The sequence below is a fragment of the Miscanthus floridulus genome, chromosome 3, assembly GCF_019320115.1.
Source record: "Miscanthus floridulus cultivar M001 chromosome 3, ASM1932011v1, whole genome shotgun sequence".
In the NCBI taxonomy this organism is placed as follows: domain Eukaryota; kingdom Viridiplantae; phylum Streptophyta; class Magnoliopsida; order Poales; family Poaceae; genus Miscanthus; species Miscanthus floridulus.
Genome location: NC_089582.1, coordinates 141403065 through 141528270, shown reverse-complemented (window position 1 = coordinate 141528270; position 125206 = coordinate 141403065). Strand labels below are relative to the sequence as shown.

Genomic DNA, 125206 nt, shown 5'->3' with positions numbered 1-125206 from the left:
GGCGGCCGCGGCAGCGGCTCTGCTAGGGCGAGAGAGGGGAGAGGAGAGCGGGAGCGGAAGAGAGGCGCGGGGCCCATACGTATTAAAGGCTCGGCGCCAATCACTCTGGCGCCGAGCTCGGCGCCAGAGTGACTAGCCGTCGAGCTCACTGTCATGTCATCTACCGTGCCTATGAGCTCGCGCCAGAGAGACGCTGGCGCCGAGACGTGTTAGCTCAGCACTAACACCAATGGCGCCGAGCTAAGGATCTATTTTTTTAATCAATTTCTGTCAGGGATTTATTTGTGAGAAACTTAAAAAAAAAAAAAACTAAAATGTAAAAAATTCGGCAGTACCTATCAGGCTACCATCCCCTGCGGCCTGGTGCCTATGGGAAGGCCCGCTCAGCGCGACGGGTTCACCGTTCCGAAATCCTCGTCCTTTCGGTTCCTGTAACAGTATTTTTGGTTCCAAAATGAAGGGGAAAAAAACATCAGGGAGTAACTGTATTAACTTCTTAATTAATCCACTGTTATACTCAGCGCAAGACAGAGGAGTGAATCATTACCCGTATCTACTAGAGGAAAAACCCTCGAGACAGCGATGGGCGATGGCCGCGCGGTGCCGGCACCGAACAATGACGCGACAGATGGAGAAAGCGGCGCGGGGCAGGGCCCCGCGCCGCGCAGGTGCACTGCAAGCGTGGCATGTCTCGGCGAGAGCGAGCGGAGAGACGCGTCGAGCGTGGCGGTGGAGCGCTCTGTGTAACTGTAACCCGCGGGGATTACCTCTGTAAAGCACACGCCGGTGGCGCGGATGCCGCCACGGAATGGAACGCGCCGGCCGGGTGCTCGCGCGTCGCTCGCTTCCAGATATTCCTGTCGCCGCCCAACTTTGGGCCAGGTTTAGTTTATCTAGAAATTTAAACTTTGGCACTATGTAAAAAAAAGATTTCTCGTTACATTAAATTTACGGTACATGCATGGAGTATTAAATATTGATGTAATTAAAAACTAAATACACAGTTTTGGTTGTACTTTGCGAGATGAACGTTTTAAACTTAATTAGTCAACAATTGGACCAATTATTGCCAAACACAAACAAAAATGCTACCTAGTCAATGATTTGGACAATTATTGCCAAACACAAACAAACGCTACAGTGATTTTGCTCTCGCTGTGTTGTCTGGGTAGGGTATCGTTAGTCCACTTTATTTTGCAAAAATTTTTAAAATTCTCTGTCACTCGAATCTTTGGACGCATGCATGAAGCATTAAATATAAATAAAAAAATAAAACTAATTACAACCAGTTTAGACGAAATTCACGAGACGAATCTTTTAAGTCTAATTAGACTATAATTGGACATCAATTGTCAAATAACAACGAAAGGTGCTACAGTACGTAAAAAAAATTCGTCACCTAAACCAGGCCTAGGACTTTAAAGGAAAATTTTCTTGCATCAGGATCGGTAGAGCCGGAGGAGGCGTGAGTCTCCCTGGCGCTGGGCTACCCTCCACCCTTATCCTTCTGCCATGCCTGGCCCACCTTTGTTTAGCCTTTACCTTGTGGACACAACGGACTGTCAGACCCAGGGCCCGCCCTGAAAAAAAAAAGACAGTACCACCGGGTTTTTTTAATACTCGGACAAGACTGATAAACATTCGTCTGGGTTTATAGCTGTATTTTTTTAGTCAACGATATTATTTTTCTCTTACAATAAATTAGTCGACAGTACTTTCAGTTATAACTTATCAGTGAAGCGAATAGGACAATTGGTTTGTCATGGACGATGTGTTACTGCTCTTGCCGATCGAGTAAGATTAACAACCTACCGCTATGATGCTTGCCTGGCTCATCAAGCTAACCAAACGGACCCAATGCAAGGTTTAGCTGCACAGACTGACGCGTGTAAAAACATCATCTCGCTGATGCAGTGACGAATTACTTTATCAGATGATTCAGAAACAGAAGCAAAAGCTCCCCTTCCTGCCCATCGATGGCAGCTTTGGCCGAGTGCCCTGCGGCTTAAACCCCGCCCTTTGGGTTTGTGGTACTAGCATTAGCATGAAGCCATGAACTGCCCCCATATCTTTGCTGTCCTTTCCCATCTGCCACAATGACCACCCTTCTTCTAGGCTTGAATCCTTTTCATTTCCATTTTCTAATTCACCGACCTTACCGAGGACATTTATTTGGTGGTCATCTAACCGTGGAGTAGTAGCAGTACTAGACAAATGCATTTCTTTTTGTCCTGCCTGTGATGTGAGCGCCGTTCTACTTCTACACGGCTTTGGTTTGGTTACGCACGGTACCAGCTCATGTGCATTGTCCATTTGGTTGGTAGTCCCAACCATTTCCCACTCGGTGTTCTTGGGTTTCAGTACCGTGTGAAACGTCACTCGGTTACCGACTCCCCGCATAAACTATAGCACTAGCGCTGCTACTACTGCTTACGGGCCAAATCAGCTGAATACCGATGCGGCATGCCTTCGGAATTCGCTCCCGAGAATCGAGATTCATAACAACACGGCATGATTATAGTATTATACCACATACGGATACATAGGGCACGATTGGTTCCAACCTACTAAAGTTTAACTTGTAAACTTTAGTCCCTTTGCTACTAAACTACCAAACAAACTGACTAAAAGAGGACTAAAGTAGTTTAGTCACATTAGGCCTGTTCGGCTGGTATTAAAGTCGGTTGATAAGCCGACTGAAGCTGTTTTATTGTGAGAGAAAAATACAGTAGATTCTAGTTGATAAGCCGGCTGATAAATTCAAACGAACAGGCCCAAGTCATCCGAGAGCAGCTAAGGGGGTGTTCGGCTGGTATGGCTGTGGAGGAATTTGGATGGTTTGGAGAAATTCTGGAGGAATTTGTGAGAGAAAAATATTGTTCCGGATGAAAAAAAAGCGAATCAAGCCGGGTTTAAGGGCACGCGAACGGGGCCTAAAAGTAGGCTAAAGTGCTAAGTGGACAAGGGCCGTCCCTCATTATTACTGGTCCTCCACCTTAATTTGGGCATTTATTAGTGGTAGTTTAGTCTTTGTTGAACTGTTTTAATGGCCTTTAGTCACTTTTAGTCACTAAACCAAATAGGAGTAACTAAAGTTTAGTCATTGATTTTAGTAGCTAAACTTTAGCAGGGAACCAAACAGGTCCATACCTATACACCACCAATCAATCGTTTGGAAACTTCCTCATCACTTCACCGAGATAATACTGGAGTACTGGACATGTATGTGTGACGTGGGAATTGGACCATAATACATGCACAAAATGCTATGATTATCTTTTTTATGATTGGGTCATATGGTGCATAATACGATAATGGACTCCATAAAAAACCCCACAAGCAGCAGCTTCTACACTTGGCTCTTCTGTGCTAAATAGAATTCATGCTCGGTCCTCGCACGGCACCAGACCACCAGTAGGCATCCCACGCAGGCCCTGCGTCCAGCTCAGGTCACCGGTCCCGTTCGCCGGTCTAAATTTTAATTAAAATTAATTAAAAATACGGTTTCTGTTCTGACTAAATATACAAGCTAAATATAAGGTAAACCCAACGGGTCACTCTCTCGTTGTGCATGCCTGCATCCTGCTACTACTCCACAGCCACGAAATCAAGGGAGGAAATTAGGAGGAATATTTGACTTGTGCACCTCCGATGCAACCAATCATGCCGCGGCCGCCCTTTTAAAAACAAACAGGACGGACGGAAAATACTACTACTACCAAATATGTTCCCAGGACATGGCCTAGCTAGCGCGCGCTTTACAATCATGATTAAGCTTCATGTTCTTTTTCCGCGTCCCTTCTAATGATTTTGGCTGGCCGGCGGCTGGGCACCACTGGTCACTCGTGTCCCCGTCACGACAGCTCCCGGGCGTTGAAGACAAGAGACTCGACTCGACTCGCTCCATCTCCAACAACGCACATCGCGCTCGCCGGATTGATGGATACGAGACACACGGTCATTTTCAGCTCATATTTTCCCTCCTACCAGCAAGCATCACGGATTGGGAATTTGGGATTGGGATATCATCCATCCAGTACCACTTTTAAGTAGTACTCCTTCCTAGTACATTATTATAAAATCTACCATGCACTCTTCTCGCCATTTCTTCTGCTCATCATCCTTAAATACACATACACCCTAGCAAAATGTACTTAAAAAAGGGGCAAATTACGTGGAGCGAATTTGCGTTACTTCCTTTTTATTTCTATTTATTTGAATTGAGAAACCATTGCGTGTTTGAACTGCAGAATCTCAAGTTTCGTTGAGGGATAATAAAAATGTCTCCCCTGATCTACATCTACCTGCTACAGAAGTCTCCGGTGGCTGGACTCGGACATGTCTCCTGAATCTAAGGCCCCAATGTCTCTCTGAAACGAGGCTCCGTGTCCGTGAGCTGCTGAAATTAATCCCCACGCTAAGCAAACCTCCATTGTTTTATCATGTCAACACGTCCTCATGACCAAATATGTGAATTTGATACGCGTTGATTTTTTCCCCACACTAGTTCGGTTCTGAATTTCATGACGTGGGCAGCTGGCCCGTTGAGTGGTCTGAAGAAAGCATATGGGAGAGAGAGAGAGAGGTGAGGAAAAGAAGCAAGGGGCCGGGCAGGGGCAGAGGCAAAGGCAGCTCACCTGAGCTGGTGAGGAAAGGGGTCAAAGACTGGAACAGCTTAGGGGCATGGGGGGGGGGGGGGGGGGGGGGCTGTTGCTTTCCTACCGGTACCAAGTGCCTGCACACATTATTTTTGCAGATTCTTTTGTGTTTTCTTTTGCCCTCCCTTTTTTCATTAAGATGGATGACTGGATGAGCGAGCAATCTTTGCCTTCTTGGTTGCTCAGATCTTTGTTCATTACTGTACTTGATATGTTCATCAGGAACAGGCTAAATGCTGGATGAACAGCTAATGTTTATCAAAATTTTATTATATTGGTATAAAAAACCCCTCATTTCTGGACAGAGAAAAACATAATAGTATACCAAACAAAGATGACGAAAGCAAGAATTTCAATAGGACATACAAACAACCAAACACAAGAAATAAATGAGTAGGAAAATGCCTCACAAGTGTCGGGGACCAATACTAGGGTACCCGAAGATGAGGAGCTAATGGTCATCAACATTGATTCATCTGAGTAGTCAAGAGCGCAACTACAGCTCCAACCGACCCCCCAGGTGCGTGGGCCCCGCCTCGCCCGGCCTCTGGGTCGGGGCCCCGCCTCGCCTGGCCTTTGGGTCGGGGGCTCCGTCTCGCGCCGACCTCTGGGTCGGGGGCTCCGTCTCGCCCGACCCCTCAAGCGCGGCTCCTGATAGAAGCCCGTACCGCCGCCAACCACTACGGGCCAGGAAGTACAACTCAGGGTCAAACTTCTGGCATCGTGCAGGGAGCAGGCACATGTGACGGTCACTATGCTGCCTGTGCCCGCGACATGTCACTCCAGGGAACTCACATCACCAAGAGTGACGGACGCGTGGTCACTATGCTGCCTACTCCCTGTACTGCCGCTAATCAGCAGCTAGTTCGTCGCGTCGCCCGTCGGGATGAAATGGGACATCACGCCCCGCTGACAACGCCAAGGCGTGGCATCGGCGACGAACAGGCGCCCGGTGTGGAGCCGTTCCTGTCACCATCTGCAGTGTCGACGGGACCCGCATAAAGGAGAAGAAAAACCCGACGGTCCGGAAGCCTTTCTTTCCTTGGCTCTTCTCCATCTTTTCTCTCTGTGTAACCTGCTCTTCCCATTCGTCTATAAAAGAGGAAGCAGGACGCCCCAAGACGGAGGGCCACTCTACACGGATGTAGACATAAAAAACACACGTCGTAACACGTCTTAAGAGCACATGCACATCAGAGACTTGGGATCTGTCCCTCTCTCGCTCGTTTGTAACCCCTACTACAAACTTTCAGTGCTAGTAACACGAGCAGCAGCGACGAACTGGACGTAGGGACTTTCTGTCCAAACCAATATAAACCTCGTATCCTCTAAACACACCATTCAAAACAGACACACAATACTAGAAATTTAGCAGTTGGTAACTCGAAACAATGATAACAAGAATCAGCCTGTTCGTTTGGATGTGGCTTATCATAAACGATCATAAATTTCCAGCCAAAACAGTATTTTTCTCTCACACAAACCAGCCAGCAGTACTTCTTCACGAACGAGCAACGATACGAATCGGACAATTTTGCTACATATGTGTCGTAAGCAGCCCAAAACCATGTACCCACTCCACAGACCACAGTAATATACCAGTCCAAAGCAAATCAAAGCACCAGGTCAGTCACAGCAGTCTCACAGCTAAGCACTCCAAAACTGCTATGCACACCACTCTCGCTACCCCTACTAGTCGTCACCACTATCACAGTCTCACACAACACAACCACCTGTGACTTTCCAGTCTGTACTCTCCCTTCTCTCTCCTGTTTACTCACCCATCCCCTCCCGTTTCCAAAAATTTGGCCTTTCTCTCGGCTCTCGCACATCTCACTACCACCACCTCACCTCTCTCTCCCATCTCCAATGGCGGCCGCCACCCGCACCTCCCCTCCCCCCTCCTCCGCCTCCCGCAAGCCCTAACCCTAGGTAGGTCGCTCCACTTCCCCCTCCCCCCACTTCTATGGCTGCCCTCCTCGCGCTCGTTCTCCTGCTGCTTTCCGGGGGCGCCGCCGGCGACGACGTGGCGGCGCTGCTCGAGTTCAAGAAGGGCATCGCGGACCGCGACCGGGACCGGGTGCTGGTGTCCTGGTCCCCGCCGGAGACGACCGAGTCCGGCAGCGGCGGCGGCGGCGGCTGCCCCGCGTCGTGGCGCGGCGTCGTGTGCGACGGCGACGCGGTGGTCGGCGTCGCGCTCGACGGCCTCGGCCTCGCCGGGGAGCTCAAGCTGGGGACACTCTCCGGCATGCGCGCTCTCCAGAACCTCTCCCTCGCCGGGAACGCCTTCTCCGGCCGCCTCCCCCCCGGCATCGGCTCCCTCTCGTCGCTGCGCCACCTCGACCTCTCCGGGAACCGCTTCTACGGGCCCATCCCGGGCCGCCTCGCCAACCTCTCCAGCCTCGTCCACCTCAACCTCTCCCACAACAACTTCACCTCCGGCTTCCCGACCGACGGGATCCAGCAGCTGCAGAACCTGCGCCGTATCGACGTCCGCAACAACAACTTCTGGGGCAATGCCACCGATCTGCTCGCCAAGCTCCGCAATGCCGAGCACATCGATCTGAGCGACAACCTCTTCACCGGGTCCATCGATTTGGACATCGAAAGCCTCGCCAGCATTGGGAACACGGTCAAGTATCTCAACCTCAGCCACAACAAGCTGGACGGCGGCTTCTTCCGGAATGAGACGGTGGGGGCCTTCAAGAACTTGGCGGTCCTTGATTTGAGCAACAACGGGCTTGCTGGGACAGTGCCGAGGCTCGATGCGTGGTTCTCACTGGAGATTTTCAGTGTTGCCGGGAATGGGCTATTTGGGATGATGCCTGAGGCACTCCTCCAGAATTCCATGCGGCTTGTCGAGGTTGATCTCAGCAGGAACGGCTTCTCAGGTATTCTTGTTGAATTTTGTGATCTATCACTATCAGAGTTGGAATCCCACTATAAGTTGAATGGTGGTGATCTATTTAATATTTCTTGTGTTTTTTTTGAATTCCATTGACAATGCGAATGGCCAGTGCTTCCACTGCTGTCATGCTTAGATTGCAAGCTGCAAATCATATTTTGGGCATTGGTAGACATGCATGTCTCTGATGGCGACGAATTCCTTATGATGGCATTTCAAAAATGATTGCTGCATCTTGAATCTGGAAGACTCCATTTGTTTGGAAGATTTGATAAGAATACACAACGACAATTCTTGCATGAGCATGCATTTCGTGGTTTCGATGGTGTGCCGTTTTCTTTAGACGGATATCGTCAGCAATCTTGTAGTTGCATGCATGCTGTGCGTATTGCTTTTACAGCATTTGTGATATTAGCAATAATTTGTTATGTAACTAAGCAAACTATTATGGATCAACCAACAATTTTCTGATACCTGGCGATTAATATTTATCCCCCTATTAAACCAACTATCATGTTGATTCTTGGTTTGTACAAATTTAAGCCTTTTTCTGGATCTGTGCCCGCTAACATCATTTTTTTCACATAGGATTTCTTCAATCAGAAATTGTCGTACTATTTCAATGCTATGACATGGGATTGACTATTGTGAATGTATATCTTTATTTTTGAACATGTAATGTTTAGTAATATGACAACTTACCATGTATCCTATCTTACCTAGTGTCCTTCACAGATACTCTTGTCATTGACATTTGTCTTAAATTGTAAATGACACGTGCATCCTCTAATTTTTCAGGGTCAGTGCCGATTGTGAATTCTACGACTTTGAAGGTGTTGAATCTCTCTTCTAATGTTCTATCAGGGTCATTACCAGCCACCATGGGCAAATGTACCTCAGTTGATCTGAGCGGGAACCTGTTTTCAGGGGAATTAGCTATATTGTGTTCCTGGGATGGGATTGTTGAGGTCATTGACTTGAGCTCAAACAAACTGGTGGGAAGCTATCCAAATGACGCCTCCCAGTTTCAGAACTTAGTGTCCCTGAAATTACGGAACAATTCATTGTCAGGATCTCTCCCTTCGGTGTTGGTCACCTATCAGAAGTTATCTGTCCTTGATCTGAGTCAGAACGCACTGGAGGGATCTGTGTTGCCTACTTTCTTCATGTCACCTACTTTGACTGTGTTAAATCTTTCTGGAAATAAATTTTCTGGAACTATTCCATTTCAGAGCACCCATTCAACGGAATCAATACTTCTTTCATCTCAACCGGCTCTCAGGATTGTTGATCTGTCCAGCAATTCTTTGACTGGACCATTGCCACCAGATATCTCTAACCTGCAAAAACTTGAGTTCCTTATTCTTATGATGAATGAATTGTCTGGGGAGATTCCCAGTGAGATAAGCAAGCTTCAAGCACTGGAGTATCTTGACTTATCACACAACCACCTCACAGGCAGAATTCCGGATATGCCTCAAAATGGCCTGAAGGTGTTCAACGTATCTTACAATAATCTACAAGGAACTGTTCCTAAAAGTGTTGAAAAGTTTCCTTTATCTTGCTTCCGACCTGGAAATGACATGTTAGTTTTCCCAGATGGCCTTCCTGCTTCTGGAAATGATGATTACACCGGAGTTGGTCAGAGCCAAACATCTCATGGACATAAGGCTGGTGTTCGAGTTGCTCTTATTATTGGCTGCATTGGAGCTGTCTTGCTAGTAATCTTCATAGCCCTAGCATTCTATGTGGTCAGATCTCAAGAGCTTTGCGGAAGAAATGGTTTTAGAAGTCAGATTACTATCAGGGATCTAAAGGGGAGAATAAGCCGTCCAAATCTATTCAAGTCCCCCAAAGATAATGTTATACCAAGTAAAACAAGTTTCTCAAATGATCATCTCTTAACGGCCGCAGCTAGATCGATGTCTGCCCAGAAAGAGTTATTGGCTGAAGCCTCTGTTGATTATGGCTACACTGATCCAAAGGACGTTGTTGAGTCCACAAGTTTAGGTGTGACTGAGACTTCTTCTGCAATCCAAGCTCAGGAGTCTTCTCCACGGTCTGCATTGCCAACATCACCACATTTTGCTGACTCTAGATTCCTTGAGGAACCTGTAGCTTTTGAAGTGTACTCTCCAGACCGTCTGGTTGGAGAATTGATTTTCATGGACAGCACTTTGGTTTTCACAGCTGAGGATCTGTCACGTTCACCAGCGGAAGTTCTTGGAAGGAGCAGCCATGGAACAACGTATAAAGCTGTTCTACAAAGTGGGCATGTCCTGACAGTGAAATGGCTGCGTGTTGGTCTTGTGAAGCATAAAAAGGAATTCACAAAGGAGATAAAGAGGATTGGCACTATCAGGCATCCAAATATAGTTTCGTGGAGGGCCTTCTATTGGGGCCCTAAGGAGCAAGAGAGATTAATTATTTCTGACTATGTCAATGGTGATAGCTTGGCACTTTACCTTTATGGTAAGCATCTCAGGGCTCATGGTCATCTTCATTTTAATCATCTTATTCTTTTGGCTTGTTACATTCCTCATTTAGTCTGGAGTCTTACATAATTCGTTGATGCAAATGTTCTCTGCTGTTACTATCATACCGTGTATGAATCTAATAAGTTGCATCTAATTTTATAGAGGTTTCTCACCAGACTTAAGATTCACTTCAAGTCACTGATTATAAAATCTTTGCTGACTGATGCAGAGTCGACTCCAAGAAGATACTCCCGCCTATCAGTTTCTCAGCGTCTCAGAATCGCCATCGACCTAGTTCGCTGCCTCCAGTTCCTACACCATGAGAAGGGCTTGCCTCACGGCAACTTGAAGCCAACTAATATATTCTTGACTGGTCCTGATCTCTCTCCACAGCTGGTGGATTATGGCCTGCATAGGTTCATGACTCCAAGTGGCACTGCCGAGCAAATACTGAATTTAGGAGCACTAGGGTACCGAGCCCCGGAACTGGCAAACGTGGCCAAGCCTGCACCTACGTTCAAGTCCGACGTGTATGCATTCGGGGTGATTGTCATGGAGATGTTGACGCGGAAGAGTGCTGGAGACATCATCTCAGGCCAGTCCGGCGCGGTTGATCTAACTGACTGGGTTCAGATGTGCAACAGGGAAGGGCGGGGAACCGACTGCTTTGACCGAGACATCACCGGCTTGGAAGAGTCCCCAAGGATAATGGACGAGCTGCTGGCGATCTCGCTTAGGTGTATCCTTCCTGTAAATGAGAGGCCTAACATGAAGACAGTCTGCGATGACCTGTGTTCCATAACAGCGTGAGTTTTCCCTTTGGTTTCCCTTCCCAGTGTACATGTAACCGATCGATTTTCCGTCCGCTGGTCCCGATTTTTTCCGTGGGTTTTCCAGAGCCTTGTAGCCAGGGTTTGTTTGATTGGTAACTGCTAGTGTAAAGAGAATTCGATCCACCCATTGATTGATTGATATCAACCATTGCTGTCTTTCTTCATGAGTTGGAACACCGGTGTCTTTCTGTTCACTGGTCAAGTTCTTCAAGCTGAACGTTTCCCAGTGAATTGTGTCCGCGTACTCTTGTACTTGTCCCTCCCTGCTGCCTGATGCTGTAGCTGCAACACCAAACATCCTATCCTGCAGCTGATCTGCTGCCCGTGTGAAATTACTGGCCTCACATGCGGTTCTGGAGCCGCTGCAGCATGTGTTTTTTGGGGGAGCAGCTGCAGTTTTGGGGGGAGCAGCTGCAGCTGCAGCATGTGTTGGGTATCCAGTGCCCCCAGCAGCAACCATCCTGGCACTAGGATTTATTGAACGAAACACATGATGGGTCGTTACTGAAACCGGTCCATGCTGCACCCTTCAATTTTCGCTGTGGAAATAGGAGATTGGCAGGGGGCACCACACCACACCATGTTCTCCCGGTCAGAAATTCTCCCATTCCACCTCTGAATCCGATCATCTTCATCTCAGCCGTCGACCGGCGGCTACCCGATGCCGGATGAACGGTCTCGATGACGCCAGTTGGCATTGAACCGCCACTGACAGCGCACTGAGACTGGCCAGGTGGGCCCTCGGTGTTGCCGTGGTGAGAGTCCTTTGGTTGCAGGCAGAGGCAGCCTTGCAGGAGCAGGAGCAGGAGACACAGTGTTTTCCCGTTCCAACACATGGCTCTTGGACTCATGGGCCGCAATGATTCTGGTTAGTGAAAGACACTGTGGTGTGGTGTGTCTATGGTCCCTCGCTGCACCAGTCATCGTATTGGCACTCTTGTCAGCGGACCATCAATTCGCAAATGCACTTGTCCTTGTCCATGATTACCGCTGATTCTGAGCATCTTTTGAATCTGCCGGATCAATGCGATGTGCAGCCTTTTCGACGCCTTCCAAGGGCAGCAACTTGTGCTAGTGGTATGCGAATATTCTCTTAGGAGCCAAGCAAACTGATCATGATTCAAATATCCAAATCCAGCCATTTGGTTGTCACGGCACCCGTGTCGTATGGCCAAATGCCATGGTTCACGTCCCACTGACTAACTACATGGCTTTGGTCGGTAAAGCCTGTAGATGACGATGAAAACTGCTGCAAGCGCTTCTGAATGAATTTAGGCTGCAATGCAAAGCCTTAATGACACTGACAACACCTTCTCGCACATACGGAAAACAATGTTAAAGACAGTCGCAAGAACTAACAAGTAGCATGGCCATGGATGCTACTGCTGCATGATGGCTATTTGCTGCTCCACACGCCGCTGTGTTCGCGGAGCTCACCAAGCCAGGGCTCTGAATGCTCCTGCGATCTCGCAGCGAAAGGGATTAAGCAAAACAGTGTACCATCCGTCAGGGCTCATTATACAGTCAACGAGCAGACCAACTGATGCTGTACTGCACACAACACACATGAACAGTGTTTTTCTCTCACACCAAACCAGCCAGCAGTAAATAATCCACGATCGTTTACGGCCTCCCGAACATGCTGCTGGTATCGGGTAGTAAATTAGTAGCGGATAGATATTATAGAGAATCTGTAACGCAATGCAAAGCTGCTAGCGGCAACTTTGCAGCATGGAACGACAGCTTCCAATTCCAATCTAGTTCTCCTCAAGCCACGAGAGCACGAAGCTGCGGCCCAAAAGTCCACGCGGGCCTTGACAAAGCGTGAAGGCCCGTGATAAAGCCCACACATGTCCAAAAGGATTCGTTGGGATGGATAGCTCCTCCTGATTACTTGAAATTCAATGCAGATGGTGCAGTGCCCCGATCTGGTGACAAAGGAGCAGTTGGAGTGATTTGTAGGGACAGTGCAGGGAACTACATTGCTGCTAGTGCTAATGTCATTAATGGGCTTGTTGATCCATCCTCTTTGGAAGCAATGGCCTGCAATGAAGCGATATCTTTGACGCTAGATGTTGATGCACGCAAATGTGTAATAGCTTCAGATTGTCTGGAAGTGATTGTGAATCTTCACAAGCAAAATCTATGTGCTTACTCCTCCATCCTAAAGGATATTAAAACTAGAAGTACTTTGTTTCAGGATGTAATCTTCAAGCATGAAGGTAGGGAGATATGTTTGGCTCCTTCAGTGGCCAGAAATATTGCATGTACCTCAAAACATTATGACTGTATAAATAAATAATATGCCTACCTTCCTCTAAAAAAAAGGATTCGTTGGGACAGTCACAAACTTGCAATATGGCGCAAAGGTTGTTCGCTTTGCAGGACTATCCGGTTAGACAACCAGACTATCCGTGAGCACATCTTAGGCCCTGTTTGAAACAATTTAAATTGCCCACACATCAATTCGAAGCCCGTTTCCTCCTACAGCTAGCTTTGATTAGAAGCAAAGGATTAGCCATGGTACAATGTTTTTCTCTCACAATAAAACAGCATCAGCCGGCTTATCAGTAGCAAAAAAACCATCAGCTGAACAACCAGTTTGGGAGTTTGCTTTGTTTCAAGGAGAACTCGGTAGCCCGGCGCCAGCGGACCTTGGCTTGGAGAAGCTCAACGGTCTTGTCCTCTCCCGGAGAGGCCCACTAGGGCCAGCTCCGGTATCTCCTCATCCGGTGACCTCGCTCGAGGAGGCACGGGAGCGAGGGTGGGGAGGAGGAGCTTGGCAACGTGGAGGGTGGTGGCTTGGTGGTGCAGAGGAGGAGTGGTGGCAGGGGCGAAACTAGTACAAATTTTGAGTGACGGCATTGTTACTGATGGATCTTTATAGCTACACGTGTCCCCACTGCTTGTGTACCAGGTCCGCCCTTGAGCGGTGGCATGCGGAGGAGGAGCTTGTCGCGTGTAGGAGCTCAGTCATCAGGTCTCAGGGAGGCGCACGAGAGCATATGGTTGTCTGCACTCGAGCAGGCGTGTCAAGGGGGGACGGTCGCTGGTGCTAGGGGAGGAGCTCGACACATGGAAAAGGAGCATTGCGGGGGGGGGGGGGGGACCCCGGCTATGTGGAGGAGGAGAGCCATGAGGAAGAAGCGGAGCGGCGATGGGAAAAAGCATCTTTCATGTTGTATTTAAGAACCCCCCTCAAACGGTCGTAACTAAGAACTCTATTGTTTTATGCTCACTGTGTTTCATGCACTCTATGATATAATATCTAAGCACCCTAGGGAATATAAGTACCTAATGGATTTGGTTCACTATTGATAGCTCCAACTTGATACCAAATGGTCTAGATCTTTATTAATTAGATTTATTAACATGGTAATATCTATCCTCTCGATGAATGTGATGGTTCCTTTTAATATTACTAGATATATGCCCATGCGTTGCATGGAGCTACGATTTTTTTATCCATGTCTAATGTGAAGGATTTGATCATTTTTACAAAATAATAAAGAAATGATGAAAAGATTTTACATTGGCCACCTAAACTATTTTCCAAAGCACTTAGGCTTTTTGATAATATTCAAAATAATCGACGCCCATGCCAATTCTTTTGTTCTAGAGCGAGTACGGATCCGACATCGAGCCTCTTCTGGTCCGCACAAGCATACTTATATTCCTGACTTTGGAGTTAACAATTTTCAGGCTTTTCAGTCTGATTTTTAGCAGACTGTCTATGTGTTGTACATGCTCTTAGGCTTTCTGAGATTTATATTTCACACGCAGTGACATGGTTACACTATCTGGTCGAAAGGAACTTAAGAAAATTTAAATTATAATTTTTGGGTTTGAATTTGATTTTATTTTGATTTTATAAGTTTGAGTCAATTTGTGCATTGTTTGGAACAAGAAGCTAACAAAACACTTTGTATTCGGAACCTGAAGTCTATGTAAATTTGAGATCAGCTTTTGCTATTCATTTGCTGTTTATATTTGTTTTTATTTTTTCACCTAGAACCCTCCACTTTTTCGTATAATTTTTGGGTCTGAATTTGATTTTATTTTGATTTTATAAGTTTGAGTCAATTTGTGCATTGTTTGGAAAAAGGGCAAGAAGCTAACAAAACACTTATTGGGAACCTTGAAGCCTATGTAATTTTGATCAGCTTTTCCTATTCATTTGCTGTTTATATTTGTTTGTATTTTTTCACCCGGAACCCTTCACTTTTTCGTATTCTTGCATCAATTCCTTTCTGAATGAAATCACAAATGTTTGTTGTCAAATAAAGGATTAAATCCACTTTTGGCCCCTCAACTATTGTGTTGGTCTAATTTTAACCATCAACTATAAAACCGTCTAGTACCGGTATCTCAACTGGCAAAACCGTTCACTTTTAGCACCTGAGCGGGGACAAGCTGTTTTTGCCGACGTTGAGCGGTTTTGACCACGCCTCCCTCTCCACGTTGCACAGCCTGACAAACCGATGTTGGGGCCTCTGTTCTTCCCTGCCAGTTGCTCGAAACAGGGAAGTGCCTAAATAAAGGATGTAGTTCTAAGTGCAAGCTTGGGGCTAGTAACTTGAGTGGGCCAGAGTGCCCCAGTGAAATCTAAGAAACACGCACGCCAAAAATCGTGCAACACTCTGTTTCGGCCGGTGTCCGCGGTCATGGTGTCCGGTCGTCGAGGGGCGAGCGCCTGCTCACCCTGCACTGTGCTGCCTCACCGTGCTGTCATAGCAGTTCGCTTGGTCGACCCGCTATCGCGTCCGTGCCGTGGCTGAGTCGCTCTAGCCTCGCCCTGCCGTCGCCGCTTCTATGGTTGTTGCCCTGGAAGGTCCTGCTGACCTGCTGCGCCCGCTCTGCCCCTCGTCTAAGTTCTAACTGTGTTTGATTGACACCTTTGCTTTGCTGCATCATCATCTAACGAACAACTGCTGCTGGAGGGCGATCTGGGAGCCCTGAACCACGACGCGGTGCTGGAGCAGTAAAAGGCAAAGGCAGAGCACTACCTGTGCGCGTGCCTGGGCCAGAACGGCGGCAACGGCAGTGACAACGTGGAGCGGAGCCCCGACGGCATGTTGTACGTGCGGCAGTGGAACAACCTCCAGTACGTCTCCAGCACCGCCTACTCCCGCTACCTCTCTGACGCCAACACCTCCTCCACCGACGGCCGTGGCCAGGTCCTCCTCTGCTGCCCCGCGGGCACCCACGCCGCGTCGTCCGACCTGCTGGCGCTGGCGCGCTCGTAGGCGGACTACATCCTAGGCCGCAACCCGCTGCGGCTCCGTGCAATGCTTAGGCTGCTGCTGCTGCTGCTGCGAATAAGCTTTGAATGAAAATGGCAGAAGAGAGACAGCAGCTAGCAATCAATGAACTGCTTGCAAAATTTTGATCCAGCTCGACAATTCCAATCGAACAGGCGAACCTATCGATCCACGACGATCTTCATTGATTCAACATAGGGCTGGCTGCTGTCGGTGGGCGAGCGAGGCGGAGGCGATGGTTGACGGGCCATGTGCATGGTGGAGTCACCACGACCGGCGTCACTTTCCAGGGTAATGCTACCTTCGACTACTCCCATGTCCTATCCTATCCCCCCTCGTGACCAGCAGGGGTAGCGCAGGCGCAGCAGGTCAGCAGGACCGACCAGTGCAGCGACCGGAGAAGCAGTGACAGCAGGGCGAGGCTAGAGCGGCTCAGCCATGGCACGGACGCGACAGCGGGTCGGCCAGGAGAACTGCTATGACAGCGTGGTGAGGCAGCACAGTGCGGGGCGAGCAGGCGCTCGACCCTCGATGACCGGACACGATGACCGCGGACACCGGCCGAAACAGAGTGCTGCACGATTTTTGGCATGCGTGTTTCTTAGATTTCACTGTGGCACTCTGGCCTGTTCAAGTTACTAGCCCCAAGCTTGCACTTAGAACTACAACCTTTATTCAAGCACTTCCCGGTATCGAGCAACTGGCAGGGAAGAACAGAGGCCCCAACATCGGTTTGTCAGGCTGTACAGTGTGGAGAGGGAGGTGTGGTCAAAATCGCTCAACGTCGGTAAAAATAGTCTTGCCCCCGCCCAGGTGCTAAAAGTGAACGGTTTTGACAGTTAAGGTACCGGTACTAGACGATTTTGTAGTTGAGGGTTAAAATTAGACCAACACAATAGTTGAGGGGCCAAAAGTGGATTTAATCCTAAAATAAAAGAAGGATAACGTAGTTTGTTTCGAAAACTGCCTGGACATGGAATGGCCTAGATGGGGGTTTGTTTCGGACAAGGGCCTGGACGGGATTTGTGAGCGGGGTCGGGCGGGATTAATGCAGGGCGACACAGACGATAAGATTAGTTATTTTTTAGATTGTAATAGATAGATTATAGCAACACAATAACTATATGTATGGCCATGCTTTACAGATCCATGGCAACCTATAACATAAGCATTTTTAAGTAATTTAGTGTTTTGCCCTTAGCCACCATGTTCCCAGTTTCCACGAGGTGGAACACAACGAAAACTTGGGATGTTATTTTATAACGTGGGAATGCAAATGTTTCAGTTGCCGCAACGTGAAACATGGGAACATGGAACGTGGCTATGTTTCCTTCCCTAGGCTGCTTAAGGTTTTGCCCTACTTTGAAGGCCCATTTTGATTTTATCCTCATATTTTTTTTAATTTGTAATTTTATCCTTGTTTTTTGGGCTTGCTAGCGCCCGAACGTTCGGATGAACGAGGCGTCCAGACACCCACGCCTGTAGACCATTTCCTGCACCGTTTTGCGCATCCATGCAGGGCCCGCGCCATTTCGAACGTCGTCAGCGCGCATCGAGAAGAGGGGGAGGGAGCGACGGATGCCCAACCGGCCCTAGGAGGAGGAGGAGACACCGAGCGAGGAAGTAAAAAGCGAGGAGAGAGATACAACACCCAATGTACTTTTGAAACAACTAGATGCAACACTTACAACATACGTCTGAAGACAGATGAAACACTTGAAACATGCATCTGAAACACTTACAAAAACATATAAAAACACTTAAAAACCATTGTAAAATATACGCAACATTCAGATAAAACACTTGCAACATATGTGTAATACATGTGCAACATCCAAATAAACACACTTGCAAAGTACGTCTGGAAAAAACTGATGAAATATTAGGAACATAAGCTTGCAACATACATGTATAACAATTGCAACATATAAAACATTCCGGCTACTTTTGCAACATCCGCGTGAAACAATAGCAACATATATCTCGTCTATTGGACCACGTCCATTACTAAAGTCATTACGGATTTCAATCCCGGGAAACCTAACGAAGCGAAGCTCCGGGTGGTCGGCTGCGACGTCGCAAAACAGGATCCCCCGGTGGTAGTCCGCCCAGCACATGAGCCCTCTGAACACGAACACGGCGTTTGCTTCCTAGCACAGCGGGTCAAGGCCGACGCCGAGCTCGGCGGGCATGTCAAGCTGCTTGAGGTCCCACTGCCTGGTGGCAGAAGAGTGATCTAACTTGTTTGCATATCGGTCATCTAGTGCCACTCGAGTGATCTAACTTTGCATCATCGCTAGGATCGAGTGGCGTGGCAAGTTGAGTGGCTAATCATTTGGAAAATATTTGTGAAAAGCTAACACACATACACATGGTGGTGCACACTTGGTGGTGTTGGCACATTTGCAAAGGAGAAGAAGTTAGAGTTGTCGTGAATCAACTCAGAGAAGAGAAAAAGGTTTTTCGGTATACTCCAAACTATAGGATGGTACTTGGATTGGAATACTGTTTTGATCCATTGTGATTTGGATCAAGTATGCATGCGGGATGTGTAGCCCTCTGAGTAAGCTTTTCAAAATGTCCAATATCATCGAAATCGGAGTTCGGACCTAAGAGTTATAGCTGTTTTAGCGCTGAAATGTCTGTGATCGGACGCTGGCGTGAAAAACGACCGAACGCTGGGGTCCAGCATCCGATCAGCACCTACGAGTCCGGTCACAGCGTCTGGTCAGTGTTTTTAGCGTGTCCAGAAGCGATCGGACGCTAGGAGAGTCCGGTCAGTGATGACCAGACGCGTTCGGTCGCTGAAAAACGTCGCTGGAATCTCTCTGTAAGTGACCGGACGCTGTGTTTCAACGTCTGGTCGCGATGACCTGCGCGTCCGGTCAGTACGCGCTTTGCCTAGTGAAGGGGTAACGGCTATTTTAGCCCTTGGGGCTATAAAAGAAGTGTGTGGCCGGCCTTGGGCTGGTTGTTTAGCACCCTCACGCCTATGTGGCTTGTGTAGGAGTGCTTGGATGCCCTTTAACTCACTTGTGCTTGCAAGAGTGCGAATCGATTGCGAGTGAGTGTGATTCTAGTGCGTTGCATTGTGAGATTGCATCGAGTGGCACTAGGTGATCGAGTTGCAAGGCGGTGGTGCTTGTTACTCTTGGAGGTTGCCACCTCCTAGATGGCTTGGTGGTGGTCTCCGTCGAAGCCCGTACGAAGCTTGTGCGGTGCTCCAGAGAAAAGCTTTGTGAGGGGCACTGTGCTCACCCCGTGGGAGCCGCGAAGAACAACTCTAGTTGAGCGTGTCATTGAGCTACCCTCACTTTCAGAGTAGGTTCTTGCGGTGCTCGACGTGCGGGCTTGGCGGGTGATGCCAATTAGCCGCCGAACCACCAAGTGAGCGGTCGACACAACGGGGACATAGCGTGTTGGCAAGCACGTGAACCTCGGGAGAAAATCACCGTGTCAACCTTGTTCTTCCTGTTGGTTTGTAATCCCCTTACACAAGCTTGTGATTACTTTTATATACATTGTGCTTGTGTAGTTACTCTTGTAATTAGTTAGCTTGTGTAGCTCACTAGTTACCTTCTTGCTTGTGTAGCAGTAGCTCCCTTGCGTGGCTAATTTGGTTTGTGTAACCTTGTTAGTCACTTTGCTTAGTTTGTGTAGCTAAGTATTTACGCTCTTTAATTTGGCATTGGTTGCTTTGTTATTGAGCATTGCTAGTGAGCTTAGTTGGATTTATGTTTTTGCTTACTAGCATGTGTAGGAGCTCCCTCATTGCTTGAAATACTAGTGGCATAGGTTTGTGTGACCTTGCTCCTAGAATTAGTTCTGTGAGCTCTAGTTAGCTCGGCACCTTTGTTGCTTAATTAGGTTCTTTGTAAGGTGCTAGAGAACATAGATAGAGGGGTGTAGTCTTGGCTAGACCGATAGTTTTAATTCCGCACTTGTTTTGGCTAGCCGACGCGATTAAGTTTTGGAAACGACTTTTCAACCCCCCTCCCCCCCTCTAGTCGCCATCTCGACCCTTCATAGGTTCAGCAAATAAGTGATTATAATGCTGCAACAATTCTTCTACTTCTATTGGCAGCACCTCATTGTGAGCAGAAACAGGTATTTCTTCCAGTGTTGCAACTGACTGCATAGATGGCAATATCATCTGAATACAATGTGAAACTGTCCCATGCTTGAGTAAGCCTTTAAGTTTTGGTGCACTGATCTGAGTGCATTTGGTTTGATCATCCAACACACCTTGCAGCTCAATGATCTTGCCTTCAACTATACATTTCATTTTCTTAGTCTTGTAGTCAATCCACATTGGACTACAGTCTTCAAGCCAATCTTCCCCCACAATGAGGTCATAGCACTTGATGGATAACACTTTTGCTTCAGAACAAAATTCTTGACCCTGAATGCACCATTTGAGCTTGGGAACCATTTGATCACACAACATGAGACCTCCATCGGCTGCTCGAAATGTACTGGACTGACAAGCTACTGTGGGTATCTTCATATGTTGCACCAATTATGTGTTGACAAATGTCCTAACATTGCCTGAATCTACCACTACGACATTGTGCTTGCCAATCTTTGCCAATAACTTCATTGTATGCTTCTGGCGAGTCTTGGCCACTAGAACTGACTGAAGTTCCATTACTTCTTGCTCTTCTGTCACTACTTCCACCTCACTGCCATCCTCTTCCTGATACCCAGAAATCTCCATAGCCTCTAGAATTTCTTCTAACACATGCAGAGAAATATGAGGAGAGCACTTATGATTCGGACTCCACTTCTCGCCGCATTTGAAGCACAAGCCATTATGGCAGCGAAATGCATTCAACGTTGCCAATTTGTCTTCAGTGTCTTGCGTGTGACCCTTGGGTGGATGTTTCCCGTTGTCAAATGCCTTTAGCTTGTCTGCGGACTGAAATTGAGCATCGCGAATCGAGTCTTCAACGCCTCTTGACCACGCACACCTCGATGTAGCGCTCGCAATTATCCCGTCAAAGACGAGGGTTAGTGCCATCAAATTTGGGGAATTCGATTTTAGGAAATGGGGGATTGTATGGGGCAATTTCTTCAGAAGGATGAACTGGCAGAGCAAAGCCCGTGGCGTACCCTGGATGTTGCGAGGCAGAGGCATTCCGAGAATGCCTCCGCCTACGCCGTGCCCCATGGGCGAGTCAACGCGCGTTGGCGACGTACTGGACGAAGCCCCGGGCGTGACGTTGAGGTCGATCCCCGCCGCTGGTGGATGCGGGGTGGAGGCAGGTGGGGAAACTGCCACTGGACCGGAGGCGGAGGCGGCGGTTGGAACTCCAAGCTCTTGATCCGCGCCGCTGCCTCGTCGATCCGCGCCGTCGTCTTAGTGGAGCGCTGAAGCAGCGTGCCCATCAACTCCTTGGCGGTGACCCACCATGCTTCAAGCGCGCTCAGCTTGTCGAGGGACGTCGCCATCATATCCTGGAAGCCCTTGAGCTGGGTCGCCATGGACTCCATGGACCATGGTCGCCTTCAACGAGTCGACGGAGGCGGCCATCTCCAACTGATACTTCAGTGGATTCCGCTTCTTTGGCGCCAGGGTACGGAAAATTTTTCTCCAGCAAAACCAAACTCCTGATACCATATTGTTATGGGAGCCGATAACTAGAGGAGAGTTTCAACGGGGAATAACAGGAATTTAGGTAGAATAGCAAGAACATAGTCTGAGGTGGGAAGAACACGGCTGGAATCCGTTGGCGAGGATGGCGACGAAGGCCGTTTGCAGTTAGGAAATGATTCTGTTCTTTCCTACATCAGACACCACGCCGGGCAGCTTATATCCTGGAAACGGCAACGGGCTGTACCGACTCAGCCCACCACTCTACTAGTGCCGTCCCAAGGCCCATTACATGACATGAATGATCACCGGTAAGGCGGTAGCATGCTGTGTAAGAAGAGCAGCCTCTGCAACACCGAGTCCGCAAAGTAACTGAGAAACCTCGCATCTGCTGCAGCTGCAGGTCGGCAGTCGCCAAACCCCAAGCGCATCCGCGTCACTGCCGGCTCCCGGAGCAGTCTGGTTTCCCCAGTCCAAGACGTGAATATGGACAGGGGCCAGGGCGATCCTCCTGGGCCTCAGATGTACCAACTCGTCCAGCGAACCGTACCTGGTCAGCGCGGTCCTTAGATCTGACTTGCTCATGTCGATTCGAGAGCACTGCTCTGTCAGGAAAGTAGCTGCGCCGAAGCGCATATGGGGCTCTGACAAAGCAGCAAGTCCAATCAGCCCGAGATTAAAGCTCCATGAAGTTGAGATCCGGGCACCCCGCCAACGCCATGCTGAACTCAAGTCTCACAGTCTCAAATGCTGTGGGGTTCACCCACTGTCTCATTCCAAGGCTCAATTTGCTCAAATCAAGCTGCTTCACTGGAGCCAACTGCTGCTGCTGCTGCCTGGGCGTCGCCTCCAGGAGTTGAAGCTCCACCGGACTCTTGAAAGCTGCGAACCATTCTTCCTGGGGGTACCCGTAGTAGCAACTCCGATTGAGACCGTTAGATATTGTTAGATATTATGGGCTTGGCCCATTTATTTAATATCTCTATTAAACTCTATGGTCCGTACATGTACATTAATGGTTTTGTACCATATGGGAATTTAATCGAGAGACGACTCTACTTAAATACTTGATCATTGATCGATCTATTTGAGAAGTAAAAGTGGGTCACCTGGATGCCACACGCGCGCGCGCCGCCGCCCGGCCCGGCCCGAGCCCGTGGGCGTGGGCGTGGCGTGGCAGGCAGGCGGCGGGCGGGCGAGGCCTTTATTTTTGAAACTGACGAATTGATTGGAATTGATTGGAGGAGTTTCCGGTAACTCCCGTGACTCCTGGTTCTCTGTCTCCGTCTCTTCCGCCGCAGGAAGGGAGGTGTGACCCCTCGGTGCCGTCGGCTTCTCGTCTTCTGGCCTCTGCCTATAAATCAAATCCTCCCCTCTCGGTTAGTTTTTCTTGGCGGAGTACACCACTTTCCAGCAGCGCAAGTTCTTCCCGTTCCACCTCCGGCGAGCACCAGAGATGGAAGAGTAGGCCTCCGGAACGCGTCTCCGTCGTGGGCTTCACCTGCTCGGGTGAAGACGGGCGATTACGTTTTTGGGGAGTGTCGGTGGTGGCACGACTACTCGCTGGTGAACCTGTAGCGGTGCTTCTTCACGGCATCCTTTTCTGCACTGCATCGAGCGGGACGACTACAACAGCAAAGCACCACCATGGCTTTTCCTGGTGCGAGCGGCTCCGCCGCAGGGTATAATCTCCTTCACCCTCTTCTGAGTTTCATTATCAATATCATGATGTTCCTAGGCAATACTGCTTTCATGTTCAACATGCTCTGTTTGATTGATTTGGATGATTATGCTAGTACTGGTTTTCTGGTTCCTTTTAATTTTGTAATTATCATGATCTTGATATTTGAGAACACATCTTTTATATTTGTGATCATGTCTGTGATGTGTCAGCTATGTAAAACAATGTTTCACATATATTTCGGCTCTATAATTTGTCTTATCATCATGTTAACATTTGTCATGAAGTGTTTCTGTCTTGTTATTCATGACTTCACTCTCCTTTTTATTGCGTTATTTTTATGGATTAAAATAAATATGAAAATGCCTTATTGTTCAACAATCCAAAAACGTAATTTCAGGCCATTTTCATCTGTTGGCTTTGCGGGCATGCTAAAGCCTACGCCGTTTGAGGGCACTCACTACAAGAGGTGGCGTGAGAAAGCCCTTCTGTGGTTGTCGGCCATGCGCTGTGGTCATGTGCTCAATGAGCAGCCTGCTACTGTGAGATCCGATGAGGATGAGCAGGCTTGGGGACATGCTGAGACCATGTGCAAGGCTGCACTGTTGAGCATCATCAATGATTCTCTGGTTGATGCCTACATACCACTCCCGACTGGCAGAGCTGTGTGGGAAGCCCTTGAGGCCCGGTACGGTCTTTCCGACGCCGGTTCTGAGCTGTACATCATGGAGCAGTTCCATGACTACAAGATGGTGGATAACCGTCCTGTAGTCGAACAGGCTCATGAGATACAGGGACTGGTGAAGGAATTGGAGCTGTACGGCTGTCCTCTCCCTGACAGGTTCGTGGCAGGTTGCATTATTGCTAAGCTGCCACCTTCCTGGACTGATTTTGCTACTACCTTGAAACACAAGAGGCAGCAGTTTAGCATTGCTGAACTTGTTGGCACTCTTGATGTTGAGGACAATGCAAGAGCAAAGGATGTTAAAGGAAAGAGCAAGGGCGGGAATGGTGAGGCGACTACTAGTGCACATGTGGTGCAAAAGTTTCGTCCTAAGCCACAAAAGAAGAAGCCTCAGCAGGAGCTTAAGCAGAAATCCACTACCTTCTTCAAGAAAGGTAATAATAAGAAGATGGGATTAGACAAGGCAAAGATGAACTGCTTCACTTGTGGGAACACTGGGCACTTTTCTAGAGAGTGTCCTGAGGCTAAGTGGAAGCCCCCACCAAAGGCGAAGACAGTCAACACCATTGAGACTGATGCAGACGCTGCTGGGTATGGTAATTTATCTGCATTTACAGTTTGTTCCTCACCTGATTGGTGGGTTGATACAGGTGCAAATATACATGTGTGTGCTGATAAGTCCTTGTTTTCTTTTTACCAGGTCGGGAGGAGTGGAGCCTTGCTGATGGGGAATGGCGCGCGTGCTGGTGTTCATGGTGTTGGTACGGTGGATCTGAAGCTTACTTCGGGGAAGACCGTGCAACTCAAGAACGTGCATCATGTCCCCTCAATAAGGAAAAATCTTATTAGTGGCTCTCTGCTATGTCGAGATGGTTTTAAACTTGTGTTTGAGTCGAATAAATGTGTTATGTCGAAGTATGGAACCTTTGTTGGAAAAGGCTATGAGAGCGGAGGCTTGTTCCGCTTGTCTTTGGTTGATACTTTACCTCTTGCAGTGAATAATGTCGTTAATAACGTTAATGTTGAGATGAATGTTTGGCATTCTCGATTATGTCATGTTAACTTTGGTTGCATGTCCCGCTTAGCTGGTTTGAATTTAATTCCTAAATTTGACGTTGCCAAAAGCTCCAAATGTCATACATGCGTTGAGGCAAAACAACCTCGCAAGCCTCACAAGGCAGCTGTGGCGAGAGAGTTGGCACCACTTGAACTCATCCATTCCGATATTTGTGAAATGAACGGAATTTTGACAAAAGGTGGTAAGAGATACTTCATAACGTTCATAGATGATTGCACTCGATATTGCTATGTGTACCTAATTAAAACAAAAGATGAGGCATTACATTATTTTAAAACCTTTAAAGCTGAGGCTGAGAATCAACTTGAAAAGCATATCAAACGGTTGCGGTCCGATCGCAGGGGAGAATATTTCTCTAATGAATTTTCTGAGTTTTGCGTGGTGCACGGTATAATTCATGAGAGGACACCTCCATACTCACCACAATCCAATGGGATTGCTGAGAGAAAGAACCGCACTCTAACTGACTTGGTGAATGCCATGTTGGAGACAGCTGGTTTATCTAAGGAATGGTGGGGTGAGGCAATTTTAACTGCGAATCATATCCTAAATAGAGTGCCCACAAAGAACAAAGAAATCACTCCATTTGAGGAATGGGAGAAAAAGAGGTTAAATATTTCTTATCTTCGCGTTTGGGGTTGTTTGGCCAAAGTGAACGTGCCAATAAACAAAAAGCGAAAGCTTGGACCAAAAACTGTAGATTGTGTTTTTCTAGGCTATGCCATTCATAGTGTGGGCTATCGGTTTTTAATAATAAATTCTAGTGCTCCTGATATGGCTGTTGGAACGGTCATGGAGTCTAGAGATGCCACGTTCTTTGAGAATAAATTTCCAATGAAAATAGGTGCATCTAGCATGTCTAGTCATGATCCTGTTCCTGAATTTCATGAATCGAATATACACGCTGATGATAACACCCATGAGCTTGAGCAAAATCCTGAGGAGGATGATAATACTGTCACTCGAAGGAGTAAGAGGCAAAGAGTTGCAAAATCCTTTGGAGAAGACTTTATTATATATCTCGTGGATGACACTCCCACAACAGTTTCTGAGGCATACTCCTCTCCTGATTCTGACATGTGGAAGGAGGCAGTGCAAAGTGAGATGGACTCCATTATGTCCAATGGGACGTGGGAAGTGGTTGACCGTCCATTTGGTTGCAAACCTGTGGGCTGCAAATGGGTGTTTAAAAAGAAGCTGAGGCCTGATGGTACAATTGAGAAGTACAAAGCTAGGCTTGTTGCTAAGGGTTATACACAGAAGGAAGGTGAAGATTACTTTGATACTTACTCACCTGTTGCTCGATTGACGACCATTCGTGTGTTGCTATCCCTGGCTGCCTCACATGGTCTTTTCATTCATCAGATGGATGTTAAGACAGCCTTCCTAAATGGAGAGCTTGAGGAAGAGATCTACATGGATCAGCCTGATGGGTTTATTGCAAATGGTCAAGAGGGTAAAGTCTGTAAGTTATTGAAGTCCCTGTACGGCCTAAAGAAAGCCCCCAAGCAGTGGCATGAGAAGTTTGATAAAACTTTAACATCAGCTGGCTTTGTTGTGAATGAAGCTGATAAATGTGTATATTATCGGTTTGGTGGTGGTGATGGTGTGATACTATGCTTATATGTGGATGATATATTAATATTTGGCAACAATCTAAATGTGATTAAAGAAGTAAAAGATTTTTTGTCGAGTAACTTTGAGATGAAAGACTTGGGAGAGGCTGATGTTATTCTCAACATTAAGCTTTCAAGGGAGGAAGGAAATGGTGGGGTAACTCTTATGCAGTCTCACTATGTGGAAAAGGTCTTGAACCGATTTGGGTACAATGAGTGTACGCCTGCTCCTACTCCGTACGATCCAAGTATTCATTTGAGGAAGAATCACAGAATTGCAAGAGACCAATTGAGATATTCACAGATAATTGGTTCTCTTATGTACCTAGCTAGCGCAACCAGGCCTGATATCTCATTCGCTGTAAGCAAACTGAGCTGGTTTGTGTCAAATCCGGGAGATACTCACTGGAATGCTCTTGAGAGAGTGCTGCGCTATTTGAAAGGGACAATGAGTTACAGCATTCACTTTTCTGGGTATCCGAGGGTACTAGAGGGTTATTGTGATGCTAATTGGATTTCTGATGCGGATCAGCTATATGCCACGAGTGGATACGTGTTCTTACTTGGAGGTGGTGCTGTTTCTTGGAAGTCTTGCAAGCAGACTATCTTAACGAAGTCTACAATGGAAGCAGAACTGACCGCATTGGATACCGCTAGTGCTGAGGCAGAGTGGCTCCGTGATCTCCTGATGGATTTGCCGATTGTTGAGAAACCAATCCCAGCAATTTCCATGAACTGTGATAATCAAACTGTGATCACTAAGGTAAACAGTTCTAAGGATAACATGAAGTCCACAAAGCATGTGAAGAGACGTTTGAAGACTGTCAGAAAACTGAGAAACTCCGGAGTAATTGCATTGGACTATGTCCATACATCAAATAATCTGGCAGATCAATTCACTAAGGGTCTGTCACGCAATGTGATAGAAGGTGCATCGAGGGAACTGGGTTTGAGACCCACATAGAGCCATCAACAGTGGTAACCCATCCTATGTGATCGGAGATCCCGTGAAATAGGATGGTGAAACAAGCTGTTGATTGACTGTGAGAGAGACCCCTTAGATTATAGCTCAGTTCGTTAGAGATGCACCATCTCTCCAATACTGTTAGGCAGGATGATTAAGTTCTTAATGTGATCCGAGCGGCTTGGTATAGCGGGGATGTTGTCCTACAGAACATCCTATAAGGAATACACCTATATGAGCTCGATTGCTAGTCACAATCTATGAGATGTGGGTAATCTCTAGATGCTCATGAAAAGGCCTCGAAGTGTGACTTATATGCTTCAAACAGAGGGAAGGCACTTGGCAGCCTAGTATCAGTTAAGAGGCTATGTGAAACTCATCTCGCACAAAACTGTCAATTCAAGGTTCTGTCCATTGTTCAGTTGTGGATGAGTGTAGCTAGCTTTCTAGATGGATGTTCAACTTAACAGTCTCCATCGAAACACTGGTATATAAAAGGAATGTGGTTCTGAGAATTTCAAACTGCGTACCCTAGAGTTTGGTGGGGATTGTTAGATATTGTTAGATATTATGGGCTTGGCCCATTTATTTAATATCTCTATTAAACTCTATGGTCCGTACATGTACATTAATGGTTTTGTACCATATGGGAATTTAATCGAGAGACGACTCTACTTAAATACTTGATCATTGATTGATCTATTTGAGAAGTAAAAGTGGGTCACCTGGATGCCACACGCGCGCGCGCGCGCCGCCGCCGCCGCCGCCCGGCCCGGCCCGTGCGCGTGGGCGTGGGCGTGGCGTGGCGTGGCGAGGCAGGCAGACGGGCGGGCGAGGCCTTTATTTTTTGAAACTGACGAATTGATTGGAATTGATTGGAGGAGTTTCCGGTAACTCCCGTGACTCCTGGTTCTCCGTCTCCGTCTCTTCCGCCGCAGGAAGGGAGGTGTGACCCCTCGGTGCCGTCGGCTTCTCGTCTTCTGGCCTCTGCATATAAATCAAATCCTCCCCTCTCGGTTAGTTTCTCTTGGCGGAGTACACCACTTTCCAGCAGCGCAAGTTCTTCCCGTTCCACCTCCGGCGAGCACCAGAGATGGAAGAGTAGGCCTCCGGAACGCGTCTCCGTCGTGGGCTTCACCTGCTCGGGTGAAGACGGGCGATTACGTTTTTGGGGAGTGTCGGTGGTGGCACGACTACTCGCTGGTGAACCTGTAGCGGTGCTTCTTCACGGCATCCTTTTCTGCACTGCATCGAGCGGGACGACTACAACAGCAAAGCACCACCATGGCTTTTTCTGGTGCGAGCGGCTCCGCCGCAGGGTATAATCTCCTTCACCCTCTTCTGAGTTTCATTATCAATATCATGATGTTCCTAGGTAATACTGCTTTCATGTTCAACATGCTCTGTTTGATTGATTTGGATGATTATGCTAGTACTGGTTTTCTGGTTCCTTTTAATTTTGTAATTATCATGATCTTGATATTTGAGAACACATCTTTTATATTTGTGATCATGTCTGTGATGTGTCAGCTATGTAAAACAATGTTTCACATATATTTCGGCTCTATAATTTGTCTTATCATCATGTTAACATTTGTCATGAAGTGTTTCTGTCTTGTTATTCATGACTTCACTCTCCTTTTTATTGCGTTATTTTTATGGATTAAAATAAATATGAAAATGCCTTATTGTTCAACAGAGACTTCCTCTGGAACACCACGAACACAACCCCAAGAGCTCTGTGCACTATGACTGCCTCCAATCCATGACCTAGCCCTGCTGGGGATATGATGAACCGCGCGATATCTGCAGCGTCACAAGTCTGCGTGTTGATCCCCGTCAGTAGAATCACCCGCCCCAGGTAATCGGCGGCCGTGACGAAGGGCGGCAGCAGGCGCCGCACCGTTGAAGCCTCCTCGGCAGCTGCGCCGGCAGGGAGTGGGAATAGCGACGAGCAGTGCGTTGCAATCAGTGGAGCAAAAGACAAGCCAGAGAACCAGAGCCAGCAAGGCAAGGCAAGACCAGGGAGATATACATACATCATAACAGTGAGATACTAAATAAAGAAATATGTGAGGCAAAGCTAGATCTAGTATAGAAATAAAGCTTCTTTTAACTACCATGGGTAGGATGTCACAAATTAAACTCAGGTTTCGAGCTGCAATACTGCAAAAACTGCCATGAGACTGTATTTAGTATTATGTAACTCAGGTTTCGCGGTCTCCTCGCATTGCACAAGCAAGGGTAAGGCTTGCCACTAACACCCTTCTCTAGACCCCGCACAGAGCGGAAGCTCTCTGCACTGGATACGTCCTTTTTAACCAAACCGATTGACATAACGAATGATCAAAGTATCAAACCATAAAACCATGATACCTGACAATGTGTTGAGTGCTGACAAATCATTATTGAGCAGGGATTTCGAATTCCATGGATACCTTGGCCATGTTTAGATTGCAAAAAAATGCAACCCGATGAATAGTAGCGTTTTCGTCTTATTTGGTAAATATTGTCCAATCGTGGACCAACTAAGCTCAAAAGATTCATCTCGTGATTTCCAACTAAACTGTGCAATTAATTATTTTTTTACCTACATTTAATGCTCCATGCAAGCGGCTAAAAATTGATGTGATGGAGAGAGAGTGAAAAAACTTGGAATTTAGAGGTGATCTAAACAAGGCCCTTGACAGAACAGGAGGGGTGCAACCCCTACTGGAATTTATTAACAATAAAAAAACAATTATAATTGTACCTCTGTTAGGATTACAATGTAAGCAGCAAGTAACCCGAACAAATGTAATGACAAGGTGACAAAAGGGTAAGATGTGAGTATGTGACATGCTGACAAGAACAGTGAGGTTCTTCAGCTTGCAGTCTGTACAGCTAATACGTGAGGCAAAGATAACGCTCCGCACTGCCAGCCGCACCAAGAAGGTGAATGAATCAGGGGATTTAGTTAGTCGGAGAAAGAAAGCAAGTGAGGTGCTGTTTAGTTCCTTTCCATTTTGTAAAAATTTTTAAGATTCTTCGTCACATCGAATCTTTGACGCATGCATGAAGCATTAAATATAAATAAAAATAAAACAAATTACACAGTTTAGACGAAATTCACGAGACGAATCTTTTAAGCCTAATTAGACTATGATTAGACATTAATTATCAAATAACAACGAAAGTGATACAATACCATTTTGCTAAAAATTTCGCCAATTAAACAAGGCCTCAGCATCAAGAAGGTGAATGAATCAGGGGATTTAGTTGGTCGGAGAAAGAAAGCAGGTGAATGAAGCAGGTGATTTTGTTGGTCGGAAAAAAGAAAGTGGTGATCAGAGTAGGTGAACGAAGCAGCGAATGTATCAGACATGTACGCGTCATCAGGGTCATCGACGGCTCGACGCAGCATGGCGGCTACCTTGCTTGCGTGGGCCACATGGAGTCATGGACCCGACCCAGCCACTGATGTGCCCGGCGCCAGTGCCCATCTGCAGGTGCTTCTTGCGCACGGCAACATCCGCCCCGGCCTGCGGGTGCGGGTACTGGAACAGCGGCATCGAGTTGGGCGGCACCGCCACGGCCGCCTGTCACTGGCGCCACCACGCCCCTTCTTTGTCATCGGCTCTGGCCGAGAGGTCTCCTGGTCAAGCAAGCCGTTGATCCGATCGAAGAAAGCCTTGGGCAGAAGACAAGCAGCAGCTACTAGCGATTAGGGATGAAAACGGTACGGATATTTTTCAACCGTATTTGAAACCGAATCTGTTTGGATGGGTTGAGATCTGTCCGTATTCAAGTTCGGATATTCAATATCCGATACCGTATTCGTATCCGTATCCGAATACTCAAATCGTATATTTATGATGTCAATATCCGATCGTATCCTATCCGACGTAGTTGACACTATCCGTATTCGAATCCAAATCCGGACAGAAATATGAAAACAAATATAATATCGATGATATCCGTCCGTATCCGATCCGCTTTCATCCCTACTACCGACTCTGGCCTGCATCAGCTTCGCGGCACCCGGGGCGGTGGCACGCGGGGCGGTGGCGGTGGCGGTGGCACGCGGGGCGTGAGCCCGCATCAGCTTCGCGGCAATATGCGGGCCGTCGCGATAGAACGCAAGAATGCAACGGCTGGTGCGGACGCGGTGCGTGCCGAAACGAAGAGAACAAGAAAAGAAACAAAGAGATTCAAGAACCAGAGGCGAGACCAGAAAAGGAAAGAAGAGAACAGAACGGATTCAAGAACTAGAGGGAAGAACGTACCGGGGTGGCTATCATGGCTCCGTGGAAGGGTTCTGCGGCGGCGGCGGAGCAGCCGGCAACGAACTCAAAAACAAGAAGCCCAGCACGGTGGCCAATGTCATCACGAACAATCTCTGCCCAGAGCAAAACCCCGAAACTGGAGTACTCCGCCATCAGGGCATGTGAAGTTGTGAACTGCAATCGTCGGGAAGGGCTTCGACCACAAGGAGCTTCCGCATGATCGTGATGTCGACGGCGAGGTCCGGGAAGTCCGCCGACAGCACCTCCGCCAACTTCACGGATGTCAGCATCCAGATTTTTTATCAGTGTCTATGGCGTTTTTTTTTTATTTTTAACACTTTTTTAAATCTAACACTGTTTATTTTTTTCAAAACTAATACTTTTGGCCGCACCTATTGACATGACAAGGCGAAAAGTCTGTGCCACGCCATGCATGGTGACGCAGCAAGAGGGGTGACGTGGCGACGACCGGGCCACTGACCGGTGACGTGGCAGGGTCTGCCGCGCCACCCATCTTGGCACGGCACTAACGCGTCACGGCGCATGGCGCGGTAGGACCAGATAAATATCGCCCGTGAGCCGCCCTCCCTCGCGCCTGCCCTCCGCGCCCGTAGTGCCGCCGTCGCCACGCCCGCAGCGCCGTCGCCGCCGCGCTTGCACGCCGCCTGCCATGCCTGCCACGGATGCCCTCACCGTAGTTCAACCGTCGCCGCCCGCTGCGCCTGCCACGGACGTCCTCACCGCAGTTCAACCGTCGTCTCCCGCAGCGCCTGCCACAGACACCGCAGTTCAACCGTCGCTGAGGTGAATTATCTTACATTGTATTATTATTTATATACTTTAGCCGTTAATTTATCTTACATTGTATTATTATTTATATACATTAATTATTAATTTTCTTACGGTGTATTATTAATTATAGTGAAAATAAATGTCAAATTAAAAGACACGTGAAATATAAATTTATTTATGTGTTTTTGTGCACTAGACATACATATATATAGCGACAAATTTGGTTGATTGAGTTTTTATGATTTAAATTGTTATATGCTTGTTTTCTTACATGGAAACATTAATCCAAATGATCATTTTACTCAAGCACATATTGAAAGCACTAGAACCTCCAAAATCATGCACAACATTGTCGATATCGTACTGCTATCAGCATACACAAATCGTAAAACTTAGTGACCAAGGAGGTAAAATTGTGACTATCCAAGCTATCTCATATTTCTCATAGTAATCTCAACAGTATTCTAGTGTTGTGCTTAAAGCTATGAGTCCATCATAGCATTGTGCGAAAAAAGTAAACAACCTGTATTTTTAGACATATTAGTATAGAGTATAGGACTAAGTATGATATACATAATAGTTCTCAATCAATTCATCTTATACTGGGCTATTCATCCCTAGGTTAAAATTATAATGAGTTGCTCTAGCAGATGCAGACAAGCTATTTGTCGACACGAAATTTTCATCCCGTGCCGAGGGCACACGAGCAAGCCAGAATGGTCCGTTCGATGGAGCTAGAGATCCGTCTAGCTTTAGCGTAGGGGTGGTCGACCCTGCGCACTCCTCCCGAGACGTGCCAGTCAATTTGACCCTGCAATTGACAATGAGAGAAAATTTATCATTAATTTAGGACGGAACATGCCGGTGTTGCCAAACAGTCCCGAATGTGCGTCTCTGAGAGCTGATATGAAAGGAGATCGACTAAATAGTCGATTGCAGCATATTCATAAGAATAAATCGGTTAAAGCTCATGGGGTTGTGTAAGAAGAATCGGTTATCGTTCAGGATGAATATCATTATTTAGACAAATATTGGTCAATGGCAATAATATAATAACAATAATTAGTTTATACTGAGCCAATGACAGCAAGTAACCGAACCCCTTTATAAGAGAAACAGTTCATCATCATTCAACTATTTAATAGAGATAAATCGAATAAACATATTAGATCTTATCTATCGCTATGACTAGTGGGGCATGAGACAGAATCATGCAGGCCGTAGAAACAACAATAGACTCGACGACCCTAACTTATTACTAATATCAATGAGGCATGAGGCAGAATCATACATGCCATAATACAATAATAAGATTATGGGGCTAACACATCTTTCAACCTATCGCTACTTCAACAGTCTCATGACGTGAACTATTCGTGAAAGCACTCGATATCGGCTAAAACAACTAATTCATGCATAACACACAGTTAAGATCATGCCTTCTCAGAAACAGATCTACCAAATAACAATCCCCACTCCACGATGCTAACAGTAGGGTATGAGGCAGAATCACACAGGCCGTGATAACGGGCCATGAAACGATTTTCGCTAGCCAATAGATCTACTCAAGATCAGACATGTCTTAACTACACGCTATGCACGATTAGGATTTATATAAAACAGTCGATAAAACATAACTCATCGTTTAAAGTGCAGATTAGATCAAATTTAGATTAACAAATAATGGGTTAAACAAGATATAAGGCCGATCTAGATCAATTCCAATCGGACGAAGTGATATTGCTGCAATTAAATAAACAATTGAAGCAATAAGCAATATCGATAACTTAATGAATCTATCCGAAGGAACGTCACCCTTAGATAGAGCCGATAACTTGACCTTAATCTAGTTCGAGCAGTGGAGGTCGACCGGATCGATGCAGCCTTACTTGAACTAGACAAGAATCGATAACTAACTTATACCAGAGTCGTAGTGGAGGTCGACCGGATCGATGCAGCCGTACAAATAGAGGTATAAGCCATGACGATACTTACAGACAAGCAGTAGAGGTTGACCGGATCGATGCAGCCGTACTTGCTAAAGAACTCGCTGAGATCTACTCTACTCCTACTCCTAAGGGGTGGCCGAAGCCGAAAAAGTAAATAACCTGTATTGGATTGATTGTGTGTCTTTTACAATAGCCGAGATCCATTATTTATACCCGGAGCCTAAGCATGAATCCTACTCAAGTATGACTTGGTACAATCTTTGATATGAAGAAAATATTCCTATCTTAAGATAACTTGGACACTAATCTTTCTCCTTTTGTAGAGTCCGATATGTATCTTCCTAACGTCGGTCGTGGTTCATTATCGTTATCTGCTGACATCATTTAAATAGAGCTGATTCTAGTGTCGCACCCGAACCGGTTGATATCGATCCTCATGCAACTGATTCCTTGATTGGCATAAACTTAGAAGTCTACGAGTTCCCATGTTCTTCTCCCAAATTTTGGTGTAAACACTATTGTAATAATTTAATAAGAAACACTGATGGACAGCAGGTCCATACATAGAAGTTGCTTATTTTTCTAGTGAAGTTGTTTAATATGTCTGTTCATGTTACTTTGAATATATACATGTGCTTTTATATTTTGTTCCTATTGCATAACAAGTAGTTCAAATTTCGCAATGCTACATAATATTAATTTGAATATTGTTAATTTGAATACTCTAACCTTTTGTTTATCAATTTGTAACAGGATGACCCCTCCCACGTAGCACCCGTTGTACCCTCTTCTTGAGGTAGAGTATGACAAGCCGCATCGAGCACACATCTTGAGTGACACCGATGTAGAGGTGGCCTTGCCTCCTTTGAGGCCCTGCACGCACACCAGGGCGCACCAGTAGGACGAGCGTTATGCGCTGTACATACGGCGTGCTGGATTTCTTGAGCTTGTCCGTATTGTCAACTACGGTCTTTCGTTCCTTGACCCAGCACTACTTACTGCAGCTGTAGATAGGTGCGAGTGCCTTCATTGTGCGTAAACATTCTTATAACAAATTTAAGGCAACTAACAGTCGTTCTATTCTTATAACAGGTGGAGGCCTAAGACCCACATGTTCCACCCATCTTGCGGCGAGATGACCTTGACCATGTAGGACATGAAGGCTATCTTTGGCCTTCGGTTAGGGGGACTTCTAGTGATGGGTATAGTTGACAACGATCATTGGAGGGAGTTGGTGGCTCAGTTCACTGGCTTTCTTCCATCGGACGACGAGGTTGCCAAAAAAATAAGTGAGCAATTCAAGCATATTTAATACTTGCATTACTTTCCTGTAGCCATCGGGTCTTATTTTCTTTGGTGAATTTTAGGAAAAGTTTTGGTGTTTCGTCATCGTGGATCACAGAGCACTTTGATTACTTGGATCCACAGGCTAATGAGGCTCATATCGATAGGTTCGCTAGAGTGTGGCTCTAGCACTTTCTTGGTGCTTTCCTCTTCCTAGACGCCTCGGGCAATAGCATCAGCTAGATCTTCCTTGACATACTATACCAATCGTGGGAAAACATAGCGGCGTACAGCTGGGGCAGTGCAGTTCTGGCATGGACGTATCGACAGCTATGCATTGCCTGCCGTCGCACCTCAGGGTATGCGAACCTTGAGGGTTGCTCCTACCTACTCCAGGTTTGGTGTTGGGAACGATGGCCCATTAGAAGGCCCCTTGCTACTGGTTTACCGGTAAGTACTTCGGTTCACTATATTCTTCGAGGCAGTTACATATGATTAAATTATTAATGGCTAATTTATTATCATGTTCAATGCAGCATTGGAACGGGTATGATACACTCCCTATAGCTCTATATATCTAGACAGAAGCAGAGTTAGTTAGAGAGAATGCGAGGCACAAGTACAGGGAGTACACGGACAGTCTCGATGTCCTAACACAGCACTAGGTTACGCTCTCTTTACTATCATACATATATCTTGTTCGATGTACACTATATCACAACCTAACTCAATTATGAAATATTCAAGTGCATTGGTGTCCTTGGGATACTCCAGAGCTCGAGTACCATCTGAGTCCTGTCACTAGGGATAAGTCAGACGAGTATCGCTATAATGTCCCTCTTATTTTCTTCTACGTAGTCGAGATTCACTTGCCCATCAGGGTTTGCAGGCAGTTTGGAAGAATGACAGGCTACCCACCACCGCTTTACTCCACCAACCAAGAATTGCACGGGTACGTTATCAATTAATAACAAAGCTATAATTCAGAGGTGTGTATGATACAACTAACAATCATTTTGTTGAAGGTATGACCATAGGAAGAGGTACAAGACCAAGGATTGACGCGTGACACATAATGCGTACATCCAGTTGTGGCAGAACAGGGACCGGCAGCCGGTCGATGTGGGTCCCCCACACGACCAGCACACCTTCGATGAGTACCTGCGGTGGCTTCATAGGTCTATGAGGACACATATCAAGCCCCCATACACTGAGGAGGCGATTGACGAGGATGACGAGAAAGATATGATCGAAGATGTGTATGACATTGTCACTAGAGCCGACACACAACTACAGAGAGCACCGATTCAAAGATACATGGTAAGATACTCGAATGGTACAATTTATTATCCATTTGGTATTAAGTATGTTTACTAAAACTATCTAACCACGTTTCTGTACCTAGGCGACACAATTGTCAAGGATGTCCAATGAAGCAATGTTTTGGCTTCACAAGTCTAGAGGGTAGGGGCCAGGCGTTCTCGAGGCTTTTGTGGAGATAAACATAAACTTGTCCATTCCAAAAATATTTCTTTAGTGTATATGCGTCTGGAAAATGCACTAACTTTAACATCTATTTATGCAGAAGGTGAAGCGGAGCTGCAGGAAGCTAGCTCAGAAGCTGAGCTGCATGAACACTCCTTGGGTGGAACCGGCAGTCCCGACGTGATCGGGTGGCACGTCTTCTGGCTCTTTGCGGACACTAGCCGGCTCTTCTCAGTCGATGATAGGTGCCACTTCCACAGTGCGTACACCACCACATTATAGCGTTGGAAAGGACCCTGCAACCGAGGACGATGAGGACGACGAGGACGATGACCCCCGGGCTTCCGCAGACAGCACCACCAGTGGGACGATTGGCCGCAGGACGAGATCAACATGTCTTAGCTAGGTGGTGCCCCGCTTGGTACCCAAGGAGCCTCACAGGTACTAACAAAGGTAGTTTCTTTAAATACGTAGGCTCCATGAACTAACGATCATAAAGATTATAAGTAATCGTGCATATCATATACTTGTAAGGTACGAAGAGACAGAGGCCTACAAATTCGAAGAGACAGAGGCGTTCGAGGAATCCTTACACTCCTAGAACTTAGTTGGTTATGTTGAACTTATGTCGAATAAATATTATCGTCCGAAACTTATGTCGAACAAATGTTATGTCCGAAACTTAGTTGGTTATGTCGAACTTATGTCCGAAACTTATCAATTTGTGCATGGACTCTATTTATTTGCTTCATATTTGTTTCAATGCGTCGCGGTAGCACTGCTGACGAGATTAACTAGCAACTAGTTTAGGAACCGACAGTCCTAGCGTATCTCGCCACCGGTGGTCGGCGTGTTGACCCCGATCCTCCCGAGCTTGGTCATCGCCGCCACGAAATCGTCGAAGACGGCACCCTGGTTGGACGCGTAGTAGTCGACCATACTACGTGACCTCATGTCGAGGTAGAGCACATGGTAGAAGGCGTTGTGGAATCCCACTGATGAGGGGGCGAGGAAGGCGAAGGCGTTGGGGTCGGAGCTGCAGGTGTCGTTAAGCTGCGACGCGAAGCCGGGGTCCATGGTCGCGTCGCTATCGATCCTCACCGATAGCAGCTCCCCTGGCTGGTCTTCTGTCTACGTCCAGGTCCTGCCGCGCCATACACCGTGGCGCGTTAGTCCCGCGCCAAGATCGGTGGTGCGGTAGACCCTGCCACATCACTGATCAGCGGCCCGGTTGTCGCCACGTCACCCCTCTCACCGCGCCACCATGCATGGCGCGGCACAGGCTTTTCGCCGCGCCATGGCAATAGGCGCGACCAAAAGTGTTAGTTTTGGAGAGAAAAAATTAAACAGTGTTAGATTTAAAATTAGTTGATAAAAAGTGTTAAAAAAATCTCTATGGCGACGCATATAGATTATGGCTTTGACGCGATGGGAGGCACATCCATCAACTATGGGTGCTCGATGTCCTTGCCCATCAACATCGTTGACTCTTCCATTTGGTTTTACTTTTTTTTACTCTTTTCGTCCTAAAATATAAGGTGTTGAAGGAATGCAAATTTATACTAAATTATATTGTGTTAGGGTTGAATTAACTCCCTAAAACTACCAATAATATAAATATAAGGCGTTGAAGGGATGCAAATTTATACTAAATTATATGGTATTGGGGTTGAATTAACTCCCTAAAACTACCAATAATATATGTACCTTTTACCATCAGGCTCAAAACAGAGTAAGCATAAGATTTCTCTATAGTTAAATTAGTGTTACATGCGTTGCCTCTTAATCTATACTAAAATTGCTAGAATACTTATTTGATTCTTGAAATTATCATTTATATCGTGCAGATCTTGCCTCACAAAATTGGTTTCACTTTTTCAATTAATACTTGTATGATTTATTATTTTGCATTTTACAAGTTTAAGATGATTTTATCGTTTTTACAAAAATCGCTAGAATACTTATTTGATTCTTGAAATTATCATTTATATCGTGCAGATCTAGCCTAAAAAAATTAGTTTCACTTTTTCAATTAATAGTTTTATGATTGATCATTATGCATTTTACAAGTTTAAAATGATTTTTTCATTAAAAAACATAAAAAGCTGATAACAATTTTGATTCTAAATAACGATTGACAAGACAGTCCAAAAAATGGAGACACAAATTTGATCCTAAATTACCTATCCTGCATGCACGTGACTTCACCACAAAACCGGCCTAGGCCATGTCTAGTTCACCCGGAATCTCAACTTTGGCACTATGCAAAAAGAAGATTTCCCATCACATTAAACTTGTGGTACATGCATAGAGTACTAAATGTTGACGAAATCAAAAACTAATTGCACAGTTTGGTTGTACTTTGCGAGACGAACGTTTTAAGCCTAATTAGTCAACGATGGGACAATTATTGATAAATAAAAACAAAATGCTACTATAGCTACAGTGTAACTGCAGTCGTTCTGGCGGTGCTGAATCGGACGAACTAAACACGGCCCTAGCAGGCTAGCAGCCGGTTGATGAGTTGATGGGATGGACTGGGCTGAAGCGGCCCAACAAAGCCACGTAGAAAACGCCTAGAAGATGCGGTTTAATCTGCTAAAAAAGAGGAAAAAAGAAGATGCGGTTTGAGTTTACGTACGTAGGGCCAGCGAGGATGCGAGCGCGGTGGGGTTAACGCAGCGCGGGCGGGGTTAACGTGGCGGGGCGGTAAGACGATAGGATTAGTTATTTTTTAGGTGTAGATGTAGAAGATATAATAGAATAGATAAACACGGAGCGTTGCAGCTCGCGGCGGCAGCTGAAGCCCAAGAAATGCAACGGCCCATTTTGATTATTGCTTTGGTTGCTAGCCAGGTGATCTCTCCGGGGCGGGCGGGCGGCAGCTGAAGCCCACGAAATGGAACGACCCATTTCGACTATGCTTTACTGATTGCTAGGCAGGTGATCTCTCAGTAGTGATGAAAGTGGTGTGGATAAATTCTCTGATCCGAATCCAAATTTTGAGGATACAGAGAAGAACTTTTAATATCCATGCAGATACGGATAATCCAAATACGATTTTGTGTGGATGCGGTGTAGGATATGGAAAATCCGGCGGACATGATTATCCGCAATTTCTATGTAGATTATCTGATGTTTAAAATAGGATATCCGAAAGTTTCTCTCCCTAGACTAAAGAATTTGGGATTTAAAAAAGTTTGTTAGTTGAGAACTCTTATTTTGTGATGTGGTTGTTTGACGATGTTCTACTTTTTAAATTAAGAATTTGCTAGGTGTTATTATTTATTGGCTAATAACTTATCATTTTTAGTGAAAATATCATGTTAAGTGTTAATTATCAGTGTGATAGCCGCAATATGGAATGCAATGCAAGCTTATTATCTATTGCTTGTTATTGGTTCTTTACTAAATCAATTCTTGACAAGCTTATAATTCTCTACGCATGCACATATTACTCGACTATTTAAATCCGTCTCCGATCCGGTTCCACTCCATATCCAGACCATTACCGACATCCGAAAAAATCCGCATCCACATCCGTGTATTATCCGCTCCGCACCGAATCCGACAAAGAAAAGTGGATTAGGATATGGGAAAGACATTATCCGCACTGATCGGATCCGTTTTCATCCCTATCTCTCCGTGCCGCTTCGCGATGCCCCTCACCGTCGCCACACCGCGCCCAGGCAATCAAGGCTGAGTCCCCGCCTACCTGCATATAGGATACGAGCATACGTCACAAATCTGTATATTTTTTATTCATTTACATTCAGAGCCCAAGCATCACTTGATCACTGTTACGTTCAAAAACAATAAAAAATACATATCTCAAGCGTATCTCTTGCTTGCAAGAAATTTTCATTGAATCATATTACAACCCTACTACAGCCCTTACGCATCCATCATTTGCCTTTTCTTTCTGCTCTCCGGTAAAATGCTAAACTCTGCCCCGAGAGATTATATTTGGATCCTTGGCGCACATCTCCAGGCACCAGGGTTTCCAACGAGTTCAACTATTTCGTCTTGTGTACTCGTTGTCGCTGGATCTTCAACTATTGCTGGAATGGAGGAAGAGAATAAATCAGGGGTAAGTATCAAAAGCATTACCCCAAAAAAGTCTTGTTTTCATCTTCATCTGTATCCAGCTCAAGCCCTTCCGCCGCTAGAAGTCTACTGATCGCATTATCCCTCTCTTCCTCTGCCTTCTTGCGCATAATATCCCTCTTCCGTAACACAAGGGTATGTCTCTTCAGAGTTGTGCTGTAGAATTCCATAGATGCCTTCTTTTCCTTGGCAAATAGTTTCCTTTCTTCCTCAGGATCAACCTGGATCCAGTATTTTGAAAGTCAGATTCAGAGAAAAGTACAGAGCATGCGGATAACTGACATAGCAAGATGTTGGACGGCATTGAGGATCAGTGTAGTGCTTTTGTTTCTGAAAGGGAAGTGTCAGGGTCTCTGCCTTTCATTAAAGAAAGGAGAAGTGGAACAGTGTAATGCTTTGGCGTCACCTTTGAGCGTGAGAGACGCCGTGCCCGTAGTGTCATTTCACGTTGCTGCTGCTCAGCCCAAGCAGCCACAGCCATGTCACCACGTTGGTCAAAAGCTTTCCGCTTCTTCATTACCCACTCCATCCATGCTTGAGAAGCCTAGTTCAAAGAAAATAAGATTTTCAGAACAGCAACAATACTGCTTTTAAGCAGACATTGCTCTGGAAGTCACCACTGTAATCTCAACTAAAATTACCATAATGCTCTAACAATTTCAATGTTGCCTCACATTCTAGTAGCTGCAGTTGCAGATAATAAAGTCGAGTGCTCAACAATTTCAAGACATACGAATGGTTGGACCCATATGTAATTGTTATTACCAGTTCTTAGTTGCTGATATATACCATCACTCGTAGTCCAGTTTTGCAGCAAGATAAACAAAGCAAGACACACAACTGCTTTGTAAGTAAGTAGCACAAGGATGGAATGATGCTTCCCTTTTCTTGGTTTCAGAATCATAAAGCTAAATCAGGATTGAAAAACTAATATTGTGACTAAAATGGGTAATCCCCGAGTAAAAAAGGTAGCAACAGACAACAGTAATTAACAAACAAATACAAACATGGAGTGGAGCAGCATCCTGCACATAATGAAATGATAACCTAAGTGGCCAAGAAAATTCAGACCTTCATCGGATTCACATGATGCTCTCTATCATATGCCCTTCTCCTTTCATCATCAATCAACAGCTCATACGCTGCTTGGATCTTGATGAAACGGGCTTCAGCAGTTTCCCCTTCCTCAAGGGTTCCCTTACCATCATAAACTGTGAGATGACACATAATCAGATGGAATAAAAGGAGAATGACAACTGCACCTGTATTACTATGGCACCAATTTCTTCCTTGATTCATTTTTCTATCAGTAAATTACAGGTAGCCACAGGCTTTACTTGCTCAATTCATTTTGGTTAGTTTTGACTTTAGTTATTAGTGCATACTCCCTAGCCAAGAAGACTTAAGACGATACATAGAGATAATTACCTAAATTCAATAATTATGAATGAAGGAATCCGCAAATTATTTCACCATAAAGTCTAGAACTCTAATACCCTAGCAGCACAGCTCCAGATACAGAAACATCAACTGCAACGACACATATCTATAGAAGGAGAAATAGTTTGATGCCGCGTAAAACATGCTACTGGACACAACTTCTCAAATAAAAGTTGATATTGATTTGTGGACCTGCCATTCTAAATGCATTTGATGTTTATCACTGAATCCACAGGAGGATGAGTAACATGAAAATGAGGGTCAAATAGTCACCGCGCACTAGTTTGTACCATTGACACTGATGCATTGTCGTCCAATTGTGTTGTGGGCTTGCGACAAATGAAAAACTCAGTGATAAGAAAAACATGAAGCAACTAAGAGTTATTAATCATGTTCACAGGAGCATGCGAATTGTATGTGGGGAAACACAAGCAAAATCAAGTAGTGCCTCGAACACAGTAGGGAGAATTGCTGAATATTAGGAAAATTCAGAAAGGTGAATAAACCAACCATCAGGGTGATAGAACTTGGCCAATCTTCTGTAGGCAGTCTTTATGGTCTCCTCGTCTGCATCCCTACCCAGCTCTTTGAAGCGCATGAGACACAAAGAACACACATTAGCTTCACCTTCAATTCCAAGTCCGGAACACACAGCACATCTGAAACTACAAAGTAGGGGCGCAACAGATCGTTACTGTTACTAAGGTTGCCCAATTTAGAACTGAATCGTTTTTTTAGACGATAGAACTGAATCATAGAAGCATGGCAACAGCAAATGATCAAAATCAGGCGAAGCCACAACGGATCAAAGACTTTTTGATACATAGTAAACTGATCAGCATCATACGAGTAAGTAGATCATCAGGACTGACACACGAAAAAAACAGATGCTACCGACCCGTGAGCACAGGATCGTACCAAGCGTCTCGTACGGCGACTTCTCCGAGTCCCAACTCGCCGCGCGCGTGGACGCCCTCCTCCGAACCCCGCCGGCCGCCCTCGCGACCTCGTCGAGCACGAACGCGGGCGGACTGGAATTCGACGGTACCCTGAAGCTCCCGCCGAGGGCCGGCGTGAACCCCAGCCGCCCGGCGCCTCGTCTCACGGCGGCCGACGAGTAGTAGATATGGAGGGAGGAGATGGCTCGAAGGCTGCTCATCGCCGGCAACGCGGGGAGGCTTTAGGGTTATGCGTGGTGGAGCCGTGGAGGAAGAGGCGGAGCCGCGGAGGCGAAGCTGGAGGTCCGGTGGGGGTTTGTGGTGGAATGGAGGGAACGCCTCCTGATGGTGACACGTCGTTTGCACACGTGGACCGCTTCTCTTCTCAAATAAGGCCTCTTTTTCTGGCCGTCACAAGGTGTTACTGAACACACCTCTTTTCTGGTTAAGTGCTGGTTGCTTTCTTGCTGAATGTAAAAGAATTTCTTTTCAGTTGTACTCATAGGAAGGAATATCAGTATTCCAGGCATTTTACCTTCCTTTCTAAACGCTATAGGAGTTATATTTACAAATTTACAGGGCTGCACTCATGTACATGTACTGATGTACATATTGCAGCAAATGAACCCTACACTACAATTCTACTCTCTGCATCCTTGCAGTGTAGATGACTCACAGGTCACAGCCACAGGGTGAGGTTAGTTCTGTACTGTTACTGTACATGAACCAGAACCTGATGATCAGGTACATATCTAAACTGAAGCTCTTGCGGTGTTCTAACAGTTGAGGACATGTAAATAGATGTCATTTCTTTTTTGTGCCAGCATACACGGTTCTTTCCCACTGCGCGACATCTTCAACCTGCGAGGGCGGTGGTGGTAGGACCTCACGCTCTACCAGATCCCAGCCATCGAATATGCTATCTGGCACGCCACCATGCTTCACCAGCTTACCGGTGTACAAGAAGCTCTCGTTTGAGTTCAGGAGGAGGTTGTCCAGAGTGCTGGGCTGACAAGAACAGAGATTCCATCAAAATGGAAATTGAAGTTTTACATGCAATGTAAGAGCGAAATAGGAATTTACCATGATGGCTGTGTGCATGCTGTCCATAAAACTACTGTCCGATGATATGGCCGAACTTGCCTTCCAAATCGATCTGTTTAGCTGCTGCGCTTGCTTTTCTGACCTGGAAGCAGCAGACAGGATCAGTTTTTTTAAAACCCTTTCGATATTGGATCACAGATATGCATGTTATACTATGAAACAGCAGGTACCTTGAGGCAATGTTTGATTCAAAAGCAGTTCGAAGGGCCTTTGATGACGATAACATATGGAGCAACTTAGCAAACGCCTCAAAAGTAGAAAGATTGGATGGCACATCCAAGCCCAGTGAGTTATAATAGTAGGTAGTAATGGCTGTAACACTTGTCTTCAATAGTGATATTCCTCTCTGCAAATATTGATGCCTCTCCATGGAGTGGGAAGATGCACCAGAAAAGCTAAAGCTATTGCTTCTCTTGGAATCAAAAGACGGTTTCTTGACAGAATCCACAGAGTCAACTCCAAAGTTACTTGAACCACTTTCTGTCAGTGAAGTTTCTTCACCACCTGTGCAAACATTTTTCCTAGGTATAAAAAGTGGGTAAACCTTGCTGAAAAAGAAGAAAAACAGAGCACGTCAGTCTATGTCTTATATGTCCATCTTCATACGATAGAGAGCTCTTGTCTTTCTTATATACAGTACCTCTGGGACTGTCGTGTGCTCCAGTAGGAACTCCGCTGCCATATATTTGAGCATGAACCCTAATACATTTAAAATAAGTTAGCCAATGAATCAACCAGGCAGCCAATTGAAAGTTCATGCTGCTACTCATGCGCATCACAAATCCAAACGAGTATAACTTGCAGAATACCCTTGCACATCATTTGTGTATAAAGCATGTGGATGTGCCACAGACAGATCCCCATTAAACGAAGTGCTTAATGAGTCAAACAAATACCCTTGATCAATCAAAATAACTAAATTCACAAGACAGACTATTATAATTCCAGGACTAACCAATCAAAGCTGATAATGTGGCACTGCATTCATACTTCTTATTACTCCAATGCATGGCTCAAACAGTAAATTTTTATCTTACCTTAAAGCCTGATACATGAAGAGAAGGCGCGGATAGGATACGGACTGCAATATTGATGAAATGTAGCATGTACCTGTAACAAGAACAAACTTAAGTTTCACCAATTCAGAACCAAATTGACAAAGTATTATTGCAATCTGTGCTAGAGAACAATTTACACAACCCAAGAACATAATAATATATAAACTTCTCAGGTGGTTGTAGATAACAAGGAATGCTACTGGTCTCCATATAACATTTCTCTATGGTCTAGACAGCGATTATTAATGTTTAGAAGCAAGCAACTATATGAAATTTTTTTATAAATAATTTGACAGTGTGCATTAGATTGATGTTCAGAAGATAGATAAGTCATAGACCATAGAGAAATGTTAAAAATATTGCAATTAAGACTATAGAATTCCAATTAAGCAAATAACTGAATGAGAGAATGTAACCATTAGAACAATAATTTGTAATAGTTAGTGGAAAGTATAACCCCAAAGATGCCGACAGTTCTTCTGATGGAATAGAATGTGGATCGAGACCACGAGGAAGACGAGCCCCGCATATCGAATCATATGGACCACTGTAGTCGTCTTTCTTTTCTCCCTCTTTAATAACCTACATATTAAGAAGTGTATGATATAAATCCTTATGTAAACATGAATGAACACTTGATGATCCATATAATACTATTACAGAATACCAAAAAGTAATTAAAGACACCCTCATTTTAGGCACTCCCACTGTTTGTATTTAGTAGGTGTATTAGGATTTGAGAAAGTATTTAGAGGGATACTTTGACCACTAAAATATCCTCAACCCTAGCAGCCACATAACAGTGTGAAATACAAATCTATTCATATAACTTTTATACATTAAGCGCCCATAAGTTTTTTTTGGTGAACACGTAGGAAACCTGCATATCATTTCATTAAAGAAGAAGAAAAGGGGTGTTCATATATATGCCCTAAGGTCACAGTTACAATTCACACACCAGGAAAAACAACCAATCCCAAGAAAAAAAAAGAACTCTCAGGAAGAAAGAGCATATGAAGATGATTCGCCCCTGCTGCACACCACAAAGAACCATTATTAAACACGGACTGCAGCATTTTATGGACAAAGAACCTTTATTAAACACGGACTGCAGCACTTTATGGGGATTTGGAGAGGCACCATTAAACGCATAATCAGCAAAGAGTTAAGATCTTCATTAAGCGTCCCTATGATTTGACTAATTATTGGTCAAAGTTTGACCTTTTAAATCCTGTTAGGCCTGCTAAAAACGACGAGAGGTAGTAGTGATATAAGTATATAACACAATTAACTTATGATGTTAACATGGAAAATGTTGAGCAAACTATCCTAAACAACATTCTCCAAATATGATCAAAATCGAATCTTGATAGGTGAGGTTGTCAACCAAGGATCACAAGAGTATATATGCATGTAGAAACTTACTCGTCGCATTGGAAACAATCTGCAAAGTTGCTTTACAGATTTTGATTGCATTTTCATACAATCTGAAGTGGTTGCCATCTGCCAACAAAGAACAAATATTTTCAATTGCAAGAGAACACGCACAAACACACAGCTGATGGATGATTCAGTTTACACTACTATTATGTGTACTAAACAAGTAATGAAAGGGGGGGGGGGGGGGGGGGGGGGGGGGGGGGGGGGGGGGGGGGGGGATATTAAGACTTACGAGATTCATCTGTGCAATTTTCATGGCATTGGTGTGCATGGCCACTGCATCAGCTCGCCTCTTTTTCAGCTGACAACAACAAACAAAGCATATGCAGGGTTAGCAAGATATCCAATGACTTTGTTCTAGATGAACACTGAGATACGCATACCGTGACAAAAGCCAAATTCAATGACGCAATTTTTGCCTTGACATCACTCGATGCCTGCTCGACCTTGGTCTTGTCTGCAAAAACAGCAATAAGCAGATATCAGCATCACTAACCCCACCAACAACAACCAACAAAATTTATCAGTGTGGAAGACGTTGACCTATGGCATCACCATGACACTAACCCACCCACAACCACAGACAATCAGTGTGATACTGAGTGACCTACCTATGGCAGTTTTTCTCTTCAATTCAGTGAGCCAATCCCTCAACTCCATGATATCCTGTGCTTTGCTCGCTCTCCAGATCCTCTGCTCATCTGTTTTGCTCTGTCAAAAAAATACACGAGGGACACAACTAAATAGTTTCAGCATGAATTCCCTAACGACAACATAAATGTACAGCAATTCAAGGTTCGGCATAGTTATTCCCGCCACCATCATGCCTGGTTCTGGTATATTCATCTGTATTTGCCCCCATGCTAAATTTTAACCGGTAATTATAACTAATTAATATAGGCTCAGTTGGCTGTCGAATTGATAGAGGTGTGTCAGAGGGGGGAGAGGGGGCGAGGAAGACCAACCTTGGCTTCGAGGCGTGCGGCGATTCGGGAGTGGAGGGAGTCGCGGAGGCTCCTCATCATGCGCAACCTCGTGTGGTACTCGACCAGCCTGCGGAAGACCCAACCCAAATCCAAACCGGCAGGCGCATGAGAAATTTCACCAGGAAGATTAAAACTTTAGCCGAATTTCGGGACGCGAGGGGTGGATGCTGCTCCTACCTCGCGTTGACGCACACGGCGCAACAGGACGGCAGGTTGGATCCCTCGCAGAGCGCGCAACTGCTGCTGCCCCGCCGGGACGCCATCCTCTCCGCGCCGATTCGGCGGGAAGGGAGGGGCTGGGGATGATTATCTGATGCCCGGACTCGAAGAGGCCAGATCACCGGCGAAGGCAGCGAGCCGCGGTGGATTGTCGTCGCCGTGCCGCGAGCGAGGTGGGGTCTTTGCTGTGCTAGTCGTTTGCGTGCGACTGCGAGAGATAACAGCGTGGGGAAGAAAACCCAGAGGCACAGAGGCAACGACGACTCTTCGTCACATTACACGATTCGGATCGGGCCAAGGCAATAAACGAATACTTGGGCCGTGTATGAGCTCTTTTCAGAGCCCATAACAAGTTCGAACAGAGTATTATTCAATTTTTTACCAGTATTTTATTACAAAAGATATAAAGAATTATTCAATTTTTCCAAGGACCAGTAACGAATCACTGGGGCACTGGGAACGCAGCAGCTGCTGTGCATGAGCTAGATCAAATGGAAGCAATGACGACGTAGACTCCAGAGTAACAATTAGCACTATTGAATCAAACAGGCCTTGAGTAGCATCCGCAGGTGTTGCAAGTGCAAATTCCAACATCCCAGACGCACCATGAATCCATGATCGAAAATATAACACTAACTGAACGCACCCATTGTAAAGCACAATCCAGAAGAAAGGGCTACATAAAACTGCATTGCAGGGTAGATTCAAAATGCATCTACAATAAGTGCGATAAGACGCTATTACAATAAAGCGCGATAGGAGCAGCAGCAAGACGAACCCAACGAGTCTTAGTGCAAAAATGCTGACATGCTGTCAACTTGCTGCATTTACACCATCTCTTGGACCCAAATCCCTGATGTTTTGTCACCATCTTAGTTTTGACAAACCATGGTACTCTATAGAATGCCAAAATTACACGTGTTTTGGAGATACCACGGAATTCTTAGCTCCAAAATACCACGTACCCAATGTCCCAATCAGGCCTTCCCTCACAGCAAACTACTAAAGCCTTTCAAGTTTCAACACACTACCAGCTAAATGTAGGGACAAGGACGGTGCAGTAGTTCTTCCTAGAGCTGCAGCTGCTGGTCTGGTAGAGTCAGGTGCGAGAATAGAACCTGTCGGTCGACGTGCAGTGACAAGAGTACGGTTGCATCTGAAAACAGCTGTGACAAGTACAAGATGCCAAAATACCAGCTTAAGCGACAAACTAGAGCCCACTATCCCCTCTTACCATTGTCGTGAGCTGCACGTTTAGCAGATACCTCCTCTTCTGACAGTGGCATGTAGTAAACCCTTGGGTACGCCTGTGTCTTCTTGAAGAGTTCATCCAGTGTCCGGGCAGGTTCCAGCTTCATTGGAGGAGGGGGAGGAAGGCTCTCCCTTGCTGGTCCAGGATCAGAGGTGGGAGGCAGCTTGGCAAATGGTTCTGGAGTGGGCAACAAACCCCTTGAAGTAGCAGGAGCATGGGGAGGTACTAGGGTTTGGTTAGCCTCTGGCTGTTGGAAGGTTGCTGCCAGCGGTGCTGCAACTGTGCTCGGACTGATCGGCACTTGAGATGGCAGAGGAGTTTCAAGTTTGAGCTTTACCTCTTCTGGATAGACAAATTCAGCGATCAAATAGTTGTGGTTGTTTGGGGGCCACTGGAGGTTGTAGACAGCATTCCTCGTAGCCACAGCTTCCTCCACTGAAGAGTACTGCGAATCAGAGAGGTAGGAGAAGCAGGCACATCAAAGCCATGCTACTAAAAGGAATAAACAACAAAAAGGCAACATATCACGAAATGCTCTGAGCGTATCATGAACAACCAGACAACAAAGCTACCATTCGTCTAAAACCAAAGTTATCAACAGTGACTGAATCAAGCTCAATTGTAAGTTTGTAAACGATGTAGTCTGCAAGTTGTGCTTGTAAAACTGCCTACTATCGAGCATACAGAAAGCAAGATTTATGCAGGGTGAAAAGGCTATAAATGGTCAAAAACAAGTTTTCTAAGAAAATACACCAACATCAACATTAAGTTAGTTTCATTAAATCCACCATGAAACGCCTCAACAGATTATTTATTTGGAATTAGAGTTGGTAATATATTTTTTCTACAAATTTGGTCAAACTTAGAGAAATTTGACTAGGACAAAACTAAAACGACCTAAATTTTGGCCTTTGGAACAGAGCAAGTACTTAAGATAATATTCCCTACATTTGCTGTATGGAAGTGTTAGCTTTACATGACACACCCTCCAGAAATTATAGGCTGTTTTGTCCATTCTAGATACACTTTTGCTATGCATCTAGATATAAGCTATGTCTAGATACATAGAAAACTATGCATCTAGAAAACCCAAAACAACCTATAATTTGGAATTGAGGTAATACAATATGTGTATTGACAACAAAATAAACCATCAATTGGAGAAATGGCAAATCTGTTCAGGGGAAGAATAAGGAGGTAACATAGGGTAAGGAAGATAAGATCATACTGTGACGTAGCAGTGGGTCTTGATTTGATCCATCCAAAAGCTGCAGACAGATCCAGTTTTACCAAGAAGTTCTTGCACAGCTTTCAGAGTAAATGGGCGCACAAACCGATCAATTCTTAACGAAGTTGTTGCTGATGTTTTGGCAGGTGGTACTGCAGTATGAGATAAGAATTAGATAGAAACAGTGAATTTCTTACTGTTTTGAACAGGTAGAAGAACCTCACCAATCCGCTCCTTTGGAGAATTTCTTCTTGCAATTTGTATTGGGCCTGCCAAAAGAACGTTCCGGAGCAGGACAAATAACTTCCTTCTGAGTACCAGTACTAGTTATTTTGGATGCTTGTTGATCAGAAATATTGACAGCATCCTTGTTCCATAGGCGCTGGCGTTTGATTGGCTCATTATTTTCAATGACTTCTTGATCTGTTCATTTAACAGCGAGTTAAAACAAAGTCAAGAATTATACTTGGAATGAGTAGTGCCACAAAAGCCAAAAGTTTGACATGATGATCACTAGTCTTACTAGAGAACTACAATAAGTGTCATATACCTCTAGAAAGGAGTAGAGAACCAGGAAACATAAATGTACAATTGTTCTATGCAATATATACTAAAGGGAAAAAAAGACGAAAGTGTAAGGATCACGAAACAGAAATCTGGACACTCATAGCACTGCACAATCACACAAATCCTTTTAACATGTTACAGAAGGCATAATGATAACGAGAGAATAGAACAGGAATATAAATATGTGATTATAAGTACAAGAACATAGTAAATGCCACTCTCAATATACTGTCAACAAATTATCACTAACCTTCAGGCTTCCTTTTTCAGTTGGAGTTGGTGGCTTCTCTTCAGTGACAACTTCCTTTGAGTGTGCAGAGGAACCCTCAGCATGAGTATCAAGGAGAGAAATCTCTTTAAACACATGCTCTGAAGTAACCTCTGTCTTTCCTATAAGATCATCAGGTTTGATATAGGAATCGGCATGCTTACTTTCCATCACATCCTCATCCATTGATTCATCACCTGAGCAGCCGAGCCAACCAGAGAGCTTGAGTCGAAGCGGTTGTGGCAGCGATGTACTCCGCCTCGCAACTGGACAGAGCCACCACTTACTGCTTGACCGACTGCCAGCTGATCAGACACTTGCCAAGGAAGAATAGCGTCCCGCTGGTGCTCTTGCTTGTGTCGATGTCGCCGGCGAGGTCGCTGTCGCTGTACCCAATGAAGTGCTCCGCACCGGGACACCTCGGGTAGTGCAAGCCGTAGTCGGAAGTGCCCGCGACGTAGCAGAGGATCCTCTTGACGGCCTGCTCGTGCTCTGTCATCGGTCGCTGCATGAACCGACTGACATAGCCAACGGCGAACGCTAGGTCTGACCGCGTGTGGACGAGGTAGCGAAGGCTGCCCACAATGCGTCGGTACCGCATGGCGTCGACCTCCTTCGCCGTGCTATCGCGGCTTAGCTTCAGCCTCTCCTCCATGGGAGTGTGAGCTGGGTTGCAGCCGGTGAGCCCGCCCAACTCGACGATGTGCTTGGCGTAGGCGGTCTGGCGAAAAGGGAGATGCCGGAGCTGTCCTGGTGGACTTCGATCCCCAGGTAAAAGGAGAGAAGGCCCAAGTCGCTCATCTGGAAGGTTGCCTTCATCTCCTCCTTGAACGTCTCCACCTCGGCCTCCTTGGTGCCGATGATCACCAAGTCGTCAATGTAGACGCCTACCAATAGGGCGTTGCCTCCCTTGCCCCGTCGGTAGACAGTAGCCTCATGAGGACTCTGTTGAAACCCCATTTGCTTGAGAGTGGAGTCCAGCTTGGTGTTCCAAGCTCGTGGCGCCTACCGCAAGCCATAGAGGGCCTTGCGTAGGCGGAGAACCTTGTTCTCCTTGCCGGGGATGACGAATCCCGACGGTTGGTGGACGTAGACCTCCTCCTTCAGGTCACCGTTGAGGAAGGCGGACTTGACGTCCATGTGGTGCACACGCCAACCCTCCTGGGCCGCCAGCGTGAGGAGACGAACGGACTCCATCTGCGCGACGGGAGCGAAAACGTCATCGAAGTCGACTCCCTCCTGCTGGACAAACCCACGCGCCACCAGACGCGCCTTGTGCTTGATCACCGCCCCGGCCTCATCCTTCTTGAGTTTGTAGACCCACTTAAGGGTGATGGCGCGGTGGTCGGTGGGAAGATCCGCCAGCTCCCACGTCCGGTCCCGCTTGACCGTGTCCATCTCCTGCTACATCGCGGCGCGCCATGCCGCGTCTCCCTCTGCCTCAGTGAAGGAGCGAGGCTCGCTGTCCTCGCGCGCCAGGTGCAGCTCTGCCTTGAAGTCGTGCATCGCTAGTCCAGGGACGGGCTGATCACCAAAGATGTTGTCCAAGGTGCGATAGCGTAGAGGCTCGTCATCGTGGTAGGCATCGACGCGGTCCTCGTCGTCGGATAGTGGAGTGGCAAACTCCACCGTGCGCTGCTCGTCACGGACCAAAACTACTGGTGCCGATCTCGGAGGTGTGGGCGCCGATGTAGGAGATTGGGGAGCCGGTGTAGGAGAGGGGGCATAGCTGGTGGTACAGGTGGTGGAGGACTTGCTGGTGGTGTAGGCGGTGGAGTACTCGCCGGAGCTGATGGCGAGCCGGGTGCTAAGGTAGATGAGCTCAGTGAAGATGAGCTATTAGCTCCCTCGGCTTCCTCGAAGTGGATGTAGTCGAGCCGTCGTCCACCGCCTTGTCCCAGGCCCAGCCTCGCCCTTCGTCGAACACGATGTCCTGGGAGATGCGGACGCGCTGTGTCGCAGGGTCGAGGATGCGGTAGGCCTTGACGCCCTCCACGTAGCCGATGAAGACCCCTGGCGTGCTCCGGTCGTCGAGCTTGTTAACGTGGTTGAGCTCCTTGGCGAAGGCGAGACAGCCGAAGACACAGAGGTGGCTCACCACCAGCTTGAGCCCATGCTAGGCCTTGTATGACGTCTTGCTGTCAAGGGCCTTGGTGGGCGAGCAGTTGAGGAGATGGGTGACAGTCATCACCGCCTCCCCCCATTAGATTGCTGGCATCCCTCTCTGCTTGAGGAGGGCACGGGCGGTGGCCACCACCATCTGGTTGCGGCGCTCAACGATGTCATTCTGCTGTGGGGTGTACGGTGTGGAGAAGTGGCACTGGATCCCCTCGTCGGCACAGTACGCCGTGAACTCACCGCCGTTGTCGGTGCGTAGCACTAGAAGCTTGTGGCTGCACTCCTTCTCCGCAGCAGCTTGATGGCGCTTGATGGCATCCGCAACCGCCGTTTTGGTGTCGAGCAGGACCGCCCACATGTAGCGGGACACGTCGTCGACGAGGAGCAAGAAGAAGCGCCGGCCTCCAGGTGTGGCCGGTGTCATGGGGCCACAGAGGTTGCCGTCATGAGCTCCAGCTTCTCCTTAGCGCGGAAGCTCGCCTGGCGGGGGAAGGGGAGCCGTCGCTGATTGGTGAGGACACAGGTGTCGTAGAACTGCTCCACGTGCTCGACTCACGGCATGCCCTGCACCATCTCCTTGTTGCCGAGCTGCTTGAGGGCCTAGAAGTTGAGGTGCCCAAATCGCTCGTGCCACCGCTAGGCGTCGTCGTCGCAGAGGGCTACAAGACACACGGGCTGCGCCACCTGCACGTGGAGGACGTAGAGGCGGTTGGCGCCTCTGTTCACCTTGATGAGAAGGCAACGATGGCGATCCCAGATACGCAAGATTCCGTGCTCGATCTCCACGAGCGAGCCGTTCTCATCTAGCTGACCCAAGCTGATGATGGAGTTCCTCAGCGCGGGGATGTAGTAGATGCCGGTGAGCAGCCGGTGCTCATCGGTCTTTGCGGTAAAGACGACGGAGCCAACACCCTTGATCTCCACGGCGGAGGCATCCCCAAACTTGACGGAGCCTCGCCCACCAGAGTCAAGCTCAGAGAAGAACTCCCGCCGCTCGGTCATGTGGTGGGTGGCGCCGGTGTCGAGGTACCAGCCGTCGATCTTGTCGTCATTGGACCCGTTGCCGAGGAAGACGTGGGCCCATGGCTCGTCGAGATGGAGCGCGGTGGCGGTCGGCACAGGAGAGGAGTATGGCTCGATGCTCCTGTGCATGAAGAACAAAGCTGCCTCGTCACCCTCCTGCGCTTACGCGACGTGTGCTTGACCACCGTGCTTCGCCTGCCGGCAGTCCTTGGCCCAATGGTCGGTCCTCCCGCAGTTCTTGCAGGTGTCGTCATGGGTGGCTTTGCGCTTGCCGTCAGCGCCGTCAGGAGCGCCACCACGCGCCTTGTCTCACTTGCACGGTCGGCGCTTGCGACTGCTCGACGAACCTGAGGCCTCCCCCTTCTTTCGCTGTCGCTGGCGTGCGAGCCACTGCTCCTCGGTGAAGAGAAGCTTGTCACCGATGGTGACCGGCTCTGAGGGAGGCAGCTGCTCGCGGTTGTCGACGGCCTTGAGGCAACCCGTCACCTCCTCGATCGACAGCTCGGAGAAGTCCAGCAACATCTCGATCGTGATAGCGACCTGCGAGTACTTTTTGGGAACGACGCGGAGGAACTTCTCGACAGCTCTCTTCTCGTCGATGTTGTTGTCGTCGTACCGCGCCAACTGCTGCATCAGGGTGTTGAGGCGGAGAGCAAAGTCATCGACGTCCTCACCCGGCTTGAAAGCCCTGTTCTTCCACTCCTGACGTAGCTTCTGAAGCGTGGACCTGCGGAAGCGGTTGCTGCCGATACGTACCGCGGCGATGGCGTCCTAGGCATCCATGGCAGTCCGTTTGTTCGTGAGGGAGGAGTGCATCTCCGTCGGAACAGCAGCAAGAAGCGCCTCCAGCGCTCGTCAATCCTCCTCGCAGTCGACGTCGCCGTACCGGACAACGTCCCACATGTGTCGCGTCTGCATCTTCACCTTCATCACCATAGACCACTCGGCGTAAGTTGGTCTTGGTGAGCATGGGACATCCGCCGCGCCGGCGTCGTTGAAGACGGTCTGCACGGCGGGAGGAGAGCCGGCGGCCACGGCGACCACGGCGCCGGTCCGTGGAAGGCGAGGCGCGCCGCCTGCGAGGGCTCCGCGCGCCAGCATCCCGTCCGTCCAGCTCAAAGTCGTCCAAATCGCGTCCGTACCGCGCCCGTGCATCCCGCGCTGCGAATTCGTGCTCCGCCTCCATCCGCTCGATCCGCTCCTGCTCGTGTTGTGCCTCCAGTGCCCGCTCGATCCGAGGGTCGCGTGCCACACGGGCGCCCGCATCCGACCGCGCGCTCGAGCGCCCGCGTCCGTACGCGCGGCTCGAGCGCCCACGTCCGTACGCGCGGCTCGAGCGCCCACGTCCGCATCGCCTCGAAGTCGCAAGCCGCCCAACCTCATCCACCGAAGCCACGCCTGTCCGCGCCGTCGAAGCCGTGTCGGTCCGTGCCCGCCTCCGCACGTAGGGCCGCTGCTGCAGCCGCCGCCGCCTGGGCAGCTACCACCGCCTGCCTCCCTGGCCGTCGCGGCAGCCCGCTCGGACGCGAGCTCTGCGGCCGCGAGCCGCTCCGCCTGGACGCTGTAGCCTGCAGCGCCGCCGCCTCCCGCTCCCTCCTCTCTGCCTCCGCGAGCTGCGCCGCCCTCACGTCCTCATCGCGAGCCAACCACGCCGCGTCGTCCGCCCGCCGCGCGTCCCACGCAGCAGCTTGCCGGCGCCGCCCAGAAGAAGTCGCTGACTCAACGGAGGAGTGGGAGGACTGGGAGGAATGGGAGCGATGTGACATACCGTCGGGATTGGGATGGGTAGGATTAGAACCATATGAACTTAAACTTAGGCTTTACATATCATTTGTTAGAACCAAATCATAAATTTGGGGCTGGAATTTCTATTTCATTAGCCTTACCTTAACTATGGTAGAATGAGGATACGTATAGGATAGCTTGCTTGCAACTTAAAAAAAGCTACAATATATTCTAGAGATGCTAAATTAAATGCTAAAGCAAGATAGGATAAAAATAAAAATCGACATAGCCATCAACTGCCTAGATAAGTATTAGGTAAGACATCAGCGTCCTCCTTGGGAGCGCAAGGACTTTTGCCACTGCCACAATATGTTCCTTAGGATAAGCACGCAATGCAGTAGCATCAGACAGTATTGATACTTCTTCCTGTTCAATTTTGCAGTCTACCTTGGCACCCAACTCAACATTAGTGTCCCATCTGATCCTACGTATACTGGCCTCGTTTATGTGCCCTTAAACCCGGTTTGATCCGCTTATTTTTTCATCTGGAACAGTGCTTTTCTCTCATAAATTCCTCCAGCATTTTTTCAAACCATCCAGATTCCTCCAGAACAGATGAAAAAAATAAGTGGATCAAGCCGGGTTTAAAGGCACGCGAACGGGGCCAGTATGTGTAGGACCAGATGGGACATCATCAATGATCATTTTTTTGCTTGTGTCATCTTCTGGCTCAGCAACTGCAACAGCATCAGAATCCTCATTATCACTATGCAACATATCATCAGGAGGTGCGGGTTCATCTTCCAGTTTTAGAATCTTGCTGTGCTCATCGAGGCCCAACTTGATGTCACCACCAGTAAGATTAGAAGGTTCATCATCAACAGCCATTTTCTTATTGGTGTCATCTTCCGGGGTTTTCTCAATAGCATCGCCATGACCTTCAGAGTGTGAATTTACTTCCTTCACTATAGTATTACCACTTGAAGTTGAATCCGGACCATTACCATTGGTTTCATCAGTTGCGACTGTATTGACTAGAGAAGACTCAACTTCTACAACATCCAAACTTCTCTGACTAGATTCTGCAGTACCAACCACAAGGCCTTTTGCCGCAGCCACAATACGTTCCTTAGGATAAGCATGCAATGCAGCAGCATCAAACAGTGTTGATACTTCTTCCTGTTCAATTTTGCAGTCTACCTGGGCACCTAACTCCACATTAGTATGTGTAAGACCAGATGGTACATCATCAATGATCATTTTTTGCTTGTGTCATCTTCTGGCTCAGCAACTGCAACATCATCAGAATCCTCACGATGACTATGCAATTTCATATCAGGAGGTGCGAGTTCATCTTCCAGTTTTAGAATCTTGCTGTGCACATCGAGGCCCAACTTGATGTCACTACCAGTAAGATCAGAAGGTTCATCATCAACAGCCATTTTCTTATTGGTGCCATCTTCTGGGGTCTTCTCGATAGTATCGTCATGACCTTTAGAGTGTGGATTTGCTTCCTTCACTATAGTATTACCACTTGAAGCTGAATCTAGACCATCACCATTGGTTTCATCAGTTGCAGCTGTATCGACTAGAGAAGACTCAACTTCTGCAACAGCATCCAAACTTTTCTGACTAGCTTCTGCAGTACCAACCACAGCCTCCAGAGTAACTTCTGAAGTAGCAAATGTACTTTCATCATAAGCTTCTGTAACAGAGATAACAAGATCTGCCCCCTGTTTCACAACCTCAGAAGCACCTTTATCAACATGTTGCTCAATTGAAGCCTGGTTAACAGATGCAACAATGGAACCAGGAGTTTCACCTCCATCCGGTTCCTCAGGAGGGGAAGTTACAACAGTTGCTTTTCCCTCACTATCAAGTATCTCATCCTGCATGGCCTCAAAGAGCCTCTTCAAAAGATCATCCTTCAGACCACTGACAGGCAGATACCTTCGCTCAAGCTCATCCTTAAACTCCGTAACCGTCCACTGATCAATTGGTCTGTTGTTCAATACAGGATATGTCGACATTGTGACTGCAAAAAGTTTTCCCAGTAGAGCCGGTAAGAAGTAGCTTAAATTGTAGCAAAAGTTACACAAGATTTCCAAGAGCAAAATCAAGCAGGCTTCTACAGTTCCAATGAGACAAAATCATCTATATCATATCATAGGATACCAATATATGAATCAAATTAAGCATTGTATATTCTTGAGTAGCAACAACAGGAATATAAGGTTTAAAAGAGTACCATCCATCTTATTTACTTGCATTCTAATTACTCCAGTGATGTACATTTTATACATTAAGAAAAATAGTTCTTCAAAACCCCTGGCTCTTATATGTGGATGCACTTTTACAGTGATAATCTCTAAAGTTTATGCGATTTTTTACCCTGTGAATTTGACAAGAGCTGAATGCTAAATGTAGGTGGGGAAATACTCATAATTTTATCCATATATCGTCCATATTAATAGCAAAATTCAGTTAATTTCTGCACATCAGCGAAATAGGAAACTACATATGAGAAAGTCTTCAATAAAACAAGCTGATCCTGAGGCAGAGGTTCACAACAAACAGCATTGCAAAAGACCAAACGATATCCCGGAACAGGAGGTAGCTGACGAGCAAACTACATAGATAATAGATCGCATTTCAATCCTGCCCACAAGCATTATATGCCCAAACCATCATTCACAGACATCCAAATAAAATCCGCTAATAGACCCAACTGCACAGTGCCAAAAAAACGCATCGGCAATCAGAAAAAATTCTAAAAATCTCAGTCGGATGGGATTTCACGTACCAACAACCGCGGAGACTGATGCCTAGCGCACACCGTACTCCTCCAGCCCTCGAAGTTCCAAAAACCTACAAGCACATGCATCCATCAGATCAAACCCCTAGTAGCAAAACCCTAGTGAAAATCACAAAAACAAAACGAGGGGGAGAATGCATGGACCACCCGCCGGGAAATCGCCGAGGCCACACGATCCTGAAACGAAACAACAAAAAACACTCCGAAAAAATCCGGGGGAAATCCCAAAAAAGAAAAACAGCAACGAAGAGCGGAAGAAGGGGATCGGAGACTGCGAAAGATCAAAAACAAGGAGAGCAGATCGAGCTGTCGCGCGCTCGAGAATCCCCGCCACCACTCGTGGCGGATTATGATTTCGGTTTCGATTTCTACGAGGAGACACATGGGTTTATGGCTTTGTTCGGCTGATACATGAGCCGCCTGATAAGCCGGCTAAAGCTATTTTATTGTGAGAAAAAAATACTATAGATTCTAGCTGATAAGCCGGCTGATAAGTTTAGGCGAACAGGGAGAACAGATGGCGTCTGTTTGGGGATTTTTTAACTTTTTGCCATTCTTACCCCATTGGCACTCCTCCGTTTGCCATCTTTATACGCGCCCCTACATATTTGCCATCGCAAACAGTAACACTCCTACGTTTTTGTCATTTTTGCTGAGGTGGCACGCCAGCGTGGCAGGGAGCCTGAGAAGGCCTACAAAGCATGCGAAATGACCTATGTACCCCTGCTACTTCTCTCCCTCCAATCGCTGACACGCGGGCCCCACATGTCCGCTTCGTCTTCAACCCCCGCCATCACCCGCTCAGCATCGGTGGCGGCACGTACAGCGCCATCCCGTCCTCGACGGCGGCCCCACCGGGCACCGCGCAGCTGGCCACGTTCGTCTCCATCATCAGGCGGTGTCGTGGTGGACAGGTCGCCGCTGCAGCGTCGTCGGACGGCTGGCAGGAGGACGGGTGGGTGGTGTGCAGGGTGTTCAAGAAGAAGCACCACCACAAGGAGTCATCAGGCGGAGGCGGGGGCAACAAGCACGGCAGTAACAATGAGCACGGGCACGCCGTCAGCAAGGGTGCGGCTGCTGCTGTGGCTGCAGCAGCGGCGCACCAGCACCAGCACCAGCACCACGGTGGGCTGCAGTACTCCTCCAGCGACGACGCGCTGGACCAGATCCTGTAGTACATGGGTAGGTCCTGCAAGCAGAAGCACGAGCTGCTGTCGCCGTCGCCGCCGCCGAGGCGGGCGATGTCTAGGTACCTCCGGCCCATCAAGACCGTGCTGGGCGGGCACGGGGTCATGAAGCTGCCCCCGCTCAAGAGCCCGTCCGTGGCCGCGGCGGCGCTGACGACGCCGCTGCAGCACGCCGTCTCAGGCAACGCTGCCGCCGCAGCCGGGGTCGTCGTCGACGACCTCCTCGGCCTCCACCGCGCCGGCGGGATCGAGATCATGGACTGGGCCATGATGGACCAGTTGGTGGCGTCGCACCTGAACGGGCAGGCACCCGACGACGTCGTGCCCGCCACAAACCACCTCGGCAGCTGCTTCGACGACGCCACCGGCGCCGACGACGCGGACGACGCCAACCTCGTCTTCTACTCCGCCGCTGGCTCCAGCGGCGCTGGCAGCGACGACGACCTGTGGAGCTTCACGCAGTCCTCGGCTTCGGCAGCGGCGACGGCCGCCATGTCGACGACACCGCCTGATGATGGAGACGGACGTGGCCAGCTGCGCGGTGCCCGGTGGGGCCGCCGTCAAGGACGGGATGGCGCTGTACGTGCCGTCGCCGATGCGGAGCGGGTGATGGCGGGGGGGTGAAGACGAAGCTGACATGTGGGGCCCACGCGTCAGCTATTGGAGGGAGAGAAACAACAGGGGTACATAGGTCATTTCGTATGCTTTGTAGGCCTTTCAGGTTCCCTGCCACGCTAGCGTGCCACCTCAGCAAAATTGACAAAAAAAATAAGAGGGTTACTGTTTACGATGGTAAATATGTAGGAGCACGTATGAATATGACAAATAGAGGAGTGGCATCAGGCAAAAAGTTAAAAATCCTGTCTGTTTGCGCTTGCGCCGCTTGTGGCGCCCAGTAGCCTGGAAATGGAGAACAGCCAAACGCCAGGGTGCTGTCGCCTGACAGATGGGGGCCACGCATGGCATCAGTCATCAGCACGCGTTCCCCTCGTCACGTACTCACGTGTACGAAAATACGTTTTCGCTCTTTTACTATAAGCGCCATCTCGAACCCGAACTGGCTCGAGCCTCGAACCCTAACCCCCACCACGTAATTCCTTGGAATTACCAAAATGCCACTCTTCTTCTCCAAATTCGCACCATTGGTCCCCCGCGTCCGCCGCCTCTCCACCGCCGCGGCGACAGCCGCCGGCGAGGATCCTAAGCTGTCGCGAATCGCGGATGAGCTCCTCGCCCTATCCCCCGCCGAGCTGGACGACTATGCGGCGCTCCTGCGCCTCAAGCTCCGCCTCTCGCTCACCTCCAGCACAGCTGCTGGAGCCTCTCCGGCCGGGGCCGGGGACGCCGCGGCTGGAGCCGAGGAGGCCGCGGCGGCGGTGAAGACGGCGTTCGACGTGAAGATCGAGAAGTACGAGGCCGCAGCGAAGATAAAGATCATCAAGGAGGTGCGCGCGGTAACGGACCTGGGTCTGAAGGAGGCAAAGGAGCTCGTAGAGAAGGCGCCCGTCGTGGTGCGCGCGGGGTTGCCCAAAGAGGAGGCAGAGGCGCTCGCCGCCAAGCTCAAGGCCGCCGGTGCCGCCGTAGCACTCGAGTGATCCACGAAGGTGTCGCCTCTTTTTTGTTTCTAGTGTTCTTAGATGATGCAACGACGTGTGCGCCTTAATTTGTTTGAAATGGAATTCAATGGGATTGGAGCGGTCGGGTAGGGGTATACAGGATGCAGGTTCTACTTGCGTTGTTGTAGCTTTGGATAAGCCTCACGCCTAATCACTGATATGAGTGACAGCATTTTCCTAATGGCACAATAGGGTGTTCCTGCACTATGTTCTATATTACAGGCCTGGGTTGGTTTGAACAGCCAGCCTTAAGTAGTTGAATTATTTGTTCATTTCAAGTGGTGCTCAAGTGAAATGTATCCATTATCTTTGTTCTGGTGCATGAAACTGTTTGTCCAACATCGGTTGAGGTGGTTTAGCCATGTCCAAAGGAGACCTCCAGGCACCAGTGCATTGTGGAGTCCTAAGCCAAGCTAATAATATGAGGAGAGGTAGAAGAAGACCGAAATTGACATGGGGAGACAATAAAAAGAGATTTGAAAGCTTGAGATATACCTAAAGATCTATGTTTGAATAGGAGTACTTGGAAAGCAGCTATTGAAGTGCCTGAACCGTGACTTGGGGCTCTTGGTGGGTTTCAACTCTAGCCTACCCTAACTTGTTTGGGACTGAAAGGCCATGTTGTTGTTGTTGTTGATGCATGAAACTGTTTGTGATCATATTATTAAGGGTAAAGCTTGTGTTCTCTTAGGTATCCACCATAGGTTCCATCCATTTCATGTGCTGTTTGAAAGCGATTTTTCATGGTTAGCCCGACAATGAAAACGATTGTTTAAAAGTTAGCCTGAAATGAATGATGATTTCTGTACATTTAAATAGTTCTGTCCAAAGACATAGCTTATATGAAGGTGGTGTATCATTGATAAAGGTGAAAAATACAAGACATCAATCCTTATGTGTTGTATAAATGATATAATGTGCAGCTGTGTGCTACTTCTTACCCTTCATGGTTTGCTTATGCTTAATCACACAATGTTTATTCCTTGGTTTAAGGTAGTCATATAGTATTGTCTTAATTCAAAATTAATGAACAAGATTTTGTGCTTTGAAATGGCTAACCAAACATGTTTGCTTAGCTGTATAATTTTTCCCTTGAATATCGTCAGTCATCCCTACATACTAAATTCAGCTGCCAATTTTCAACTGTGTAAGCCTGTAAAACTTCTTTAAGTGAGCTCTTGGAAATTAGGGGAAATTGGCATGTTTTTGCATCTCTTTATTTGTAGTTGTCTTCTGTAGTAGGTTGTGATAAGCACCGTATGTTTCTTCTTTGTTTGCTGCTTAGCATAAACTGCTCTAGGATCTTATGTGTCATTGTGCCATGTTTTGTCTCCTACTTAATTCATGACAGAGGTATGCTTAGCACGATCTCAAGAAACGAAAGCTTTGCAGTGTCATCCATGAGACCATGATGCATGTCATCGAGAGTATCGCGCAATGGTCTGTAAAAGGTCCAAGACACTGAGGCCCTGTTTGTTTCCGCTTCTTCCAGACACGCTTGGATTATAATCTAAGCGAAGATTTTCTCGCTTCTCGCTTTTCGCTTCTCGTAGTTCAAATCTCTGAAGCGGCTTACCACATAAGCGAGAATCAATAGAAATAAGCAAAGCGTTTGGCGGGATTCTCACTTATTTCCACCGATAAGCCGCTTATAAGCGGAAACAAACAGGGCCTGAGTGTATAGCTTTTGAAGTGTCTATCTACAAGCTTGCCATTTCCTTGTTTTACCCATGTGTGAATGCAATAGTACTTCATAAAATTTAAGGCCCTGTTTGCTTGTCTCATAAGCCGTACTGTTTCAGCGAAAGAACAGTGTTTTTCTCTCACAACGAATCAATAAACAGTACTTTTAGTCATGGCTTTTCAGCGAAGCGAACAGTCTGTTTATCAATTAAGTGCTTGTGCTTCTGAAGGAATGAAATGCTGCAAGCCAGTCTGTTGTTATATGTGCTCTCTTTTAACTGACCCTTTTAAAGATAGTGTTGATGTTTGATAATGCTGTGCTTTTACTGAGAGAGAATTCATCAGTTACTGATCTCCGTTAGCCTTCTTGTCGGTGCTTGACTGTCGCATACCAGACAGTTTATGGTTTCCTATTTGTGATATAATTGCTTATGTGGGGGGTGTAAGTGTGTCATGTCTTTGTACTGAATTGCTCCTCTTCTTAATTAAGCGGCAAAGCTTGTGCCTTTTCATTAAAAAAGGATATAATTGCTCATTATGTTGTTTCAATACTATCTCCATTTCAAAAAAAAAGGTAGGTCGTTTTAGTTTTCTCTAAGGCAAACTTCTCCAACTCTTATCAATTTTAATGAGAAATACTCCAACATCACACTAGCAATTAGTTGGATTAAATCCACCATGAAATATATCTTGATAGTGCATTTATTTTATATTTGTATATGTTAATATATTTTTCTTTGAATTTGGTCATTTAGAAAAGTTCAACTTAGAACAGAGCTAAAGCTAGCTATCTACATATTGGAATGGAGGGAGTACTTGAACTTTGGTGGTGTTGCTTTCATAACTGCAACAGCTGCAATTGCTGTTCAGCTGTTGATATGAACTGTACAGTGGGCAGAGACATCTTCAAGCCTCCGGTGAACTAGTGGTGCAGAACAGGGCGATTTTTTACTACTGAGACCAATGCTAATGTTTGATTTTGCTTATAACCTACTTTTGTTGTAGCAGTTGTATACTTGTATTCATATCGCTGCAAATTCAGCCAAGTTACTGATGCATTTAGGCCTCGTTCGTTTTAGGGCTTGTTCGGTTCGGCCGGTTTAGCCCGGAATGCAGCCCAATCCGGGCGGATTGGAACGGCCCGGAATGGAGTCAGGCCTGGCTTGGATTCGCTGTTCGTTTAGATCTGGTCCGGAATGGAAACAGGCCCGGTTCGGTTTTCCCCCCCTCTGCTCACGGGCCGGATTCATTCCCCACCTCGTCCCCTCCGGAACGGAGCCTGGCCACTCGCTCGGTCTCCTCTCGGTCCTCCCTCTCGCCGCCGTGCAGCCCTCTCCGGCGGCCCCCCTCAACCGAGACCTCCCGTCGGTGCCGTCCCACGACCTCGCCGGCGCGAGCTCCGCCACGGCCTCTCCCTCTCCTTCCCGGCCACGCGGGAGAGCCCCAGGCCGCGCGCGCCAAGGCTCCGCCGGCGCCACGCTCTCGCGAAGGCGCGCGGGGAGAAAAGAAAATGGCGAAGCAAGCGCCTCGGCATGGTGGCGGACGAGGACTCGCCGCTCTCGGCGCCGTCCGTACTCACGGAGGTGGTGGCGCGGTCGTCCCCGATCCTGCCGCCGCTCCGCCGCCCCACGTTCGTCGGCGCCAGCCTGCCGTGCGCCGCCGCCTCCTCCCCGGTGCACGGCGCCGGCCTGGGCATCGGCGCGAAGTGGGAGGAGCAGGACCAGCCGGCCACCACCCACAGCCCGACCTCCGCGCTGCGCTCCCTCGCCCGGCAGCACTCCGCCGCGCTCGCCAGGCTCGTCGCCGCGCCGCCGTCCGCGCTGTCGAGGTCCGTGTCGCGCGCCGAGTGGAGGACCGTGTCCCCGCACGACGACGAGGATCCCGACCGAGATCCCAAGCTGCTCGCGGCCGAGGATGGCTTCACGTGCGGCGCGCTGTACATGTTCATCCCGGGCTTCTCCAGGAAGAAGCCCGCCGCCATCGCCGCTGCGGGCACGACGCGGCCGACTGCCTCGCGATGGAGGTGGCCAAGACCAGCTGCGCCGCGGACGACGCGGAGGCGCCGGTCAAGATGGCGTTCGTGTTCGACGGCGAGCCGCCCGCGTCGGCGACGAGGGGGATACTGAAGAACTCTTCGTCGTTGCGGCTGGACTCGGCCCGGCACGTGAGGTTCTCGACGGCGGTGGCGGCGGACGCGTCGGCGTCGTGCCCGACGTCGCCGTGCATCACGCCGCACCTGGCGAGGGCCAGGGCGGAGTTCAACGCCTTCTTGGAGGCGCAGAGCGCATAGCTGGAGTGTTTCCTCTATGATGATGAGCACTGATATTCTCTTGCGCGGCGACGACCGTGTGGCCACAAGCGGCGAGCATTCCGTCTCGCGGTTGATGCATGGCGGCAATATGTTTCCCGTGCTTCGATTTTGTTTTTCTTAGTGCACGGACACATCTTGTATCTGGGGTGCGAATCAATTTTCGACCTGTTCGTTTTGAGTGGATTGGTAGGATTAAATCCTTGCCGGATTGAGTGACACGGGTGGAATCACTCAAACCGGGCCTGGAAGTAATCCTGGCTGGGATCCAATCCGACTAAGGCCTCGTTCGTTTTAGTCGGATTGGATCCCAGCCAGGATTACTTCCAGGCCCGGTTTGAGTGATTCCACCCGTGTCACTCAATCCGGCAAGGATTTAATCCTACCAATCCACTCAAAACGAACAGGTCGAAAATTGATTCGCACCCCAGATACAAGATGTGTCCGTGCACTAAGAAAAACAAAATCGAAGCACGGGAAACATATTGCCGCCATGCATCAACCGCGAGACGGAATGCTCGCCGCTTGTGGCCACACGGTCGTCGCCGCGCAAGAGAATATCAGTGCTCATCATCATAGAGGAAACACTCCAGCTATGCGCTCTGCGCCTCCAAGAAGGCGTTGAACTCCGCCCTGGCCCTCGCCAGGTGCGGCGTGATGCACGGCGACGTCGGGCACGACGCCGACGCGTCCGCCGCCACCGCCGTCGAGAACCTCACGTGCCGGGCCGAGTCCAGCCGCAACGACGAAGAGTTCTTCAGTATCCCCCTCGTCGCCGACGCGGGCGGCTCGCCGTCGAACACGAACGCCATCTTGACCGGCGCCTCCGCGTCGTCCGCGGCGCAGCTGGTCTTGGCCACCTCCATCGCGAGGCAGTCGGCCGCGTCGTGCCCGCAGCGGCGATGGCGGCGGGCTTCTTCCTGGAGAAGCCCGGTGTAAGAGACAGAGATGGGAGAGAATACTCAGCTCGCGTGTTCATAACAGTGTGCCGGTATAAATACAAAGGCCAGAACAACAGTGGCCGTATACTCCTAACCACTACCCTGAAGACTAGGATCAGCTGAAGAATAGGCATGCACTGACCAGTTCGTATACAACAACTAAACAGCTGATCCTTATCTATGCTAGAGTATCCGAGGGAATTGGCCGTTTACACCCCCCCGCAGTTGGAGCTTCGGTTATCCGTATGCACAAACTGTCTCTGAAATCATTGAACAATGAAGTTGGCAAACCCTTCGTCATGATATCTGCAAATTGGTGGCGAGTAGGGATTTGCAGAACTTGGAACTGACCAAGGGCGACCTTCTCTCTTACAAAATGAATGTCAAGCTCCACATGCTTCGTTCGGCGATGATGCACTGGATTTTCAGCCAAGTAAACTGCAGAGACATTGTCACAATAGATTACCGTGGCCTTGTCGATGCGCACATGCAGTTCGCGAAGCAAATTCCGGAGCCAACAGCATTCCGCGGCGGCGTTCGCCACGGCGCGATATTCAGCTTCAGCGCTAGACCTGGATACCGTCATCTGTCGCTTGGACGACCATGAGACGAGAGAGTCCCCGAGGAACACACAGTATCCCGAAGTTGACCGCCGTGTATCGGGACAGCCTGCCCAATCGGCATCCGAGTACACCTTCAGGTCGGTCGATGGTGACGCAGAGATCTTCAGCCCGTGCTGGATTGTGCCCCTCAAGTAGCGTAGGATCCTCTTGACAATGGTCCAGTGCACATCATGTGGAGCGTGCATATGCAGGCAGGCTTGATTGACTGCATACGCAATGTCCGGCCTCGTCAGCGTCAGGTATTGGAGGGCGCCGGTGATGCTGCGGTAGAAGGATCCATCATCGACAGGATGACCATCAGCGGCTGACAATTTTGGTGTAGCCTCAATTGGTGTGGAAGCAGGCTTGCAGTTTGCCATTCCGGCTCGCTCAAGTATGTCCTCCGTGTACTGAGCTTGACTGAGTGTGAAGCCATTGCTGTCGCGGCGAACCTGGACGCCCAGAAAGAAGTGGAGGGCACCGAGGTCTTTGATTGCGAAGGCCTGACTGAGCTTGTGGACGACCTCGCGCAGCAAGGATGTTGTCGAGGCAGTGAGGATTATGTCATCCACATAGACGAGGAGGTATGCCGCCTGCCCACCGTGACTGAAGATAAACAAGGAGCAGTCGGAACCAGCCGCTGTGAAGCCCATGCTGCGCAGGTGGCTGTCTAGGCGCTGAAACCACGCTCTGGGTGCTTGCTTGAGGCCGTATAAGGACTTGATCAGGAGGCACACATGGTCTGGTCGGGAAGCATCTTTGAACCCAGCAGGTTGATGGCAATAGACTCGCTCGGCAAGATCACCGTGCAGGAACGCATTCTTGACATCGAGTTGGTGAACCGGCCACTGACGGGTCGCTGCAAGGTGAAGTACTGTACGTATGGTTGCTGGTTTCACCACCGGAGAGAAAGTCTGATGGAAATCTACTCCAGGTCGTTGAGAGAACCCTCGGACAACCCATCTGGCTTTGCGCCGCTCGAGCGTTCCGTCGGCGTTGAGCTTGTTCTTGAACAACCACTTCCCGGTGATGACATTGGCATGTGCTGGCCGAGGCACCAGCGTCCAAGTGCCGTTGGCCTGCAGAGCATCATACTCCGCCTGCATCGCTGCTAGCCACTCGGGATCGCGAAGGGCAGCGCGGACGGAGGACGGCGCCGGGGTGATGTCGGCGGTGGTGGCCACGTGCGCGTACTTCGGGTTAGGCAGGTGAATGCCATCCCGCGCGCGTGTGACCATCGGGTGCCGCGGCGCTGGTTCCGGTGTTGACGAAGACGGGCCCGGCTGCGGTGGAGGAGGCTCGACCGTCGATGGCGACTGGTGCTGCGGAGGTGCTGATGCCGCAGCAGGTGATGCGTCACGCGCCGGGGACCCATGCGCCTGGTGACCGCGGACTGAAGCGTCGCGAGGTGGTGACCGCGCACGCTGTCGTGGTTGTCGGGGCGCCGCATGAGCATGTACCACATCATCCGAACATGGTTGGCATGGAGGGTGTTCGAGCAGTGGTGTCGTCTGTTCCTGCGCAAAAGGAAAGCATGTCTCGTCGAAATACACGTGACGAGAGATTAGCACGCGTTTGGTGACTGGGTTATAGCATTTGTAGCCACGCTGATCGTGCGGGTAGCCAAGAAAGATGCAGCGTGCAGAGCGTGGCGCGAGCTTATGGGGTGCGGTAGCTGCTGTGTTGGGGTAGCACAAGCAACCAAAGACGCGGAGGTGTTGGTATTCTGGCGCTGTGCCGAACAGCAGTTCATACGGCGTGGCGTGCGCCCTTGGATGGCACGGGCGGCGGTTGAGTAGGTATGTGGAGGCTGCAAGGGCATCTGGCCAGAAAGTGAGGGGAGCTGAGGCCTGGAAGAGGAGAGCACGAAGTCCATCATTGATGGTACGCAGAGCACGTTCGGCGCGGCCATTTTGCTGTGAAGTATAGGGGCATGTCAGGCGAAGAACAATCCCATTCTGTGCAAAGAATGCGCGAGTGGCTGAGTTATCAAACTCTCTACCATTGTCAGTTTGGAGGCACATAATAGGAACTTGAAACTGTGTGCGCACAAAAGCATGGAAGGAAATAATGGTTGGGAGGACATCTGATTTGTGGCGCAGTGGGAATGTCCAAGCATAGTGAGAGTAATCATCCAACATGACAAGGTAGTATTTATAACCGGAGTTGCTGAAAATGGGAGATGTCCAAACATCACAATGCAACAAATGAAAGGGAAAGCTAGAAACATTATTGGAAACACTAAATGGCAGTCGAACATGCTTGCCGAGGCGGCAGGCGTGGCAAGTATGGCGACTGGATTTGGTGCAGGAAAAGCCAATGGAGCGTGACATCCGCTGGAGCGTGCCCTGGCCTGGATGACCGAGGCGAGCATGCCACAGCGTGCTGTCGTTGGAGGCGAGAAGGGCCGCTGCAGGGCGAGCCGAGGAAGCTGAGGTGGGTGCCGGCGAGCCAGGTAGAGGGTAGAGGTCACCGGAAGAGTCACATCGGAGGAGCGCCATCTTGGTACGAAGATCCTTAATGGAAAAACCCCAGGGGTCAAATTCAACAGAAACTGAATTATCACGGGTTAAAGCACGTACAGAGATGAGATTCTTGATGAGTTGTGGAGCTATTAAAACATTGCGAAGATGAAGGGGGGTTGAGGAAGTGGGAATTGAGGCATGGCCAGTATGCTGAGCAGGAAGGAGTTGTCCATTGCCGACAACAATGTGACGATGGACAGGAGGGGAAGGGGAAGAGTGTAGAATACCGGAGTTGGACGCCATGTGGGACGTGGCGCCCGTGTCGAGGAACCAATCCGATCCGCCCCCACCGGTGTTGTTGAGCGTCATGCCGTTCAGCGCGGAGTAGAGACCGGCAGGCAGGGAGCCCTGCTGGCCGCCGTGGAAGGCGTGATCCGGTGTTGGTGCCGAGTATGCCGCCATCGCCTGCGGAGGGTTGATGCCGGGGCGCGATCCGAGAACACTGGGGCGCCAATTGTTCATGGGCCAGGCCTGAACGACACCCTGCCACGGGTTGTAGGTCGAGGCCCATGGCTGCGTTGGCGCGCCGCCGTGTGGTGCAGGAGGCCGGCCGGAGGAGGAGCCCTGGCCGCCGGAGTTGCTCGGGCGGTTGCGACCGTCGTTGGGCTTGCGCTTCTTGCGGCGATCATTGGGACCGTTGGTGGGGGCCGGTGCAGTTGGTGGAGACGGCGCCACAGGCGTGCTCGACGCGTTCGCGGGGGCGGCCGAGAGAAGGGCCGTCTGCGCCTCCATCTGCAGGGAATGCCGAATGCGATTTTCCTCCTGCAACAAATACGATTTGGTGTAGAGGAACGTCGGCGGCGGGGACATGGTGGAGAGCACTGCGATGGCCTGGCTGAACTTGTTGTTGAGGCCTCGCAGGGTGTTGATGACGAGCGCCGTGTCGGAGACCGCAGCGCCGCAGTCGTAGAGGGTGTCGGCGAGGCGCTTGAGGCGGCCGCAGTACTCGCTGATGTTCATGTCGCCTTGGAATAGGCTGTGGAACTCCTGCTGAGCGTAGACGGCGCGCTGAAGGCGGTTGTCAAGAAACTGCCCGGTGATCGCCGTCCAGGTGGAGTGGGCGGTGGCGTTCGGCCGGTTGACGTCGTTCCAGATCTCCTTCGACACCGTGTTGTAGAGCCAGGAGGTGATGCAGGAATCCACCTGAAGCCACTCCGGGTCGTTGAACATGGCGGCGGCGTCGACCGTGCCATCAATGTGGTTGATGAGGCCGAATTTCTTGATGGTCAGCTCGAAGAAGGAACGCCACTGGCGGAAGTTCCCATCGTCCGTGGAGAGGATGACAGGAACGTGGTTGCGGATGTTCAGCAGCACAAGAGTGGCGGCTGGGGGCGGAGCAGGGTCATTAGGGCCAGCGAATGGGTTGGAGGCACCGGACGCAGCGGAAACAGGACTGGCCATGGCTGAAAAATGGAGAGGAGAGCAGCGGAAGGATGTTGGATCAAGAGTAAGCTGATACCATGTAAGAGACAGAGATGGGAGAGAATACTCAGCTCGCGTGTTCATAACAGTGTGCCGGTATAAATACAAAGGCCAGAACAACAGTGGCCGTATACTCCTAACCACTACCCTGAAGACTAGGATCAGCTGAAGAATAGGCATGCACTGACCAGTTCGTATACAACAACTAAACAGCTGATCCTTATCTATGCTAGAGTATCCGAGGGAATTGGCCGTTTACACCCGGGATGAACATGTACAGCGCGCCGCACGTGAAGCCATCCTCGGCCGCGAGCAGCTTGGGATCTCGGTCGGGATCCTCGTCGTCGTGCGGGGACACGGTCCTCCACTCGGCGCGCGACACGGACCTCGACAGCGCGGACGGCGGCGCGGCGACGAGCCTGGCGAGCGCGGCGGAGTGCTGCCGGGCGAGGGAGCGCAGCGCGGAGGTCGGGCTGTGGGTGGTGGCCGGCTGGTCCTGCTCCTCCCACTTCGCGCCGATGCCCAGGCCGGCGCCGTGCACCGGGGAGGAGGCGGCGGCGCACGGCAGGCTGGCGCCGACGAACGTGGGGCGGCGGAGCGGCGGCAGGATCGGGGACGACCGCGCCACCACCTCCGTGAGTACGGACGGCGCCGAGAGCGGCGAGTCCTCGTCCGCCACCATGCCGAGGCGCTTGCTTCGCCATTTTCTTTTCTCCCCGCGCGCCTTCGCGAGAGCGTGGCGCCGGCGGAGCCTTGGCGCGCGCGGCCTGGGGCTCTCCCGCGTGGCCGGGAAGGAGAGGGAGAGGCCGTGGCGGAGCTCGCGCCGGCGAGGTCGTGGGACGGCACCGACGGGAGGTCTCGGTTGAGGGGGCCGCCGGAGAGGGCTGCACGGCGGCGAGAGGGAGGACCGAGAGGAGACCGAGCGAGTGGCCAGGCTCCGTTCCGGAGGGGACGAGGTGGGGAATGAATCCGGCCCGTGAGCAGAGGGGGGGAAAACCGAACCGGGCCTGTTTCCATTCCGGACCAGATCTAAACGAACAGCGAATCCAAGCCAGGCCTGACTCCATTCCGGGCCGTTCCAATCCGCCCGGATTGGGCTGCATTCCGGGCTAAACCGGCCGAACCGAACAAGCCCTTACTATTTTTCTAAACAAAACTGGTGTCCTTAAAAAGACAAATCTGGTGTTTTGGTTTTTGTTTCTGAACCAAGGCAGCCACCATCCAACAGAGAAAAAGGCAGGCAGCCATAGAATAGTAATAGTAATAAAACTGATAAAGAAAAAAAAAATTGAAGGACGCGCGATCGCAAAAGGAAGTTGCGAAATCTGAATCAATGGGCCATGCCCGACTAATGATTCATCTACGAAATAAATCAACATGAACAAAATCGTAAGTTTATATATCAATCTATCTATCTACTTCCTTCATCCAAATTACGAAGTGTTATGATTTTAATAGATACATAACGGGCTATGTACTTCAACATATATTATATCTAGATACATAGTAAAAACGATTTATTAAAAAAAGATCAAAACATCTTAGATTTTGAAATGGGCGGAGTATTTATCATCATCATGACCCTATGAAAAAGATAAGTTTTTCTTTTAAGATTTTGACACAACATACATGTGAGTATGTTGTAATACGCGTGCCCACTAGTTTGATAACGCTTGCAAAATCACGAAGAATTTGCCTGACCAACCCCTTGATCGCCGGATACATACAATACAGGAGTTATATTTGACGAAGATTCCACCATCTTTCGCTCCAAGAAAATAATATCTGCACATACGCGCGCATTTTTCAATTATTACAACTACACCCTCACTGCTTGCGTTCAGTTTGCAAAAATCACCTGTAAGGTAGGAAACTTTACTAGTATTGTCCTTCCTCTTCCTCTCTGCATATGTTCCCTTAAACCTCCACAGGCGGTCTTCACTCCTCCCGCCGCCTCCTCTCCCAGCACGCGCCGCCAGCTCCGGCGAGCCGCCGCCGAAACCAGTGGCCGACAGGTCCCGTGAGCCGTACCTTCGCCTTCCGCCCCTCTCTCTTCTGCTTCCTTGATGGCGACCTCGGCGCTGCTGCGGGCTCTCCGGCGGCCCTCATCCGAAGCCGCGCTGCGATTGGTGAGTGGAGTATGTTCTCTTTTAGCAATTGTGTAACCCTGATATTTAGATTTCGAGTAGTAAGCTATATGTGAACAACAATGGCTGTTTTTTCTGAAATAGCATATGGGCATTTGCTCCTCATGTTATCTGAAATAGCTTGTGAGCAGTATCCTGTTGAGGAGTAGCCACCACCCAACCACCAGTATTGTTTATTGTTTGGGAGGTAAAAAAAATGAAATAACTTCCGTGAAAATAAATATGTTCACTTTTTTTCCGACAGCGGGATTTCCTGAGTTTCATTACCAAAGCAACAAAATTATAGAATGTTTAAAGTCTTTAGTGTATTAAATTATGTCAAGATTGAAGGAACCATTGTCTCCTACACATGCTTTGCTTTTAATTGGATTCGTAGATTTTTGTGAAATCGCGGTCTCCTCGCATTGCACAGGCGAGGGTAAGGCTCGCCACTGACACCCTTCCCCAGACACCACACAGAGCGGGAGCTCTCTGCACTGGGTACGCCCTTTTTAATACATTATTAATGTAATTTCTTTATGGCTGCACAAACAAGGGACAGATGGCAGTTTAAACTTGCTTGTACACCTTAGTTAAGCTATGATTTGCTTGTTTGCAGTAACATAAACAGTAAATTAGGCCTAGTGTATTGACTTGATGTTTTTTAAAAACAGAAGTTCTCTGTGTCTTTTTCTTCATTCAATATGTGATCAAACCAAAGCGGGATGCCACTGAAGTTTGGTTTTTGTTGCATGCCTTATCTTTATCCTTTTTTTTTCCTTTTATTACGTAGCTGCACGCATCCTACTAATTGCCATCCATTGCTGGCACATGGTGTAGGTAACGAGGGCAAATGTGCAAGCAACTACTTCATATAGATATTTGAATAATAGGAACCTAAGTGTTTTCAATGAGTTCTCGAAGCAACTAAAGGGTGAGCTGAGCAGGTATGTGTTACTTTCGAAGGTCTCCACCATCATGAAAGCTTAAACAACTGAAATAATGGTTATATACTGCTGGGACACCTTTTATATGTATGGCGATGAGCAATTTTTTCTCTTTATTTATTATTATTATTATTATTTTGTTGCAGCAATCCTGAATTCCAGAAATCCATGAAGGAGTTCGGAGAGAAACTTGGTGTGGTAAAGGAAGATCTCAAAGTAAGGTAAGTTGCAAAAATTATCGCACTATTTTCAACTTTTAGTCTTCTACATATAGGTGCAAGGTATGATATACTCTTCGTGTCTTACTTGAAGATATCACAATTTTTTTTCAGAACTAAGAAGACAACTGAGACAATATACAAGGGTGTTGATGATGTTTGGAGTGAAGCTGAGGAGACATCTAAAAAGGTAAGCCATTGACAGATAATGGTTCAATATTGATAACTGTGCCCTATTCACTTGTTTGTTTTATGCTCAATTGCTCGTAGATTTATAGGGGCATTCTTTTTCCACTTGTAGGTTACTGCAAATATCAAAGAAAAAATGTTTGCTGCTAAGGAAGAGGTAAGGATGAATTAATATTATTTTGATACAGTATAGGTCATGATTTTCTGTAAACATGTAGTCTTAGCCTTGATGAATTGTTTACAGGTAAAGGAAAGTTTTGGACTTGGAAAAGAAGAGAGCACAAGTTGTAGGGATGGTTCGCCTGAAGCTTCAAAACATGAGAAAGCTGAGGCATCCTCACATTCAGATGGCACGTCTGAAGATGCCACAGGCAGCCATACATTGTTTACTAAATTGAAGTCAACAATCTCATCTGCTTCACCAGTGGTATCCGGCGCATTTGCAAAGTTGAAGGACACAAAAGTTTCAACTTTAGCTAAGCAGGGATATGAAATCGTCAAGGATGAATTAAGCTCTAGCTCTAGCAGAAAGAGAAAACATCAAGCTAGGCATGCTTCTGCTAAAGTAGAAAAGAGTACAAGAACTGATTTAGTTCTTACGCCAACAAAAAAGTCAGTATTGGGTGAAAAATGGGAAGCATTTAAGAATAAGGTATCTTTAAGGAGAATGTTCAACTCTGCTCCTATCTTTCTCATATTGATTTCCTATCTGAAATCCTTTTTCTTCTCTAAGGTCCGAGGTCACCCAGTATATAAAACAGTGGATGAATACACCAAGCCTGTTGTAACCAAGGGACAAGAGGTACCCTCACAATGCTGTACAGGTGTATTTGATGTATTTGGTCAAACCTGATTTTGTCTTGCAGTGATATCCATGTTGTGCATATGCAAATGCAGGTAGCTGAGGATGTCCGAGAAAGATGGGAGACAAGTGACAATCCAGTGGTTCAGAAAATTCAAGAGTATGATGTGCTCCATCATTCTTTGTTCTATCTGATTATGGAATTTGATGGATTAAATCTGAACTATGCTATTGTTATGACGGGCCTCCACTATGGCCGTAGAAGGCCTGCTCGTGGCTAGGAGACCACGTCCAGGAAGGCCTCAAGTCTACGTGTCGCAGTCGTATTAGCTATTATTAGAATTATTGGAATTATTAGAATTTATTTCCTAGTATTAGATGAGAAGAGTTATAAATACCTTGTAAGACTATTTTGAGAATTAAGCAGAAACAATTTATTGTTTCTGGCTTCCCCTGGGAGCCAGGAGTTCCTAACCCTAGTCGCCTCTACTGTTCACGCGTGAACAGTGCCTCCGTTACTGTAGCTACACGAGGGTTGTAGGGCTACAGCCGCAACCGCCGCTCCCTCGCTGCAGCCACGGCGCCGCCGCGCCGTCTTCCTCGTGCACTTCGACTTCGCCCTCCAACCTCCCACGCATACAACCTACGGTCCCTCTCTAGTAGGACCAAGGTTCATAGCAGCTTGGTACCAGAGATTCCAGGCACGATGACCGCTGCTCCGCTCAGCCACGTCACGCCACCGCCGATGTCGTCCATGCCGCTGCCCACGGCGTCCTCTGAGCTCTCGGACGCGTCCACCTCGTCGGGCGGCTCGCTCACCCTGGAAACCCTGGCTGGCGTGGTCGATCAGCTCAGCCGCAACATGGTCGCCATGCAGGCGTCCTTGGCCAGCCTCCTTCCACCGCCTCTCCCATCACAGCCGCCGCCTCCATCATTGCCGCTGTCGGCTGCGCCTCAGGTGTCGCAACACCCGCGCTTTCCCTACGGCATGCCCCATAGCGGGCCAGGGGTGCCTCTCCATCTGCTTCAGTGGCCGGCCTCCCCGTCCCCCATATCGCCGTGGGCAATGTTGGGGTCAACTTCGGCGCCGGTCTATACGTTCGCCACCTCACCAACGCCGTCCTCGTTGATCCCCTCCGTCGTTCCTCCAGCCCCAACATCCGGACCGTTCGATGGCGGCATGGACGGGCCTCTCCTCTACGGCGGCGCTACTGTGTCGGCGGCACCAGCGGCCCTCGGGGGCGGCAGCACGTCGGCCATTGATCACGGAGCGCACGGGGGCGTTCTGGCGCCGCCTCGGTTCTACAAGCTCGAGTTCGCCACCTACGACGGCGGTGTGGATTCGATGAATTGGCTCAACCAGTGCGAGCAATTCTTCCGCGGCCAGCGCACTCTCGCCTCGGATCGCACATGGTTGGCGTCTTACCATCTCCGCGGCGCTGCACAGACGTGGTACTACGCACTCGAACAAGATGAAGGCATGCCAGCCTAGGAGCGCTTCCGCGAGCTGTGCCAGCTTCGTTTCGGACCTCCGACGCGGGGCACACGTTTGGAGGAGCTTGCTCGTCTGCCTTTCGCCTCCACGGTCTAGGACTACTCAGATCGCTACAACGCCGTCCTCTGCCATGAGCGCGACCTCAACCCTCGTCAAAAGGCGCAGCTCTACGTCGGCGGTCTTCCTGAACATATCAAGGTGGACGTCGAGATGCAGCATCCGCAGGACCTGCAATCCGCCATGTACTACACGCGGGCTTACGAACGTCGCGCGGCTGCCTTCCTGCCTGCACCACAGCCGCAGCAGCAGCGCGGCGCTCGTCCACCGGCGCGTTCCGGCCTCTACCCAGCTTTCCGGCTGGCTGCAGCTCCATCCTCGGGGACTGTACCACAGCCGTCCTCGACGACAACTCCTGGGCAGCCGCGGTTCCGCTGTCTGTCACCGGCGGAGCAACAAGAACGACGGCACCAAGGCCTCTGCTTCAACTGTGACGAACCCTACGTTCGCGGCCATGTCTGTCAGCATCTATTCTACTTGGAGAATGACGACTACGTCGACGCAGAGATCGCTGCCGAGGTTGCCGCTGCGGCCGCGTTCCAGGAGACGACCGCGGTCGCTCCTCCAGTCCTGGAGCCCACGGGGGAAGCGTCGGCCACCGTCGGGGCGCCACCCACAGTGCCCCTGTACGCGATCGCTGGGGTGCGCCCAAAGAACGCCATGCTTCTGCCCGTGACAGTGCAGGGTCACCGTCTGGTGGCTCTCCTCGACTCTGGCTCGACGACCAACTTCATCAACGCCGATCTTTTCAGTCGTCTGCAGCTTCCCTCCGTTCCGCATCCCACGCTACGGGTGCTCGTGGCCAACAGCGACCGCGTACCGTGCCACGGGGTCGCACGCGACGTCGCGTTGACAATCGGCGCCGAGGAGTTCTCCATCAACTGTTTCGGCATCAGTCTCGGCGAGTTCGACCTCATCCTCGGGTTCGACTCCCTGCGCTCCCTCGGCCCCGTACTATGGGACTGCGAGAGCCTCTCCATGGCCTTCATGCGCGCTGGACGCCGCGTATAGTGGACGGGGCTGGGCTCCCCCTACGACGACACCACCAGGCAGCAGGCGGTTTGGGCGGTGAGCAACGCCTCCGGACCAACCCTCCTGGACTGGTTACTACTGCAGTTCGGGCCGGTCTTCAACGAGCCGCGCGGCCTTCTGCCAGTACGTCCCTACGACCACCAGATTCACCTCCTGCCGAGCACCGCTCCAATCGTCGTCCGTCCCTATCGCTACCCGCAGCTCCAGAAGGACGAGTTGGAGCGGCAATGCGCCGCCATGCTGGAGCAAGGGATCATACGCCCCAGCACATCTCCGTTCTCCGCCTCGGTTCTCCTTGTTTGCAAGGCCGACAACTCCTGGAGGTTTTGCATCGACTACCGCGCCCTCAACATGCAAACCTCCAAGGACAGGTTTCCCATTCCGGTGGTGGACGAGCTCCTCGACGAGCTCCACGGCGCCCGCTTCTTCACGAAGCTGGACCTTCGTTCGGGCTATCACCAGGTGCGGATGCATCCGGACGACATCAGCAAGACGGCGTTCCGGACACACCAGGGGCACTACGAGTTCTTGGTGATGCCTTTTGGTCTCTCCAACGCTCCGGCCACTTTCCAGGCATTGATGAACGACGTCCTCCTCCCATATCTCCGCAGGTTCGTGCTGGTGTTTTTCGATGATATCCTGATATATAGCTCCTCGTGGGCGGATCACCTGCAGCACGTCGGAGTCGTCCTCAACGCTCTCCGCGCCCACCGTCTCCACCTCAAGCGCTCCAAATGTTCGTTTGGGGCTTCCTCTGTGGCCTACCTCGGCCATGTGATATCCGCCGAGGGCGTCGCCATGGATGCTAACAAGATTGCGGCGGTCGCCTCCTGGCCCGTGCCGCGCTCTGTCTGTGCCTTGCGCGGCTTCTTGGGGCTCGCCGGCTACTACGGGAAGTTCATCCGGGACTTCGGCGTCATCGCGGCGCCACTGACGCGTCTCTTGCGGCGCGACGCGTTCGCTTGGGACAACGAGTCCGAGGCGGCCTTCCTCGCGCTCAAGGGCGCCCTCACCACGGGACCGGTCCTGCAGATGCCCGACTTCGACAACATCTTCACGGTGGACAGCGACGCCTCGGGTGCAGGGTTCGGTGCCGTCCTGCACCAGGGCGCTGGGCCTCTCGCCTTCTTCAGCCGGCCGTTCGCCGCCCGACACCTGAAGCTAGCCGCTTACGAGCGGGAGCTCATCGGGTTGGTGCAGGCGGTACGACACTGGCGGCCGTACTTGTGGGGGCGCCACTTCCTCGTCCGGACGGACCACTACATCCTCAAGTACCTGCTGGACCAACGCTTGTCGACGGTGCCTCAGCACCAGTGGGTCAGCAAGCTGTTTAGGTTTGACTTCGCTGTAGAGTACCGTCCGGGCCGCCTCAACACGGTGGCGGACGCTCTATCCCGCCGCGACGCCGAGGATGCCCCCGAGCTCGGCGGTACAGCAGCAGCGGCGAACATCTCCGGGCCGTCTTTCACGTACATCGACGACGTGCGCCGCGCAACAGCCATGGCGCCGGACGCCGCACTGCTGCAGGAACGCCTGCGCGCGGGTGAGCTGGCTGCTCCCTGGCGCGACGACGCTGGACTCCTGCTGCACGGTCACCGCATCTTCATTCCTGACGTGGGCGACCTGCGACATCAGGCCATACAGCTCGCTCATGGGGCTGGCCATGAAGGCGTTCAGAAGACGCTGCATCGTCTTCGTTCGGATTTCTATTTTCCGGGCGATCGCACGTTGGTGCAGGATTGGGTGCGCTCCTGTGCTGTGTGTCAGCGAAACAAGACCGACGCTCTTCGGCCGTCGGGACTCCTACAGCCTCTGGAGGTGCCGTCCCAGGTGTGGGCGGACATCTCCATGGACTTCATCGAAGGGCTGCCCAAGGTCGGCGGCAAGTCGGTCATTCTCACCGTCGTCGACTGCTTCTCCAAGTATGCGCATTTCATTGCGCTCGTCATCCCTACACCGCAGCGTTCGTCGCTCGCGCCTTCTTCGACGGCATCGTCCGCCTTCACGGGTTTCCGACGTCCATAGTCAGCGACCGGGATCCCGTGTTCACTGGTCACGTGTGGCGCGACCTCTTCAGGATGGCCGGCGTGACTCTGCGCATGAGCACGGCGTTTCATCCCCAGACGGACGGGCAGTCGGAGGTGGTGAACAAGGTAATCGCAATGTATTTGCGCTGTGTTACAGGTGACCGGCCTCGTGCTTGGGTGAATTGGCTATCATGGGCGGAATATTGCTATAACACTTCTTTCCACACTGCCCTCCGCGCGACGCCCTTTGAGGTGGTGTACGGCCGTCCTCCGCCAGCCATCCTACCATATTGGCCGGGGACAGCGCGTACTGAGGCCGCGGATGCTCTTCTCCGCAATCGTGACGAGATGCTGGCTGAGGTTCGTCAACGCCTTATTCAAGCTCAGCAGCTTGCAAAGAAGTACTACGACGCCAACCACAGGGAGGTGGAGTTCGGCGTTGGCGCGTGGGTCTGGCTGCGCCTCCTCCACCGTACGGCGCAGTCTCTCGACCCCCGTGCCAAGCACAAGCTGGGGCCTCGCTGGGCTGGCCCCTTCCGCGTGCTGGAGCGCATCGGCTGCGTCACTTATCGCCTACAGCCGCCGGACGGAGCGCGCTTGCATGATGTCTTTCACGTCAGTCTTCTGAAGCAGCATCGCGGCGATCCTCCAGCTGAGTCCGGTGTCCTGCCCCCGACGCAGGACGGCCGCATCCTGCCCGCGCCGGACCGTGCGTTGAAGGCGCAGCAACGCCGGGGTGTCTGGAAAGTCTTGATCAAGTGGCTCGGGTTGACTGAGGAGGACGCTACCTGGGAACGCGAGGGTTCTAGGGCAACCGCCGCTCTCTCGCTGCAGCCACGGCGCCGCCGTGCCGTCTTCCTCGTGCACTTTGACCTCGCCCTCCAACCTCCCACGCATACAACCTACGGTCCCTCTCTAGTAGGACCAAGGTTCATAGCAGCTATTCTATTATTTATTGTTAGCACTTAGCATATTACATTTTGATCTTGGAAGCACCAAGTATGCAGCTGCCAGGTGCATTCATGGCTGCAAATTCATTGGTGATTCCTCTTCATTAGTAACGCAAATTAAATAAATAAATGCAATAATCACATTCTTACATGTGCAAATCAATTGAATTTTTTCCTTTCTTTCATCATATTACAATATTTTTTATGAACGACATGACATTGATTTTCCTTTGTTCATTCCATGTAGTTTGAATGAATCTTTGCTTGAAGAAACCTCAGCTGCGGTGACATTCAGGGAAATTCGGCAACGAGACCTGTAAGGCGTGTGCAACTTTACTTTGGGAGACTCAGGAAGTAGTTGTTGAGCTATGTTTCACCATTTTTTGCACAGGTCCTTTTCTCTGTCTGATTTTGTTGCTGATGTTCAAGAAACGATCAAACCAGTTCTAACTGCGTATTCAAAGGTGACCCTTGTCTTAATAAGAAGAAACCCTTTCTTTGGTTGAACTAGTGTGATTGCTGACTGTCCTAATGAGATGGTCTGGTTGTATATTACTTCTTTGTATATTTTCTGGTGAAAGTTAAAAATTTTAGTGCGTTTATTTTGACACTACTAAGTTTCAGATAAGTTTATGGTAAAAATTATATGACGCCGTCGTTAGCTAAAATACCATGTTGCAATGTTTCAAAAATCATCACAAAACTCATGTATGTAGCACACCTAAAGTTAAGTGTAGCCACAATAATTCAGTTTGAAATTCATCTTTGATGTTGAGATTAAAAAAACATAAGTGTCACTGTCTGCACATGATGAACAGCTCCAGGTTGACTGCTTTTCTATTTTACTTCTTGACATCTAGGATGAATTTCAAACTGAATTGTTGTGGCTATACTTAACTTTATGTGTACTACATACATGTTTTTTGCGATGGTTTTTGAAACATTGCAACATGGTATTTTAGCTAATGAGGGCGCCAGCCCCCCTGGGTGCCAAATCTGCACTCTAAGTTTGTAATGTGAAGTTCAAAGCGATCAATTGAGATTGTGTCTAATCGTCATGAAACAGTCATAGCCCACTCATATACACATTTTTAGAACTTTTGGTCACCTCACAGTTACATATTTTGCTTTCAGGGTGATGTGAAGACTCTAAAAAAATATTGCACCAAGGAAGTGATTGAGCGCTGCAAAGGAGAGAGACAAGCTTATGCATCACAAGGCATATTTTTTTATCACAAAGTAGGCCATTGCTGAACATGCCTTGAATATGCCCTCTTCTTAAACTCAGTCACACTAGATTGCCATATTCTGTAGCTTTTTTCTTCATTATTGACAGTAGCTTGTTTTTCTTAAGCTGGAAGAACCATATAAGATCCTGCTGGTCTTTTTGTTAAAAAAAAAGACCAATAATTTTTCTTATATTCCATTTCCTTTACAGATCCTGCACATTTCAGAAGCTGATGTATTGGAAACAAAAATGTTTGGATCTTCACCCGTAATTATCTTGCGCGTAAGTGAATTAGTGGTATGCTGATTTTAAGTTCACCTGTATTAGTTTGTTCTACTTACAACAATGTATGCTTGTTTCCGATATATATTTCAGTTCCAAACGCAGCAGATATACTGTGTTCGAGATAGAGAAGGACAAGTCACAGAAGGAGGACAGGTAGGCTTTTATTTTTCAGGTTATATGTAAACCATATTTCCTATGTTTTATGTTTGGCCTGCGTGGTTGACTCATTGCAAGGTAGCTCAATCATTTTCTTTGTGATTGGAATGTGGCAGGATACCATCCAAACCGTCTTCTACTCGTGGGCTATGCAACTGATGGACAGCGACAAGGTGGGAGAAGAAGAATCATATTATCCGGTCTGGCGGCTGCGTGAGATGCAACAAGCTGGCATCAAAGCGCTCATATAGAGCAGTCCATCCTGTTTCTTGCTCTCCCTTCACTGAATCGGCTATAGTTGTTATACTTCCTCTGCTGCTCGACGAGCTACATGGAGGAACGTTGATGTTGCCATCTCGGTGCAAGCAATTTTGCACAGTTTTTTTTTTAATGAATTGATGGTAACTCCTATTCCTTTCTCTGATGTATCTAACGCGTGTTACTCGCAGAGTTGTAACTCTTAGCTGTTATTCTCATGTCGGCTGGGAAAGGATTGTAAAACAAGCAGCATACTGGTAACTTCTTTTTGTACCGAAAATGGAAATAAAACACGCCGGTGGCCAAAAATCTGCGTTGCCCGGGGCGTTCTGAGCTGATGCAACTGTGCCGATGGCCTTTGTCCGAGCTGTTCTTGGGCTCGAATGCTGCCACGGCGGGAGCTGTGGTAATGGGCCGGCACCGTGGCCGGCCGAAAGGACGCGCCCCTGCACACCCAGCTCGCCACCACCTGTGCCTGTAGCCGCACGAGACGGCGGACGCCCGCTGCTGCATGATGTAACTGCTCGCCGGGGCACGATGCGCGGGTACCGTGTGACGGCACAACAGTGAAGCTTAGGGTGCGTTTAGTTCCTTCTAAATTTCCAACTTTGACACTATGCAAAAAGAAGATTTTCCGTCACATTAAACTTATGGTACATGTATGGAGTACTAAATGTTGACGAAATCAAAAACTAATTACACAGTTTGGTTGTACTTTACGAGACGAACGTTTAGTCAACAATTGCTACAGTGTATTCGGCGGCGCCGATTCGGGCGAACTAAACGTGGCCTTAGTCGAGCCGAAAGAGAGAGAGAGATTAGATATACATATAGGGTCGAGCCACCATCCATTGTTGGTTCGTCCCATTGGCCATTGTTGGTGTTGTGTCAATTCTGAAATCTAACAACACCCCCCCTCTCTACCTGGCTATGATGTAGTCCACTGTCCATGCAGGGGCGGACCTACAATTGTGCCCGGGTATTTTCGGACATACCCAACATTTTTAGAAAAAAAATTAGTAGTTTGTAGAGGTATATACATGTATAATATAGTTAAGATCTCAAATTGCTATTCTTTGCTATATTCTAGTTCAAATTCGCGTCAAAAGCCCACAGGCCACGTCCAACCGGACGGCCCAATGGACCATCAGGCCTTCCCACTCCCCAATCCCCCCATTCCCCTTGGCCCTCGACGCTCCTCTCCTCCAGACCGTCGACTGACTGAGCGCCGAGCTGGCGCTAGGGCAAGGCGCCGTAGCTCATCCCCGTCCCCCGCCGCACGCCCGCCCGCGGTTGGCCGGCTCTCGCGGACTCGTCGGAAGTTCGCCGGTTGTCTGCCCGCAGCCCGCTAGACGCTGGCCGCCACACGCTCGCCGCTCGCTCTCGGTCCCCAGCGCGACCCCACGCCCTGCGCGACCCCACGCCCTGCGCGCTCACCGCCCGGCTGTCCCGACGCCGGCGCGGCCGCGCGGGGCAGATCCAGGCCACTGCCCACTGGACCAGGAGGCCACGCGTGCTTGGCTGCTCCAATTCCCCATCCAGCTCGGCAGCTCCAATTCCCCAATTCCAGCAGTCCAGCTCGATTTGATTTCTTCGTTCAGTGAGGGGTAATCAAAATTCAAACCACCTTTGCCCTTTATTCTTTGCTAATTGCTATGTCCTGTCAAATGTCATTGCCAATTGCAAAATACATAGATGCGTGTTTAATTCTGTTGTAGGTAGTCGAGTCTAGTAGTGGCATTTCCTTTCAAAAATGAAGAAGTCAAAGTCGATTGATCTGAAATCAACATGGGAAAGGGCTGCTAAGACATGCAGGGTAGATTCCCCTTCCCCGTCCACACCAAGACCACAACTAATTAGCATTCACAGTCACGCTCAAGCACAAGTAACCCCTAATATTTTGTAATCTCTCTTTGTTATCAAACAATTTAGTTTGAATATATGTATCTTTTATGCAAGCTCTTATCGTTTATCTAAGTATTTTTTTTGGCCATGAGCATACCCTACTCCGAAATCCTGGGTCCGTCACTGTGTCCATGCCACTCACTTGCCGAAGAAAACCACAGAGTTCATCACAATGCAACTTGCGTTATTAGTCAGCACTCAAGAGCAGACAACGTCAATTTCGACAGCCCCACGGTTTGTTGCTGGAATGATTGCATGCTCTCCCTCCACAGTCCACACCACACCTGACTACCTGAGCGGTGCTGCAATGCAATCGCTCTTGATCGCGACAGCGACCACTCCCTGATGGCTAAACCAGCGGCGGCGGCGTTTAAGTAGCAACCGAAAGCCATGCCGGAAAAGGCTCTAGTGGGCAGGCCACGCGAGGAATTGCATTTCCTGCCCGCAGTGGCCATGTTCGGACGTTCCAGTTCCGCGACGGGATCGGTGTGCAGCGACAGCGACGCCGAGTCGCCGACGCGATTCCGCCGGCGTTGGGGCCGCTTGCGCTCGGCTGTCGAGCTGTCGTCCGATCCAAGATGAAATAGGAGGCCAGCGCAGGCAGAGAGGCAGCCGCCAGTCGCAGCCGGGCATCGGGACAGGAGGGAGGAGGGGCGGGGCGTATGGACGTCAGGACGTGCCGGTTTTATTGCGACGCAGGAAGCTGGGTGAACACGTCTAGCCGTGTGGTTGTGGAACCGGAACGAAACGAATACGGCAGCTCCTTGCAAACGAACACGTCCTGCACTCTCTTGATCTCTTCTCTTGCAACAAATATCTACTCCTACATCAACTCCACAGACTGTACAGGGTACAGCGTACAGTGTCATAGCCCTTTTTGAGGTTTGTCTTGTTGCCCCCGTTTTTCTTCGCGAGACCTTTTTCTGCTCCTGCAAGCTACAACTGTCTTTCTCGCGACTCTGATCGGTTGGCTGGTTCGTACCGTTGTTGGTTCGTTTATATGAGAGATAAGTACTGCTAACTGGTTTATGTAAGCATCTCTGCGCTCTGTGTAGCTCTTGAGAGGCTTTGTTGATTAGTACTGCTGATTAGTTTTTTTTTTTCGACAACAAGGCCAAGGCTTTGTTGCTGGCTTGACCGCTTGAGTATAAATGGCAAGCTAGCTTGGCCTTTTCTTCCTCAAGCAAGCATCTCTGCGCTCTGTGTAGCTCTTGAGAGCTGCTTGCCGGTGGTGGTGTTGGGTTCCTTGTAGTGTGAGTGAGTGAGTCGTCCATCGTCCTTGCGAGCTGCCATGGGGGGCACCTTGGAGTACCTGTCGGGGCTGCTGGGAGGGACTGGAAGCCATGGCCACGACCACGAGAGCAAGAAGAAGAAGAGGAAGCAGCTGCAGACGGTGGAGCTCAAGGTCAGGATGGACTGTGAGGGGTGCGAGCTCAAGGTCAGGAGCACCCTCACCTCCATGAAAGGTTCCCTTTCTGTTTCTCTCTATTAATGGATTTGATACATTTTTTCGCATAGGGTCTGTTGAAATCCTGTCTGCTTGCTTTGATTAGTTTCATTCTCATGTGACGTTAGTCCACTGGAATGTAAAGAAAACTATGAGCCAGAAAACATCTCAAACTTGTTTCTAGCCCGTTGCTATAGCACTGGAACAGCACTACTAGATCAGTGTATACCGTTCAACTGCCCAATGAACCAACAAAAAAAAGCTCTAAAACGTATGGGTATGATACCTGGCTCTGCATTCGTAAATCTGTAGTTTTTCATCCAAGAGTTGCGTCAATTTCTAAGCCGAAAATAGTTAAAATTCAGCTAGCAGGGTGTTTCGCCTGCAAACTGCAGCTTTGTCTTTTTTTTTATTAAGTAAAAAGGAATTTAGACACAATAGTAGGAGCCGAAACACACAGCCCCTGGGCTGCAACTTCGTCACCTCACAGGATTTTTACAGTAGAAATACAAGCAGAACATTACCATCCCTTTTGAGCAGAGCAGAGAACTTCGCAACAAAAGCAGTGACTTCGGCGTTCTGAAACTGAAACATTGTAACCTCACTCAAACACCTCCAGAGTCCAGACGACACGTTTATCTAAAACAACTAAAACGTATAGAAGGAAGAAACGCACGCCGGCATTCACATTTGACAATGAGCACCCATCAATCCATCGTGCATCGTTTACACAGTACTTAGCTGCTAACTATGACTATCTTTCAGGGGCTCCTCGTCTTGACTTGACAACCACTCCGCACCGATCGCCTGTATACGCGCGGTTCGGACCGAACCGAGACACACGTGCCAGCGACCGAAGTCCCAGATGACCCAGGACCACGGACTTTTGTCCAACAACCCCAGCAAGCGCCGCTCCCGCCGCGCTTCAACGGAGGCCGGGGCAAAGGTAAGGCCAAGCGCCAGGATCAAGACGAGGGCCCCTCCATGCAGAGGGGGAAAAAGAACAGAAAGGATCGCCGCCGACCGGCCAACTCCGCGTTGGTCGCCGCGGCTTATCATGCGGGCACACAGCCCCAGCAGGACCCTCCGGGCCACTTCCACGAGCTTATGGAGAGCCCGTGCACCAACCACGACTACCCCGCCAAACACCTCTACAAGGACTGTCAACTCCTCAAGCGCCTTCTGCGGCAGGCCGGCGGGCCAAAGGAAGAAAACAGCGACCAAAAAAGGGGGCGTAGCGGGCAAGGATCCGGACGACTGAAGGTTGAAGTGATCCGACCGGACGCCTACCGACTGAAGGACAACAACGACGACATTCTCTCCGAACGCTTGGAACAGCTATGTCATTTTTCTTCCCCTAAGTTTCAGTCTTACCATTGTTTACTTAACGTATGCTCCTATAAAAGCATCCCGACCCGAACACTTTTTGGCCCGGGGCGCTCGGGGGCTCCACTAGGGGGCACTACTACCTCTCTGTTTTGTTTACTATCATATGGTGAAATTCCTTCCTACCCGATCAAAAGGGGAGTTTGTTCCTTTAATTTCCCTTACGTAGCTTTACTTTAAAACATTCCGACCGATCGTACCCCGCCTTTCCCTACGGTTATGAGCAGCTGAGCCTCACGGGCCACGCCCCGGGCTCCCAAGGTTGCAGCCTACGGGACAATCGGGCAGGTATGAGAAAGAAAGAATAAAAAACAAAATTATGCTAAGGAAAAACTAAGGAACAAAAGGGAACAAACTTCCCCGAACGGAGTGACTCCATCGTAGAAAACGAAACCAACTGTAGTCATTAAGCACACAGGAACGTTTACACGGGGGATCCCCCACGAACTTAAACTTTTTACGTTCACTAAACTACTTAATATTTTACAAGCTATTGGACTGGCTCGACGGCATCTGCTGTCGGTGCGACCGGCAAAGGCGTGGGCTGCTCACTCCCCGGCGGCACGACAGTCGGCTCGGTCGAACCCGAGACGACATCCACCTCCGACCCAGGCTTCGTGCCATCCGTAGGCTGGGCAACGTCCTCCCCACGCATGCTTCTGGCCACGTCTTCACGATGGACGTCCATCACCCACTGAGCAGAGACTTGCTCTGCCACCGACCTTGCGTGCGTCAGCAAGCTCTCCCCGATCGTTTGGATGTCCTCCGTGCTCAAGCCTTCAACATACCCTGTGCAGATGGTAGCGAAGTCCAGGTTCGAGTGGTGCGTCGCCACCGAAGTCAGCACCCCCGACGCCCCGTAGAACAGTCCGCTTGTGAATAAGGTCCCGGACCGCATCTGGGACCTCCGCCAGCTGGACGGCGGGCGCGCTAGTGCTTGGCGCCGACCCGAAGACTTCCGAGATGACGAGCTGGGCAACGTTGCAGATCTGGTCAAGTTCCCCCTCGAGAGCACGTCGCTCTTTACGAGACTTGGCCATCTCCTCTGCATTCCGGCTGAAGGTCGCCTTGATTGTCTCTAGGTCCCGCTCCAGCGTCTTCACCCTTCCACCCAACTCTGAAAGAAGGGCGACAAGCTAAGAAACAGGCTGAAGAAAAAACCAACACGACGAAAAATAGAAAAGGTACGTATCGACGTGGAAGTTCTCAAGGACGGAGAATTCCTCCACATGTCGAGTCGCTTGCGTGCACAGCCGGGTGTTCACCTCCTCCGTCCCCATGACCCAGCCCCGAAGCGCGAGCACCTCCTGGTCCGCCTCCGACCAGGCCTTTCGCTCTGACTCCAGGGCCTTCTGCGCCAACTCCAGGGCGCTCCGCTCCGACACCAAAGCGCTCCGCTCCGACTCAAGGGCCACCAAGGACTCTTGGAGCGCCGCCTCGGTGTCCACTAGGGATGTCCGCAACCCTGCCTCGGTCTCCGCCTGGTGGGCCTTCGCTGCCTCGAGCCCTTGCCTGGCGGTAGTCGCCCGCTCTGCTGCACGCTGCCCCTCCGCCCGTGCCGCGGTCGCCTCGGCCACCCGGTCCTGCGACTCATGGCGAGCGGACTCTAGCTGACGCTCAAGCTCAGCCATCCAGGCGTGCTCCATTCGGAGGAAGCGGGACTTGCGGGATGACATCCCCTTCGGACTCTACGAAAAGCAAGCATGCTAAAACAACCAACAAAAGATTCAGAGGTCAAGGACAAGTATGAGAAACTCACCTCCACGGCAAGCTGCAGGTCGACCTTGACTAACTGCTGAGCGGACTTAACCCACTCCTGGGCATCTCCGAGCCTCGCGGACAGGTTGGCGAGTTCGGACACCGCGGCATGTCCTTGCTCCCCAAGGATGTCCTAGAGCTGACCCTCCTACGAATCCCATGTCCTTGCTCCCCAAGGATGTCCTAGAGCTGACCCTCCTGCGAATCCCAAAGGACGAACCACACCTTTGTCGGGTCATCAGGGCAGGGCCACTCTAGGTCACCCTTCGGCAGCCCACCGGAGGGCCCAACCTCCGACTAAACTACCGCCAGCTCCTGCGATGACACCGACAGCTCCACCATGTCATCAGCCTCATCGTCCGACGGGATATCCACTACCTCGGTTGCGCGGCCACCGCCGGGCGTTCCGACTCTGTCTCGGCCATGTCCCCCACCGACACCTTCGGCTCCGATGACAAGGGCGAGCCGTGCAGCCCTCCACCCGGCCAGGCAGGGAGCTCGGTCTCCCTCGCCTCTTCCGCCGTAGCCAGTGGAGGAGGGGTCACTAGAGTTACCTCGGACACGACCTCCGCCATCAGCACCGGGATCACCGTCAACACCATCGCCGCCGCCGCCACCATACCAGCAACTGACCCTGGGGGCACCACCCCCAGAAGGGAAGACTTCGCCGCCGCCACCTTGTTCCCCCCATCGCTCACCGTGACACGCTACAGGGTGGGCCTCCAAGTCTCCCGCATGGGAGTTGGAGCGATGCTCAACCCCAACATCACCCGGCCACTGACAAAAAGTGCAGATAAGTCACACTCTAAAAAGACTCATCAGCAAAAGATCGAAAAGGGACAAAGAAAAATGTACTGGGAGGTGAGCGGCACGACTCTGAAGGTAGGACCCAACATCGACGAGCCTGCAGGGCAAGGACCGCTCCCTCACTTCAGCCGGGGGCGGAGTCCTCCTAACCGGCTCTTGCCCGGCCTACGGGTCTCCGTGACCCTTGGCTCGGGACTCCTTGATCGGAGCAGTGGGTGGGGCATCCTCCGGCTATGAGTCGCGCGCTGGCACTGCTCCTGGCGATGCACTGGTGCCAGTCCGCTCCTCGGACCGCCCGGCTTGCTCGGCCGCATCCACGACAGGCGGGGACGGGACCGGCGACGCCACCAAGGGGCGCGGTGACCACGTCCGCTTTGCCTCCCGTTCGTTGACGACATCCACACTCGCCGCACGCTTCCTCGGTGTGGGAACCACCGCGCGCTTTTTCGCCCCCTGCTCATCACCAGCGGACATCGCCGGGTCACGACGCTCCGCCGAGGTCACAACGACCTCTCGACTTTCCTCCTCGGAGAAAACCATGTCATCCACATCCATGGGATCCTCTGACATGAGCTCTGACTCAACATCGCTCCTACATTCCCCGGCCTTCATACGTCGGGTGATCTCCTGCTCCTTGTCCTGCTTCTATCGAACCTCCTTGGTCCTCTTCTTCTTCCTGGCGTCTGTCGCCTCCTTCTGGGTGGCCTACCGGGCCACGCCCTCCGGACCCTTGGGAAGGTGCGTTTGGGACTTGTAAACTCCAAGCCCCTACGAAACGGATGGCTCAAAATCAAGAAATAGGAAAAGCAGAGGAAGAAGCACGGACGAAATAAAAGGGAGCATACCAGTCTCGACACGATCGCGGAGTTGAAAGGTGCGGGCTTCCCATCGACCCTCTCTTTGGGCTTTAGCTACAACACTCGGCCAAGGCGACTCTAGACCTCATCGTTCGGTAGCTGACAACGCGTGGTCCGTGTCCGATGAGCCGCTGTACATCCACATTGGCCGCGTCCTCTCCGCTAACGGCGCAACCCAGTGGCGGTAGAGGGTGTGGAACACCTGCACCCTATCAAGGCCGTGCTTTACGAGCTTCTAGAGCTCCTCCTCGATGATCCCCACCTTGTGCTTCTCCTTACAGGCATAACCCCATGACCAACTTTCCTGCTTCTCTGGCCTCTTGCTGGTGAACACCAGGAACGGTGCCTCCACCGGATTCCTGATGTAAAACCACTCCCCATGCCACCCTCGGTTGGAGTCACAGGGGATGTATGCAGGATACGAGCCTCCCACGCTCAGTTTCCTCTATAGGGCGAAACCCCCCACTGACGCAACCTCGGACGAATTCATCATCGTCAGAGCTCTCCCAGAGAATAGCCACCAGAAGAGGTCCGCGTGCAGCTCCATGCCGAGGAAAGCCTCGCAGACAGTGACGAAGCCGACGATGTGCAGCACCCTCGTCGGATTAAGGTGTTGCAGCTCTAGACTCCACTCATTGAGGAGCCCACGCAGGAACCGGTGCATGGGGTATCCTAACCTGCGCTCATGGAAGGTGAGAAAGGAAACCACCTTGTTGGGCTGAGGTTGCAGGAACTCCTCCCTCCTGGAAGCCCTCTAGTGCACCACCTCCTTCGGCGACAGAAACTCCTTCATGACGAAGGCCTTCAACACCGACTCCCTCACAGTGGATGACCTCCAGTCCAACATTTCACTCCAGGATCGCAAAAGGATTTGTGAGTTTTTCTCTTCTCCCTCGCTCTCTCCCTTTTCTTTCCTAGTAACCACCATGACTCTCAAGAACGCTCTTGGCAAGGAGGAAAAGGGAAGGAGGCGGCAGATGAGGAACATGCAAAAGAACGGGGCGAAAACCTTCTCCCTTCTCCTACTTAAGGAAAAGTGAACAACAGTTAGGGAAGGGCGCACCGATCGGGGAAGGCGAAACGGCAGAGCAAAAAACTCTCTCTTTCCCATTTAATGCAGATGAGACGCACCCTGACCGATGAGACATGCCCTGACCGATGAGACGTGCCCTGCCCGATGGAATGGCTCCTGATCGGACGGGACATGGCCTGGGATGACCTACCACTACTGCACGACCAACCACTACCACACGTCGGGCACAAGAACCAAAGCACCACCGCACGTGGGCGGCTCTCTGCTTCCCTAGGCCAGACTTGGAAAACCCCCAAAATAGGATCTCCGCCGGGAGAGACCATCGGGCCTCCTAAGTCGATCGAATCGCTCAGGATAAACACCGAGAGACAGGTAAGGAGCAAAGGGACACCTCATGCGGGCCATGCCGACTTCATCGCGATTGACGAGCACGGGTCCTGGTCGGACATTTTCGATTGGAGCTCTTCAAACCCCGTCGCTCGAGTCATCAAGGTAACACTATCAACCCCCGCTATTTCTTTATTTAAGTCATTTCATACATCCATACGCGCATTCATTCCATACGCCCATGCCTCCCGAACGATTTGGGCCCTAAACCGCCCGGGGGCTTAGGAACTAAGCATCGCACGTGCAGCGAAATGCATCACAACGCTCCGTGTTGCGTCATGAAGCGGTGGTTGCCTCATTCGACATGAGCAACCAACAGAGCCAGGGGAGAAAAACACAGATGAGCCATGTGTGGCCCTCACCTAGTCTGGCAGATAGGTTCATCTCAACCTTCTTATTCGATCCTGAACCTTTTACCAAGCCCATAGAATCTCCATCGAGGGGAGGCCGTTAGGCCACTCAGGTCAGTCTCCGAAACGACCCAGGCATCTACCGGGTTGCAAGTAAAGGAGCAGTGGAATGTCACAAGGGGGCTATGCCAACCCTGTCACGAACGACGGACCCGAATTCTGCTCGATCATACCCGTTAGCGAACTCACCGAGCGCGTCACTCGAGCCCAAGCGATCGGGACAAGCGACAAAACTCAGCCCTCCGGTTGTGAGGAACCGAGGACGGGGTAACGCACATAACTCACACCGACCTCTACAAAGGCCCACCAGGGCTCGGGGGCTCAAGACACAAAACACCTGGGTCTGCGACCCTGAACTCGCCCCATCCGGCTACGCTCCGACTGTGCTCCAAAACACCTAGGTCTGCGACCCTGAACTTGCCCCATCAGGATCCACGAGCACTGCCTTGTCGCCTCACCTGATCTCTAAACTAACAAACGAACTGCCTTGGCTATGCGGGCTGCACCGAGGCCAGGATTCGCGAGCACCGCCTTGTCGCCTCGCCTGATCCGTAAACTAACAAACTAACGGCCTCGGTTGCGTAGGCTGCACCGAGGCTAGGATCCACAAGCATCGCCCTATCACCTCGCCTGATCCCTAGACTAAAGAACTAACTACCACGCCTGATCCCATGGCGCGCACCGACGCCAGGATCTGCGAGCTCCGTCTCATCCGATCCCTAACAACTAACTACCTCGGCTGCACAATGACGCCTTGGTTGATAAACTCCGTCTCGACTGAAAAACACGCACAACATGCCTGCTAGCAAACACCCCCAGTTGGTTCTGCCTGAACCGCCCGGGGGCTCGGGGGCTACACCCGCGGGTCCGCTCGCGCGCACCCACCGACAAAAACAAAAACCTCCCCCACTGGCAATACGAAAAACCTTCCAGACGATTCTGCCCGAACCGCCCCGGGGCTCGGGGGCTACACCCGCGGGTGTGCTCGCGTGCACCCGCCGTCAAGACAAAAATTCCCCAAGACGATTTCGCCCGAATCGCCCGAGGGCTCGGGGGCTCAGGGGCTCCTGTCGGGTTCATAAACTCGGGATCCCTCGGGGACCGGCTTCCCCGCAAAAGCTCGGCCCAAGCAGACAGCACGCAACTCATGGGCCGGCCCAAATACTTGAGCGACAGGATGGAGGAGTGATCGAATCTCCGACCGAAAGGCCAGACCAAGGAGGAACATCGTCCGTTCACTGACTCTGGCCCACCTCTCCGACCAGAGCACGTGCTTCGGTCTTCAGCCCACCTCCGGATGGCCTCTCCGACCGAAAGGCCTAGGCAAAAGCATCGCTTACAACTCTGACCCCACGCTCTCTGACCGGGGGATACACCAAGCACCTGCTCACTGTTCTTCTCCGACTGGCGTAATCAGAGTTGACTGGAACCAACCGACCGGGGACGTCCGTTCAGAAAGGACTAGGGAACGAACGGAGAAAACAAGGCAGGGCGCACATGTCAAACCACGATACCGGGACCATACCCTATCTACAGAAACCGTACTCTGTAGCTTCCCTGACACAAACAGTGTTGTAGGCGCTGATATTTCCCCCTATAGTATTGTGGGTACCATTAACTCCCATACGGTAAGGCACCCCGCATGCCTCTGAGGCTCTGAGCATCGACAGTGTTGTAGGCGTCGAGATTTACTGTACCGAGTAAACGTGGTGAAACTCCTCACATGCCTCTAGGCATCAACAGTATTTGCAGGTACCGACATCTACCATATCTGAAGAAGGCAACACAACCTTCCACATGCATCTGACATTCTACAGTGACATCAACAGTATTGTGGACGTCTACCATTATCTTATACCCGCCGGCATGGGCAACAAAGTTCAGTAGCATATGTACTCTCACCCTCTCACTTGTAAAGCTACCCCCTTTATCTATAAAATGGGATGCGCTCCCTCCAACATAGCTCAAGTCCTTTTAGATTTATTAGATCGACCAAGTTCACTAGTCCACAACCGTAGAACCGCCAGGTTCGAACATCAAGCGCACGCTTGAACACTTAGCTCGTAGCGAAGCTCCTGTCGCTCTCGGCCCTTCTGACCGGAGTCCGACCGGACCTCTCGTGCACATCATCTTTCTCCTTCTCGTTTGTAACCCCACTGCAGACTTCGAGCACCTAGGCTCAGGAATAAAGTCACCGACCAACTCAAACTGGACGTAGGGCACGTTGCCTGAACCAATATAAACCATGTGTCATTGAGTGCTAGGCCACCTCTGATCACAATGTACGGCAAAACTATAAATATTTACGTGTTGGTCACTTTCTGTACCGACAGAACGAATAATACATGCATCTAAACTATTCAATATGGGTTACAATCATACTTTGCTTCATTTTCTCTTCACCGTCTTCTTTTTCTTGAGCTCTTCTTTCCTCTTCTTCTTCTCTTTCTCATCCTTTTCACGCCTCTTTTTGGCTTTCTCCTCACGCTTCTTCTTCTCCTTCTCCTTAAGCTTCCTTTTCTCAGCCTCCAGCCTCTTTACCGCTTCTTCTTTTCTCATCTTCTCCCGCTCCTTTCTCACCTCCTCTTCCAACCTCTGCTTCTTCTCCTTCCTCTTCTCTGCCACCTTGGCATCTCTCGTAGCCCTCTCATGTTGAGCAACTCTTGTCCTCCTTCCCTCCTCCATCTCATAGGTGGCCATGTTCCTTCGAATACGGAAGCAAATCGTCTTCTCCTCTGCGTCTTTCTTTCTCTTGAGCTCCTCCTCCCGACGACGCTCCTCAAGCTGCCGTTGCCGTGTAACCATAAAGCACATCATGGTGTAGGGACCCTTGGGAATTTGCTATGATGAACTAACGATCAAGCTCTAGTATATGTGCTTAATCTTTTTCTCGATCACGCAGTATATGTGCTTAATCTAACATCTGGGAACGTACGCGCTACGATGTTGTTTAAATACCTAGCGTTCGGAGTTCAGAGCCATTGTGATTGTCGCGTTACTTGGTGTTTTTCAGATGTATGGCAGATAGCTGATTAGCCGGCCGGCTGTTGACTAGGTTGCACGGACACTATAATCTACTCATTGTCTCATCGTATGATTATTGAACAATGACACGCGCTTAACTAATTGATTTATCTTTGTGATTTGAGTTTCATGCAGTAGAAGGAATGAACAACTAGCTTAGGAAAGTTGGTCATCATTTATTGTTTCGATGTATATACACCCAAAATAATGTACGTTTTCGCTTTTCTTCATATTCAAGTTTGAATGCATGATGTTGTTTTTTCCAAAATGATCTGAATCATCTCACTCATGAGCCTCTCTGCCTTGTTCATGCATTCTGCATTTCACCAGTATTACAAAAGTTACTAGTATATCCAGCCAAAAAAGGTTAGTAGTACTTCTTATTTCTTTTTTCTTTCACTTTTATTGGGTACCTTTTTATGATTATTTTTCTGCTTTGCTTTACTTCCAGGCTAGCTGCGGGCACCAACTTTTTTTTGTTTTTTTTTTTGTCCTTTTTTTTGAAAGATTTTCATAAATATGCCCCGGCGGTATCCTTTCAAAAAATAGACCCTCATCTCGGTGTCGTTGTTATTGGCGCCGAGCTTACACGTTTCGGCGCCAGCTTATTTGGCGCCAAGGTCTTGGGCTGACGTAGGCATTAACGCAGACATGGCGGTGACATGCATGGCAGCTACCTCGGCGCCATAGATCTTGGTGCCGAAGTTGGCGCCGAGATCATTGGTGCCAAGATCTATGGTGTCGAGATGGTATTTTAAACCAGCGCCCAACCTTCCTGGCCGAGGCTTCTTCCTTTTCTTCCTCATCCCTCTCGGGTTTTTGCTCTCCTCACTTCGTCCTACCTCACGAATCGGCATATTGGACCTTAGAAACTTTGATTTGATCCATACATCTTTGAGAGCAAGGTATCATCGCTCCCCTCTTAGTTTTTTTTTCACATTGATTCAGTATATATTAGTCGTATTTTTGAACCTAAGAATCGTCATTACTTAGGGTTTCATGTAATTTTTAATATTTGTATTATACAACCGTAGGATGCCAATGCATGAACAAGCTAGCAAACCAAGGTAACCTCAACACATCTTATTATATTATGGATTCATTGTTGTGCATTAAATGGGAAACCCTAGGTTTAGGGTTTAATGTTAATTGCTTTCGTTTTTAGAACGAATTTGGTTGAATTGTAGCTATGGCCGGATGACCGGAAATGCCTTCGACCCATTGCCTCTGCCTAGTGGTGTTCCGGTGCCCATGTGCTTTTGCAGTGATCCTTGCAAGGTAGCCAAGTCCGATGAAGATGACACGTATAGGCAGAGGTATTGGATGTGTTCTAATTTTGCGTTTGAGCCTATACTTCGTCAGCACCGCATTAACCCATGAGGGATGCGATCAAGTACCACCCGTCGCACAACCATATCCAAACTTTAGAACCGACTCTTCATAGCCGATCTCACATAGTTTTCCCACTGATCCGCACGCCCAATTAAGATCATCTTCCTTAGGATGTTGGGAGGGGAACCTAGGTGAAGTACACCCTTCACTGCGATGCCATCATCATCATCATCTCCATGGCAATGTAGCTCCTCCCGAGTCCTTGCAACCAGCTCACTAAATGAAGGCTTCTCATTGAATAACACATGCACACTTTGCATGTTAACAAACTCAACATATCCATAGCGATCTTTTTCCACGGTGCCTGCATGATATATGCTCACTAGGTTGTCCATCTAGTAGTTCATACACAAATTCAAACACAGTTCGTAGTCTAAAGTAGTTGCTATATAGTACCTCTCTAATACATACTAATTACACCCTAAGTATATAAAAACAATCTATTAACTACATAGCTAAATCCTACCTAAATAACTAAATATACAATTACCTATCTAACTATATCTATGTAACTATGTCACTACATATCTAACTATATCTATCTCACTAACTATATCAACTACCTACGTCATCAAATTTACTACAAACTACCAAATAATCAAACTAGCACTACAATTCAATCTAACTAAGTACATATATTGCATATTTAAAAATTTTACATGTTCGACGAGTGCAACGAACAGAGCAGACGAAGTTGGAGGCGAAAACCACTAGCCGACCTTGTCGGCTCTGGCGACTGCTGTGGCCTTGCAGCCGGACACCAGACCCTCCCCTGCCGTTGGGGAGGGGCAGACTCACGGATGCCGCAGCAGGGGCCGGGGGCGTGGCCGGCGGAGCAGCCCGGGGACGCGGACGCGCAAGCTAGGACCGGAGCAGGACGGGGACGTGGACGACGGGCTCGACTGCGAGGTCGCGGCGCGTCGGGAGCAGGGGACGAGGCTAGTGAAGGGACGAGGGCGGCACACGAGTCATGGGTGGGGCGGGGCGGGGCGCGCGGCATGCCGTTGCCGGGTGGGGCGGCGTGCGGCGTGGCGGGCGGGGTAGGCACGGCGGCCGACGACGGGTAGTCAGGAGGGAGTCAGAGAGCTAAGAGAGAACGGGAGAGAAAGGGAGGAAGGGAGAAAGGAAGAGAGAAAGGATGGGTTAGGGCCCACCTGTAAGACTAGCACGGCACGCAGCACAGCGCCAAAGATCTGTGGCGCCGTGCTAGCTGCCATGTCGCCGCCACGTCTGCGTCGACGCCTACGTGGCACCAAGACCTAGGCGTTAATTTTTCTGGCACCGAGACGTGTAAGCTCGGCGTCAAGATGATGGTCTATATTTTGAAAGCATACCTCTAGGAGTAGATTTGTGAAAAACTTTTTAAAAAAAAAGGGCAAAAAAACAAAAAAAATCGGCTGCTGGCACCGCTGTGGACAGAGCCTTACAGCATCAGACCAGGCTTGTTTTTGTAGATATAAAACAAAATGGTAGACGCGCCTCCAATGTATCCGTTGTTGCTGGCTACATATATATGTATTTCGTTTTTATTTAAGAGTTTATTTGTGGTAGTGATCTTTGATCCGTTGGCGACGAGACCAACTGAAACACAACTGTTGTTTGAATGAACAGCTGAAACACAACTGTTACACAGCTCAAGCAAGCTTCCAGTATAAAAATACGTACGTACATGGGTTGCATTGCATATAGTTGACCGCTGGACGATACTAGGGCCTTGTTCACTTTGCAAATTTTTTGAACCCGATAAATAGTACCACTTTCGTCTTATTTGGCAAATATTATCCAATCGTGGACCAACTAGGCTCAAAAGATTTATCTCGTGATTTTCAACTAAACTGTGTAATTAGTTATTTTTTTTACCTACATTTAATACTCTATGCAAGCGGCTAAAAATTGATGTGACGGAGAGAGAGTAAAAAAACTTCGAATTTAGATGACATCTAAACAAGGCCTAGTTTAGTTTCATTTATATATGATCTTAGCTAGCTGGAGAGATCTGACTGACACCCTCGATCCTACTGGATATACAAGGAACCAATACACCAGATGGCAGCAGCAACAGCAAGCATAATGAATTAGGAATGAACTGCGCAATAATTGAACTTGTTCTCGCCACCAGCCAGATGCTCAAGCATGCATGTGCAGCCAGGGAAGGTGGAAACTGACGGACGGATCGATCACATGCCTGGCTCAGCTCATGGTCATGGCTGCATCATGCCGTTGCACGCGATCGCACCAGTTCTTGGCTTTCCATCGGTGGCTACACTGGAGCCGTGGTCGCGGCAGTTGCAACTTGCAAATGCCTAGCGAAAAATGGCGTCGCCGTTCACATGCTTGCCTTGCCGAGTTGCCCGTGTGGGACGGACGAGGTCGCCCAAGAGGAGGATTAGAGACGTGGTGGCGCCGCGCGGATCCGGCGGCAGACGACGTGATGTCTCCCGGATTTCTCTCGTCTCTTCAGTTACCCGTTCGATCGAGCCGGGAACGAAACGACGCGCCGTTTCGCGGCGAGGCACAACTGAAGCCGAGGATACCGATCGATGGCGCCTAGGCAGGCAGACCCGATCGCAACCGCACACCCCACATCTACAAGATCTCGTCGTCCGCACTGGCCACGGGACGACTTCGCCGCCTTTAAAAACACACGCGCCGCCACCGCCCCCACGCCCTCCTCCCCGCGCCAAGTGAGACACATCTCCACGCACGTGCCGTGCCTCCAAGTCAAGCCCTCCGTCCAGCCATGGCGCGCCTCAGCCTCGCCGTCGCCGCCGTCGTGGTGGCCGTCCTCGCGCTAGCGTCCGGCGCGGCGTCGCAGGCGCCGGGGCCGTCGCCACCGGTCGACTGCTCGGCGGCGGTGACCGGGCTCATCGGCTGCGTTTCGTACGTTCAGCAGGGGAGCACGCAGGGCAAGCCCACCAGTGGGTGCTGCGACGGCGTCAAGGCCGCCCTCAAGAGCCCCGCCACCGTCGCCTGCCTCTGCGCCGCCTTCGGCCAGAACTACGGCATTCAGGTCAACCTCACCCGCGCCGCCGGGCTGCCCGCGGCGTGCGGCGAAGACCCCGCCGCCTTTAGCAAGTGCAACAGTCAGTACTGCCGCCCTGATCTCTCTCTGCTTCACTGCTTTTTGTTCGTTTCTTTCTTGTGTTGATTTGTGATTACTATAATTACTATAATCTCTACGACTTTGTTCTTACAATAGATAGAAGAAGCCTTTTGGTTTAATTTATTATTTCTTTTCTTGCAGTCAAAGTGCCCGGCGCCCCTGCTTCAGGTAACACAAAGATGATCCTCTGTCCTTTTTTGTTCATAATTTGCAACGACGATGCATCCATGCGAAATTAGTTTCATCAATTTTACAGAAAAAAAGAATTTAAACATTAATTACACCAATATATTTTATGGTGTACCTAATAATGCTATTTTTATCATATAAATACTGATGTTTTTATATAGAATCGATCAAATTTTAGCTTATGACAACTTAGAAGTTAGACTTATCTAGGGACGGTTGAAGTATTAGTTAGCTATAATAAAAATTAGGGGTAGATTTAAACATGATGATCGCTTTGCTACTACCTTTTAACCTATAAGCAAAGCCATGTTTGGATCTATATTGCTAATAGGTATATATAGAAACTAAACATTCGTAAACCTGGATCCAAATCCAAACAAACCACCTACTAGGTGTGCTAGCTACTTACATAAAATTAGCAGCAAGATAGATGTTGCCATCAAGTGCTAAGAGTTAGCATGCTAATTTCAGTAGTATGAAACAGGGCCTAGCAAGTTGAAGGGTGGGCCTGTTAGTCTACTAATTTTAGCAGGCTAATTCTTAGCACTTGCTCGCAACCCCCACCTTGCTAATTTTTACATGTAGCTTAGCATTAGTCTATTTAGATCTACTCTTACTAATTCATGCCACTTGCTAACTATGTACAAGCTAAATTCAAACAGGATAGTTGACTGACATAAATATGATGATGGATGATACAGTTTTTATCTGGATCCAGGACCGGGATGCTATACATTTTGATTTTGTCACAGTGAGATATGCAAGCTAAAGTTTTAATTATTATCATAAGACAGTGACAAGTGATCTGAATTACTAACAGAAGCACTTCCTGCTTTGTGGTTAAGTGGGTTGATCCACACTGCAAAATTTCAGTCCATTTGATATCAGTATATTATTTTAGTCTAAAACACGCAAAACCAGAGTGAAAGTGAGCTACGCTTTGTTTGGCCTATTAAATAAAAAGGGGTGAAATTGAGCCTAACAGTAAAAACCATCCCTGTTCATTCACTGAAAGCCCCATCTTCAGTTTCTGAAGAGCTATATGCATCTGAAAAGGTTCTGAAATTATGGGAACGTCTGTGTCCCTTCGTTATCTCACTCGGCTATGCCGTTTCCATGTTTGCAGCGCCTACAGCTTCTGGAACGGCTCCGGCAGGCCCAAGCCCAGGCTCATCGAAGTCAGCGGCGGTGATGCCACCGGTCTCAGCGTTCGCCGTCCTCGCCGCCGTGGCCGGGACTCTGCTCTCGCACTGCCTCCTCTGAAGATGCCGGGTGCTTCGGTGATTGGTTTTTAGTTCATGAGTTGTGCTGTGAACCTATGATATGTATCCGCACTGTGCCATAATTCATTGAGTTTAAAATTGGTTGATTGGGAGAGACATTTGGTTCCTGTGCTTGGCGCTCTCCATTTTTTCATGTTTTCAATCGGCCATGTTGGCATCGTCGTGTCGTGCAGCACCGAGACTGTGGGACAAAGACGTTTTACAGACCGTCGATCGTTGTGCCGTGCATCACCGAGACTCTGAGACCGAGACGCCGCCTCCACCGACCTGCCTTGCCGACGACGCGGCCAGAACGGCCGGCCTCCCTTCCTCCGTTCGCCGGCAACGCCTCTGATCTTTGTTCTTTCTCTGGCTCACCTCAACATGGAGTACGCCCGAGAAGAAAGGCGCACGAATCCCCCTTCGAATACCAAGGTACGTACAACAAAATTAACTGATTACAGCTTCATGAGAAAATAAAATTCGCCGGCTATAATTTCTTTTGGCTATAATTTCTTTTGGTTTTTCAGGTGAAGGAGACATTCAGTCCGATGTTGATCCTCATGATGTTGATGTACCCAACTTTGCTCAGCTTGGTCTTCGTCGAACGACTGGACACGTTTGCTCTCCTCATCCCAACACCCCCGTCCTGGGGGCACCTCTGTCGTCCGACTCCGATGCCGTGAAGCTTCACGGCGCCACCGACCTCTGGGAGACGGCGGGTGCCGGTGCTCTGGTTCGCACAGGATTTACCTTCACCTCCATTGCTGTCGTCCACCTCTTTCTCGTCTGCTACCTCGTCCGAGGCCCCTCGGGTGCTTCCTTCATAGAGACTCATCGGAATGGACACGTTTGGGCTTGGGTTGGCTCGATAGCTTTCTGGTTCACCACCACATGTTTCTTGCTCGATAGCTTTCTGGTTCACCACCACATGTTTCTTGCTCACGTACAGCTTTCTGGTTCACCACCACATGTTTCTTGTTCACGTACACTAGAATTACAGAGAGTAAATTTTATAACCTTCGATTATCTTAACAGGCTGTTGAAGAATTACAAATCTCAGGGGCCATCGTGCAATATAATTGTGTTTATTACATGTCTCAAAAATCAGATAATACCATGGTCAAAATGACCGGTAATTGGTTTGTTGCAATATGCAGCCTCTAAAATACTTGTAAAGTTCTTTTTTTTTTTTTGCAATCTATATGTTAAAATGTTGTAGATATTTTTTTTAAAAAGAACTTACTTTTTTAGTTTCTTTGTTTGCTATTATTATTTTCCTCTTTATTTATTGCATAGTTATTTGGTGTCTTTTAACTCTATTATATTATTATAGGTATGGTGCTCATGACTTGGAGTGGGGCTTTGCAGCATTCATCTCTATTCTCATCCTTGCCCTCACCGCGCAACTTCTCTGTGTAAATCATCTCACTTATGTTGTTTACATTTAGTTGATTTGATCTGTGATTCGGTCTAACTTATGTTACATTATTTCAGGCCCCATCTTACGCTGAGAAGGTAGTGGTTGCTTATCCCCCTAGAGCTATGGTGTAGTGTTGACAAATCCATTTATCCACTTGGAACTTTGCAAGAGTAGTCATCGTGTATCTAGTTGGCCATGTTAAATTTTTTCTTATTATGTTAGCCAATGGCAGTTGAAATCAGTTTCTTTTAGAATTTGTCTACTCGAGTAGAGGTCAAGTTTCTAAAGCCACTGGACACCTGACTTTTGAACAGTTGGATCAAGCTCCAACATTCCATCTAGGGTGTGTTTGGTTGGTGGATGGAGGTTGCATTGTATATCATATCCTAGTTGAGTGGATGCAGGCTGAGTGGAACCTATTTCAGAAAATAAGACGTTTGGTGAGGTAGCATGAGAGGTGCAAGAAAAAAAAACTTTAGATGTTCTTTGATTCTCTATACGAGCGGATGCAGTTTATTAAATCTGAGAGGCTGACATGTGGAACTGCATGGGAGAGCTTGCATCCGCAGAGCCGGCTTCGCTGTGAAGGCCAAATCGTCCGTATCACCTTAGCCTCCATGCGTGTGGATACAACGCAGAATAGTGGAGTTTGCTTATCAAACAGACTGCTTTCCTATTTTATATGGACGCACTCGTTCAGGCTCCCGAGAAGCAGGCATCCAAACACGTCCCTATTTCTTCTACCTCTGATCTATTTCTTCATCCTCTGTTGCGTTTTCCCCTCTACTGCTCGTTCATGGTGTGTGACATCCTCGTCCCACCTCCTCGTACCGCTATCCACCCCAGCGTTAACCTAGTTGTGCGGGGTTGCTACGGTCTGCCAGAACAATCTCCAGTTTGACATAGACATGTCTTGATGGAAGGTCAAGGTCCGTGGTGTTCCAAAGATGGCCCGCCAGAACTGAACTTGACATAGTATGAAAGTGTCACTTAACCCTTCACCTTAGCCTCGCTTATCAGGCCAAGGTTTAATGTAATCCAGAAAACGATAGCAAATTTGTGACGACAAATATATGCGCATGTGAAATATTACTACTACCAACAGCAGCAAAAACCTACATAACAAACATATTGATCATAGCAATTATTCTAATGAGTTGAACACATTGACTAACACCCAGCGGAGGGACCCATGCTCAAGGTGTCAGTGGCTCCATGCGCACTAGTTGTCGGTATAGTGCATTGCTCGAAGATGTGTACCACAGCCGATGCAGATCGATGTTCGCAGTGCAGTCCCTCGAATGTTCACCAACAAGTAGTCGATGTAGAGACATCGTAGGTTCAAGAACACCGAGAAAAAGATGTAGGTCGCAGCGATTGGTCGCGTTAGACGTTCCCCAAAAATCTGATCGTCCGACACACCTAAGCAGGTGTCGCAGACGCGGGCGTGGTTCCGAAGGCTTGCTCTTCCACCTCCGTGCGCGCAGAAGACTGGAACGAGGAAAACTCAGAAATAACTCAACAAAGAAAAGAGAGGGTGCCATGTTCTATCGATAATGATACTGTGCGGGCGTCCGTCCTATCCGGGCGCCGCGCGCTTGGGCCTACAGGCCAATTAGAGCGACGGTCATGCCATCGAAGAAAAGAAGGGCCGCATCGATTCCTCTGACCTCTCGTCATTTCCATCCGCCACCGCGTGCCCAAGGCCACTCGCTGCCGCCCCCGCCCCCACGCGCTCCCCAGGACGGACGCCGCGCTCGCACCCAACTTGCTGCCGCCCCTGCCTGCCCGCGCTCCCTCCCTCCCTCCCCCCCCCCCCCCTCAGCGACCTCCATTGTCACCCGGCTCCCGCTCCCCTACCGGAGATGAGGACGATGGCGGCAGCTCCGACGAGGTAGGTCGTTCTTTCTCTGGATCTGAGCCCTCCTCCTCCTCCTCCTCTGGATCTGAGGGACGCGGCGGTGACTAGGGTTCCGACAAGCTCTGGGGTTCTACTCCCTCCTCCCTCCAGCGAGCTCGAATGTGATGGGCCAGGGCTGGAGCAGCCTGTACCTCGAGCCCATCCCCTTGCTGTTTGTATGCCCTTTTTTGTTGTTTCTCCGTGTTGTAATGGTTTTTTTTGATGTTGCAACATATGATTTTTGAATGTTGCAATGAGATTTTTGGGTTGTTGCAACAGATGATTTTTGAATTTTTTTATTTCCATGTTTCATGGTCGATTTTTGCGATGTTGCAGTACTACTATTTGAGATGTTGCAGTACTACTATTTGAGATGTTGCAGTACATAATTTTTGATGTTGCAGTACTGTCGGTGTTTCGTACAAGCACCGGCAAGTAAATTTATAGTAATGCGCGTTAGGCTCGGATGGTGCGCTAAAGGACACAGGATTTATACTGGTTCGGGCGGAACGTCCCTACGTCCAGTTTGTTGCTGCTTGTGTTATTAGCACCGTGAACGGTCTGTAGTAAGGGATACAAACTGCCGAGAGAGGGACTGGTCCCAAGTCTCTGATCGAAGGATTGAAAGGTGGTCGAGAGCTTCGTAGCTGCTCGTGTGTATGAGTGCGTTCTATTGTTCGGTCCTATTTTTTTCATCCCTTTGATGGAGGATGCGCATCCCCTTTTATAGATGAAGGGGCTGGCTTTACAAGGGTGAGGACTCCAGGATGCGTATTCTACTTAGTCTTGTGGCTTACGTCTATCCGATCAAGTCCTCCATTCTGATGAGTGCGAAGGAAGATAAGTGTTTACAATATTGCCGATGTCTCTGTAGGATGTCAGGTTAGTCACAGAACGCTGCCCTGCGCAGGGTATGGGCTGTAGTACGGTGGTTTTGACTTATGAGCCTCTCCCAGCCTCGTTCCGTGCGCCTTCTGGTTCCCATGATTCCTTGTTGGGAGAGTTCGGGGTCGGGGTTCGGTGTGGCACCGTGGCCAAGGCCTTCCGACTGGGAGGACCTGAGGGGTCGGGAAGCGGGCGCCGCTCCCTCGGGTCCACAGCGTGGTGACGGAATACCCATCGTCCGTGGAGATAGCAAATCCGTCCTTGGAGCGTAGCGGTTGTCGTATATCTTCGTTGGGTTCCGTGTCCCAGAGCTGAAGGCGGCGCCTACAACTCTACAGGGTGAGGCGTACACACCTGTAATACCTTTTGGGCTCTGCGGCGCCCGGAAGGGTCTAAAGCATCAGTCCTGTCGTTCCCTGGCAGTCCTTTCCCTGCCGGGGCGCAGGGTATGGTCGTTGGAGCCATGGTTGATCCGAATGTATTGTCTCGTCCTGTACCCATCATTATGAGGGATAGATATCGATCAGGGCGAGGCTTGTTCTGGGCCGTTGGGTGAGGCGGAGATCAATCCCTATCTCTTGGGCGAGACTAACCCTATCCCTCTGGGATCGGGCGAGGCGGAATCTATCCCTTAGCCCTCGGGCGAGACCGAGCCTGCCCTATAAGCGTCGGGCGAGACGGAGTTTGGCTTTGAGCCTTTGGGCGAGACAGGGTTATCCCACAAGGGCGTCGGGTGAGGCTGACCCTGCCCCTTCGGGATCGGGCGAGACGGAACTCATCCCTTAGCCCTCGGGCGAGACCGAGCCCGCCCTCAAGGCGTCGGGCGAGACGGAGTTTATCCCTCGGCCCTCGGGCGAGACCGAGCCCGTCCCAAAGGTGTCGGGCGAGGCGGAACCGAACTCCTGTTACTCGAACAAGGGATGACATGACGCCTTTATGCGTCCGGAAGTTTTTCGCGTTTGGTGGTTATCGGTTCCGCCTTCTGGGGTACCCCGGTATTAGGTCCCCGACAAGTACATATTTTTCGATGTTGCACTACATATTTTTGCGATGTTGCATTACATGATTTTCAATGTTGCAGTATATATTTTTTTAATGTAGCAGTACATATTTTTTCGATGTTGCAGTACATATTTCTGCAATGTTGTAGTACATGATTTTCGATGTTGCAGCACATATTTTTCGATATTGTAGTACATATTTTTTCGACGTTGCAGTACATGTTTTTCGATGTTGCACTACATAATTTTGCAATGTTGCAGTATTTATATTTCGATGTTGCACTACATAGTTTTTTTTATATGTTTACGATGTTGCACTTGAAGAATTTTCGTGCTCTTGGGACAGAGGACGTGGTGGGGGAATGGGGTGCGTTGTGGAACGGGTACAGGGGCACGGTGGGGGGGAACAGGGCGCTGTGGGGAGACGGGGCGCGGTGGGGGAATGGGACAGGGGCGAGGTGAGGAACGGGGATAGGGGGTGGTGGGGAACGGAGTCAGGGGCGCGGTGGGCAATAGGACGCGGTGGGGAACGGAATGCGGTGGGGGACAAGGGTGCTACCTGGGACCTGCGTTCGGACGCCCCTAGTGGGCTGGACGGCCGGGTGCTAGGGATGCCGATGTTCTATACCTGAACGGATAGAAGCGGGAGGTCGGGATGAGGAGTAACCATCGGAGAAGTTAAGGGTATAGAAACAAAAAATCCCATAATTACCCACCGGAAGAGTTACCGACAGAAATAGAAACTCCCGAAACTCCTCCATTATTCCGTGAAACTCCCAATTATACCTCTCTTAGACTGTCTCCAATAGGTGACTCATATGGGCACCCAAACCCAAAATGGGTAGTAGAAAACCCAAAATTAGTCTCCAACAGAGTACCTATACAGAAGACCCATTTTGGATCGTCTGAGAGGCACAACCTGAATATGAGTATCATCTCTCCTGAAAACACATTTGCAAAAATGATTATCTTTTGAGTTCTGTTGTTGGAGAGAATGTCGAATAAATGTTGAATGGATCTTATATTTTAGATGTCGTGGAGATAATCTTAAGCGGTAAAACCAAGCCCAACCCGCACCACATCATGTCGTGGAGTGGCACGGTACGAGCCCGTGCACGGCACGGCTCGGCTCGTCGGCGGCGCGCGTGTGGAAAGGTCCGACCTGGTCTCTATATTCAAACAGTGCATTAACTTCGCCAGTTTTCAGCGCGTGCACGTTAACTTCCGGTGCTCACCGGAGAGGAAGAACCGAAGTTTGCCTACGTTTTCAGCGCGTGCACGTTAAAGTCCAGTGCTCACCGGAGAAAAAGAACCGAAGTTTGCCTACGTTATCAGCGCGTACACGTTAAAGTCCAGTGCTCACCGGAGAGGAAGAACCGAAGTTGGCCTACAGTGGTGTTGGAAGCTCACGAGAGCTCTCCGGTGTGAGCACCAGAGTTTGCACAGGAGCATAATTCCAATACCGTTTTTAGCAAGGTTTTGGAGAGAGGATCACCGGATCTCTCTGGAAAACGCACCTCTCCAGTACAGGGCAACAGCTAGTTTTCTGGGCGAGACGGAGTTTATCCCTCGGCCCTCGGGCGAGACCGAGCCCGTCCCAAAGGCATCGGGCGAGACGGAGTTTATCCCTCGGCCCTCGGGCGAGACCGAGCCCGTCCCAAAGGTGTCGGGCGAGGCGGAACCGAACTCCTGTTACTCGAATAAGGGATGACATGACGCCTTTATGCGTCCGGAAGTTTTTCGCGTTTGGTGGTTATCGGTTCCGCCTTCTGGGGTACCCCGGTATTAGGTCCCCGACAGTAGCCCCCGAGACTCTAGGTGATTCGGGTAGAACCGCCTGGAGGGTGTTTTTGATTTCGCCGAAGCTAATTTGCCGGAGGGTGCGCGCGAGCGCACCCGATGGGTGTAGCCCCCGAGCCCCCGGGTGACTCGAGTTGAGTCGCCCGGGGGGTTGTGTCGGCCCCTTCGTGGGTAAGGCTGAAGGACTTAGTTTTTCATCAACCGGGTGTTTTTTCAAGTGGGTCGTGTCGTCCCGTTCGCTGGGGATTGAATCGGAGCTATCATAACTGGTGCTTCTGCCCTTGATGGCGGATCGTTCGTGGATTCCTTTTTAGTTGGGCCAGTCGGCGAGTGTCTGGGCCCTAGGTGGTCCAAAGAAAAAAGAACAGGCCTTTGCGGCTGGCGCTTCTCTGGTGGGTAGAGAGTCCGGATTCACTTGGGGAAGGCGAACTGTCCGCCGAGATTTTTTGGGGTGAGAGGATAGGAACTGCGGGCGCGTGTCCCGCGACGTGACGCGGTGGCACGCGTGGCAGGCCCGGAGATCGAGGCGGACGGTTGCCCTTCTCGCATCCGTCGCCCCCTATAAAACCACGGGGTTCGCCCCTAGGATCCCGTATTTCGCTCCCCTTCCTTTGCGTTCTGAAACATCCGCCGCCAATCTTTCCAGCCTCTCGCGCCCGCATCGCTTCCGTCGACCGGCCTGCGTTCGTGCTCCAGCCGTCGTTAAGCTCGCGCCTGCCCTTCCCCCCTACTGCCTCAATGGAGTTGTGGGGCAGATCAAGCATCACCTCCCGGCGTCTGGAGGGCCTCGTCCGCCGTGGCCTTCTCCGCCCACTGTCCGCCGTCCAGGAGTGGTTGCTTCCTGGCGACGAGGGTGAGCCGGTACCGCCTGAAGGGTATGTCGTCTCTTTTGCCCTCTTCCATGAGCGGGGATTCAGGGTACCCGCGCATAGATTCCTTCGGGGGCTATTAGATTACTATGAGGTAGAGCTGCAGCATCTAACTCCCAATGGGATACAGCATATGGCAGCGTTTGTTGCCCTGTGCGAGGGTTTCCTGGGGATCGATCCCCACTTTGATCTGTGGCGGTATTTCTTTAGCGTTAGTCTGTCGAAGAGGAAGATTGGGGGGACAGAAGTGAACGCGCCGATGGGGTGTGCCAGCATTCATCTGCGCCATACCCGGTCGAAGGGTTACCCGTACATGCGTCTGGCTACATCCAACAAGGGATGGCATTCGCAGTGGTTTTATGTTAGGGATGATGTGAGTGCCCCCCTACCGAAGTACACCGGACGTCTTATTGTGGATGCTCCGGCGTCATGGGGCTGGGGCGTCCAGGCTAAAGACAAGAAGCACATCTCCGACCTTCTCTCCGCCCTCCATGCCCTGAAGGGTCGGGGTGTAAAGGGGTCGGGGATTATTGGTGCCTACCACGCGAGGAGGGTGGCGCCACTGATGGCGCGTGTGCTTCCCCTGCATCGGATGATGCCAGGGATATCGTTCGAGGGGACGGTGCTTGTTGACGAGGCGCTCCCTTATTCGAAAGTGGCGCAGCGTGTCAAGGAGGCAACAGAGCCGACGAAGGATTCTGCCGGCATGGTCCTCGACATCGTGTATCCGGTGCCCGGGCATCCTCCAATGCGGCCGGAGCCTGGGTTCTTCGAATTCGTAAGCCCTCTTCTCCTGCACTCTTTTCTTTCTCCTGAATCTCCCTTTTTTAATACTTGCTTTTGTGATGTTGGGGCTAGCCGAGGGGGCTAGTCTTCAAGGATAGTCCGGCTCCACTGCCGAAGGACAGGGCTGTGGCGGCGGCGAATCGACTCGCGGCCGAGCGGGACAAGAAAGCAAAGGAGGAGATGAAGAAGGCGAAACGACTGAAGCAGGAGGCACGGGATCGGGGAGAGGACGTGAGCAGTGAGGATGACGATGATGATGATGATGACGACGACGACGACGAGGTAGCCGTCGACGTGGATTGGGGCATCCTGGAGGATGAGGAAATGCTGACAAGTGGCCACCCACCCGTGCAGGGGCCCTTCGCTTTTCACGCAGAGGGAAGTGAATCAATGAGGTCAGTGGAGGCCGGCGAGTCTGCCGCTTCGCACGGCGTGCCGGTCGAGGATCGGTGGATGGGGGACGCCGGGCTTGCTGCCGCTGACCCTGAGGCGATCGTGGAGGGGGGTGGTACTGGAGCCGCGCCCGGCTTTGGTGCCGCGCCTCGTGAGGTGATGGAGGGGAGCAGCTCCGGTGCTGCGCCCCGTGAGACGAGGGAGGGGGACGGCTCCGGTGCCACGCCCGACAAGACGATGGAGGGGAGCGACTCCGGCGCCGCGCCGGACGAGATGAACCCCCCTGCCCCGGAGCAGGGGGCAGGCATGAAACGGTCCCGTCCGGACGAGTCAGGGCAGGGGTCTGGGGATCCGTCCCCAAAACGCTTCCGCCGGCCGAGGACGTCAACGTAAGCTCTTGACTCCTCTGTTTTCTTCTTCTTCTTTTTTTTTATTTTGACTTATCGGTTATTACCTTTGTGTAGGTTCTTGCGGACGGGTCACCCCCTGGGCCTGGCGCCCAAGAAGAGTCTCGCCCTTCAAGTGGGACAGACGGCGTCGCCTGGAGTCACCCCTGTTTCGGGCAGGGGTGGTGCCGACGTTGGGGCCGCGTTGGCCGAACCGACGGCGTCCATGGTGGCTCCCACGCCCGCGGAGGCTACTGAGTGAGCGGCTTCTTCCGTGGCGGGCGTGGAAGAGCCGGCCGAGGACCGCATACCGCCGGTGAAGGTGATCATGACTGCGCCGAGCCAGGATCAGCCGGGCGCGGTCGTGGTGGCACCCGAGGGCGTGGTGCAATCTGCGCCGCCAGGTGCCCATGTGGATCCGCCCGTGGCGCCCGAAGCGGTCCAGACGGAGGAGGGTCCAGCCGGAGGGTCCTTGAGTGCGGCGGTGGTGCCGCACAGGGTCAGAAGGGAGCCGCCACCGGCCCCTTTGTCAGGAGGAAGCCGCTCCCCTGCGCGGGGGGAGCCGCCGCTCCAATGGATGGCCGCTCAGGACCCGTCGTCGGCTCTTTTCTCGCTCGATGATCATTCCGAGAGCATGGAGCGGGAGGGTCTTGACGTCGGGATCTCGACCATGCTGAACGCCCTAGACCAGGCCAGAGGGGCCCTCCGTGAAATCGTTATCCCTACCACTCAGGTATTTTCTAGGCTTTCTTCTTTCTTCGTATGTTTATGTGTTCTCGCATTTCTGATATCAGTCTTCTTCTTCAGATTCTTGTTGCTCGTAGCCGGAAAAAATCCCAATTCCTCCGTGAGCAGAAGGCGGAGCGGGATCGCCTCTCCGAGGAGGCCCGGCTGCGAGCAAACATGGCCGCCCAGCTTGCTATCGTCCAGGAGCGGGAGGCCCAGGCGCGTCAGGATGCGGAGGAGGCGCATGGGATGTTCGAGGACCTGTCGGCGAGGTCTAAGCTGGATGGAGAGGAGATTGCCAGGCTCCAAAAAGAGTGAGACGAGCTGTTGCAGAGGAATGCCGCGGCCAATGAGAAGGCTAGCGAAGTCCTGAAGGAGCTGGAGATGGAGCGGGACCTCCGGTGGAAGGCCGAGAGTAGGGCCACAGCCCTCCAGCAGAAGGTGGACGAGGACGTCGAGGTGGTCCACTCTCTCCGGGCAGAGCTTGGTGACGCGGTGGAAGGAAGGTTGAGTGCTGAGAACGTCGCCACCAAGCTGGAGAAAGAGGCTGCCTATACGCGAAGGGCCCTTCAGACTGAGAGCGATGAGCACGATCGTCTACAAGCTGCGGTCGGGTGGTCCTTAACGCCCTGAATGTGACGGAGCCGGTGGAGACCGGCCCGCTCGCAGCTCGTGTCGGAGGTATCACGGCTCGGGTGGGCCAACTTGAGGAGAGTGCCTTTCACGCCGGGATTACCCAGGCCTTCACCGTCGCCCACGCCCATTATGAGAAGGAAATAAACCTGAGGGTGATGAGCGAAGGCTTTCCGTCCACCTATGAGGATGAAGAGCTGGAGGAGATGGAGAAGATGGTCGCTCCCCTTGCGAAGAACCTGGCAGACAGTCTGAAAGAAATGGTTCTCCCTTCGCGGGAGTAATTAATCGAACAATTTTGAGAACAGCTTATATGTAATATGTGGACAAGTGTCGGTACTTTTCGAGTCTGGACGCCTTTCATGCTTTTGCGTCTTAATTTCGTTTTGTTTGATTTTTTGCGATTTGATTTTTTACGGTCTTACCAATATGTTCCCCTGAATTATGCCGCTGATTATAATGCGAGGAGATTGAGGAGGTAGCCGTACCTTAACAGCCCCCGAGTAAGGTCCAACCCCCGCACCTGCTGGGGTCAGGGTGTTACTGGAGACCGGAATCGTGGTTTCGGTGACAATGGATGTCATCGCAATAATCCCCACCCTGTCTTCCAACAGAAATCCCAACTGGGGACTCTATGGGCTCGGCAAGGTGGGGCCTTTGAACCTGTGTCCCTGCATTTGTTTGGCCTGAGCCCCCGAGCCTTGTTAGGGTCTGATAGGGGTCGGCCGTTATTTGCGTGTTACCCCGTCCTCGGTTTTCGCAATCGGAGGGGCTGAGTGAACGACACTTGCCTCGACGGCTTGAGTACCGCGCTCAACGAGCTCGCTAACGGGTACGTTCGTGCGGAATCCGGGTCCATCATTTGCTGATGGGGTCGGCAGAGCCCTCTGGTGGCACTCCACAACTTCTTAACCCGCCTCCCGGTAGATGCCTGAGTCGTTCGATAAGCTCAGGGGGCCCGATGGCCTCTCCTCGATGGAGATTCTGTGGGTTTGGCTCGAGGTTAGAATCGAACGAGAGAAGGTCGAGACGTCCCTGGTTCGCTTCTGAGCGGGATCGGGCAGGGCCGCTGGGGCTCGTCTTGGTTATCTCTCCCTGGCCCTGTTCGGCGTGAGGCAGGCCTCGAGCCCTTCGCGGGCCGACCTTCGAACCTCAGCCTATGGTTTCCTATATCGAATGAGGCGACAGCCGTTTCGTGGTGCGACACGAATCGTTGGGATGCAATTTTTTGCATATGAAATGTTTTGAATGCAACATTTAATTGAAAATAAAGGCGGGGTCGGTAACAGTTACCTTGGTGATATGAGTGGCGGAAAAGCTCCTACCAGATGGGTTCGGGCCCTGACGTTTGTGACGAGGTTGAAAAAACCTGCGTAAGAATTGATATTCTTTGTTTTCGTGTCTCGGTGACGATCCGAGCCGTTCGATTAACTTGGGCAGCCTGACAGCTTCTCCTTTGGGGGAGACTCTGTAGGCGGACCCCTCCGATCCCTTCTTTGAGAAGGCAGACGTCGAAACTAGAGACGCGAGGGGCGTTGAGTAGGATTTTTCTGGTAAACAGAAACACCGTAGCTATCGGGGCGTAGGGTTTGCTAGTTCGTCCAGTTTTACTCAAAGCTTTGTGCCTGTATGTCGCGCCCTTAGTTTCAGGCGTACGGAGGGGTCGGGTGAAGAGGATGTCTAGACTGGTAGTCATCCTCGGCAGCCCCCGATGTGATGCTCGCGTCCCTGCTATTTGACGGGGTCGGAATCTTGTGAACAAATTTTAACGCATAAAGTGAGAAAGCTGAGAGGCTTATCTTTCTTTGGTCGTTCGTTCGTCGTGTCTTCTGGGCCAAACGGTCGACCCAGGAGATCTGAAAGGTCCCGTCGTCGGGTCGTCCGTGGTCCTGCATGGGGAGGCGAAAAGTTGTCTGCCTATGTGGGTGCCTTAATCGCCGCGTCCGGAGCGGGTCAGTGGCAGGGCCATACCCAGGCAGTGTTTAGTTTGACCGAAGAGGGACGCCTCACAGACCGGGGTTCGTCCCGTCACTTCTGGCGCGTCCCCTCAGATACCAATCAGCATTGATTGCATATTAAAAAAGAGGGAAGGGAGAGGGTTTTTCGTCCGACCTTTCGCCTTTCCTTAGTTACAGCGCTTCCTCTTTAAATAGGGAGGGGGAGAGGAGCTCTCATCCCACCTCCCCTTCTGCCTCTGAGCCGCTATCTCTCCTTCTTCTTCCTTTCCGCCAAACGCGTCCGTGCGTCGCGGTGGTTCCTGAGTGAGGAAGAGTAATGCCAGAGGGAGATAGAGAACTTACAACCTTGCTCGTGAGTCTGGTGCGTGATGTCGAGCCGGAGGTTATCCAACGTAGATGAGATGGTGCGCACGGCCCATGGTGAGGAGTCGCTGCTGCTGAAGGAGAAAAGGTGTCGGTGGGCGTCGTACGTTGTTGACTGCGCCGTCGTTCGCTGCGCTCCTCCCTTGGCGGGAGGCGTTTCCTGCCCATACGCCGTTGTCTGGGTTATGGCTAGGGATGGTGGCGTAGTCCCCAGACACCATGACGGTGGCGTTGCTGCCGGGGTTGCGGCTGACGACGATGGCGTAGTCCCCGGATGCTCCGGTAGAGGCGTCATAGATGGTGGCGCCTTCGAGGATCCAGCGAAGATGTCGCCGATGGAGAGCGTGGCACGGCGTCCGCAGTAGATGAGCTGGCCCGTGTACACGCCCCGGTCGTCACCGATGGAGAGCGTGGCACGGCGGCCGCAGTGGACGAACTGGCCCGTGTACACGCCCCCGACGTCGCCGATGGAGAGCGTGGCGCGGCGACCGTAGTAGCACTTGTGGTAGAGCTGAGCCGAGACTGTAATGAAATAACGTTGTGGGGAAGCCCCCGAGTAAACAGTCTTCAGAGTATATTGTTCCTTTTTTGTAATGACATCGCTTTGTAAGTGGTGAATTCGTGCAAAAAATGAACAAAATTACATCCTTTGCTTATGGCAAGTCATTTTAGCGCTTTCCAACTCTTCTCATGGTCTAAGTCATAGGAAGCTAGGAACGTGGGCGAACTAATTCTGATTGAACTGGTGAGCAAAGAGGTTGCAGCCGCTGGGGCGTGGGTGTCTCGCAGTCCTACCAGTTGTATTCAGAATTGGTTCCCAAGATCTTAGCCCTCGAGACTCATTTACGAGGCGAATGGAAAACTTATAGAATGTTTGTAAGTATAACACAGGGATTTTTTGCAAGCGCGATACTTGTATTACACATAACATATGTTACGATCACATGCCAGCCCCCGAGTGAGGTCTGACCCCTCGCGATTTGTAGGGGTCGGAAATCACTAAGGATCGGGGTTCTGTTAAGACAAAAACTGATAAAGAAAAGTGTAAGCTTATTTTAAGGATAGAAACGACGTAGCTGCTCAATGTTCCAGGCGTTGGTGAAGACCTCGCCTTTGATGGTTTTCAACCGGTAGGCGCCTGGGCGAAGTATTTCCGCGACGATGTAGGGCCCTTCCCAGGGCGGGGAGAGTTTGTGACGATCCTTGTTGCTCTGTACAAGGCGGAGGACGAGGTCTCCGACGTTGAAGGCTCGACCCCGCACCCGTCGGCTGTGGTACCGCCGCAACGCTTGCTGGTACTTGGCTGAACGGAGGAGGGCGATGTCGCGGGCCTCGTCCAGCTGGTCCATGGCGTCTTGGTGAGATGCCTCGGCTCCCTTTGCGTCATATGCTCTGATTCTTGGTGCTCCATAGTCGAGGTCCGTCGGGAGAACGGCCTCGGAGCCGTAGATCATGAAGAAGGGTGTGTAGCCGGTGGTCCGGCTAGGAGTCGTCCTTAGGCTCCAGAGCACAGCCGGGAGCTCAGCGAGCCAACGCGCGCCGAACTTGTTCAACCGGTTAAAATTCTGGGTTTGAGGCCTTGAAGAAGCATGCCGTTTGCGCGCTCGACCTGTCCGTTCGTCCGGGGGTGCGCGACGGCTGCCCAATCGATTCGGATGTGTTGTTCATCACAGAAACGAATGAATTTCCTACCGGTGAACTGCGTGCCATTGTCTGTGATGATGGAGTTCGGTACTCCAAAGCGATGGATGATGTCGAGAAAGAACAACACAGCTTGCTCGGATTTGATTGTGGATATTGGCCGAGCTTCAATCCATTTTGTGAACTTGTCTATGGTGACAAGCAGGTGGGTAAAGCCTCCGGGCGCTTTTTTAAGTGGCCCGACCAGGTCAAGCCCCCAGACCGCGAAGGGCCACGTGATGGGGATCATCTGGAGAGCCTGGGCCGGGAGGTGTGTTTGCCGAGCGTAGTATTGGCACCCTTCGCAGGTGCGTACAATTTGCTCGGCATCGGCTACTGCGGTGGGCCAATAGAAACCCTGTCGGAATGCCTTCCCAACCAAGGTTCTTGGTGCGGCATGGTGTCCGCATGCCCCACCGTGGATGTCGCTTAGTAGGAGTTTTCCCTGTTCGCCAGGGATGCAAAGCTGAAGAATTCCGATGTGACTTCGTTTGTAGAGTTCGCCCTCTACAAGAACGAAGGATTTGGCGCGTCGCGTGAGCCGTCGGGCTTCTGTCTTGTTGGTTGGTAGTACGTCGTGGAGGAGATAGTCGATGTAAAGCGTTCTCCAGTCATTGGGAGGATCGGACTCCATTGCTGGGTCTTCTTCAAGCTCCATGACCTCGGGGTCGGGAGGAACAGTTAGGCGGATCGGCCTTGGGGGTCGGACTAGAAGGGCCATCGTCGGCTTGTTCCGACCCCGCGTAGCGTACCGAGGGTTTGTGTTGATCACTGGCAAAGACGCCTGTTGGAACCGGCTCTCGGCTGGATGCCGCTTTTGCGAGTGTGTCGGCCGCTTCGTTGAGGCGCCTGGGGATATGATTGAGTTCGAGGCCGTCGAATTTGTCCTCCAGACGTCGGACCTCTTGACAGTATGCCTCCATCTTGGTATCGTGGCAGCCCGACTCTTTCATGACCTGGTTGACGACCAGCTGAGAGTCGCCCCTGACGTCAAGGCGTCGGATGCCCAACTCGATGGCGATTCGTAGGCCGTTGATGAGCGCTTCGTATTCTGCAGTATTGTTTGATGAGGGAAAATGAAGCCGAACCATGTACCTCATGTGGACCCCGAGGGGGGATACAAAGACTAGTCCTGCTCCGGCGCCCTTCTTCATCAGCGATCCGTCGAAGTACATTATCCAGTACTCTTGATCGACGGCTGCTGGTGGCATCTGGACCTCGGTCCACTCCGCGATGAAGTCAGCTAATGCCTGAGATTTGATCGCCGTTCGGGGGACATAAGAAATGCCCTGATCCATCAGCTCGAGTGCCCATTTTGCGGTTCTTCCCGTAGCGTCATGGCTACGAACGACCTCGCCGAGGGGGAACGACGTTACTACTGTCACGGGGTGTGACTCGAAGTAGTGGCGTAGCTTCCTTTTGGTGATGAGGACGGTGTAGAGGAGTTTCTGGATCTGGGAGTAGCGGGTTTTGGAGTCGGATAACACCTCGCTGATGAAATATACAGGGCGCTGCACCTTGAAGGCGTGCCCCTCTTCCTCTCGCTCTACTATTAAGGCGGAGCTAACCACTTGGGTGGTGGCCGATATATATAGCAGGAGAGATTCTCCATCGCATGGAGGAACTAGGACCGGCGGCTTAGTTAAAAATTGTTTAACCATGTCAAGTGCCTCCTGAGCCTCGGCCGTCCACTCGAAGCGGTCAGTTTTCTTCAGGAGTCGATAAAGGGGGAGTCCTCGTTCGCCGAGGCGTGAAATGAATCGGCTGAGGGCGGCAAGGCACCCGGTGATCCGCTGAACCCCCTTTATGTTTTGGATCGGGCCCATCCTCGTGATGGCTGATATCTTCTCTGGGTTGGCTTCGATGCCACGCTCGGAGACGATGAAGCCGAGCAGCATGCCCCTCGGGACCCCGAAAACACATTTTTCGGGATTGAGCTTGATGCCGTTCGCCCGGAGTTTCGCAAAGGTGCGTTCAAGGTCGGCGACAAGGTGGTCAGCCCTGCTTAGATTTGACTATGATGTCGTCGACATAGGCCTCAACGGTTCGCCCGATGAGGTCTCCGAAGCAACTAAGCATACAGCGCTGGTACGTTGCCCCAGCGTTCTTCAGACCAAACGGCATTGAGACGTAGCAAAATGATCCGAAGGGCGTGATAAAAGATGTCGCGAGCTGGTCGGACTCTTTCATCGCGATTTGATGGTAGCCTGAGTATGCGTCAAGGAAACAGAGGGTTTCGCACCCCGAGGTGGAATCGACTATTTGGTCTATTCGTGGCAAAGGAAAAGGATCCTTTGGACACGCTTTGTTGAGGCCAGTATAATCAACACACATTCTCCATTTCCCGCTCTTTTTCCGGACAAGAACAGGATTTGCTAACCACTCTGGGTGGTATACTTCCTTAATGAATCCTGCGGCCAGTAGTTTGGCTATCTCCTCGCCGATGGCCCTGCGTTTCTCCTCGTCGAAGCGGCGCAGGCGTTGTTTTACTGGCTTGGAGCCCGGGAGGATCTGGAGAGTATGCTCGGCGACCTCCCTCGGGATGCCCGGCATATCCGAGGGTTTCCACGCAAAGATGTCCTTGTTGGCGCGGAGGAAGTCGACGAGCGCGCTTTCCTATGCGGAGGAGAGCGCGGTCCCGATTCGGACTTCTTTGCCCTCGGAGCTACTGGGATCCAAGAGGACGCCCCTAGAGCCCTCTGCCGATTCGAACGATCCAGACGACTTTTTTGCGTCGGGTGTCCCCTCAATGACCTCCTCCCTGAGGGTGGCGAGCTCTTCGGATGCGATGACCGCGGATGCGTGTCCGCAGCATTCGACCTCGCACTCGTAAGCGCGCTGGAAGGAGGTGCCGATGGTGATGATCCCATGGGGGCCCGGCATCTTCAGCTTCAGGTATGTGTAATTGGGTACGGCCATGAACTTCGCGTAACATGGTCGCCCCAATATGGCGTGGAAAGTCCCCGGGAACCCCACTACATCGAAGGTGAGGGTCTCAGTCCGGTAATTGGATTGATCCCCAAAAGTGACGGGCAGGTCAATCTGCCCTAGCGGTACGGCTTGCCTTCCTGGCACGACGCCATGGAAAGGCGCTCGGACGGGCGGAGGCGCGTTCGGTCGACGCCCATCTCGTCGAGCGTCTTGGCGTACATGATGTTGAGGCCGCTGCCCCCATCCATCAGTACCTTGGTGAGCCGCTTTGGACCGACGATCGGGTCGACGACAAGCGGATACCTTCCCGGGTGTGGGATGGTATCTGGATGGTCGGTTCGGTCGAAGGTTATGGCGGATTCCGACCACCGGAGATAGGCTGGTATAGCCGGTCCAGCGGTATAGACCTCTCGACGTGCGACCTTCTGGCGGCGCCTGGAGTCGTAGGCCGTTGATCCTCCGAAGATCATGAGGGCACCGGTCGGAGTTGGGAAGGTGTCGTCCTTCTCCTCCGTGTCGTTAGTGGTGGGAACAGGCTCCTTCCCCTGCTCCTCCTTGTTGAGACCCCCGGCCAAGTATTTGCGCATAAGGCCGCATTCCTTGTATAGGTGCTTGGCCGGAAAGGCGTGGTTTGGGCATGGCCCCTCGAGCATTTTTTCGAAGTGGTTCGGAGTGCCCTCCGCGGGCTTCCGGCCACCTTTGCGGTCGGCAGCGGCCGCGAGCGAGTTGTCGCGCCATTGCTTCTTATTTTTACCTTTGGCGGGACGGTTGGAGGCGCCTTCGCTGGCGTCCTCGTCCCGCCTTGTCTTTCCGTCGGAGCGATCAAAGATGGCTCCGACCGCCTCCTCTCCAGAGGCGTGACTGGTGGCGATGTCCAGAAGTTCCTTGGTAGTTCGCGGGCCCCTGCGTCCTAGCTTGTGGACCAGGGATTCGCAGGTTGTTCCGGACAGAAAGGCTCCTATCACGTCGGCGTCGGCGACGTTTGGGAGCTCGTTGCACTGTCGGGAGAAGCGCCGGATGTACCCGCGGAGGGTTTCATCGGCCTTCTGACGGCAGTTCTTGAGGTCCCATGGGTTTCCAGGGCGTTTGTACGTGCCCTGGAAATTACCCACGAAGATCTCAGTCAGATCCGCCCAACTCTGAATAGCATTGGACGGTAGGTGCTCCAGCCATGCTCGTGCCGAGTCGGCCAAGAACAGCGGGAGATTGCGAATAATAAAATTATCATCACTCGCACCACCGGCCTGACATGCAAGCCGATAGTCTTTGAGCCAAAGCCCGGGATTTGTTTCGCCAGAATATTTAGGAATGTTCGTAGGCGGTCGATACCTTAGGGGGAACGCAGCGTTGAGGATGTGCCGGCCAAAGGCCTGAGGGCCTGGCAGAACGGGGCTTGGGCTTCGGTCCTCGTTGCTGTCGTAGCGCCCGCCATGTCGGGGATGATAGCCGCGGCGCGCTGCTTCTCCATCGTCGCCAGTGGGCACGTCTCCGGGCGTCGATGATGCTACGTACGTCGCGGCCACGGCCGAGGCGTTGATGTACAGGGACGACGGAGGGCTGCCCGCCGGCTGGCGGTGTTTGGTGTACGGATGCGTCTTTGGTGGGACGCACTGAGGGCGCGCGCTGGCTGGTGTCGGGTTCGCGTCGTCGAGACAACGAACTTTCCGCCTGCTGCGCTGCTGCACGCTCGAGCAACGTGCGAATCTCCCGATGAGCGCGTCGATCCTCGGACGTCGCGGCCTCCGGGAGGCCATGCAGCAAGGCAGGTTGCTGCGGCGATGTTCTGGCTGGCTCGAGCAAAGTGAGGAAAGGCCCCATCGTCGGTGAGGATCCTTTGATGTACGGTGCGGGCTGTGGCGCGCGCGCGCCCCCCGTCTTTGCGGCGTTCAATCTCGCGATTGATGTCCGCGTATTCCCGTGCGAGCCCTTGCCCGGCCTCATTGATTTCCTGTTGACGAGCCTTTAGCTGCTCCATCCTCAAGTGAGATGGGGCTGTCCCCTCCTCCCCGGATCTGCTGTCAAGATTGTTTGTAGGGGTGGCCACTTCCCTGGAGGCGCTTTCGACGTGACCCTCGGGGGTCTGCGTCATGTAGCATTCCCGGGAAGGGTGGTGACTCCCCCTACTGGAATCTGAGCTGGAGAGCGATACGGGCTCCTCGTTGAGGAGCTCGTAGAGGGTCTCCGTATCCTGCTCAATCGCCCCCACGAACTCGATGTCCGTGGGTGGTTGAACCACACGTAGCGCCAGAAGGCGGCCAGCGGTTGCCGCAACAGTTGCGGAGACCGAACGGAAACGCTGTCGGGGCGCTCCATACGGACCCTTCCGGACACATGGTGGCGTTGTGAGAGGCCTCCTTGGGTGACGGGTCTCCCCGGGAGTTGCCCGGTGGACCCTCAAGCCTGAGACGGTTCAGGTTGATGGAAGGGAGAGACAGAGCGGCTGAGTGAGTCAGCGCCAGCTCTCCTCCTAATGTGATGATGAAATCTAGGTCGCCGAAACGCAGGTGTGCGCCCGGGGCCTAGGTGATTGCGTGGGTGGCCATCCGAGACCTGATTTGGAACGCGCTAAAGCCCCTACCTGGCGCGCCAACTGTCGGTGTTTCGTACAAGCACCGGCAAGTAAATTTATAGTAATGCGCGTTAGGCTCGGATGGTGCGCTAAAGGACACAGGATTTATACTGGTTCGGGCGGAACGTCCCTACGTCCAGTTTGTTGCTGCTTGTGTTATTAGCACCGTGAACGGTCTGTAGTAAGGGATACAAACTGCCGAGAGAGGGACTGGTCCCAAGTCTCTGATCGAAGGATTGAAAGGTGGTCGAGAGCTTCGTAGCTGCTCGTGTGTATGAGTGCGTTCTATTGTTCGGTCCTATTTTTTTCCGTCCCTTTGATGGAGGATGCGCATCCCCTTTTATAGATGAAGGGGCTGGCTTTACAAGGGTGAGGACTCCAGGATGCGTATTCTACTTAGTCTTGTGGCTTACGTCTATCCGATCAGGTCCTCCATTCTGATGAGTGCGAAGGAAGATAAGTGTTTACAATATTGTCGATGTCTCTGTAGGATGTCAGGTTAGTCACAGAACGCTGCCCTGCGCAGGGTATGGGCTGTAGTACGGTGGTTTTGACTTATGAGCCTCTCCCAGCCTCGTTCCGTGCGCCTTCTGGTTCCCATGATTCCTTGTTGGGAGAGTTCGGGGTCGGGGTCCGGTGTGGCACCGTGGCCAAGGCCTTCCGACTGGGAGGACCTGAGGGGTCGGGAAGCGGGCGCCGCTCCCTCGGGTCCACAGCGTGGTGACGGAATACCCATCGTCCGTGGAGATAGCAAATCCGTCCTTGGAGCGTAGCGGTTGTCGTATATCTTCGTTGGGTTCCGTGTCCCAGAGCTGAAGGCGGCGCCTACAACTCTACAGGGTGAGGCGTACACACCTGTAATACCTTTTGGGCTCTGCGGCGCCCGGAAGGGTCTAAAGCATCAGTCCTGTCGTTCCCTGGCAGTCCTTTTCCTGCCAGGGCGCAGGGTATGGTCGTTGGAGCCATGGTTGACCCGAATGTATTGTCTCGTCCTGTACCCATCATTATGAGGGATAGATATCGATCAGGGCGAGGCTTGTTCTGGGCCGTCGGGTGAGGCGGAGATCAATCCCTATCTCTTGGGCGAGACTAACCCTATCCCTCTGGGATCGGGCGAGGCGGAATCCATCCCTTAGCCCTCGGGCGAGACCGAGCCTGCCCTATAAGCGTCGGGCGAGACGGAGTTTGGCTTTGAGCCTTTGGGCGAGACAGGGTTATCCCACAAGGGCGTCGGGTGAGGCTGACCCTGCCCCTTCGGGATCGGGCGAGACGGAACTCATCCCTTAGCCCTCGGGCGAGACCGAGCCCGCCCTCAAGGCGTCGGGCGAGACGGAGTTTATCCCTCGGCCCTCGGGCGAGACCGAGCCCGTCCCAAAGGTGTCGGGCGAGGCGGAACCGAACTCCTGTTACTCGAACAAGGGATGACATGACGCCTTTATGCGTCCGGAAGTTTTTCAGCGTTTGGTGGTTATCGGTTCCGCCTTCTGGGGTACCCCGGTATTAGGTCCCCGACAAGTACATATTTTTCGATGTTGCACTACATATTTTTGCGATGTTGCATTACATGATTTTCAATGTTGCAGTATATATTTTTTTAATGTAGCAGTACATATTTTTTCGATGTTGCAGTACATATTTCTGCAATGTTGTAGTACATGATTTTCGATGTTGCAGCACATATTTTTCGATATTGTAGTACATATTTTTTCGACGTTGCAGTACATGTTTTTCGATGTTGCACTACATAATTTTGCAATGTTGCAGTATTTATATTTCGATGTTGCACTACATAGTTTTTTTTATATGTTTACGATGTTGCACTTGAAGAATTTTCGTGCTCTTGGGACAGAGGACGTGGTGGGGGAATGGGGTGCGTTGTGGAACGGGTACAGGGGCACGGTGGGGGGGAACAGGGCGCTGTGGGGAGACGGGGCGCGGTGGGGGAATGGGACAGGGGCGAGGTGAGGAACGGGGATAGGGGGTGGTGGGGAACGGAGTCAGGGGCGCGGTGGGCAATAGGACGCGGTGGGGAACGGAATGCGGTGGGGGACAAGGGTGCTACCTGGGACCTGCGT

At 50.4% G+C, this 125206-nt stretch overlaps 8 protein-coding genes and 3 pseudogenes across 9 annotated transcripts; 7 read left to right on the top strand and 4 right to left on the bottom strand.

The window, feature by feature from the left end:
• Positions 1-6436: 6436 nt before the first annotated feature.
• Positions 6437-11086, top strand: LOC136547272 (probable inactive receptor kinase At5g10020). Its single transcript, XM_066539233.1, has 3 exons — positions 6437-7549; positions 8362-10035; positions 10270-11086. Exons 1-3 carry the CDS (start codon positions 6625-6627, stop codon positions 10848-10850), a joined length of 3180 nt encoding a protein of 1059 aa, XP_066395330.1. The 5' UTR covers positions 6437-6624; the 3' UTR covers positions 10851-11086.
• A 29802-nt stretch (positions 11087-40888) lies between these two features.
• LOC136542643 (uncharacterized) lies at positions 40889-44384 on the bottom strand. Its single transcript, XM_066535169.1, has 6 exons — positions 43992-44384; positions 43584-43658; positions 42705-42844; positions 42040-42177; positions 41637-41854; positions 40889-41241 (listed from the first exon to the last, which is right to left on the bottom strand). The coding sequence occupies exons 1-6, from the start codon at positions 44230-44232 to the stop codon at positions 41238-41240; spliced, it is 816 nt and encodes a 271-aa protein (XP_066391266.1). The 5' UTR covers positions 44233-44384; the 3' UTR covers positions 40889-41237.
• Positions 44385-44493: 109 nt separating this feature from the next.
• On the bottom strand, positions 44494-49051 carry LOC136542642 (uncharacterized). 2 transcript variants are annotated; one of them, XM_066535167.1, is made up of 12 exons: positions 48777-49051; positions 48579-48666; positions 48225-48324; positions 47997-48070; positions 47846-47914; positions 47599-47676; positions 46631-46755; positions 46153-46225; positions 45756-45814; positions 45286-45663; positions 45095-45197; positions 44494-45019 (listed from the first exon to the last, which is right to left on the bottom strand). In XM_066535167.1, exons 1-12 carry the CDS (start codon positions 48860-48862, stop codon positions 44816-44818), a joined length of 1437 nt encoding a protein of 478 aa, XP_066391264.1. In that variant the 5' UTR covers positions 48863-49051; the 3' UTR covers positions 44494-44815. The 2 variants fall into 2 exon arrangements, with proteins under 2 accessions (XP_066391264.1, XP_066391265.1); XM_066535168.1 differs by having other exon boundaries at positions 44813-45014.
• An 8620-nt stretch (positions 49052-57671) lies between these two features.
• On the bottom strand, positions 57672-60226 carry LOC136542641 (uncharacterized). The gene is made up of 3 exons (XM_066535166.1): positions 59959-60226; positions 59803-59867; positions 57672-59034 (listed from the first exon to the last, which is right to left on the bottom strand). Exon 3 carries the CDS (start codon positions 59027-59029, stop codon positions 58256-58258), a length of 774 nt encoding a protein of 257 aa, XP_066391263.1. The 5' UTR covers positions 59030-59034; positions 59803-59867; positions 59959-60226; the 3' UTR covers positions 57672-58255.
• Positions 60227-60515: 289 nt separating this feature from the next.
• Positions 60516-61625, top strand: LOC136544572 (protein SOMBRERO-like; annotated as a pseudogene).
• Positions 61626-62055: 430 nt separating this feature from the next.
• Positions 62056-63241, top strand: LOC136547271 (uncharacterized). The gene has a single exon (XM_066539232.1). The coding sequence runs from the start codon at positions 62114-62116 to the stop codon at positions 62594-62596; it is 483 nt and encodes a 160-aa protein (XP_066395329.1). The 5' UTR covers positions 62056-62113; the 3' UTR covers positions 62597-63241.
• Positions 63242-65496: 2255 nt separating this feature from the next.
• Positions 65497-66880, top strand: LOC136544571 (uncharacterized; annotated as a pseudogene).
• A 3608-nt stretch (positions 66881-70488) lies between these two features.
• Positions 70489-72335, bottom strand: LOC136547270 (uncharacterized). The gene is made up of 2 exons (XM_066539231.1): positions 70904-72335; positions 70489-70667 (listed from the first exon to the last, which is right to left on the bottom strand). The coding sequence occupies exons 1-2, from the start codon at positions 72276-72278 to the stop codon at positions 70633-70635; spliced, it is 1410 nt and encodes a 469-aa protein (XP_066395328.1). The 5' UTR covers positions 72279-72335; the 3' UTR covers positions 70489-70632.
• Positions 72336-73937: 1602 nt separating this feature from the next.
• Positions 73938-84168, top strand: LOC136547269 (mitochondrial import inner membrane translocase subunit TIM44-2-like). Its single transcript, XM_066539230.1, has 14 exons — positions 73938-74227; positions 75065-75171; positions 75318-75392; positions 75504-75579; positions 75691-75735; positions 75823-76230; positions 76312-76380; positions 76476-76540; positions 82189-82257; positions 82333-82405; positions 83076-83180; positions 83380-83451; positions 83545-83607; positions 83727-84168. The coding sequence occupies exons 1-14, from the start codon at positions 74165-74167 to the stop codon at positions 83859-83861; spliced, it is 1425 nt and encodes a 474-aa protein (XP_066395327.1). The 5' UTR covers positions 73938-74164; the 3' UTR covers positions 83862-84168.
• Positions 84169-99344: 15176 nt separating this feature from the next.
• Positions 99345-102943, top strand: LOC136547267 (non-specific lipid transfer protein-like 1). Its single transcript, XM_066539229.1, has 3 exons — positions 99345-101357; positions 101519-101545; positions 102693-102943. Exons 1-3 carry the CDS (start codon positions 101015-101017, stop codon positions 102827-102829), a joined length of 507 nt encoding a protein of 168 aa, XP_066395326.1. The 5' UTR covers positions 99345-101014; the 3' UTR covers positions 102830-102943.
• A 154-nt stretch (positions 102944-103097) lies between these two features.
• Positions 103098-104650, top strand: LOC136547268 (uncharacterized; annotated as a pseudogene).
• Positions 104651-125206: the final 20556 nt, after the last annotated feature.

Bases quoted from the DNA above. Each gene is read 5' to 3' on its own strand.
- LOC136547269 (XM_066539230.1), top strand. From the start codon at position 74,165: ATGGCGACCTCGGCGCTGCTGCGGGCTCTCCGGCGGCCCTCATCCGAA. The intron at 82,406-83,075 runs GTGACCCTTGTC...TTTTGCTTTCAG, and splicing joins TTCTAACTGCGTATTCAAAG to GGTGATGTGAAGACTCTAAA. The intron at 83,452-83,544 runs GTAAGTGAATTA...TATATATTTCAG, and splicing joins CACCCGTAATTATCTTGCGC to TTCCAAACGCAGCAGATATA.
- LOC136547267 (XM_066539229.1), top strand. From the start codon at position 101,015: ATGGCGCGCCTCAGCCTCGCCGTCGCCGCCGTCGTGGTGGCCGTCCTC. The intron at 101,358-101,518 runs GTCAGTACTGCC...CTTTTCTTGCAG, and splicing joins CGCCTTTAGCAAGTGCAACA to TCAAAGTGCCCGGCGCCCCT. The intron at 101,546-102,692 runs GTAACACAAAGA...CCATGTTTGCAG, and splicing joins GCCCGGCGCCCCTGCTTCAG to CGCCTACAGCTTCTGGAACG.
- LOC136542642 (XM_066535167.1), bottom strand. From the start codon at position 48,862: ATGGCGTCCCGGCGGGGCAGCAGCAGTTGCGCGCTCTGCGAGGGATCC. The intron at 48,325-48,578 runs GTTGGTCTTCCT...TTTTTTTGACAG, and splicing joins CCGCACGCCTCGAAGCCAAG to AGCAAAACAGATGAGCAGAG. The intron at 45,198-45,285 runs GTACCTGCTGTT...TGCTGCTTCCAG, and splicing joins GAATCAAACATTGCCTCAAG to GTCAGAAAAGCAAGCGCAGC.
- LOC136547270 (XM_066539231.1), bottom strand. From the start codon at position 72,278: ATGCCTATTCTTCAGCTGATCCTAGTCTTCAGGGTAGTGGTTAGGAGT. The intron at 70,668-70,903 runs GTATTCTACACT...TTTTCCATTAAG, and splicing joins CCACATGGCGTCCAACTCCG to GATCTTCGTACCAAGATGGC.
- LOC136542641 (XM_066535166.1), bottom strand. From the start codon at position 59,029: ATGTCGACATATCCTGTATTGAACAACAGACCAATTGATCAGTGGACG.
- LOC136547271 (XM_066539232.1), top strand. From the start codon at position 62,114: ATGCCACTCTTCTTCTCCAAATTCGCACCATTGGTCCCCCGCGTCCGC.
- LOC136542643 (XM_066535169.1), bottom strand. From the start codon at position 44,232: ATGAGCAGCCTTCGAGCCATCTCCTCCCTCCATATCTACTACTCGTCG. The intron at 43,659-43,991 runs GTACGATCCTGT...TGCGCTTCAAAG, and splicing joins GTCGCCGTACGAGACGCTTG to AGCTGGGTAGGGATGCAGAC. The intron at 41,855-42,039 runs GTGACGCCAAAG...TACTGGATCCAG, and splicing joins GGCGTCTCTCACGCTCAAAG to GTTGATCCTGAGGAAGAAAG.
- LOC136547272 (XM_066539233.1), top strand. From the start codon at position 6,625: ATGGCTGCCCTCCTCGCGCTCGTTCTCCTGCTGCTTTCCGGGGGCGCC. The intron at 7,550-8,361 runs GTATTCTTGTTG...CTAATTTTTCAG, and splicing joins CAGCAGGAACGGCTTCTCAG to GGTCAGTGCCGATTGTGAAT. The intron at 10,036-10,269 runs GTAAGCATCTCA...TGACTGATGCAG, and splicing joins CTTGGCACTTTACCTTTATG to AGTCGACTCCAAGAAGATAC.